Source organism: Molothrus aeneus, chromosome 10, assembly GCF_037042795.1.
Source record: "Molothrus aeneus isolate 106 chromosome 10, BPBGC_Maene_1.0, whole genome shotgun sequence".
NCBI classification, from domain to species: domain Eukaryota; kingdom Metazoa; phylum Chordata; class Aves; order Passeriformes; family Icteridae; genus Molothrus; species Molothrus aeneus.
Window position 1 is genome coordinate 17,764,387 of NC_089655.1, and position 117,240 is coordinate 17,881,626.

General features: G+C 40.1%; 2 protein-coding genes across 15 annotated transcripts; one reads left to right on the forward strand and one right to left on the reverse strand.

Annotated features, from left to right (window-relative positions):
- The first annotated feature begins 533 nt into the window (after nucleotides 1-533).
- Nucleotides 534-16,524, forward strand: DCUN1D1 (defective in cullin neddylation 1 domain containing 1). The gene is made up of 7 exons (XM_066556396.1): nucleotides 534-628; nucleotides 8,256-8,472; nucleotides 9,737-9,905; nucleotides 10,401-10,531; nucleotides 14,551-14,633; nucleotides 14,870-14,966; nucleotides 15,946-16,524. The coding sequence occupies exons 1-7, from the start codon at nucleotides 626-628 to the stop codon at nucleotides 16,023-16,025; spliced, it is 780 nt and encodes a 259-aa protein (XP_066412493.1). The 5' UTR covers nucleotides 534-625; the 3' UTR covers nucleotides 16,026-16,524.
- A 3,294-nt stretch (nucleotides 16,525-19,818) lies between these two features.
- ATP11B (ATPase phospholipid transporting 11B (putative)) lies at nucleotides 19,819-85,800 on the reverse strand. 14 transcript variants are annotated; one of them, XR_010784178.1, is made up of 32 exons: nucleotides 85,672-85,800; nucleotides 70,567-70,683; nucleotides 69,684-69,773; nucleotides 66,582-66,662; nucleotides 62,323-62,430; nucleotides 62,048-62,176; nucleotides 61,820-61,923; nucleotides 60,557-60,604; nucleotides 57,772-57,836; nucleotides 57,140-57,221; nucleotides 56,089-56,239; nucleotides 53,880-54,077; nucleotides 53,454-53,612; nucleotides 52,981-53,153; nucleotides 52,532-52,600; nucleotides 51,519-51,592; nucleotides 51,330-51,433; nucleotides 50,995-51,176; nucleotides 50,071-50,274; nucleotides 49,646-49,799; nucleotides 46,877-46,979; nucleotides 46,495-46,640; nucleotides 45,625-45,684; nucleotides 45,220-45,347; nucleotides 44,241-44,379; nucleotides 40,943-41,008; nucleotides 40,564-40,667; nucleotides 39,770-39,935; nucleotides 28,391-28,524; nucleotides 22,724-22,839; nucleotides 22,017-22,090; nucleotides 19,819-20,620 (listed from the first exon to the last, which is right to left on the reverse strand). XR_010784178.1 is itself a non-coding variant. In XM_066556394.1 (31 exons), exons 1-30 carry the CDS (start codon nucleotides 85,696-85,698, stop codon nucleotides 22,057-22,059), a joined length of 3,399 nt encoding a protein of 1,132 aa, XP_066412491.1. In that variant the 5' UTR covers nucleotides 85,699-85,800; the 3' UTR covers nucleotides 19,819-20,620; nucleotides 22,017-22,056. The 14 variants fall into 14 exon arrangements, 10 of the variants coding, with proteins under 10 accessions (XP_066412491.1, XP_066412487.1, XP_066412486.1 ...); XR_010784177.1 differs by having other exon boundaries at nucleotides 19,819-22,090; XM_066556394.1 differs by lacking the exon at nucleotides 22,724-22,839.
- Nucleotides 85,801-117,240: the final 31,440 nt, after the last annotated feature.

Below are 117,240 nucleotides of genomic sequence, written 5' to 3' on the forward strand. Positions count from 1 at the left end.
GCTCCTCTGTAAAGCTGCTGCCCCGAGACTTCACCTTCCCCAGGTGTCCGTGGCTGCTCAGCAAGCGATTTTGCCTCTTCTGCGAATCCATCCTAGAAAGCCCGGGGGATTTTCCAGTCTCGCCCTTTCCGTGTTCAGGCCCCCGGGAACGGCGGCCACACTGGATGCTCGAAAAGTGTTTGACCTTTTGATACTGACGAAATAGGAACACATAGGGAGATTCCCCGACACAACATCGCGTCCCGGGGTGAGGAGCTGCTGGGAGCCCGCATCTCCGCCTGCCCCCGCCGCATCCCCTCCGAGCCCACCCCGTAACAACCTCCAGAAGCCCTGGGGGACTTTTCCCCTCCCTCCCTTCCCTGCTCGGGCCGAGGCCCCCCTGGTGCTCGCCGCGACCTCAGCGCCGAGCGAGGGCCGCCCGCCGTTCGCTGCCGCCGCTCCCGGGGAACGCGGCCGGGGCCGCCCCCTGTGAGGGCTCCCGGCTCCCCGCACTGCGCATGAGCGGGGGAAGGCGGCGGAAGGGCCCGTGAGGAGCCGGGAGCCGCCGCCGCCGGAGGAAGCGCCGCCGCCGCCGCCCTCAGTGTCCGCCCGAGCCGGGAGGGGAGAGGCCCGCACAGCCCCCACCATGGTGAGCGGCCGCCCGGGGTCCCTCTGGGCCCAGCGCGGCGCCTCGGGGCCGGGCAGGGGCAGCGCGGCCTGGTCGTGGCGCGCTGGGTGTCCGGGAGCGGCCGAATGGCCGGTGTCGGGGGCTCCGCAGCCGGGCACGATGTGTTGGCCCGCGGCTGCTCGTCCTCTTGCCGGGCACGGCAGGGCCGGCGTGTGGGGCCCGGGCCGGGGCCGCGGGGCGGGCGGCAGGGGCTGCTCGGGGCAGGGGCCTAAGCGGGGGGCGCCGGGATCCCGCCCAGGCTCCGACCCGCGGGGCCCCGGCAGGCCCCGCACGGCGGGAGGGGCTCGCTGGCACCTGGTGTGAGGGTTCAGGAGCCTCTGCGAGACAGCGGCCGTGCTGTGGGCAGCGCTGTGCGGGCTGTGCCCTGTGCCTGCAGCAGCACCGAGGGAGAGCAAGGGGCTGCCCGCATCCAGGGGCTGCTCGGAGTTTTTCCGCAGGATTTCAGGCGACTCAGGGCCCATTAAGTGCTGTCAGCTCACAGGGAAGCTTGGGGGTGTCGGTGCTTCTTGAGCTGGAATTCTCTTGGGGAATTTCTGGATAATTGTTCCAGGGTCTTGGTTGTTTTCATAGAAGTGTTGTAAAGGAGGGCCTTGCAAAGGTCATCCTAGTAAAGGTCTTGTAAAGGTTTATCTTGCGTTTTCTCTGTCATACTGTTCTTGTAACTGAGGATTTGCTGTGGACTCCCAAATCGCCTGACTTTCTCCCTTGCTTCTTGTAGGGGGAAACTGCAGTGTTTAGAACAGCATTTGCTGGTTTTGTTTGCCTAAACAAAAGAAAAATATCTTCCTTCAATTTAATTAAGGAGGCCCTCGTTGGTTTCTTGCACAGTGCCTTATGCACCAGAGGGAACAGTTTATAGTAGTACTTCCAGGCTTTCTCCATATTCAAATGTTGTAACAGCTTTAGCTACTACACCTGTACAATTTAAAGCAGCACTTTTCTGTAGCAGTGTTACAGTCTTAGGAGGGGTGTAGGAGGGAGTTGTAAGATCTACTGGTGTATGCTTATTGGTGTAAAAATATTTTATACTTGCTGTTAATACTATTCTGACAAGCAGAGTTAAAAACATATTAAAAAAATTACAATGTCACCTTTAATTGATGGAGTTATGTTGGCATAAAAATTTGGTTAGCCAGCATTTAAATTTGTGGTGTGCAGACCTCTAATAAACTTGTCACTGTGTAACTAGTATAATTTTTAATTGAATAGTTTGATGTAGATCTTCATTTGTGTTTTTTTATGAGCGCTTAGGACTGAAGTCTGAATGAAGTTCTGACTGTAAACTTGTCTTACTGTAATTCTGCAGGTCTGGGACTGTCTGAAATTGTGCATACACAGTAATGTTACACAACTTTTTATGAAGACTTTTTTCTATAAAAATCACCTAGACCTGTCACACAGTATATCCAGTGTAGGTAGGCAAAATAGATACACAGTTGATAAAATAGACAGTTAATGAGTTGAATGTACATATATTATTGGCTGGCTATGAGATTAGAAATTTAAATTGAACCATAGTGTAGAAAGTGGCATTATAACAGAAATAGTGAGGCCCATTACTCAGAGAATATCTTTTTGTGAGAAACAGCAGAGTTCTGTCTGCTTGGTCTTCTTGGAAACACTTAACTGAAGAACCAGCAGACATATTCTGTGTAGCAATTCTGTGCTGGTAGATTGGTATTTATCAGATGGGAGGGAGTATGTGAATACTCCACTCATGGCCCTGAGCAGAGCTGTTGGCCCTGTGCAAACAGCTGTGTTCCAGGCTGTGCTTGTTGGCTCCAGCACCCAGGTGAAAGGATGACACTGAAGTGGGACTAAATGACAGGCTGCAGCTTTTAGAAGTAGTAAATACAGGTATGGATGGTTTCCAGTGCCTTGGTGTAGGATTCTGTCCCTTACTTGTGGTATGGCAAAATCCTCTGTTTGGTTAGGGGAAAGGTAGGGAGACTTCACAGAGATCTGAGGATGCTCATCCAGAAACATGAGATTCCATGTCCAGTTTTTCTGCCCATGTACACAACTGCTCTGGCTCTTCCTCCCAGAGGCTGTGGCTTGTCCAGCACAGCAAGTGCCATGGCACAGGCTCCTGCTGCTGGGGCTGGCTCCTACCTGTCCATGCAGCACTGCCAGATTGAGCACTGCTGGCTCTGCCTTAGTCTCACCAGTGTCCATATGGCTTTGTGCCTTCAGGACAGAGGATTCCTGCCCTTGAACCATCTTTGTCCTGGATCTGGAAGGGACAACACCCTGGCAGTATTCCTTGGGCTGCTGGGAGCAGTCAGCCTTGCTTACCCACTCTTCATCTGAGCTGGCTGAGCAGCACCTGTAGAAGGGCTGTCCTTCACCTTCCCTGTTGGAGTGTTAGTGCTTCATCTCATCCTGAGGACAGTGCTGTGCCCATGAATCAAGGCACAGCAGTAAGCTGGTCCATTGTACTCTGAGCCATCTTCACTGCCTGAACAATTCTGAATGATTTAATGAATTTAGAACTCTGTGTGGTAATCGAGGCAAGTGTGTTTTATTATCTACATCATTATCCAGAGCCATGTGCTAGCCTTATCTCTATTTATATTATCTATTATATTGTCCAGTTTGTGTTCTCTGAAAAATATTTCTGTGCTGATAAATACATAATTTCTTACTGCTAACCTCAGCTGACAGGAAGTTGTAAAATTTCATATTACAAGAATTTCATGTCTGACGCTGTCTCCTGTAATGTTAGTGTACTTCATGACATTGTTATGTGGTGTTTAACTCCACGAGCTGTTCTGCAAGGCCAGCTGTTTATACGTGTAAGCAGTGGTGCATATGCATGTCTGAAGCAGTTTGTTGATATTAAATAGTTGAGGTTTAGTTGTCCCATGGTAAAACTTCAGATTCTTGGCATTGCGCTTCGGACGGAGTAGTCAGAGTGCTAGACAAGATGGTGCACGATTCTGTTTCCTCTCCTGGCTTACCAGAGATCTCTTTGAACTAATACTTTAAATCACTTTTAACTAGAGCCATGAAAAAAAAATTCAAGAATATGAACTACTCTGAGAACAAGGTGTGAAATTTATTACGTAGCTCTTGATATTTTACTCATGTTTTATGGTGCCAATGCAAATATACACTATGAATAGAGTTTGTGCCCCAGACCAGAGTTAAGAATGCTAAACAGCTGGCTGCTTTATGTTGTCCTTTTTTATTTGGAAAAGCCCTGATTTTTGTGTTTCCTTCACCTCTCAGGTTAGCATGAATTACCATTATATCTACAGCAATATTCTTGGTAGCTGTAAATTGACCTTCTGCCTGCATGCAAATACTGAAATTATTTTATCCATTAAAAGAACATTATAGAAGGTGGAAAGCAACTTTATGTTGTGATTTTTCTCTTGGATTTTATATCTCAACACACTTTTAAAGTGTATTTGTTCTGTTCCACTGCAACCAAGTAGATTTCACATCAGTTTGAAACAGAAGCTTACAAATGTCCTGACTGTCTTACTTTGTGTGCCCTCTCTTAGAGAAACTGCTGTGGAAAATAAAATGTAGTTGAAGGACATGTTTGTTTACAGTATTCAGAAACTGTGGCTATTTACTTTCACTGTTTTTGTCTTTACCTCAGATTTTTTTTGGTAGTATACCCGTGTGCATCACTGTTGGTGGGTTAAGATGCAGTTCTGTCTATTTGTAGATTTCTGTTGTAATTAACGTTTTTCCTACAAAACAAACTCATGATTACTCATGATTCTGCCTGTTAAGCTTTAGCCATGTGTTTGTTGAATACAAGCAGTGAAGCAGACATTTTTAGGTGCCTTTGGTTCCTGTCATGGATACAGTCCAAGGTGGGATGGTTCAGGAGCAGAGCTCCCCTGGCCATTCGTGTGGCATCAAGGGACAGCAGTGGCAGTCGGGTGAGGGGCTGCACCCCCGAGCCTGGGGGACTGAGCTGGGTCCTTGGGAGGAGCAGGGATCTTCCCACAGCCCCAGCTCCGGCCGGAGTCTGAGTGCAGTCAGTGTAAAGGCCGAGACTTCGTGGAGGTTGATACTATTTTAGAAAAGGCTTTTACCTGTCACATGCATGAGAACTTAACAGGCTTTTCTTTGAGTCCCGCCTGAAACAAAAGCGCAGATGTCACATCGTTCAAATTCCTTTGCTTAGCAGTGAAACTCCCAGGATTTGGATGGTCTGTATCAGTGGCTGGGAAAGGTGCAAAGCAGTCGCTCACTGATGAGTGACTGTGTGATTGCCTTCCTTGGGGGCCACAAGGGAGTTTGGGCAGCAGAACTCATCGAGCCCTGCTTGTCTCACTGGGGCCACATGGGACCTTTGAGCCAAGTCCAAGAACAGGCTCCAGTCCGGGCAGTGTGGGACAAAGGTTGGTGCTGTTTCCCATGAACCTTATCCAGGAGAGTGGAGCCCTCATTCAGCTATTAACTGTCTGCAAAATGTTGATGACCAGCGTTTGGAACTTATCTTTGAATCTGGGGTGACTAAAAACAGTGCAGAAGATAAGGAAAAATAATGCTGTAGTCAGAGCTGGTAGAGAAGTTCTAGCATTTTTTGTACCTGAGACTAGGAGAAAAAATACTGGGGGAAATAAAAGTCCAAGTATTTTAATTTTTATTTGTAATTTTTCACTGAAATATCTGATCAAGGAAAGGATATTGAATTAGAATATTCAAATTTGGTACATCATTGTAAGAGGCAAATCTTTGTTTTAAAATCAAAATAATAGAACCAGATGTTAATTAGAATGAGTGTAGTTTTATGAATCTACACAATGTAGCTTTTCATTTGGAGAAGTTATTCTGTGTTTTAAAAGTAAGGTTATCTGTCTTGTGACATCTTTATTATGAAAGGTAGCTTGGATACCACACAAACTTGATCAAAGGCTTGCAGAACTGAATTTTTCCTTTGCCTTTTGATCCAAGAAATAAGAGTACAAATTTGTTTCATTTGCTTTCCATTGGTGTTCATTTGTATATATAGGCAAGACACATATGTGTTAAATAAAATTCTGTCTTCCTTTTTAACCTGTGTTAAAGTTGAGATGTTTTATGTGGATTGTGTTGCATTACAGTGAGCACAATTTCAGTGTCAGGTATTTGTTGCCTGATGACTGTAGGATTAAAGGTTATGTGCTGCTCTGTATTGCACTTGAAACAATAATAGAGTATTAGTGCTCAGTGTCTAGAAATAGCCCTCAAAAGTGCAGAAGGCTTGGAACCTGTTCCTGCTTGAAGTGTGGGTTTTTAATGTGCTGGAAAGTGAGCTATAATAGGATAATAAAAACTCAGCAGTAATTCCATCTCTTGCTGTCCTGTAGTAGGCCTGCAGAGAGTGCCCAGTCACTTAGGATGTGGAGTGTCCTGTCCATATTGGCAAGGTTCTGCAGAAGCATTCATCAACTATAAACAAAGGGGTTTGGCACTTCTTCACTAAAAATAAACTCATATTTGACCAGGAAAATAGGAAAATTAAAGAAAAAGATTATGGCTGAACAGTGTGATTTATTGCATCTTATACCTTACTGAATGTTGTAATTAGCTGCTTGATTCTCTGCAATTTCAATCTTCTTTTAAAAAAGGTTTTATGTTGTTGCTATCACTTAGGGAGCCCCAAGCATGGGAAAATCTCATGTGCATATGTAGAATTTAAATTTTATCATAACAGGCATTTAAGCTGCAAGCTTTTGTTCTAACAAATTGCACTCTTCTTTTATGTGACAAGATGCAGAACATACCAGCTTCTGTGGTCCTGGGCATCCATGATAAAGCCTACTTAAACCTTTTCCTTGACTTTTTGTGGGATGTCACTGCTTTTAGAGTTCACCCTTGCAGGAACAGGGAAGAACAAAGCCTCCTGGGGTTTTACAGAGTACTCACTATTAAATGGGCTATGCATACTTATGTGTACACGTTTTTTAAAAAATCAAAATACTAAAGATTGAAGGCACCAGCTTTGTAAAGAAAAAAAGGAAAGCTAAGATAATTAAGTATGGCTGCCCTATAGTGCAGCTGAGTCTGTGGTGATGCAGCAGTCTGGCTGTGTGGAACTGATTACAGGAAGCTGGTAATTGATAGATTTAAATTTGGGATTGTTTCATCTTCATTTGGGATTTCTTTCAGTGGTTTGTTTTCAATAATCTGAGTTTACAATACATTTTAAAAAGCTGCAACTAAAAATCCATTAGTCATTTCTGGAAGTTGTTCCACGTGGCCTTGTCAGTGTTAGAGGTTTTTGTGGAAGTGTGAGCTCAGTAGTGCAAGGTGCTGAATGTCTGCTCTGGAGCCACCCTTGACACATGGGGTGCACAGGAGCTGTGCTCAGGGTATTGTTCTATTCAGTATATTCTGTGGGTATCAGTTTAAACCAAATGTGATGTTCTTGTATTGTTTTCCAGTGGTGTAACTGTGAAGCTGGTGACTTAACTATTCTTACAAATAACTGTTCATACTCGATCATCAAGCTACAGAAAACTAATCCTGACTTTTAGGACTGATGAATTTGTCCTCTGAAGCATTAGTTCTTTTTTCTTATGATGATGTGATTGAACACTAATTAACACTTTGGAATTAAGAGCTTGAGCACATACTGCTCCTAAATCATTCCCTGTCTGAATTTTATCATGTCATGGGATTTTTTTTTGCCTTTTTTCTCCATATTCACTGAGAAGGAGCTGTTGAAATTACAGATGCAATAATGAACAGAATATACAAGTTTTGGTTAGAATACAAAGTAAACTAAAAATTAAATACTTGTGCCATGTAAGGAATCCAATACTGATTTAAAATTTTGTCAGAACTTTTCTGTACCAAGTTGTAACACTGGGAGTGTTTGCTTCGACTGTATTGAGTGAACTGTGGCACTGAGTTTGGGTGTAGTGCAGGAGCTGTGATTGCTTTCTCATGATGAGCAGTTAGTTTTGTGTAACTCATACCCTTGAAATCCTGCGTGTGCTTCTCCTCATCAGAAATATCCTTGGGAATCCCTCTCTGCTGATAAGCAGCAAGTCTGCATTCAGTTCTGGGCTGGAGCAGGGCGGGATGGCTGGGTCTGGGCAGGAGGCCTGGAATTCCTGAGCTCTCACCTTGGCTACTCACTCCCCCGCCTGCCTCAGGCACACTGCCTCTTTTTTTCTGAGCTTCGGTTGCTGCACCTGTGAAATGGAGACAATGCCTCCTCGCAGGAATGTTTTGCAAATTATGTAGGTGGAGCTGAGAACCTTCAAAGTGAAAAATCTCTTTAAAGGAAAAGAAGTCTTTAAGGTGTTTCAGTGTGTAGCTCCCTGAAATGGATGTCCCAGCCTGGTCCCTTGCTGCCATCAAGAGGCACCTCAGGAGATCCCGTTCCAGGTGTGGCCCTGGTCCTGCAGTAGCTGGGACACAAGGGATGCTGGCTTGCTGCTCAGAGGTGCTGAACGGCTCAATGGCCTGCTCTGCCCCACCTCTGGAGGAACTTGATCAGATATTTTGATATCCTGATTGCTTGGGAAAATTAGACTGATTTAAAAAGCATTAAGAGACTGGTTTTTATTTACTGGTGGGGTGTTTTTGTCCAGTAGACATTTCTAGTTACAGTATTGTCTGTTTTCACTAGAACAAGTTGAAATCATCACAGAAGGATAAAGTGCGTCAGTTTATGGTCTTCACACAATCTAGTGAAAAGACAGCAGTGAGTTGTCTGTCTCAAAATGACTGGAAGTTAGATGTTGCAACAGACAACTTTTTCCAAAATCCTGAACTTTATATACGAGAGAGTGTTAAAGGATCACTGGACAGAAAGAAGTTAGAACAACTATATAACAGATACAAAGGTGAGTACCCTGAATTTTAAGGCTTATTTCATACTTGTATAATTCTTATTTACAATGTCTTGGTGATGTTGTGCTCTTGTGCTGGGAAATCTTAACTGACTCTTTCAGCTTTTCTTTTTGTGCTAATAATAAAAATTAGAAGGGAAATATAGGTAGGTTTCTGCTTCACAGGGATTACATGCAGTTACTTTATGTGCTCTGAATGTATCTACATTTATAGGACATTAGGGTCTGAGCTGGATCTGTGTGTGCAGTGAGTAATTGTGATGGTTAATGAGGATTTTAGGTAAGTCTCCTGGGGAAGGCACATCACACAGGACTTGATCCTGACAAAGGACAAGGTTGCATACTAGGGATGGGTTCTACCTTGGTTTTTATTCAGCTTGTTCTTATCAGGTAGTTACAAAGAGAGTGTAAAAGAAAACAGAGTCTCTGTATCTTATATAGCCAGTGTTCAACTGGTATCCTACCACATGAAGTGGATTCAGTAGAGCAGAACAAATCCTGTGTTTTAGCACTTACTCTAAAAATGAGTGCTCTGTTTTCTGTCAGTTTTCCTATGTTTTATATGTATAATCCAAATACCATTTTTGTGAAGTCTGTGTTGGCTTGTGTTAGTAGATCTTTGTTAGCACAGTTGAAATGTGAGCATCTCACTTCCAGACCAGATGTTGATTCCTTTGTGGAAAGAGGAGTGGACCTGGCTGACTTGGAATCTCTAATGGAGCAGCATAACTTCCCCCTGGAGGTTACTGTGTCCAACCTCTGCATGCTGGAAACCTCCTGTGGGCCAGGAAATGCCTACATCTGCTCTTGGGGGAGCTGTGGATGGGCAGATTTGGGTGTTGGTACAACTTGGAAATGATCACTGCAGAATGGCTTCTATGGAACACAGCTCATCAGTCTGACCAAAGAGGCCAAAAATGGAGTGTGCTGGGGGAGAGAACCAGTGTGCTCTGTAGGGAATGAGTCAGAAGATCCTGCACATTATTAGGCAGAAGATAAATGTTTGTGGTGCTTTTGTCTCTCAATTAAAATAACATGATCTTCATTGTATGGGAGGCTTTATTGCAGTAACTGCCTCAATTGTTAAAGCTTAACCATTGGGAGCACTCATTTAATTTTGTTTTTAAAATACTCTCTTATAAGGGCAGATCCCAAAAATGGCTTCTTGAAAATGTTTCCTTGTCCTAAATATACTTGTTGAACAAATTAGCTTTTTCAAATATCTGTTTTTCTTGATCCTTACTTTTATGTGCCCAAGATCCTCAAGATGAAAACAAGATTGGCATAGATGGAATTCAGCAGTTCTGTGATGACCTAGCCCTCGACCCAGCCAGCATCACCGTGCTCATCATCGCGTGGAAATTCCGGGCTGCAACACAGTGTGAATTCTCAAAGCTGGAGTTCATGGATGGAATGACTGAGCTGGGGTAAGTGCTCACTGAGTGTTAGATGGTCACAGTGTGATCCAGTGTCCTGCTTTGGGGAATTCTCAGTCTTGTGTCCTTTCTGAGATGTTTCAGAGCCCAGCATCGCTTGTCTGCCTCTGGAAGAACACAGCCCGGCCTTGCTTGTGTGAGGGTTGTGTGGTGGCTGGCACAGAGCTGCTCTGGCAGGTAGAGCAGGAATGTTGGGCAGACTTGGGGTTTCTCTGCCTTGTGAGAGTGCAGGAGTCTTTATCACATCTTCCTAAAACTTTTGTGGATTCTAGAACCTGGTATGTCAGTTATATGTGCAAATGCAACATGAAGAAATAACAAATGAAATTCTTGTAGAGGTGCAGACTCATCAAAGGCTTCCTGAATTCTGTTTTGATAACCATATTGTATTCTACAAACAGTTTATAGATTTTTGTTTAATTCACGTTTTTATGGCAAAATGAATAATAAATAAATATACAAACAAATGTGCTTTTTAAAATGCAGATGTGACAGCATAGAAAAACTGAAGGCCCAGATTCCTAAAATGGAGCAAGAATTAAAAGAGCCAGGAAGATTTAAGGATTTTTATCAATTTACTTTCAACTTTGCAAAGAACCCAGGACAGAAAGGTTTAGGTATGTATTCTAATTCATAAGCATTTGTTCATAAATATTGGAAATGGCTAATTAAAGCTGTAAATGAATGTATTATTGTGATCCAATGAATCTGAAAGATAATCACCCTTGGGTTAAAATACATCTCTGTGTTTTGAAAGATGCATGTCAATTTAAGGTACTCAAATTGATTATTAATAAAGGCTACAGAATTTTATGGGAGAAGGTTTATTTGTTCACTCCGAGTGAGTGCAGTTCTCAGTAAGCACAATGGATTATGTTCTTATATTAAAGACATAATTGCAGCACTTAGAATTTGCAGCACTGAACAGATTAATTGAATTTTTACTTTTAGGATAAATTGAAGCTGTTAAAACCATTTTCTGTGTAAGCACATTTGTACAGTCCCTTGTAACACCAGAAATGCTTGCAAATGTCTTAGCAGGATAGAATTGGAATGGTACAAATGGATTCCTGTGTTCTGGGCTGATGCCTGCTGGTGCCTACCTACAGAGGTTTTTCCCCTTACCTCACTGAAGGCTTTTTGCCATTATTTCAGAGTTCACACATGGAGTATGGCTTTAGTTGATGTAACAGGTGGAGTGGACAAATAACTTATTAAAAGTAATTTCAGAACATCACACTTTGGATGGAATTAAAGCAACAAACTGTAGCTCTGTCTATTTGAAACAACAAAAATGAGGGAATAAAAATTTCTTTCAAGCAGTGATGTTTAGCAGCCAGGATGTACATTCATTTCTCTACAGTGTGATTTGGCTGTTAGCCATAACTAGCTTTTCATGATCCTGTAACTTCTTAAGTTAATTTTTCTGGTTTTGAGAAATAATAAAATCTGGAAAGGCTGGTAGGTTCTTCCTTTGCAGCTTGTGAATTTGTTCTTCTCAGTAATGAAAATGCTCTAAACTGGCTGCCACTGGACAGCTTTGCATTCCCAGGCTTGTAAAGATGAGCTTTCTGCTTTAGTTTTACTGGCTTTTATGTACAGACCAACTTTTGACTTAAAATGAGTATTGAAAAATAAGTAAATAAGCAAAAGTTCTATGTCCTTCTTTGACACCTGGCTGTTATCTTGTTTGTTGTTTTCAGTGGATTGTGAATTTCATTGTATCCAAAGGAGCTAAAAGTGCTGCTAAACCATCTGAAAATACTTGTGCATGCTTGTAGTCATTTCTGAATCATGCAAATAAATGAACAGGCTGATTTGTATTTCTTGTAGAAAATCATCATAATTTTTTTAGGCTGCTACAACAAGGAAAATGTGGACAGCAACTGAATTGTGGGAATAATTTCCCAGGAAAACTCATTGGCTTGCTTTATTTGTCATTCATCATAAAGCTTCTTCCTGCATGTTAAGCTCTAGCAGTGGCAGACAGGTATAGTTTTCTGAGATCCATATGGCATATACATAGTGAAAGATAGGTTTTTAAATTGTTTTTGTTTTAAAATCTGGGTCTGGAAGTCTGAGCCTAAATTCTGGATGCTTACCAGCCATTTTGGTGCTCATAAATACACAGTTCTAGGCATGAATTTACAACAGGGCAGAATAATTCTGGCAACCCTGGAGCAAAACAATACTGGGAGAAGTACAGAGCTGCAAAGTAAGTGCTGCTAGTTAGGCAATTAATTTTGGTGTGTCTAAATAACTGCTTGTAGGAACTTGCCAAATTGATTTTAATGTATATTGGTCTCTAATCTTGCAAACATTGTGCTGTAGTTCAGGCACAGTTCTGGAAATATATTTCCTCTGCATAATTCCTTACTACTGTGTAAGTAGGAGGGTGTCTGAAAAGTTCTTGTGGTATTTGTATCTCACTGGAGAATACCTTGTAGCTGGTGTTCATCTCAAACATTGTTTGCTTCTCTTGCATCTCTCTGGATACAATTCAAAATGGAGGCATTTTGAGACACTTATATTTGATCCAGGAGGATTTCACTGAGCATTTTCACACTTACAGAAATCTAAAATTATATCTTTACCTTCCAGTTTTGCTATTTAATATAATTTATTTTTAAAAATGTAGTTTGTCCCAAGGTATTATGTCATCATGCTTTACATGTTTGGACTCATACACTGAGTTTGAGGTTGCAGCACCCTGAGATTTAGCTTTTAACAGCCTTTGCTTACCCACAAGAATTACCTCAAAATTGGATAAAAATGTCAGAATGCACAGTTTGTTTATAGTGATTGTTTACAAACCACTGTAAAATGCAGTGATTTGATCACCTTGCCTTTTTGTATGCATACCATTAATGCAGCACAAGTAAATAAAACTTAGTTTTCAGCTTTTTTCCTTGAGGAACTGATCAGCTTCCTCTGAAGTTTGTATCTATTAACTTTTAGAAAGACAGTAGTTTTAGTTGAAAGCTAAAATGCATGTTTTTGTACCTGAATCTGCTGTTAAAGAGAGACTTTGAGCTTCTACAGTCTTGAATGAGTTGCCATTTTCAGATACAGCTTTATTTACTGAGGAGTAGTGACTTCTGTGTAATTTGTCTCTGCTTCTTGCACTTTTGTCTGAAATAAAACCTCTTTGCAGCTTTACAGCAGAAAATCCTTCACAAATTTTATTCTGTACTTTGGTCAGGAGATACTATAATGTGACTCTGCTGTTTGAGAACTTTTAATATCTGATGCTAAACAATTCAGAAACTCCTCATCAGCTCCTATTTTCCCTCCAGCAATGCAGATTTCATACTTTGTTTTGTTTGTGTTGGTTTCACCTCCAAGATCTACCTCCCCCTGGGTTCTTTTAAATATTTGGGCATCCTGGGGGAAGGAAGGGAGTGGAGCTCTTGGTTTATTGGTGTAGATTTTTTTCTTCTTTTCCGAGGTGTGCAGTTGATCCTGTGCCTTCCCCCCCTGCTTCCACAAGGGGATTGTTTATAGAAGAAATTTGCTAGTCTGCCATAAGAGCTGTTTTTAAAAAGAGGCCACTTACCTGGGCAGCCTTTTGGGGTCACTGTGTGATATCCTGCAGCTGAGGATACTGAATTTGGTAATTCACAGTGAGTGGGGTTTGGTGCTGCAGCAATCCCCTGGTAATTCCTGGAAGTGCAGGTGACCCTGGGCAGAGTTGTGGGTTCCAAATGTCTTCATGTGCTCCTGTCTGCCCCTCCTGGCCCTTCAGCCCTTGCCCCTCCCCAGGGAGGGGGGACCTGGCTCTGTCCCTCCCCTCCAGCCAGACCCGCCGGGGTTTTTTGGGAGCTGCTGCCCTCCAGCAGCTCTGACAGGCAGGGGGGCTGCTCTCAAATCTGTCAGGCCAGGCTTCACTCATTGCAAACTAGCAGGAATTTACCAGGAGGCTTGGAAAGAAGAACAAAAAAAGCCAACCCACCACCCAGCAAACAAACAAAACACCCAACAAGCAAAAGGAAAAAAAATCCCAAACCAAAACAGCCAAAAACTACCCCACACCACCAACAAAAAAACCCACAAAAGCAAAAACTCAACCAAAACACCACCACCACCAAATAAATCAACTGTCTTCTGTCTGCTCAAGGACACTACCTAAAGAGTCTCTTTCAAAAGGAAATCTTGACTACAGAAATGAGCACTTGACAAAAGTCTCACTGCAAAGGCAGCACTTGTAATAAGGTTGCCTTATGAATGAAATCATTAAAAGTTGGTTTTATCTAAATTGTATTTTGTACATTAAAAAAGATAAAGTCTCAGTACAAAATACTACAAATTTTCTTTTCAAGCCAATAGCATCTTTAACTGAAAATATTTTGCTGACTTTTAACTAAAGTATTGTTAGATAGCAAAAGGCATATGCAATGTCCTGGGGGGGGGTTGGATATGTTAGATATTAATATGGGCAATTTCAGTTCTCTAAAATATAAAATATGTGTGTAACACTTTATTTATGGTTGCCTTTTTGTAAAGGATCCTTGAGTATATTTGCATTAGTTTAATCTTTTCACGTTTATGGATACATGGTTGATCCTGGTGTTAGATACTTGTGGAGATTATATATTTGATATGTGTATCTCTAAAAGTAATTATTTTAATATTACAGATTTAGAAATGGCCATTGCCTACTGGAATTTAGTACTTAATGGAAGATTTAAATTTCTAGACTTGTGGAACAAATTTTTGTTGGTAAGTTTAAACCTTTACCTAATCTGGACTGCAGTACTTTCAGAACTTGGAAGAGAACCGTGTTTAAGTTACTGAGTAGATGAAATAGACTGTCTTGACCTAAATCCCAGATATTCATAGTGTGTACAACAGAAATATGTTTTGGGGATATGGATGTGTTTGAGACAGTAAAAATGAATGTCTAATAGGGTTTTAATTTATTTTTTTAAATCTAAATTTTCCACCTCTCCAAACAGGAACATCATAAAAGATCAATTCCTAAGGATACCTGGAACCTTCTTCTAGACTTTAGTACAATGATAGCAGATGACATGTCTAACTATGATGAGGAAGGTAAACATTGCCATTTTCTCTCATTAACTTCTGTGTTTTATGTTACATTTATTACTGTGCATCTGCTTTGGCACAATCTCAAAACCAGCTCCATTAGAGTATTTCTGGTGATCTGAAGTTAGGGCTGCTTTAATGCATGTTGTAATCATATCTGTTATTAATGTTTTAAAAAGAAATGCTGGAGCTTTCATGGAATCCATTTTCTTTCTTTGTTCTAAGCTCAGCCATAAATTCTTTCTTACTGAGACAACCTCAAATTCTTTCTTACTGAGACAAACCCTGCTATATGTCCATTTAAAACCCACAGATTCTCTATTGCTGCAGTTCTTGGCATCTTCATCGAAGTAACTGATCCGTGGTTTGTGCAGCTCTGTGTAGGGTCCTCCGGTTACTGCATTTCGTAGCTGAGAATGTTTTTAAGTCTGGTTGCTTCTGTTTATGTGAGCCTTGGGCATGTTTTGACATAGAAGTGAAGCTGGCAGCACACAGGGGTTGCTGAACAGAACTCACTTCCTACCAAATGTGTTTCTTGTAAACTTTTGTATCGATCTTTCCTCTTCAGTCCGTGTGCAGCCAAGAACAGCTGATTGCCCTCAGCCCTTGGCAGCACATCAGTTCAGTGAGGGGGAAACTAAACTTGGGATACCTCCAGAGCAGAGGGCAGCAAACTGCTCCAACTTTATTTAGTAATTATGGACCGTGCTCATTCCCTTGTCAGTGTTGAGTTAGGATTTTGATCAGTTTTTTGTTTTTGTCTGGAAGATAACCCCTGAAAGTGATGTGTATTAACTGGCTTTAAATGAAGCAGAAATCTTTAATCAGCTCTTAAATTTTAAGCAGGAAAATAAAATTATATTTTTTTTGCTTCAAATTCTGCCTAGTTTAATACTGGAAAGCAGATATCTTGTCTGGATATGAAGCTTGTGAAAGAATGCCTTGTTGAACCAAGTTCTTACATTCTGGTGTTTTCCTCTTTCAGGGGCATGGCCAGTTCTTATTGATGACTTTGTGGAATTTGCACGCCCTCAAATTGCTGGGACAAAAAGTACGACAGTGTAGCACTAAAGGACCCTTCTAGAGTGTACATAGTCTGTACAATACCTGAAATGGAAAATTGCACAGTCAATTTCTGCTGGCTGGACTGAACTGAAGATCAATCCTCACAATATGGCTGAGGGTTGAGACAAACCTTTAAGGATACATCTTGGACCATATCATATTTCATTCTTCTACTGGTGGTTTGGGCTTTTCTTCTAGTCTGGACCACTCTTGCCCGTTAAAATTCCAACACTGTGGATTTCATCATGGATTTATTTTTTGTTGGTGGATCACCCTAGTTTCATCTCCCATAAGTCCTAGAAGCTTTATTATTATTTTGAGGTTTCTGATTTCACATAAAGCACAACGCTGGTCATCATCAGACAACTGTTGTATGGCATCTGAATTATACAGATCAACATCAAAACAATTTTTAAAAGAACCCTTAAATACACACTTGGGGCTAGTTGCAAAGACTGTACTGATAGCACTTCCTGCAAGAGTGATATATTTAAGTGTACTGGGTCCGAGTTTTTTCTTTTCTGGAAAAGTGCAGGTGTCGTCTGAGTGTGAGTCTCTGGTCACAGCAGTGACAGGAGTGACCCAGGAGCCCCAGGGCTGTTGATTGGAGGTCCCTGGTGCCTGGCTGGGGTTGGCTGGTGGCTCAGCTGCTCTGGGGACAGCTTGGGGACGACACAACTCGAGCCCTTCCCCCGTGGGCCACGGCAGAGCCCGCAGTGGGCAGAGCTGTGTCCTCACAGAAGCCAGCGTTCTCTAGGTTACTCTCTAAGAAATCAGATTTCATTACAGTTTTGAAATGCTTATCTGTCTGTCAAAGAAAGGTTTTTCATTTCTGTGGAAATCAAACACTTGAATATACTGAATTTGTGTCTTAACTGTTTGCTACACAATACAGTATTTTAAATTGAGACATGTGACTTTTATGACCCTGTTGTACAAGAAGCTGGTGAGGTTGAAATGAATCTGGGTTTTGAAACCATTATCCTGGTAAGTTAAATCTTCATAACATAGAGGTACTGCATTATGGATGACACCCCTTTTTAAATTATTTTGCTGAGTTTTCCTTAAATTGACGTATCACTGTGGTTGCCAAATACAGAAATTCAGTGTAAAGCTTTCCCAAACAAGCACAGATCAGATACAAACTACTACACTGGCTTTGTTTAAATTATTTTGTTGATCATCACTACTTCTGTCTAGCTGCATTTGACTAAATCGCTTCATTTGGATCAAAGCAGCTTTTATCAGATGCAATTCTTTAATAATACAAGAGCTCTTGAGCTGCTTTTATGGTCTTTTACTCCTGACTGAGTTACTTGGGAAGAGATGTGATAAATCCTGCTCTGGAAAACAAGCTGGAAAGAACGAGCTCCAGGAGAGGAGACAGACCATACTTACAAGTGAGAAGAGGGGGTTGAAGTCCATGCTCTAAATAGTGCCCTGATAAGGCAAGAATTATTCTTGAGATGAGTCACTGGTACTTGCACTAGACTGCAGCACGATTTTATGCAGATGCTAAAAGTATTTTAAAGAAAAATTGACTATTAAACAGGTAAAATTTTTATTTGTACTCTGTGCAGTTGACCTTAAGGCTGGCTCCCCTTACAGCAGTGCCCTTTTGGCAAATCCAGTTGTGCATTTATTCCAAAAATACAATTCCTCAAAAACATTGCAGACTTTCTCCAGCTACTGCAATTGGCTATGCCAAAAACTGTGTGTTTTGCTGCTTTCAGTATTTCCTTTCTCAGTTTTGTGTAAATAAAAATGGGGACTTGAAATTATGGGGTGGGTGGGGTGGAAAAAAAAAGCTCGACAAGGTTATCTCTGCGTGCTGTTTTCTGTCTTGAGGGTTTTGGTACTGTTTCAGATTGATTAGTTCAAGTATGCTGTGCTTGGAGAGGAGAACTGACCTGCTTTTCATCCCAATGCAGACTTGTCCCTCAAAAAAGTCTGGGGTTGGGCAATGGCAAAATGCCGTGGTGTTTTAGAGACTCTTCCTTTTGAATGCAAGATCTTTCCAACAAAATAGTGTTGTCATCAGTTTGGTACTACATGCTTATAATTACTGTGTAATTATAAAGAAATACATAAAAACTTTGACTAATTATGTTGCAGAAAAGGGTTATTTGTGCTATCATGGCATCTTAAAAGTTTTTCAAAATGACTGAAGTTGAAAGAAACATTGATTTAACAGGGTGTTGTTCTAAGGACAAAATGCCTGGTTACAGGGAATATTTTGTATTGAAACGTGCTCGGATGTGGCCATGTGGCTTTTTCCTTTATATCTGTGTGGGGTTGTTTTTTGGTTTTTTTTTGTTTTTTTTTTTTTTTTTTAAGAATGCAGCCAGTTGCTTACTTGGATTGCTTTAATTCGTAAGTGCTTATGTCTTCAATTTGATGATCTCCCCGCAAATGGATTGATTTAATTTTGCCAAATGTCAAGAAAAAAAAAAGAAGGCAAACATCAAGTTTGTAAACTGTTTTTATACATTAAAATATGTACAAAATTAGAAGTGCCCTGATATAAAACACTTAATCTTGAGATTATATTTAGTAAAAACCCGTCATTTACATATCTCTGTAAGTTCAAAATGTAACTTCTTACAATCCCTCTCATTACCAACAGAGGCAATAAAGCTCCAGTGAAATTGCCATGACTGAGGTTTGTACTGCATTGTTTCAGTGTATTATTTGTAAAACTTATTTCTGGAATGTGCTTTTAGGGAGTGGGGGAAAAAAAAAGCATGGAATACATGTGTTCTGCGTAAAGTACAGTTCAGGGCAAGTCTTTCTTTTGGGTGGGGGAAAAAAAATCTAAAAGCTGCTCCTCCACCTTGCCTGTTGCTTGTTCCCAATGTTTACAAGTCCCACCTGGAGCTGATGCCCCAGCTTGTGGAGGAAGACACCACACACTGCAGTGGCTCAGCTCTGCCTCAAGTACAGCAGTAAAGCCACTCCTCATTGATCAACCTGTTAATAGGTAACTTATGACTTGCCTCAAAACTGTTTTACAATGAAATCTGTACTGAGACATCCTTATTTAAGAAAGATATAATTTTTTTTAAGAGTGCATTTAATAAACTTTTGTCATTCACACTTTTATTTAAATAACGTTGCCGGAAGTCTCTGTAGATTTTATTTGAGGATGGTAAATTGTCTGGGTTGGCTTTTAAACAAATACCAGTGATGCCCTGCAGGCCTCTGAGCTCTCCAGCAGTTGACCACACCATTAAATACTTGCTATAATTGTAATTTCATCTATCAAAAATAGGCCTTAGGTTTGTAAATATGAAGCTGGTTTAGTACCAACGTGTACTAAAGCAGAAGTATCTGCAGAAAATAAACACCAAGACTTTTGCTCCTAAGTAGGCACCTGTACCTCAGGCCCAAGTCTGACCATTTAAACTGGCAGAAAACTCAACACCCAGCTTCTGGAATTGTCAGCAAAAGCTGCCTAAATGCAATTTGAATGTGTTGCATGAAACTGCAGCTGTGTCTTTTCTAAACTCAGCTCTGTGTTTGTGGAATATACAATTTCAAGCCTTTTTCAGTGTTCAGAGGACAACTGGCAGGAGTCTGAGGGATAAATCAAATTAGGGTGAGGAACCTGGGAGGGTGAGATGAGGGGACTGTAGGAATTGTGTGGGGAGCGGCCCAGGTTTGTTTTCTTGTTCTTGCTGGTGATTTCTCTCCAGCCCTGCTCCTGACTGTTCGTGGGCCAGGGTGCAGCAAGCCTGATTTTGCTCTGCCATCTTTTCCTCTACCAGTTACATAATTAAAACAATGACTCAGCTAGAAGTGAAAATTTTATTTAATAAATATAATTTTCATAAACCATTTTCAAAACAACTACTGACCAAGCTGTACAAGGAGCAAGCACACAGCCTCGCTGTCAAAGGAGCAAAAATAACATGAGGCAGCCACAGTGTCAGAGGTCCAAAATTCTTTGTATTACTTATTGCTCATTTCCAGTAGGCAACACCCCTAATCTGCCTAAAATTAAGGATCAACAGCTTTTAAAAGGTACTTGCAGAGATGAAACCATTTGTTTTTTCCTTTAAAGAAGCAAGCTCAATCCCTCTTCAGTGAAAAAACAGGAGTCTAGATGATGATTTGTGATTTTTGTATACATAAACGCTGAAATCTGTCATGAGGACTGCAACTAGGAATTGTAAAAATATATTCTTTGAGATACAAATTAAGATCCTCCTGGAGCAAGGTGCGCCTCATTTTTAACCCTTTTCAACTGCATGCTCCACAGATCATCTTTCATCCTGTTGTCAAAATGTAAAAAGGGTGAGAACCTGCTGCAGTTTGAAGTAATTTCCTTGAAGACTGCTGAGGAGAGATGAATAAAGCCCCAGGCCAGGAGGTGCCCGCCGGGGTCTCTTCCAGCCAAGCCAAGCGTCGCTCTGAGCCTGCGGGAGCTGCGCGTTTCTGTCCCCGTGTCCCGCGGAGCTCTTCCCCCCTGGGGGACACGGAGCCGGGCGGTGACAGCAAAGGTCCCCGGAGGAGCAGCACTGCAGGCGGCCCTGGCAGCACACACGGCTCTGAGGGCTCTGAGCCAGTCCTGACGCCTTGGGAGCAGCACTGAGCTGAAGGGAGAGAGAAACCCATAGGAAGCAGAAGCCTGGCACGTCCCTGGCACCTCCCTGGCACATCCAGGAGCTGCCAGAGCATCCCCGCACCCCGGCCCTGCTCCTGCTCCAAAGCAGAGCAGAAACCAAACCGTGCCACGGAGAACAAACAACAGAAGCAGGGAACGTGTGAAACAACCAACAATAAAAACATTTGCAGAAAAAAATCCCAGCCCAGAGCTGCAAAGCAGAGAGTCTGGCTGGGAAATAACTTAGGAACGGGATAAAGGCTAAAATGAGGCCCTGGTGAAAGGTTTGCCCAGCTCTAGGAACGGCTCCTTTAAGCAGTGACATCTGTGTAACAATCTGTGTAAAAAAGCAGTGGTGAGGGCAGTGACAATGGTGAGGTATTAGGGATTCTACACCAAAAAAAAAAAAAAAAAAAACCTCAAAATAAGTAGTTCAAAAGCACATTTTGCTTGAGCACTTTGGAAGACTGAATTTCACCAAAATCACATATTTAGAAGTACAGCAATAGCAGATAGAACTGTGAAAAATAATTTAGGCTGCAGCTTTGAGACACTTCTAGCACTAGAAAATAATATTTTATTCCTATAAGAAATTATAGGTGCTTAATATGCATTCTAAGTTGCATAAGCTTTTCTCAAATCTTTCTGAAAATGAAAAACCAAAGTTTTCAGCATTCCTTCCTTGGAAGCTTCTGTTCCCCCTTCCCTGCTCTAATCTTAAAAAATACAGAGTGTTTTTAAACAGAATATTTACATTTTATTTTTTGTACCAATTCAGAACATCTCAGGTTTTTTTCCACTGCATCCTCTTAAAAGCATGAGTTTGGCAACTAAAATTTTCCTAAGTAACAAAACCAAACCCTGTTTTTCCCAGAGGCAGAACTGACCTGCAGAGAACATGATCCCATGGAGAAGGTGCTTCCTCATGGACACTGCACAGTAAAGTGAGTGCACACTGCTCTTGCTTTGAACTACAAACATCTGCTACAGGCTTTTAGGGATTTCAAGGCTAAAAGGTAAATAATAAAACTTTTCCTCCCCATAGCAAAGCCTCCCCCACTCATTCACATTTGCAGTGGGGGGTCAATGCCAGCATTACACTGAATTTTTAACTGGATTTTTCAGTTTCCCTCATAAAGGAGTCTGCACTGTGCCCAGGGCACAGTGAACTGGCTCCTACACTTCAGCTATCAAAGAAATACACAAAATCTTTCTTCCTTGAATAGGAGCATTTTTAAAAGATTTGTGATATCAACACAAAACCCCGGTGACTTCCACACAAAATATTTTTCACACCAAAAAGTCTGTCCTCAAGCAAACCACATCTATGCTCTTACTCAATGAGACATTACTGACTTAGATTTACTGCAAATAGAAAAATATACCTTGGCCGAGGGATGGATTCTTAAGTCCTTCCTGAATTGTTTAAATGCAAGTTTCTTCGGTAACCTTACAAACACTGGGAAAAGGGAAAGCAGGGGGAAAGGGAGGAGAGGAGATGGAAGGTTTTAAAGAAACACATCATGAGTGCAAATTACTCTTCAAATACATGACTGTGCTGCTTTTGTGCAAATCTACTCAACACACTGGTGTGGTAAAAGCCAAAATACATCACCCACAGAGCTGGGCCAGTGGAAATGCTTGGAGTGGGGCTGCTCCCCTCACACAAGGAACAGGCTCAGGGCAGGACACACGAACCACATGGATGGATGAGGGCACACGGTCACACACACTGACAGGACAATGCTGTGCCTGACACAGACAAGCACTGCTGAAAGGTGAAACACTCTGGTTGAGGTGGAAAATACAGCTAAACAGCAGATATCTGATTAGAGTAGTAAATAATTCTGTATTTCCTAGGTATCCATGGCAGCATGAAGACTCCTAGGAAAAGAAACTACTAGGAAGAAAATTACTATTTTAAACCCAGGTTTAAGATAGATATGAAATATAAAGGAAGTTAGAGGAATTGGTGAAAATTAAGTGTATTTTGCTACTACTGCAGATCTGGAGGGGACTGGATGGATTATTGCCTCTCCAGCTGGATCCAGGTGTTCAGCCCCATGCAGTGGGGTTAGTCACATGTTCATACCTGCTGCATGAGAAGACAAGGCTCAATTTTAGTGTTTCTTCATCCCCTGGGCACTCGCTGGGGGGATCTAGTGCACACTGACATTTTCAGCCTCAAGCTTCACTGCACTCAGGCATCTGAAGACACGATACAAAAATGCACTATGAATGCTGAATTAAACACTCATTTAGAAGGAAAGTTTGCTGTATTTTGTTCCTTCTTCTTGTCTCGTAATTTATTTTTAAAGCTTCTTAATTTCTGAACTGATCTTTACCTGTAACAGTGGGAAAAATCCCTTGTGTGCTGCAAGTTCAAGTCACTAGAAATTTAACAATGAAGTTGCAATGACCATTTCTTTCCTAGGCAGATGTTGCCTTGAGCACTGAGATCTTGTAAACTCCACGGTACCTACAGCCTTCAGGTCTGAGAGAAGCTGCCAGGCACTAATGCAAAAAACAAAGCTCTAAGAGGAGAGGTGAAATAATCCCAGTTAAAGTCATGGGCAGGAAAATGAACAGCAGAGCTGGTTATAGGTAAGGAACATCTGAAGGATGTGATCCCTGGAAAGCGGGACCTGTTCCTTTGCTCAGTGAATTTGGGATGACACTCTCCTGGCAGCAGCCCAGTTACAGTCAGCCAGGTTTGCAGCAGCCCAGATTTACAGTTTTCACCCAGAGCTAATTTTAAGATGGATCTTTACACTTTTAACTGTCCGACAGGACAAGTATTCCAGTTATTGATGGGATGTCACTGTCAGAGGTGACAAAAGAGGGTGTCCTGGAGCAGCAGCACTTTTCCCAGTCCCCAGCCATGAACAGCTCTGTTCTAAGGCACCTCCACTTCATCTCCCACATCCCAGGACAAGCAGTGGGTTCAGCCACCCTGGCTGAGGGAACAGTGAAATGTTGCTGCTCCCCAGCCCCCATCATGCAGACAGGTCTGTACTGGGACAGGGAGGCACCTGCAGGATGCACCACCCAGAGCTCCAACTGTGCAATTTGTTTTTATTGGCATACTTAGGTATCAAAACATTGCCATCAAGGTCTCGGATCCTTCCGATAGACGAAGATAATTAAGCATTAATTATATCTTCAAAGTACAACGTGACCGAATATAAATACATGAAAAAGAACAAAACATGCAAAAATTCCCCAACTTTAAAAGGATTAATGATTCAAAAATTTATGCTAGTGAGACTTCTGCTCAATCTGCCAATTCTTAACAAATTTTTCCATGTCAGGATCCAGAACTGTTAACAAAACATACAGGGCATAATAAAAGATGACTGGTTTCTGAATTGTACTTTAGGAGAACAGTGAGCTGTTATATCCCTTATTATTCCAAATTGCTGATTTGTCATAGTTAAGTGTTTTTCAAAGCAATGGCTAATATATTAGCCACTCATACACCAGCATAAATATTTGAATTGCGTTTAACTCTCAAAAATTACTAAACTGATTGCTTATAGAATACAGTAACTGTCCACAGAAGTAACAAAATTGATTTGCAAACTGCTAAGATAGCATCTGCAAGACAGCTCAAAATGAATGTGTGTTTAAAAGGAAGGGTTGTCATTAAAAACACAACTTTTAAAAGTTTAATTGCGCAGATTCAAATTGATTCAAATTGGATCACTCTAATTTGGGAGGAGAAAGATTTCTGTCATTGCCCTATAGGGACATCTCCAGTATTTAATGTAGGATTCCAATCTGCTCATACAGCAACAAAAAGGATCAAATGGTCAGAGGTAAAAGCATTCCTTAAAAAAAACCCAAAAAACCAAAAACTTATTTAGCAATTTGTAGATATAATTAGAAAAAATCCTGGAAGCAATTGCAGTGCAGATTTTGCCAGGCCAGACAAGCCCTGCCTGGACTCAGGAGTCCTCTGGGCTTTCCTAGGGCAGCGCCGGACACTGAGCTCGCCTCAGCACCTGCTACAGGTGTGTGAGCACCACAGGGCTTCCACAAGGCATTCAAAAATGTCCCTGTCAGCAAGTGGCTGAGTCCATTGTGGAGAGAGTCAAGATGCTCCTGTCGTTGGCATAGAAGGGATCCGTTGAACTCCATGATCTAAAGTAACAATAAAAAAAAAGTTTGGCTGACTGGGAACTTGTATTTGTACTGGGAGGTGAGGAGAAAAGTCTATGAGAGCAAAAGATAGAAGTGTTACAAGAGCAGGCAAATTTACCTCTTTAAAGGACTAATGCACTAATTTCATGTAGGTACCTGCAGTTCATTCAGACCTTTGGAAACAGAGGCCAATTCATGCTTGCTGTGTAATCAGCACACAGCTACAGCTATTTTTCCATCACTCTAAATTAAAACAACCAGAGGTTTTTATGCCTATTTTGCAGCTGAAGTTCTAGTGCTGTGCCTCAGGAGGCTGGGAATGCTGCCTGTGCACAGAGGCACCATGAGGCTGCTCCAGCAGAGCCCTGTGGAGCACACAGCCAACCTGGGAACCCAGCACAGCCGTGTCCCAGCAGGAAACCTCCACACTGCCTGAGCCTGGGGGAGGCAAAACTTATCTACAGCCAGGAACCTGTTCCATCCCTTCCTCTTACACTTCAAAACATCAGGGAACCACCCCTGCTGTCACAGCTGCTGACTCAGAGGGGTCTCACAATGTCTTTCTCTTGATTACTGCTTGGGAAGAAATCCTGTTCTTGGCTGCACAGCATTCTAGGACGGTATGGGAAAAGCTGAAAAAGTTTGGAAGGCAGGAAATAAAAAACACAACGAGCTTATCCTCCAAATTAGGCTCTGTCAGAAATCTGCTGTTTCTTTAGAACTGTTCCATCCAGTGCCTTGACACAAGAACCACTAATGGGAGACCCAACAATTCAGCAATGATTCCTACTGTACAAGTGATGTATGTGATCCAGCATTCTTAATATTTTAGTGACTGACAAGTCAACAGACAATTTAATGGAACAGACAGACAAAATGCATTTTAACATACCACACCACACATTTTATATTCTAACTGGCTAATGAAGTTATAGAAAATACTTCTCAAATACATTTTACAAGCAGTAAATTAAGCACAAGAGACTATATTCCTGTGGCCCACTACTCCAAGCATTTGTATCACTTTGATTCATCAAAGTTTTTATCAAAATTTGATACAAGGTTTGATTTCATGTTATCATATTTGACAGAATATCATATTTGACAGAATATCAGGAGCAGAGAATACAACACAAGCTGCCTACAGCAATGTTATTTAAAATAGTGCTCTTCATTCTACAGCACTGGCACAAACAACATATTCATCAGCATCACTTCAATCAACAAAAATAATTTGCAGCTACTTCCTGGTTGAATACTTAGCTGTTTTATAGAGTACAAGTACTCAAAAGACCATCCTGTTGGGGACTGCACAATCTTCTGGAGATTTAGGTAAAAAACAAAGCAGCTCAAGCTCATGAACAAAGCCTGAACAATTTTAAAATCACCCAACAGTTTTCTTAGTTGTACCTTTGGCATTTCACAACTTGTAACTGCTCCATGTGATTTAAGCAATTAGTAATTTTAAAAAATGAATAAAGACTTTCTCATATTAGCAAAAAAGTTTAAGGGAGAAAATGGTCCCTTGACTTTTAGACCAGGTTGTCAACACTGAGTGGAAGGAGCTGAAATCATTGGAGAAAATAAATATGACTGACTTTAAAAAAATCTCTCTTGTATTTGTACTGTACATAAATTTAAGTGAAACTAGAAGATTGTTCAGAGCAATTTCAACCAGAGGCAGATGCAAAATCCACAGAACTTCAAGCCCTTAGTGTAGCACCAAGATAGTTTTGCATATTCCTTGAAATTAATCCTTATGTCTATGTTCTAAGAACTCTAAAATAATTTGGCCAGATGGAACTTCATCTGAAAACTACATGAGGTAAGCAGAAAAGAAACCTAACAAAAAGCAGTCTTGAAAAAACTGTTTAATATTCTGTCAAATATGAGTTAGTTTCAATAAGTATTTTTAAGTTCTTAAGGAAAGAAAATTTGAGTGGAACAAAGAGAAAATTGTAAAACTGCAAATACATTGCAGAAAACAAAACACAGAATACCTACCTTATAAGAAGACTACAGGTTACTAAGGCAATTGTTAACTAACAATCTGCCCTAATTAGATAACAATAAGTGAAACAAACTAGCATGAGAAATTCCTCATTTGGAAAGCACAGTTTTACAGAGAAGTGAAAAACACCCCAGAAAGTTAGAGCAACTGCTACCAAAATGTTGATTTTTAGACCAATTAAATGCTCACCTTGTAGATTAAAAATTCTATTAAACCGTTTATTTTACACATCATGCCCGCTTTCTACACACCAAGGTTGAATTAAAAATGTACTTAATAGCAACAGTTCATTTTTCATATGGAATGAAACTTCTTGCATACTCATACCCTAGATTTGTAGAAACATTGAATAAATTTCATAAGCAAGCCAGAAGAGAGAGACTGACTGAAAGCACAGACACCGTGTTCAACACAAGAGTTCCAACAGAGATGAGCTACAGACCAGGCAATACCTAAAGGCAGAATCAGAGCTGACAAAGCTGTCAGGGTAAATTACCCACACGAGATTTGATACCCAATGAATGATATCACAACCTTTAACTGAAAGAGACAAAGTTCTTCAAATACAAAATGAGTTTCCTTGAAAATGTGTGAAGTTCAGTGTTTTCAGGTTTGCCTTTTGACCAATGAAGGACCATGATATCATTCAGGGACAGAGATTACGATGTACAAAAGACTATTTTTATTTCTACCCCCAAATATTTCCATATTTGTTTGCTATCCCTCTTTGTTTGGAAATGGGGAGATGGCACATGAGAGGATTCAGTAGAGCTCCTCTTCCAGTTGGGCTGACTGCAAGAGCAATGTTGCTCTGCAGACATGTTCAATTACTCAACATGCTTTCACCCCACTGACATTTGTTTCACATGTGATTTGTGAAGGAAAGATTTATTTAGCACATACTTTGGAATGGCACACATGATTTTGACAATATACCTTCTGGAACCCAAAAAACATTGAAAATTCTTAGAACCTGAAGACTCTGTTCTGTCAATCACTCTGATTTTAGAAATAGATTATAAAAGTTATACTACAAAAATATTTCATCTTCATATCAATCAATGGCTGAAAGATTTAAAGGCTCTCCTCCTAACAATGAAGTTAGATTTAAGGGGGGGAATGTGAGCCTTTTGTATACCTTCAGGAGTAATGCAAGCTCCAAGGTAAATATTTGGAGGTTGTACATCAAGAACCAAAGGGAAAAGTCTTTCGACTTTACAAACAACTCCTGATTTGTGAAGGCAAAAAAGTAATCATAAAAAGGAAAACAAAAACAGGAGCAAGGCTTGATTTTCTAAAGAGAAGAATGTACAAATCAAGAGAAATTACGATAGATACAACACAAGAGCTTGTAAAGCCAAACTAAACACTTTAACAGAAATCTTTCGAAAACTGGTTTTCCCCTCCCCATCCCAAAAGAAACCACTCAAAAAGAAACAAGAAGCTAATCTTTTAGGATGAAAAAAGTACAATAAAGAGTTGCATTTTCTACTAAGATAAGCAAAACCTGCAGCTGGTTTCTAGACATCTATTGCTGCAGGCTCATCGGGTTCCAGTTTATAGGAGAATCGTCTGCAGCAAAGGCTATTGAGAGAAATGCCACACCTGTTGACCCGGGTTGGGCTACACCTTCCCATTAGTCGTTCCAGCATTCTTCTAACAGATGTGCATGCTGTTTCCCCATCTGAGAAGCAGCACATGGAGTCCAAGCAGTTGATACCTGAACCTGCCTCAGTAAGCTGGAAAGAAAAAAGAAAAAAAGAAAAAAAGAAAAGAGGAAAATCAGTACTCACAAATTCTAGCAATGAAGATGTTACCGAAAAACACATAGGAAAGCAGGTTTTCTTAGCTAGAGTGTTGAATATTTTTCAATTTCAATTTTATAGGAGAACTACAATAATAATATTACCACTCCCTAAGGTCTACATACTCTAAAATTTGTTCTTCCCAAGGTTTGATTGCAGCCTTGTTGAGCGCACGGAAATGGTCTGGCACCGCATCTGCCCAGCCCTGGAAATTCCCTCCACCAAACCCCACAGCAGAGCACATGCACTTCCAGCTGGGATGCCTTGATTTACCTACAACAATTTCTATCAGCTCAGCCCTATTTTAAAGGAAATTTATCAAGACAAAGCTTCAGGCTGCAGAATACAACACAGCAACTTGGTCCCAAGTAATTCTTCCTCAATGCAACTTCCTAGAATAATTGACATTATATCACTACCATATATATCCTTGGCTTGGTACAGAACAAAAGCACATTCCTGATTGTGTGAACATGGTTTATCCAAAAGCAAACAAGGCTGATGTCAGAAAGGTTCAGTCATGTTCATGCCAGCATAAAGAATAATACAGCATTAGCATAATAAACTCTTTCAAAGCACATGTTTTGTAGGTGAGGAAAAAAAGGAATAAAAGAAATAAAATGAAAAGAAAGCAGCAACAGATGTATGGGTGTAATTGCCACCTACCAGTGTGCTCCTCTACAGCACTGCTGCACCAACTGCAGCATAACTGGAATCTCCTGCTTCTGCAGAGAGAATATCCTAAACTGACTTCAGTACCATTCTAAAGAGAAATAAAAATGTGAAGTGTGGGGATGCTTTTAAATTTAAACTCTCCATGAGAGCATCCTGTCAAACAAATGCTAAACACAGAGGCTGAACTTTACTCTCTCCTCACACCAGGAGAAAGAAGAATTCTGGGAGGAGGCATCTTAGCCCATGACAGGACACAGCTCACACTTAAGACCTTCCCACAACTTTTCATTGTGACACTAAAGGTCACTGACTGTTGTCTGAAGATTCTGTTTTTGAGCCCGAATTTATTCCACGCCACCCACAGTTGCCAAAAACTGCAAGGAAAGCAAAGAACCTCAAGAGTTCCCTATGGGAATGGTTTACTTTGAGTGGAGACACTCTTTTTCCTAATTCCCCCAAACAAGCAGCTGGACACATTTATAGCTTCACAACAGAGGAACAGCCTACACAACAAAGAAGAGGCAGCTAACAGAAACAAGAGGCTTTTGGAAATACAAGAGAAAAATCTCAGCTGGTAGGACAAGGAGGAACACACGCAGAACTGGTGTTTGTTTCCATGCACCTTTTCCTGTGCCTGCCCTTCCTCAGCCCTGTGCCACATTCCCCACAGCCCCTCCAGACCTTCCCATCACACCACTCATTGTGATGTTCACAGAACTGTCACTCAGCAGCTGATGGAGTGTACAGGATTCTCCACAAACTGAGCCCCTTGATCCTGTGGATGCTGCACCTCAGAGGCTGTGGCTGAGTACAGGCAGAACACACTTTGACTCACACACTCATCTGGGGGGGTCTTTGGGACACAGAAGGAACATTTACTGTCACAATGAACTTCTGTACCTGACAGGCAGGAGTAGAAGATTTGCAAGTGACAGGTCTGAAAGGGGTTCTGGTCAAAAGACAAACAAAACAAAACACATCTCAACAGAGCCTGAGTCCCTGAACACCCTCATGTGATGACCACCATGACTGGTCCCAACTGCAGTGCCACAGAAGATACCAGAATCAGGAACTGCACACTTGGCAGCACTGCAGTACCAGCAAATATGACCCTCAGAGCCACCTCAGACTGTGAGTTGTGACACAAGAGATTACACAGAGCAGAAGGAATTCCCATTTGGAGGTCAGCAGGCAAACCCCCTGCTGCAGATGGAGAGACCCTCACAGCTGTGGCCACAGCAATACAAAACTGTAACATTGCTACACTCAGGATTTCAAACAGAGTATTTAGTTCATCCATTATGCTCAAGCAGGCCTTCAAATTTACTGCAGAAAGTCACATTACAGTAGTTGTATGCTGGATCAGATGAACCAGAGCATTTTTTTCCTTAGAATCTGCTACCCTGAGAGCCAGGAGTCCTGGATATTATCCAAAGACTGCCAGAAAGAGGAACCAAGAGTAACCCAAACAAGCTTCCAAGGAGCAAACCCTCAGCTCTGGATTTTGGAGGTCTAGTGTCTCTTTTTCTGGAGAATCTCCTTTATTCTTCACAAGTTAGATACAAAAAGCAAGGATCATGCTTGAACCAATGCGTCTGGAAAAGTTAGTATCACTTTTTTAAAAAATAGCAAATGAGACCTTACATAAGTCTGGAAACAACAATTCTTTTCTAGCAAACTCACAGTTAAGTGTAAAGAAATGCTGTGAGAACATTAAGGACAAAAAACCTAACTAAATTTTATATGTAGATATACTGTTTATCATTGCCCGGTGAACACGGATTTTTCTATTTACATCCACTACCTGGAAGGAAGATACATATACTAGAAAGTCTCTTTTCTCACTTTCTCTCTGTGGAGGACAATTATGGTCATAATTTTATACCAAAGTAAAACCTAGCATGGCAAGGCAGGAAGGCACAATGTTCCCTGGAGACCTGAAACAAACCCTCAGGAAACACAAGACAGGAGAGACAATGCTTTAAAAAAATTAATGAGTGTAGAGAAATACCAGATATTATTAATATTTGGGTGGCAAACAAAGTATGTTCATAAGGTGAGATCTGGAATCTCAATAAACATAATACTTCATATGAGAATGGCCCACTGGATGTAATAAATCAAAAAGCAACTGAGGTGCAGAATTAAAGAATGATTGAGCTTGATAAAGAAAAATAAAATCAAATCAACATTCTATGATGCAATTTTTCTTGCAGATATCAAAAATATGGGTATTTTGGAGATGGCTCAATGACTGTCTCTGTATGATATATGTAAATAAACACACACACATTAGGGTACAGTGGGAGTACTACCTAGTGGAGGTAAGAACTGTCGGGCAGGCAAGATGGGTCTAGCAGCTGCCTACTGTCCTCCCCTCTGTGCCTGCTTTCAGCAAAGTCACATGCTGAGCTGACTGAACCCTTATCTTCTTCCATCTGGAAGGACAGAAAAGCAACAGATCTTATAAAGCACCATGCTTGCATTGCTTTAAAAGTTACCATTGTTACAAGAACTTTCACAGGTCTGGTCTTGAGAGAACAAGGCAATTTACAAGGTCAAGAGGCAATTTTTATTTTTGGTGGATCAAATGTGGTTTATCAGCACCCAAGTTTTAAGTGTTTGGCCTTCTTGTGCTCTACAGACTACAAGGAAAAACAACAAATTTGGAATCTAAAATTTTTAAGAGATTTTGGAGTTTTATTTGTTTTCCCCCTTCTAACAGAAAGGACCATTTCAGTTTGTTTGTCTTACTTCAGGTTATTCCATATGTCACAAGACAGACATTTCAACCCAAGATTTAATCACACTGAGAAGTTGGGACTTTGGGGAATGGGGAATGTGTTTAATCCTGTACACCAAGCTAAGAGCACTGCAGGGTATTCTCCTGAGCCCAGGTCCCAGCTGCCAACATTCTGATGCCACATGGATGTTTTAGAAGATTGATATGAGATGGTTATTACTATTCCACAATTAAGTTAAAGCTTGCTCCCTACTGTAAATCTCACCATCTTTAACCCTTAATATACTGTATACCAAAATCCCAAACAATTGGATTTAAAATTTTTAAAGAAAATATATAGGAATGTTGATGTCTAACAACTTCACTGCCATGATGTTTTTATCACTTCTTTTTCTACTCTTTTTTTCATTTGATACTATGTATCAAATGAACCTGCAAAGGCCAAATTATTTCATTATTTCAAAGTCATTAGACCAAGGTTTCTTCAGGTAAGTAGTATGTGCACTTTGTGACTGAAGACAAATCTAAAATGGTGCATTCTTCCCTCATTTCCTCATCTTCCTGTGATAGAGTCTGTGGATTAGCCAACAGATCAGCACCAAGCTATGCTAACAGGTCTGTAAAGGAAGAGATCACCCTTGATCAAAGTGCAGCACATCAGGGTGTTCTGGCACTCCTCACTAGTGGGAATTCATGCTTCCAATGGGACAGTTTTCTTGGAAATTGCATGTTCCTTACAGAAAACATAGGCTGTAAAAGGAACACGGACCCCTCTGCTCTTGACTCAACACAGCTGGGCTGGGTCAGACCTGAAAGCTGTAGGGAGGAATCCTATGGAACAGGAGCTGGAGTTAAAAAAATAGACAAGAAATGAAGGCCTTAAAGGCAGGGCCTGGAGCTCTGGAGACAGCTAAAGAGCAGATCTGGACTGAGATGAAGGGAAAACCAGGCAACAACAGACTCATGAGGCTGGAGATGGGGAAAGAACAGGGTTTGGCTGTGACAAGGTAAATGCTCCAGAGCCCCGGATATAACACTGTGCACTGACAGCCTTCTCTGTAAATAAAACCCTTCCGGGTGTCTTACATTTCCCCAGTTCTGGGTACAGTTCATAATACACTGTCCAAAGGTAGAAACTCTGTAAACACAGTTAATCCCATCAGTAAGTAGAATCAAAACATCTGTCCAAGCAACACATCTCAAATGTGGCTTAAGATTTCTGACAGTTCTTACAAAGCACAGGACATGTAGACATACATGCACACAGAACACTTTCTTTACAGATAAAAACGTGGAATGAGGTACAGTGGGACCCAGTTAGTACCCTGGTACATATTTCACACATTCTAAGAACAGAAGAGGCAGCTATGAAGGAAAGCAGTGCTCTGCCAGACTCCAATGAAGCACAACACCTGCACCTGCCTGTGCTGCCTCATTTCCTCTTCATCCCACGTTCCAAAAGGGACAGTAAAGTTCAGAGGCAAGACTTTAACAGGCACAAAAGACTGCAATTCTGACTTACAGGAATCACCCCCACACTTAGAAGATCCCCTCAAAGATCCTGTACATCACCAATGTACTCAATATAAACTTGAACATTTTTTGCACACTGTGAAGCCTACAGAAACAAAAAATTATTGTAACATCATACTTCTCTTTTAATTTGCATTCATAAAATAAGTCTTCTTTTGGTCTCAAGAGAAGAGTAAGCATTTTGGCAGAACAAGGCATAACTCAGTTTAACCTGGAGTAATGCTCCTTTTGAGACTCTTAATACATATTTACAAACAACAAAAACCTGCCAAAGTCTGTTCATCAACCTCCATGCATTCTGCAGTCACAAAGGATGCAATCCCTGGGTGGGCATGTACAAATGAGATGTGACAGATTAGCTGCTTTACAGCTACATATTCACCAGGCAGCTGTTTTGTTTCATGCTCCCACAATTTTCCTTGCCTTCTTTGCCCTGTTGCTTTGGGAAAACCACAGAAGCCAACTCATGCTCTCCACTACAAATTAGATTTTATTTAGTATAGTGAAGTGAGTAGTTTCTGTCTATCAATTGATGTTCCTTTTCACTGTTTTAGGCAAGGATCCACAGGATAACTTTTGAACTTTGTCTGAAAAGTTCTGTCCGAAGGCAGAAAAAAGAACTAGAGAAACCTGAATCTTTCTTTGCTTCTTGTTGCACTTTACAAGCTCAACCGCACATTAGAAAGCAGCTAGTGCTTGTACTTCAGGTACTATCAGATACTCAAGTGCAAAAGTTCTGACTTATAAGAGAATTGGATTTCCATAATCATTTGTTACTCATGGACAAAACAGATTTCCCCTTTTTTCAACTCTTCCCTACGTTTAATATGAAGAAAATTGCTTTACACTAGCAAAGATTCTCCTGGTTTTAGCATTTTAATGGCTACAGTGCTGCATTCCTAGACAGCTTTATTTTTCTTTGACCATCCAGCTGTATAACCATTAAGATGTGTTTAGTTTTTGAAATTTTAGCAGAATTATAAAACCTTTGGTGTAGCTATGATGTGTGATGTAATTCACTTTAATAATTAATTGAGAAAATAAACTTACACTTATCCACAGTTTTTAAAAGGTAACTTGATAAACCAAGATATCTGATAAACTAGGAATTTGAAAAGCTAACTTGTAAAGGCTTTTGCAGAAGAACCTCCCCAATATATTGCTAAGTTTAACAGCTTTCAAAAGCTATACTCTACTTTGCCTGTTTTAAAGCTATTAACTGCTGAATTCAAAACAAAACAAAACAAAATAAAACCAGTCCACCACTATCCCCCTGGGTGTTTGGAAATCCAAGGTGTTGTGTTTCACACTGGGGTCACTAACAACACAACACAATGGCCATTTCAAGTTTTGCCTTGTAAAGTTGTAGTGCACTCTCAGAGGAAATATAAAACTTTTCTCTTTTGGTTTAACAAACAGATTTAACAATTAAGTCCCTAAAATATAGGTTAGTTGGTTCTCCTAGGCACCTATTTGCACATTTTTAACAACAAAGTCACCTTGAAAAATATTTAAAAGAATCAGATCTTTGCATTAATTCTTGCTGTAGGATGTGGAATTATACAGACTGAGACATTGTTGATGTATGCTTAAGTCTTAAAAAAGAGAATCAGCATTTGACAGCATTTCATTTGCTGAACTCAGTGCATTTGAAGAGTTGCAGAATCATGTTTTACCTACACAGACACATGTATGCTTTGATCTTGTTTTGAATAATTTTCTGGGACTTTGTAGCCAAATGCCTTTAGGAATATGTATCTATACACATTGAAAACAAACAGCACTCACTTTATAGCCGCACAAAACAGACACAAAAAGCCTCAGCTGCACAAGGGTATGGACGCACCCAAGCTTCAAACATTATCTGCTCTTTTGACACAATTGAAAGCAAATTAAAATGGGCAAATAACTTGCAAGAAATTGCTGCCTGAAGTACATGGATTTTCCTGTCACAGCCTTATAAAGCTGAAATTATCCAGCATGCAAAATGCACTGTTAATTTTTATCATAAAGAAATCAAAAGCATTATAACCATGCTAGAAACTACGATTATTTAAAAATGGATGCAAGAACAGCTGATCTTTATTCTGGAAGTTGAACATCATGCTAGGGATGTTTTTTCCTTTTAAAAAAACAAAAAAACGTCCAACACATGCTACTTAGGAGAAGCATTTGGCTCAGAAACACAGAGCAAAGCCAAGAAATCACCAAACTGAATGTTTCTGCACTACATGTATTGCCCTCTCACCCCACTAAAATATATTCATGCCTCTTCCCATCTCTCTCAGCACTGGTTAGTTCACCTTAAGCATGCATAAGAGTTGATGAGGAACTGTCCCTCCTACTCTACCTAATTTTGCTCAGCTGATTCCTGGCCCTGGACAATGGCTGCAGTGCGATGAACTCGTCACTTAAAGCAACTCTGTTGGAGTACATCTACAATTGGACAGAGAAGGGATGGAACATACATGTCAGTAAGTAGCAGCAGTAGTTTTCTAAGAGAAAGACACAGGACAACACATTGTTATTTAAGTGGAATACACATCATATACAGAACACAAGCCTGGTACCTTCAAGACAGCTCCTGGGACCATCACAGCCAGTCACTGGCAGGACCATTCTTAAAGTACCTTTGCTTTCATGCTGAGAGAAAAGGCCTACACACTTTTACATCTGTGCTTTACCAGACACCTTCATTCTGTATTGATTTCTCCCCTCAACAGTGTGATTTATCTTTACTCAAAGATTTATATTTTGATTCACATTTACCTTACTGTCCAATTCCTCCTGTATGCTTCTGTAACAGATCTATATTGAGAAATTGCCCACAAGCTACTTCAGGGCAACTGACCTCAGTGAAATATAAGATGGCTTTTCTTTAGGCCAGCAAAAAACCCTTGAAACCAGCAAAACTAAAATAAAATACAGTAACACACATTCACCTTAAGTGCATTAAAGAACATAAAGTTAACCAAGCTCATCCTCTATAAAAGTCAACTCATGCTTGCCTGTCGAATTTTTAATTTTTAGTTTCCTAAAATGAATGCCTGAGATTTAAGCTGCTGTTAAAGAACAATATTTACATTTAAAAGCCTATCAAATTTCTCTCTCATATCAGTTAAATTTCTCTGCTCTCTAATGAAAAGCTTAGCTACATTTAACACCTAACAGATCAGAGGCAATCTCACATTTGATGCTATCACCTTATACTAACAAAAAGATATAAAATCAAGGTGAATTCAGAGCACTAAGGTAAGTCACACACAAAAAAATTCTGAAAAATTAGAACAATAGGGGCCAGCATTTTCAGCTGAGAAATGTGTATTTTGCTCATTGTTCCTGGGATTAGGTTGGAATATAAATGATGGCAGACAGAAACAAATAACCTAAAAAGCTGCAATTTAAAAACAAAGAACTAGGGCATGTAAGAATTTATCTTGCCACAATAAAAACACAGTAACTGTAAACCAAGCTTTTTCTTTCCCCCATATGAAAATATACCAATGTAGTCCTACAATGAAAATGAATAATTAAACATGTTCAGTTATAGAGAGGGTGTACCTACACAATGAAAAATAATTTTAAAGGACAATATACAAAGTTCCAAAGTTATTCCTTCAATGACTTCCATAGAATTCATTAGCATCAGTCATCACCCTTAGCATTTAGGACAAAGATATTCTCCAAACCCTTTCTATCTGAACGTCAGTCTTCCTTTGCTTGGGAATGGAAAGAAAAATACTTACTAGGAATTTTAAACAAAAATTATGAGGTATGATGATAAAAGAAGCACTCTGTCACTTCTTGACAACAAATGTGCTAAGCTGATCATCTGCTCCTCTTCAGTTACATCCACTTCCCCACTGCAAGAACAGTGAATTGAATCCAGTGGAGTTGACTGTCTCATTAAAGCAAGAGTAGGAAAATCTCAACAGATTAAACCTCAAGAAAGGAACAAAGAGGTGACTTCTTTTTGCAAATACATTTGTAGCTATAATTTCACTATCAGACACACAAAGAGAAACCACTGGATGGATGCTGAAGAACTTCTTCGAATCCCATTTCAGATACCTTGACTTTGCAGCATCAGGAATTAAGAATTTTCAGAAAAAAGACAGTATTTCGGTAAACAGAGACCTCAGTGCTGACTCTGTCAAATGCAAAGTAGAAAGCAAATAAGAAAAAAGATAACTAATAGAGATGCACAAAGCAAAATCCCCATTGCCAGGAATCAAGCTATAGCCACAGGAAAGGAGTTAGATATTCATCAAGATTCCTTCTTAAAAATAAAAAGTGTTACTATGTCTTTGACTGCACAGCTGTAATGGCATTAAACTGAACCAAAAAAATCTTTAGAAAGGAGTCCTAAAGCAAGAGAATGTAGCAGGAACCACATGGATAAAGGCAGGAAAATCCATGTGGCTTTTAGGGTTTTAATTCAAGCACTTCAAGAACATGAAAAACCTCAAGAACCACACCAGTACCATACCACACAGCAAGAGGTGATGTACAGCAAGGAAGGAAAGAGAGTGTTTGATAAATACTACCACTAGTTTTTGAACAGATAAGAAAAGGTAAATATCATTACCTACAGACACTCTAACCCAAGAAGACCAGTAATGTGCAATCCAGAGCCTTACCAGGTCTATCTGAACAGTCTTATGAAAGCCAGTGGTTATTTACTTTGGCTTTTAGCTACTAAATTCCAAGACAGGAAAAAGTAGCCAATATTGCAATTTTTGAAAGGGACAAGTGGGATATTTTGGCTAGCAATAGGCTTATCAGCATGATGTTGATCCTAGGCAAACGAAGAGAAGGTCTCACACGTTTGTTTTTTTTTTAACACACACATTAGAAGGGTAATATAATTTAATTAAGTCAATGTGCAGTTACATCAAAGTAATTACAAGGTTAGATGCTAAAGATTGCAGCACCGATGCAGTGCAGTCAGCAGTTCTGCATGGCACAGAGCTCAGTGCCACTTGCATTAAGCAATTGGGACACCACAAAATCCACCTGGCACACAGGTGGACAGAAAGCTGCTGAGATGTTTCAGACCATAACTGTGCATGGGACATCTCTGTCAGCTGGGTTCTTCGTACACTTTCACTATTTTTGGCCCTATGCTAATTGATCTCTCATCAATGCCCGAAAAGAAACCAACATCACCACCTGCAGATGTGTTAGAAGATGCAGAAGACAACAGGTTATTGATGTATGTGATTCTGTAATCTGAATGTAGCTGGGGACTCATCATTTCTGTACTTGGCACTGATGTCTGCTGTACTGGAATATTGGGTCCACTGGTCAAATCCAAAATTCAAAATGAGGTTGAAGAAGGGTGAAAATTACAGGAGAAACACAAGAATGATGAGAAGACTCTAAAACAACCTTTTTGACTGAAGATGCAAGTCCAATCTACCTATCAGTGCTAAAACTAGCTTGATCACAAAGCTAACTGTGAATAAAACACAAATTGTAATTGAGACCTTCTCAGTTTAGCAGAAGAAGTATAAAAAGATAAAATGTTGAAAACTGAAACCAGAGAGACAGTTACTATTAGAACAATAGGCCAGGATTACTTCTTAATAACTGTCTCTAAAAAGAAGAAAACACTCAAAGATATTTACCTAAAAGACAATCTAATCTCACCAGAATGTTTTAAATTATTTTTTGTAGGCTGTGTCAGGCAGAAGGGAGATTCCATTACCACAGCAAAACTTAAGACCTTGTTTATGAATCTGTGAAACTGCCACATAGGTAATTAGTTTTAATTACAGAATCGACAATCAAATGTATAGTATATGAAATGATTGAGATTGAGATTTAAGAAATACTAATTAAAACAAGTTTTACTAAAGTAATTTTTACAATTATTGTTTCCATCACATTTTAAGAACTATTCAGTGCTAATTAGAGCAGTAGCTTCTAATACTTCTAGTACCTAAAGAAAAAGTAAGTTACCATCTATAAAGCACTGTAAAAATGTGCAGTATGATCCTTTCATACAGCTGCAAGCTGAGATGCAAAAGACTGACCCCTTCAAATAATTATATTCTTTTTATTACCAATTACTAAACATAAACATTACTGCCTTGTAAAATGGTGTCCTCACTTTCGTAATTTGAAATTAACAAGTGTATTTTGAAATGAGAACACTTCTCTGCACATGACAGCAATGTAAGAGGGTAACTACTGGTCAAGTTGGATACAAAAGCATAACATTACCTGAGCTTTTTCAGTACTTGTTGGTTGCAGATGTCTGTACAGCACTTTCTTCACAACATCAATAAACAAACAAGCAACTACTATGAGGATTATGGCAAACCAAGCAGAACCACTTGACAACAGTTGAACAAATACAAAGTACATGTCCTGGGTATGTAAAAATGGCCTGAAAAGTTAAAAGAAGCAGCAATTACTAAAAACTTCTAGGAACAAAAGTACAGCACAGGCTGTCTCAAGTGTATCTTATTTTACATCAAGCAGAGACACTCAGGATGCAGAGTCACAACTGCACCATGTCCACGTGAAGTCCAGCAACCTGTTGGACCTGACCTGCCAATGAGCTCCAGGGAATGGGGGTACTGAACTTTGGAGGAAAAGGTTCTGATTTAATTTTAAATTGTGCTGCAGAGAATCAATCACCACTCTACCTCTCCAGACTCGAAATTACAAGCAAAAATACTTCACTTTACTGATTCAAATCCCAGCATCTTTATTTCTGTTGCAATTATTCACCTAGTACATAGCACCTTGGGAACCTAGTTACTTCTTAAAAATGCCTTTATAGTTACAGGCTGTCAGAGAAAGATACTGTGTGTCCTTGAGCACAGGACAGCACAGCAGCACTTAAATTTTTCAAAGACTCACCAAAAGCAAGTGGCCAGTCTAGATTTAAAACCTTTTTACCACAAACCTGTCACAAAATTCAGAGCAAGATGGTAGAACATAATTTTTCAGTGTTTTTTAGCTTCATTGATATTACATGTGATAAAAAGAATGGGGGGAAAATCACTTACCAGATAATTCCCCCATAAAACAAGGAGAATATGAAATAAAATACAATGGATCCCCAAGTAACAAAATGGTTTATCCATGTCCAGAAGTGAGTTTCTAGTGCCATCTAAAACAGAGATAACTTCAGTGAGCTTCTGTTTTCCACTTCAGAGAAAATTATAAATACCAGTCAGAACACACTTATGAACTTCCAGCCCAAACACTAAGTATTGTTGTAACACACAAAAACTGAAGAAAAATTTCAACCACTGTTTAAACTAAACATAAAAATCACTTATCTGGAACCCTCAAGAATCAGTAACTTTGGAATCCATTTTAAATTACTGCTTTATTACATATTTGCCTACACATCCAAGCCCAAAGAGCAGTGTGATATCATACCTTCATCGTAACAGTTATAACCATAACGGTGAAGACCAAAGTACCAAATGTCCAGTTCCCAAACATCTAAGAAAATGGCAAGGCAAAAATCGTGGAAGAAAAAACCATCAGTTAAGGGCATTCACAGTAAGGTAAATTCTTCTCAAGTCAGCTACACTAAAGAAATAAGACATAAGCTTGTGACAAGTAATCATCATGAAAAAAGCAAGGAGGATACAACACAAACTACTAGAAAAAATATGGGTTATGATAAGAGCATAAATAACAACCCTCAAGTCATCTTTCTTCTTAGTTCAAAATAAATCACCACAAAGGCTACATGAAATATGGGGGGAAAAAGGCCAAAAAAGGAATATGAAATGATAGGGAAATGAAGACACCAATTTGATCAATTCATTATTAGTGTCCAATAGAAATGAAATATTGGGTGGAAGGTATTCACTTTTAAGTGCAAAACAGTTTTCAGTTTAAACGCTTCCAGATAATTTTAAACATGCAGCATCAAATGAAGGTTCACTTTTAACCCCAAGCACGATTATACAATTCAAAAATAATGGTGCCATTGTATTTTACTAAGAAAATTCTAAGGAAAAGACACTTTGTTTCAAGGCTAATAACACACAAAATTCAGCTCTAATTCTGAAACACTGAAATCTGTCACTTTTGTATTCTCTTGTGCTCATAAATTAAACTATCAAAACTCTGAACAAGGTCTACAACAATAAAATCTCAGCTCTGACAACCAAGCAGGGATGCTGAGATTGTATCTATCTACACACATGCTACTCGGGGCTGCCATTCTACACCAGGTCCAGCCTGGAACTGGCTGGGGGATCACGGGGAAGATTTTGCTGTTTCACAGCTGGTTTTGCCACTGGCAAACTGAACAATGACCAAATCCTCAACTCTGTGTTTACTGGCAGCAGACTAAGCAAGCAAGGAGGGAGGTACCACATGCAGACAGGCAACCAAGGTCATCCTAGAGCTGATGTGTCAGTACAGCACAGGGGCACGGAACTGGGATTCACACAGTTGTAGTTCTTGTTGCAGAGCTCTGACAAAAAATCCCAACAGCCTGAGGACAGATCTCACAACTGCTTCTCTCATCTATACATAAGGTACAAAACAGAGGCAGCCATGAGTCCGGATTTACTGATCATTTTAAAGATCTTTGTGATAACATGACTTTTGAAGCCTTGGATTTACTTGTCCCACCAACAGTAATGGTTAACAAGTAATGTGCTTATTGTTAACTGCTGCAATATTCATCTTAAAAGTAAATTTAAACTTCTTCTCCTGAGTGACCTGTGAAAGAAAGTGTCTTTGCTAACACTGCTCTCAATGGTCACAGAGTTAGAATGCAAAACACACACAGGTTCTTGCCACCATTTTATTTTTGAACACATTTACACTGCGGATGCTGCATCCTTTAATCCTATGAAGTAACAGATACAATATCTTGTATCTCCTCCTCTTCTAAACTCTTACCATTTGCCTGTTAGGTTTCAATATCTGACGACATGCACAGCATGAAAAAGGGGGGAGAAAAAAGAACTAAAAGATCAAGTTGTTGCACAATGTGTTGAGGTAAGCCTAACAAAGCACCAGCATTACCAAAGTATTTACAGTCTCTTCTATTCTGCTGTGCTCTGAACTGAGAACTTGGAATGGAGACGTGAGGCCTTGCACTAACACTACCTGTACCACACATCTGTACAGGTGATCACTTCTTGAGGACTTAAGAAAGCACTTCAGCAGCACACAAAATCCTCTTGCTCTTAATTTTGGCTTTTTCAGGCACACATTAAATTTGCAAGAAACTATGCAATGAAGATATTTCACTGCAACACAGTTCTACCAGTTCTAATCAACATCTTTTAGCAAACACAGAGAGGCAGAGTAACTAAAACCCAGAAAAACCTTAGAATTCATTCAAAGTCATATCACATAAGAAGCTAAAGGGCAGCTGCCAATCCCCCAAACCAAACAGTTGTTACTAAATACAATGGGAGAAGTCTCTTCCTAGCCCGTGGACATTTACTAAGCAATTCTGAAGTGTGGTGCTTTGACAACTGAAGATGGATGCACCACACACACTGATTCATAGTCTAAAATTACCTCATTACAAGAGTCCTGAAGGACCTTTACCAGCTCAAAAGAATCTCAAATCCCACAGCTTGTAACAAATGACAAGAGAGGACACACTCATGCCTCAGCTGGAAAGAGACATTTTAGTCTAAAGCACAACTATTTTAATATTCTTATCAATCATCTGATGATGGAATGGCTGCTCCAGGTGGCTGCACCACTCCCCCTTCACTGCTCCTCCCTCTGCCTGCAGCCCCTCAGGACCATTCTGTTCCCTGCCTGAACATCACTGCATTTCTGACTAAACTTCCTGAGCTCACACCCACTCCCTGGCACCAGGTGACACTGGGAATTCAGCAGGATGCTGCTTTTCTCCCTTGTGCCCTAACTTGCAACTCTGCCAAGCATTATGAGAATTGGCAAGTTCTTCATGCCAGTATTAAGTATGGCATAATGAGAAGGAAGTGTATTTTTCCATTACTGCCCATGTTTAACAAGGGAAAAATCAGTATCTAATTGTTTTAAATTGAATTAAGTAACTCAGAACCAAGGAAAATAAGGAAACAGACTTGTAATGGTTTCATTCAAGCTTTAGAGTTTTTTGTAAATGATTCTTCCTGTGAACTTTAACATCTTTAAAATAAAAAGTGTCAAATTTGGGTATGATGATTTCATTAAGGTATGGACTTAAAAACACTTATTGAATAAACAGCATAATTTAAAAGTAGCTTGCACTAAATTTAGAAAAATTCAGAGTAACTAAAATAACATTTTCAGGAGAAGCTTTAAGACTTTTGTCAACTTTCAGCCTAACTTTATAACAGTTACTGAAGAGAAGCCATTGCTTCTCTTGCTTGACATTGCAATTAAGTCCAATTCAAAAAGAGTTTTGAATGAATGAATATAAATTCTAATTTGCTGACATTATGAAATAGGATTTTGACAAAACAGTTTATGAAATACAACAAAGTTTAAGACAACCATGATACATCTATTATCATGAAAGATATGTTCTTCAGGGACATATGCTTTCTGACAACACCTTACAGTTTCCATGCTAAGAAAAGTTACTCTTGAGAGCACACACAAATACTGACAAAGAATCTTTGATAATTGTAATTGATAAAAGCAAAATTTTTTGGACACAGGAGGATTCTTCAAGAAATACCAACAAAAACACAGTGGTAGAATAACACTTATGATATTGTACCTGGCCATTTCCCAGCAGAGAAGTGTCTTCTCCCATTAGAAGATACGAGCCATAAAAGAAAACAAATGCATGAAAGAAGCCCAAGATGGTCCAGTAAAGAAATGGTTTAAACCCCAGATGGGCATTTTTACTGATGTCTCTGCAGAAATAAAACAGATTTGGATTTCATACTGTCCATAACCATCAGCTATCCACACTGCATGACTGCTACTGGTTTGAATAAATGTAACTTTCAACTGCACCAAGACACATTAAACAAATGCTGACATATGAAAAATAATACATAAATCATGGGGAAAAAAAAAACCTCTGAGCTCTCAAGATTTGGCTCTGCTTTAAGGAGAGGTCACCAATGGCCAGGGTCTCTAATGGGTCAAATTCAGAATAGCACAAACTAGAATTCTTGTCCCTGGAGGTGGAACTGAAAGAGGAAGAAAAAGCCAGATCTCCTGATACTTACCCCTTGCTCTGCTCAAAGGACCTTTACAAAAACAGAAACATCTGAGAGGAGACATCTCTTTTTAACAAAAATATCTATTTTTTACTCCAAAAAGTATGCAGTGCAACATACTACCACTGGGAGGACATCTAATTCTACAGGAAATCACTCCTCCTCTTAGTAAAGGATTTTTTGTGGTGATTCCCCTAATCATGGTGTCCTAGTTTTTCATTCTCCTTGTCTGAGTGATTTTCATCTCCTACATGTAATGCAGGAGAAGGCTGCCAATCATGTAAAATGACCAAGTGCTCAGTGCTCTTCACTCATAACATCGCTGACATAAAAAGACACTTCTATTAAAATATTCCTTTTAATTAACTTTTAGGATGAGAACTATGTAGCTTTAATTCTTCCTCATCAACATAGTTACTAAAAATGCCTAAATTACAGATAATTATTGTAGCAAGTTCAGAGCTGTGCAGATGCCACTGCTGCTGCACAAGATGTGTCCCTGTGGGAACTGATGCAGGACATACATACCTGTAGAGCACAGGTTTACTCTGCAATACATGCGGGTGCACATGCTGCTCAAAAAGACTGTAGATGAGGACAGGCAGGGAAGTGAAACAAATATTGTACAAAGTCAGGTATACACTGTCATAGAGCGTCTGCAAAGGAAAGCAAAAAGCATTTTATGCCTTGGAATTGATAAAGATTTATTAGCACACTTATAGCAGCATTGATTGATCAGTTACATTAATTTGCTAGTTAGGAAAACAGCTACACTCACATAACAATCTAATAACATCAGCTATCAACTACAGAAAATGAAGCTGGGTATTTGCTAACTGTAACATCTCTACTGCTCCTTGTGTCACCCTCCTATTTTCTTAATTATGGACCTCAAGAGTTTCACAGACAAGATGGCAGGCATGCAATACTTACCTGTTGTGAAAACAAACAGAAGAACTGATATAAAAATTGTGGTGTAATAAAGCACACATTCTGAAATAAAGAGAAATTAAGGAAATAGTTAATCCTTAGTACATGCCTCACAGCCCTAAAAGAAATTGCTAACTCATAGAAACTGCTAAAAATACATAGGGAGAGCACAAAGCCTTTCAGCATTTTACTTGGCAAAGTAAAGGAAGCTGCTTTTCTTGAGGGGATATTTTGTTTGTTTGTCCTTTGGGACAATGAACTTGAAAAGTATGAGCTTAACTATATGTGCTTGATGAGCACATCTCACTACAGGAGTCTAAGTTGCAATTAAGTAGAAGAAATCCATTCATTTTCCCCTTCAGCTTCTTTTTAAGACTTTCTTTGCAGAATAGTTTCCACATTTTATTCAATAAAGCTGTGATGTGCTCGTGTGAGTTTGTTACACAGAAGCAAACAAAGAAGAAACCAAAATATAACACCATGCTATTGCCATTAAATGAAAGAAATCAACTTCAAAAGGGACTTGGGAGCCAAAACTGAAATCCCAGATAAATTTCAATAAAGATAGTGAGTTTTGACTCGTTTTAAAACTGATGAACAAGTGAAAAAAACCAAAAGCACCCCAAACAAACAAACAAAACCCCTGCCTTGAGAAAACAAACACATCAGCCTCTCAGCCTAGACAAACTCACTGCAGTATTTAAAGCCTATTTCTAGGTGGAAAGACTAAACAATTCCAAAGTTAAACTAATACATTTGGTTGTAAAAGATAAAATAAAAAAGCTCAGAAAACATGTTTAAACAGAGATATTTAACCTGATCCCAAAAAAATCTCAGATCTGAAATAAATTTTTTGCTGGGAAAAAAACTCACCTTATAAAAAAAGTACTGTACAAGGGTTGCTATTCTAATATAGTAAAAGTGCCCATGAACAAAAAGCAACTTGGAGAGGAATTTAAATCGTGCTATTGCATAGTCACTGTTTCTTACAGCTTGCCTTCCTTCCTTGCCCATGATTCCTGTAATGTTTGGAAAACAAAACACAAAACAGGTCAAGTATAACAACAACTGAAGTTTAAAAAACTCAACACCATACATCTGAAGCTACAGCTCTGTTTTCCTCCACTTAACACCATAAGGACTTCAGCAGTGTTGCAAAGGAAGATATTCCTCACACTTAAAACTGAAGGAAGCTGCTCATGTGATGCTGATTCAAATAAAGAAGCCCCAATTGGTGGAGACAGAAGGAAGTTACCTATGCCAACATGTGCCTCCTGGATCATGCTCACATCATTAGCACCATCCCCGATCGCTAACGTTATGGGCTTCTCCGGAGAGGTTTTTAACAGTCGAACCACCTGGAAAAAGAAAATGAAACACTTTTGGACTAGACAGTCTAGGTAAAAACCATGTCAGCAATTCCCAAGTATCTCAGTTAGCTGCCTATCTGTAGATATAATTAATATGTTTTATGAATATGCATGTTTGGGTAAAAAATATCTTTGGCTTATCACATGCATACATTAATTCCTTCTTTAGAAAAGCTGCCTGTTTTGGAGCACAAGCCTGATTTAAATATTATATCTGCCTTAAGCCTATTTTCCTGTTCTTATTTCAATGTTCTGTTACAACTCTTAGTTTGGTGCTTTATCATACAAAACAAAGTCAAGTAAAATTTAGAACCGAAAATTCACTTACAGACTAATACAGATTTAATGCCCTTTGATAAACCCAGATTCTTCGTATTTATAATTAATGGAACTCATCCAGGTGAAAGAAGAATTTGAAAAAGCAAATGCATTAGCTAAAAAATCAATATGCCATTATTAAGAAAAATAGCTTCTTTCTAAAGCAACTTCATTATCATCAAGGGGTATCCTCAACTGACAAAGAAACAGAAGAAGATATGACAGAATGAGAGAAAAAACTGTTGACATGCAAGGCCCTAAAATACTCTGAAGAGGAGCAGTGATAATAGATCTTCAATGTAAGTGTCAATAATATTCTAAATACAAAGGAATTAGTTAGATGAGGCTTTTGGTTAAGGAGAATTAGTGATTCATTAACCTCCCACAGAGCCCTAGCTTAAGGTAGAAGCTTCACTAATTCAGTTGTAAATGGGCTGCAGGTAAAGGTATGAACGCAGATCAAGAGGTTTTCCAAAATCAAGAAATAAATATGTATGAAAAAACATTTTCCCCCTCAAGTTCCAGAATCCCCAAAGTGGAAATATCAATGGAGCCACTGCATGAAGTTAAGTAGACACAAAAAACTGTATCGGAGTAATTGAGTTATGGCTGGCAGTGTCAGGGCATTGATTCACAGGAGTGGGAATTCATTTCACACAAAGAACACAACAGCAATTAAACAAAGTCCACAGCTCAGAAAAATCCACCTGATTGTGGGAATACATTCCCTAATTGCAGGTATTAATATTCAAGTTTAAAGGCTCCTCATTCCTAAGGGGCAATTATTTCAAACACATTTAGTATTAGATCCCAGGAAGCAGCCTTAGAGAGGTAACAAGGCTGCAGGACATCACCCAGATCAGTCCTCTTGAGATCCCCAAGGCCTGGGAAATTTGGACAGACAAACATCTATGTGAAAAGGTCAAGACAAAGCCTTTAGCAAATTTTAACAGCAGCAGTCAGCGGCAGCTCCAAATGACTGAAATGATGATGTTTAAACAAGGTTTTGAGTCATAAAACATACCAAAATTAGTAGTGAGACCACTAACCAAACATTAACATGCATTATAATTAAAGGTGCAGGAAGTATTAAGCTGAGTTCCAGCTTAATATTGGAATAAACCTCACAAAAAGTCTGCCTACTGCAAAAAATAATGTTCAACACTAGACTAAACTGCCCTGCACTTCCTTCCCTACCCCTCAAATTGTATGGCATTTGTCTTGGTGATTTATATACTGCAATATTTGAAATTAAAAATTCACTGCAATTAAAATTGCATTTTGCTGTACTTCATGACTCAAGACAGGAAATAATCTCCATTATCTGCTAGTGAGGAGAAGAATTAAGAAAAGCAGTACAAAACATTATAAATCAAGTTAAATGACAAAATAAGAACAAGGACACAACACTGACAAATAAGTGCACCTTAAAGAGACAGCATGGCAAAAATTTCAGCCAAGAAATGTACAGAGTTGACACATCCAACAGATTGGTTTACTCAGGGTAACTAAGCTGCAACTTCCTTTCAACATTTCACTGAAACTAATAGCAGGTGAACAGTTCTATACTGAAGTGATTCTAAAGACTGCATGAGAACTCTGGAGGGAAGAGTGACCTCCAAACAGGTCACTCCTGTTACAGTAGAACAGTCTCCCCCTTGAACATCTGATACCTCACAGAAGGGTTTCCTAGTGCTTTAAGGTAAAGAGAAGTCTTATCATTAAAAGAAATTTTCAAAAGGAAAAAATATTTATAGTCCTTCAGAGCTTAGCATTCTGGAGTTAAAAAAAATAAATCACAAAATCTGATTTTGAATCTTATCCAACACATATTTGAGTAAAATTCAGTATATGTGAATGAAAAATTTTATTAGAAGAGAGCATTATTATTATTATTAAGGCAAATCTTTCCTGAAGACTAGGCCTTACCTTCCCTTCTACTTCTTCCTCAAACTTGGGTATTTTTAAAGTATTTAGAGAAGCACAGTTTCTCCTTAAAGATTAAAGAATTTTCAATTTAGTTTTTTTGGTTTGGAGAAGTGGTGGAGCAGCTAAGGCAAAACCATGCAGGAGACTGGGAGAGCTGCTGCCTTACTGAACACTCAAGAGGCAGAATAAAGATGAGCTTGGTGGCAGTTTGATTTCTCCATCCACTTGCAAATTTTCTAACACACATGTAGAAACTTCTGAGCAAACTACTCTAGATCTGAATTTAATAAGGATTCAGAGGTCACAAAAAGGGTCAGACAAACAAACAAAGCAGTTTCAGACATCTTTGCCTTCTCAAAGCATGACAAAAATACTTCAAAGGCAATCTTGACCATATTCTCACTTACCTTTGCTTTCTGAAGGGGTGCCATGCGACAGCACAACACTGCAGAGCAGTTTTTGCAAACTTCCATGAACAGTTTTTCATGTTCCCTGAGTGCAAGAGAGAGGCTGGTCCCATCCACAACCAGTCCATGCTGGATAACATGGTCTTCCTTTATTCTATTTGGGGATAAAAATGTTGACTTTGTACCAGTGTTAATGGTAAAATTTCGATTTTGCTATAAACTATGTTGTTGGCCAGACAATAAGCAAAGGAGTTAATTGTCAGACAGACTACTTCTTCCAGTCTGTTATGACATTAATAAATAATTTTTTTAAAAGACAGCTTTTTTGTTTGGCACATGCATCAAAGAGACTGCCATAAAATATAAAAATGAAAGCAACCCAAGCTGAGATCATCACTGTGATAGTGACTTCTCAGTTATTTTACCTCTTGGCTAGCTGCCTCAGCTGTTCTGCACAGGTACTGTCTGACTTGTGCTGCACAAGCTCAAGGATGTTCATGGTTCTGTGAAAGTGTCCACAGGATAAACTGACACTAACAGCTGTTTCGTGCTTGTCTCCAGTGAGCACCCACACTTTGATACCAGCCAGCCTGAGGGCTTCTATAGTTTCTTGGACTTTCTCCTGCAGTCTAGAAACAAGAAAAATCTTAAATAACCAACTGAACAATTTACAAACAAAAGAGCTCATGCTGTAACTCCATGCTACCAACTGTAACCCCACTGTCATGGTGAGTTAAGTTTGCCTTTCTGATGTTACATGTATTTTCAGAGAATCATAGTCTGGCAAATGATATTCTGTTACCACCAACAAAACAAAGGCCTAGATGAAACAAAAATTAAATTTCAATCCTTCTAAGGGATAAAAAATTTGTAATAAGCATATCTTGATTTAAACTAGGCACTGCCACTGCATTTGAGAAGCTTTAAAACAGTCCACAGTAATTCCTGGCTACTGAGGTGCATGAAAAGCTTCTCAAGCCCCATGTGCTCACTTCAGCGTACAACACACCCTGGGACCTACAGAGCACAAGCACAATGCTTTGCAAAGGAGCTGTGTGTAGAAGCTTTCCCAAGGTATTTGCTGTTACACTAAATATTTGCTGCAATTATTCCATTTCACATACATGACATCTCTCCTGATGAAACACGCTGTACATCACCGTTATTAAGGCAGAATCAGTTGGTACAAGTTTTGTTTTGAATTTGCCTCAATCCAAAGGTAAATATACTAAAGAAAAATAACACAGAACTTTTGGTCATAGTGGGAGAGCTTTTCACACTTCATATTTCAAGTATAAATCCTAAACTCGCTGGGTTTGAATGTAGATAGCAGTAACTCCATGGCATACTTGTCTTCTACTCCTGTAGCTCCAAGCAACTCCAGATCCCTTTCTATGAAGTTGAACACATCTGCCAATCTCTCTTCCCGCTGCTGTAAGGCAGTCCTGGCCTCATGAAGGCGTTTGCCAATTTCTTGATACTCCTCGGGTGTGAATCTTCTGTAGGCCACACACAAAGTTCTTAGGCCTTTCTGCAAGAAAATAAAAGGCTACATTCAGAGTAGACAAGTTTCTGATCTAACAAGGTGTCACCAGCAATTTTTTCACTTCAAGTCACAATTTATACGGCAAGGATTTTCTTCTGATCAGCTGAGGCTGAGAGCTGGGCAAGCCTACACACTTACCAAAGCAAACTCATCCACATGTATCCTTGTTTTATCTATTTCTCCACTCTTACTACGAGGAAGAATGGAAGATTCTGCTCCCTTTGTGAATAAAAGCTTCTCCCCTAGAAAGTCAAATAGAACTGAAATTAAAAATAATGTTGTTTAAGAAGTTCTCAAGTGCTGCTTGTGCAATTTCTGATCACATACCTGAGGGACTCTCTACAATGACACTCATTCGTCTGCGATTTGGATCAAACTCCAAAACATGAAGCAATTTATACCTGCATTTTGTGTTTTAAAAGAGGGAACAGGAAGAAAACATTTTTAGAAATAAACTTCCAAAGACAATTACTTATAAATAGACTCTTACACCACAGACATTTCCTCAAAGTGTTATTTTTGTATAGAAACTCTGAAAGCAAAGCTATCACTGCTGAACAACAATCACTGTTCATTGCTTTTTATGAATTTACATATGCTTAATTCCATTCTGTAAGAATAAAAGGTTCTTCTACCAACAGGAATGGCTTTCTGAATACTAACTTGGCATTTGGCAATTACAAATAGCTCCTATCTATTTCTTCACCCTTCTGTCATTATTTCAAGTATAACTTTGAAAACTACATTTTGTTTCTGACAAATTTGTAAAAATCTAGACTGTCAAAAAAGTGTGTGTGCCCTGGTAAGTGGATTAGTTTTTGTTATATTACCACTAGCTTAGCAAATTAATTTTAGACATTTAAATGCAAAGTACTGCCAACTAGCTGACACAGATCAAATGAGTAAAAGGAGTTATGGAATACTGCACACATACAGTTATTAATAATTTGAACTCATTTTAGGAAAGTTTAAAATATCTGATTAGATTATGCACAGACGAGACTGATTCTGGGAATTTCGAGAGCTGAAACAAAACTTGAAAAAGCAATTCAGTTTTCCAACTCTGCTACAGTCTCAACCTTTGAGGAATGGGCAAAGATACAAACTGTTACAACACACACCTACACAGAGTAACTCACACAAAATTCTTGCATCTCAGCTACAATTGGTAAGGAATAAGATGCAAGCTGTCTTGAAGACATCAAGGGAAAAGCATTAAACAGAGCACGCTGTGGAAAGGCAAGGTTTGCTTATGAACAAAGAGGATTAAGAGGAGAACATTACATTAATCTTCACTACTGTTCTAGCCTTCAAAATAATCAAGGAAAAAAAACAAATACCTCTCTGGTTTTCCAAGACTTTTTACTTCCATACTGTCTCCACTAATTCCAGTAAATACTACTCCGACCCTAAAAGTAAAGAAGATATACGCTTAATTATGACTTTAGACAAAATGCCTCTTAATGGAGGGCGGGGAAGATGGCAGGGAAGAAAAGGAGAGACTCTTACACCCCATTACTGTACTCTGCTCTAGGGAAAACTAAGAATGCCCATTTCTGCAGTATTTTATTCACATTATACTCTGACTACTGTAATTTCTCATATATTTTCATAAATATTTCAAATCATCACTTTATAATACACCTAGGGGGTTGTGTACTTTACATTTGAATGTTTTCCCAGTAAGGTGACAGTGCCAGGCCCTGGTCTTCACCAGTGTCCTGAGCCATTTGTAAGGCTGCCCTTGCAGGCAATTCCCGTGTCAGACAGCCCTGGCACTCCTGCTCACCGGCTCGCAGCTTCCACCAAAGCCTTCTCATCTGGGGAAGAAGCATAATATTCCAGGGGGGATGTTATTCCATTGGCATGCCAGGGACCATCAGCACCATCTGTCTGATCTGCATTGATCTGCACTGTATGGCACAGACAAACTGCTTTCAAGAAGAGCTCTTCCTCTTTCACCTACAAGAAAGAAAAATCTTGATTTGTAACATTTACACATCAACCCAGTTCTGAACACACTTAAGGAAAAAGTGGTTTTACTTACAAATCTGCCAAGCATTTCATGTTAAATAATCACATCTCAACATGTTTAATAAATATTATTTGTTCAGTGACACTTGAAAGCATCAAGCTATTCAGAAATTCTGATTTATGTTTGGCTTGGGATTTTTTTTTATGCTAATGGTACAAGAATATATCTCTGAAATAAAGCACTTTCAAACTAGGAGGACTAATGGTGGGAAAACCAAAGAGCCTTACCAAACCATGCCTATTTCCATCTGGAGAATCTTCAGAAAATCCCTCTGGAGTTAGTTTACCATTGACCTCTTGGTACTTTATGCCATTAATAGAGCACTCCCGAAACTGCATCTCATTTTCAGTTAATGTACCAGTTTTGTCTGTAAACACATACTCTACCTTTTGTAAAATAGAACAAAAAAAACCAACTTGGAATTACATGCTCTTGTTAGAAGAAAAAAGATACAATAATCTCCACTCACACTCTTTTACACGCAATTTTTAATAATATAAGAATTTTAAGTTCTGCATCACATCTTTATACCTTATTTTAAAATTCATCAGAAATCATATCACAAGTAATAAAAATCCCACTGTAACAAATTTTAATATTAAAAACTAAGTAAAAAATAGGTGAAAAAACCCAACAGACAACATATTTTTTACCTGTCCCAATTCCTCATTGAGGTCCGAAGTATTTACTTGTGCTCTCTGGTTTGTTTCTTCATGATAGAGGTCAAGATCCCAGCCAATAAAAAAAGATCCAAGAAATTTCTGCATCTCAACAGTCACATAGAGTGAAATGGGTATGATAAAATTGTAAAGTACCAGAAAAGCAAGGAAATCTGAAATAAATCTCAGGATCTACAAGAGAAAAAAAGAAAAAGTGAAGATTACCACAGTGGTCAGGTGAAACATGGTGACTTAATTATCCTTCAATATGCATGCAAAATGAAAAACTGGGAGAGCCAGAGAAGCCCAAGTCCCCCCCACACACGAGAGAGACAACACTCCAGTGACAACACAGGCATTTGCAGGTTGCCCCAGTAACACGCCTTCACACTGATGCAAAAAGTCTGCCTTAAGCTCTGACTGGAGGTTTCAATTCACAAGTTCATTAATTTTTGTCTCTACTGAATCTGTGAGGAGGGCTGCCAATTAATATTAACTGTCATGGTGATTCTTTTTTCCAACTCTGAAAGAGTTTGGTCTGAGAAATCAAATGTATTCCCCACTCCATCAAACAGCATCATTCATGGAAGCTTTTCAAGGAACCCTAAATTGTGAAGGCAAACGAGTGATTTTCCAGACTGTCAGAGGAATCTGCAAGCACTCTGTTGTTTCAGGACAGCAAAGTATCACGAGGGTTCCTGTCTACTGGCATTCCACAGTTACTTGGGTGATCCAGACTGCACAAAAAGAAAGGGACCACATGGATTTCTTTTATGCCTCTTCAAATCATTGTGTTCCACACACACATTTCAGGCAAACACCAATGTGACAGGAGAGAAACTTCTTTTTACTAGGTATGATAATTTTAACAAGCCCTGAAATGCAACACTACAGTCTCTTTTTCATCTGCACAACAAACTCAGTATCTAAATTGTACTTTGGAAAGACTCTTACCAACACTTGAATATTGAGCAAGGGAGACTAGAGATGACAAAAACCAGGCCACCTCTTTTAACTCCAGCAGATATTGGTGCAGGAGAACATTTTAAATAAAGGAAGCATAAAACTAGTCAACAATTTGCAAAGCTAAATAATGTCTATTCTTCCTCTTTAGGGAGCATTGTTGTAAGTATTTAATAAATAATTAAAGTAGCTGGCAAAAACTCAGCAAGTTCTGTGCCTAAAGAGATCTTCCAAACTAAACCAGAAAAGACAGACAGAAAGTGAGAGCAGTAATTCATCTAAGGGAGGTAGTGACAATTACTTAGGAGAGTTTCTTTAAGCAATGGCAATGAAAAAACAATCTGCATACACAGGAGGAGATGGACAGAGAAAGAACTCTGAGTAAGGATGTCAGCATGCTGAGAAATGAAAAGCAGATTGTAGAAGTCAACATGGGAGACAGAAAAACAAAGACATGACAGAAGGAGAATGACACTGCAGAAACACACATGGCTCTCTACACTCCTGATGGCAAAGGAATGGAAAGATTGAGGAAATACTTATCCCTGCTCTTTTCAGAACTGAAAGGCTCCACAGACTAGACTAACTCGCATAGCAATTATTTCAGATTAAGCTCCTGAACTGCTTTGGACAAAGGCAGACTCATATAGAAATCAAAAATTAAAGAGAACACAGAAAAATACAGACTAATTGGAAAAAGAGATACTTTTCAGAGCCATAGATTTCAGGGACACTTTAAAGGATCTCTTCAATCTCTAAAGAGAACTGAGCAGGCAAGCAGAAGCTTGAGCAAAATTGCAGCCTTACAAAATTGCCCAAACCATCTCAACATCACAGAATGTACAAAATGCCTGAACTGTGAAATCACTGCAATAGAACATACATACAAGGACAGCCATCCTTGTCCTCTTTTCCTTTATGGAATGACAAAAGACATTCTAAAGAACAATAATTACAACATAGACCATGAGAAATATGTCCTAACAAAGCCTTTTCAAAAGTTTTCAAAAAGTCTGATCTTTTCATAATGGAAGGAAAAGTCCAACCAGTAACAGAGGTAGAAATATTTCTACACAACTGTGAGGCTACATGGGACTAACTCAAAAAACACTGAGACAACAGCACAGAGACCTGCAAGTGGATCATGTGGTGGTTACACATGGCATAGAGACATAATATATATGACACTGAGTGTATATTGGTTGAGTGTTCCTCAGATATGCAACTGGACAGAACTTACCTTACTGCTGTTTCTTTCATGCTCTGTTTTTTCATTATACCAAGGCTCATCCCATTTCTCTTCAGCTTGCCATGCATACTTTAAAATAGTGCTCAGAATGGCTTCAAAGAGGAGGATTATTAGATAAATAATCAAAAAGGAATTCATGGACCTATAAAGAGCCAAAAAAGTAAAGCAAGACATTTCAGTTTATTTTACTTCATCTGTTGACACAGTGTGGTTACATGAATTGATCAAAAACTTGCTGGACCTTTTTTAGAAAGCGTAGCCTGTGCTTGATACAGATATAAAGTTATTATGCAACAAGCAGGCAACAGAATGGGAAAGAAATTCTACCTCTGACTAAATTAAACTAAATTAAACATAGCAATATGAAGCCTAGATTAAGGTGCAGGAACACCCCAACAGATGACTTGTGTCACACCTACAGTCCCACACTGGTCCTCTTTTTCCCCAAGGAGCTTCCAAGGCTGTGCAGGCATTACAAACAAGCACAGCAGAAATCCATGGCTGCACTTTTTCCTCAGTTAGAAGAGCACTGCCATGTGCAGCTGAGCATTTAACCCAGGCCAGGCTACAGCAGAATAGTCACACCTGCTTCTTGTTCTGTAACCAGCCAGACCATCCTTCCTGCCTGTACTTTTATGCTGGAACTTCTCTTGTGCTACATACAGCTGTTTGTATGTAGCTATATATTTGCACAAGAATGCCAGGGGGTTCTCTCAGATTTTTACTAACTGGAATAAAGGCAACATATCAGAACCCCTTTTCCTTTTAAAATAAATCATGAGACTCAATGTAAGTATCTATCATAGTAACACCTATCCTGCAACCAGAAGCAAGCTTGGATATTTCCACTTTGTACACTACTAAAGGATGTAATATCAAAAAATAGATTTTATCTTTATAGCTTCCTACTGAAGGCAAGGCAATTAATAATCTCTTCCCTTTGCCTATAACTCAATGATGAGACCACCAGGGTTTTAAGGCTACACAGGAAAAACTAAGTTAAAGCTCTACAAATAAGAGAGATATTAGAAAATAAACATACTTTTCTACTGCTGACCGTTTCTGAGATTTACTCTTGTAATTTAATGCCATCTTTGTCTCCATACCTGTATACACAGCAACACCTGGGAAGGAAGGGGGGAAGAATCAGACTTCACTTTCTGCATAAATACAGTTTGCAGAATTTTTCATTTTTAGAGATATAGGATAAAAGCAAAAGGTGGTACTACTTCTGTGTTTACTATGAGACAGAATTTTGTACTATTTGCAAGACTCTTCTGTAGTAAGAGTACTACTGAAGGAATTTTAACACCTACTTTAACACTCTTCATTATTATGACTGTACTGCTCTTCAATATGTATTTTATGGAAATCAGCATGGTAAATCTCAGGAGAAAGCCTTCAACAATAGGTAACAGTAAGAACAGTCATTTATCCATTGAAGTTAAGTTATTCCTTTATCAAACCACTTCAAATATTTTCACAGAGCAGAGCTGGAACTTTATCCTTAGAGGTTCTTCAGCATAATATCATTACTTTCATCTATAATCATATCCCCTCAGGTAACAGTCAGCAAGATTATTACAATTTCTTCAGTGCAAGTAGAATTAAAACACAGTTCATCAACATGCTTTAAGAAGAGAATACTCTTTAAATATTTAGATGTCTACAAACCAAATATTTCTTTAGTGTTTTTTAATCTTGCTCCACGAAGTAAGAGACTTTCAGGCCCCAGAGGTCTAAAAAGAAATAGACATATCAGCATGTGAACATAAGCTGTTCTGTATTCTGGAGAAGTACTGAAATCCAGTTCCCTATGCAAAGCTGTCCTATATCCCCTACAAATTCCCAATGCAGCAACTCAATCAGTGATCTTACCCCTTTCACCACACCTCCCACACATCTCCACAGAGCTCTCTGTTTCCTTTCATGTCTCCTTTGGTCACTGCCATTCTCCCCCACCACTGTTCCATATCCCATAATACTGACTGAGCTGAATATTCCAAATGGCTGCTTCAGAGAGACCCACAAGGTACTTGGGAAGGAAGCAGACAAGAAACCAGTGGAGCTCACAGTATACCCAAAGTGCTGGTTCAGGTTTGGCTAATTTACCAATCCTCTACCCCTCTGTCAGACTGAAATGATCTAGAAAATTCAAAAGATATTCATACCAAAGAAACAAACAATTAGATGGGTACCATGGCAGCAGTGCCATTTTTTTTTCCTAACATAGAGATACAATTTCAGGAGGTAAAATAGATGTTTCTTCCTCACATCTATCACACTACAATAACATTAATTTCTTTGGCTAAGTTCATCACAAGCAGTGCTGTGAAAATAAGGGCCTAGTTAGAAACAAGGTTACTATAAGGTTAGAACCATATGTTCTACTGCAGCAGCTGTATCATCTTTTGAAACTGCCAGCAGGGTGGGTTTGAAATTTTAAAAAAAAGTATTTTTCCACTATATCAAATGAAAGCAGAAATTTAACAACTACAGTGGCCAGACTGACATATTAGGTAGAAATAGAAGAATTAGAGTTCAGATGCTAAGTGCTTTGGCATGCAAGCCCTTGGGTTTACCCTATTTTTCCTTTAGCTGTGCCACATGTAGGCCACGATCACTATTAGATAAACAAAGCTCTTAAACTTGAAGTTCCTTTGAAAGTATAATCTGAAGTTACTCAAAAGAGCCAAAGTCAAATCCACAACCCACCTCCCACAGTCAAAAAATTAATTTAAATGTTACTGCAAATGTAACAGTTACCATCACAAATACCACGGGTACCAATTATACACACAGATTATGATGGATTCTTTAAATGAAACATACATTTGTTAATATTTTAGGCTAGACTCAGACTAAGTCAAAATTTGAACTAAAAGCAACTAAATGCTTGAGCATTTAAAATTTTCACATAAGAAACGTAATTTATATTTCTGGATTCAGTTTTGTAAAACCAGCCTGACAAACCCAAAATACTAAACCTGAATCAGTGCAACACAGACTAGATAAGTTTATCTTAGACAGATGATACAACTCCACTAATAGTCAGAACATGCAATTATTTTTTTCACCTCCCTTTAAACCAGCTGTTTTACATTGTCGACTGAATTCTTTTGATAAATTATCCCATATGTCAAGCTTGGCAGGAATTAATTCTGAAAAGCTCTCAATGAAGTAGCAAAAGTGACCTTACAGAACAGCTGAGTGAGTTTTGGGGGGTGGCATGGGTGAGGCTTTTTGGTGAGGGTAACTAAGCCACTGAACTTGGGGCCAAGTGACCTGGCTGCTACACTTCCATATTTCTGGCAAAACTCGATTCACTCTGAACTCCATGTCACTCCCATCCAAAGCTGACAGATGTTTGCCAGTCTCAGACTCAGAGACATTCAGCTCAGACTGAAGGCAGATATTACAAGGAAAACAGTAGTCCTTTAAGATTCAAGTAGAAATTTCACTAAAAAATAAGTGTAAAGGATAACATTTTGGACATTAGAGGAGTGAAAGAACCATAGCAGATTTACCTGCTCCTGTGACAAATTTACACACAGCACTTCACCTTTTCAGAAGAGGTGACGAAGTTTTTTTGAAAGTTGGACAATCAACAACTCTCAAGATAAAATAACTAAACTTGAATGCTAAGTATTTCTGAAAATTTGGCAATTTCTTCTGAGTGATTTTTATGTCTTTATTTCAAACCATGATCCTTCTCACTCCTGTCCTTCCTGTTTTCTCTTCTATCCCGTTGTGGTGGAGGGAATTGAATGAGCAGCTGTTTGGATGCCTCACTGGTAGCTGAGACCAATCCACGGCAATTAGAAATCTTTCCAGGAAGTCGAGATGGAAGTCTGTAAAAGGCTTCACATCTTTATTTTTGTAATTGCAAGCATGTTTGTTACTTGCTGTGACTGCACAAGGAGAGGTGGTGGGCCCATGATTATGTGGACACAGCTGTGTTGCCTGTAGCAGATGTAAGCACTTATCTGCACAGTCCAGCTGTAATTTGAAATAGATACTAAAAATTACAAATTCGTAGCAGAGGCTTTGTTAAACCAGGAATTTCTAGGGATTTCAACGGCAAAAACTCCTTCTCGGTGCCTCTGACAGGGGATCCGTTGTAGTATAGATACTACATCAGTGGAAATAGTTTCAGATCAATAAATGCTTTAATTAACAAATAACAGCAAAGTTACCACCTGATTACCAGTGACAAAAAATTACCTGCCTCGTAACAGCCAAGCTTTCCAGAACTGTTTTATTAAATCTGTAAAACTGGGTAGTAATGAACTTTTTTTCACTCATCTTTTCTCATGTCCATCTGAGGTATGTAGCTGCAATTGATACTTTTATTAAAAGTACCTCCCCTTTTCATATATTCAACAGTAACCCCTGTGATGGTCAAGATTTTAACCACCTCCATGTGTTTTAAATAATCATCTTATACAATTTTACTCACCGTACTATTTCTTCAGCTTGTTGACTTACAGTTATTCTTCCAACAAATCTATGGAAGATGGATATATCTTAGAAGTATCTACATAAAGACTCAAAAACGTAAAAACCTTTTCTACATTTATAAAGTAGTCATTAATAGTTCACAAGTAAAAAATAAATCAACTTTTATTAACAATCAAACTAAACCAATATGGCAAAACTGGCAGTAATTTTACAAGAGACATTTAGCAACAGAAACATTTATCCCTCATAGGAACAGGCATTTGAGAAAGCTTATTAACTCTGATTAATTGCCACAAAAGATTCTATTTCTATTAATTTAAAACAGATTGTGACTTCTTGATGATTCAGTAAGAAATAATTCCTCAACAAATCTAAGTTTGCACATTATCCATCAAAATAGAAACTTTTCATTTAATAACGCCAATCTATTACACATTTAAAAATCTGACATGCATATATTTAGCAGGACTCCAGCCACAAAAAGGGACACAAACTTCTATAGTGATTGTACCTTAATTTGCTAAATATCAAACATTTGAACATCTGTTCAAACTGAGTATCTTAGTTTTAAAATACCTAATATTTCTCAAAGATCTCCAAGCTTACTTAAGAACAGCTGTGATAATATACTTGGATTTTAAAAACTACTACTTTATAGCTACCATTTTCCATTATACAATTCAGAAGAAACTTGGATGGGAACATAACTTTTGCTACCCATGATGCTGCTTTACAGAGTCTATGACTTTGCTTGCTGATGTTAAAGCATGCTCGAATATCCCTTTTTAAATGTAAGGTTTTCCTGCTGAAAAATGGAGTTCAAATCTTCCCTGAAGCATATGCAAAATAAATATGAGCAACACATATCCTTAGAATTAGACTTGAGTCAATTCCACTTTAACATATCCTATATAATATTGAAATCTCCAGCAGAACCTTATGGAATTTTCTTCAACCTGATCAGACTGTAGGCCATTTAATTCTTTAAAATCTAGAAAGATGTTTACTGATTAGAACTGAAATGTACATAATTAAAATAAAAAAGAAAAATATAATGTCTGGTTTACTACTCAAGTACTCAAGTTTAACTTCACACTTGCAACTTTCAGTAAGTACATTGTATAAAAACAAGCTGATTATTAAAACCTGAAATTCAAGCAGATGTCTGAAGCTATTTTAACCCTAGCAAGACATGTAGCATTCTGAGTATTGAACACCTCATTTTGATTTAATTTCAAAATATTTAATAATAAAGTGATACCTGTATAGATCTGCTTCTGGCTGCTGACATTCTATAACAGCTACCAGTTTATCCAGGTTGGCAACAGACTGCAGCACTGCTGTTTCTGGGACTGCAACATGTGTCTGTAAAACAGTGACCATTGGGTTACTACAGGACTACCAGGCAGCAGGGCAGCTATTTCAACAGGCTGAAGGAAAAATGGCACCACAAATTAACTACATTCTATTTCACATGAATAACCCAGACCTTAAGATTGGTCTCTCCATCCAAACTTGCAGTGGTAACGTGGCATGAACCATCCACTCGGTCAGACGACAAGAGCACCAGATCAACAGGGAAAGTCTCATCTTTGGCTACTCTGACAATGTCCCCCACCTAACAAAGTGAACACAGATCAGAAAAACACAAAGAGGTTTAAAGGGCAGAATTCCTTTCAGCATTGTTACCAAACTACAATGATTAGCAATAAAACATGAGTTTTAGCTGTATAATAGAAACAAAATGCTCAATTTGTCCTTTACCCGAATGTTTTTAGATCTGGTTTTCACAAGGCCACCACTTCGAACAACATAAACTGGAGCACCGTTGACTTCATTGTCTGCTTTATGTCGCAGCCAGTCCTCATAGCCCTGTGGAAAACACATAAAAAACTACTTTTTAAGAAAGAAAACTAAAAAATGGACTAAATTTAATTTACTAAGCAAATGTGTTCAAACTACTTCCTGTTTTGTCTGAATAGTTATTAATGTCTCTTGAGTTTCTGCTCCAGCTGTTACTCAAGAACCTGTGAACCTCTTAATTTTGTCACTTTACACAAACATGTAAAGGCAAATAAAGTAGCAGAAGTGGTGAAGACACTTAACAGTCCCATGTTCTCTTAAACCAAACAGGCAGTGACATTTTCTGCGGATCAGATGACCAAGCACTCAATAAATCTTTGATCTATACAGATTAATACACCACAAAATCGGGAACAGTCAGTCCTCAGGCTCCTTTGTGGGTTCCTTTTTTTTTTTAGAAGTAACAGATTGAAATTACTTTCTCAAGTCATACCATATAGCATTTCTTATAGTTACTGCCATAGCCCATGCATGAAACCTCAAGACTTAATTCTGTGTGACATGCTGTTGACACATCAGCTCTGTCCAGCAAGAGAAGATGACTGAGAAAATTTTCCTTCTTTTTGAGTCCTAATGGAACAGTTTGCAGCAACTGAGCTTTTAATTGATAAACTAAACAGCTTTTCTTTACTTGATACTTCACACCTGTTTAGGCACCCTTTATCCCATGTACACACATGCAAACATTCAAGACTGTGAATCCAAGTGTACTATTTGCCTCCTATTTTTCTAAAGTATGAATCCACCGCCTGTTTAATCTAACAGCATTAGATCATAATAGCATATTAATCTCTGATCCCCAAGTCTAGGTACTGTTTGGAAAGTCTCACTAGCAAGCACAGGAAATGGATCAATCATGTAGGAAGTTCAAATGTCTCTTGCAACATGGCAAGAATCCTGCAACTAATCTGCAATAATAGAGACTTCCTAAAATGTGTTTCTGTAGTTATAAGAACTGTGAAAGAGTTAAAAACATTTCCTGGGAAGTCTTCAGACAGAAGAAGGTAGCTGTGTGAAACAGCAGGCATAATCCCAATTCATCCTACAAACATTATATGAATGTCATCGTACAAGAAGTACTAATGCAGATGCAATTTGGAGAGTTCTGGAGTTCGTAGGAAAAGTTATATGATGAAATTTGCATGTTAAAAATAGTGTTGTAGTTCTACCTTTGCACATCTCCACTGTTACTTGCACAAATGAGTAAGGACAGCACAACTGCACTACCTGTGTTCGAAAAGAAAGATGAAGGAGAGGGGGAATAGGGAAAAGAAAAGAGCTTTATATGCCAGATAGTTCAAAATACAGAGAGATACTGGGACATCAGAATCCTGAAGTCCCTAAGTACGACTCTTGAATTCTTTCTAAGCAGTATGAAACAGCACAAGTCAGTACCTACAGCTCCTTGTTAAAGGTGACTGACAGAAGAAAACAAGGATTTAACTAACATCCAGTAACCTTGGGGCATTTGTCTCACAGACCTGAACAGCTGAGCAATGTGGGCATTTGGCAAAGAACTGAAATTTACCTTCTTTAGAAAGTACAGATTTCAGCGCTTTCTCCATCTGACACCTCCTGCCTCCAACACAAGGGTGACACCTCACACCAGGGAATTTTCAAGAGCCAACTTAGTGTGGTCAGTTCAAATTCCCCCCAGATTTACCTACTGCAGCATTTTTGAGAGGTCCTTGTCCTCACTTGAAAACATTGGAAAAATACAGTGACAAAGAAACATGTAAGAGGAATACAGGCAATGTTGCCTACTTGCCAGAAAATAAAGATCAAAATCCCTCAATTAAATTACAGTCTTAAGTCCTGCTTAAATAACTGTATCAATGTAATTGAGAAAAGATCTGCATTTTATACCACCAGGTTTTTCATTTTCAGTTTAGGTCTATAGTTAATCAAAACCTGCAGAGTAGTTGTTTATAATTTACCTGGTAGTCAAGTAAACATCTGTGTTCCTTCAGCTAAATACATATGAACTTATTAAAATGCACTGTTTCCTAAAGTTCCTTGGGAAATACCTCTATTTTGTTGTATTTTTGTTTGGGTTTTTTTAACTTTTTGTTTTGTTTTTATTTATTTGCTAACTTTGAACTCCCTGGAGGACTGCATAAAGATCTTCAGAGGCATAAGGAGGAAAGTGCTCTGGCTAACAAGACAGACAAAATGACACAGCATGAGCTGCATCACTTTGCAGTCCTGTATGTCCTTCTTCTGACCTAGGTGCAATTACACTTCCAAGTAGAAAAAGTTCTGTCTCCTTGGCTGAGATTAAAACAAAGCTGAGTTCTGAGGTTTGCAAGAGGTGCCACATTCACCAGTCTTCTGGAAGGCAGGGGACTTTTTCCATCCACTGCTAAGCTTCTCAAACCTTCATATGATTAATGCTTCTATTTTTCCCCTTCATCTTTTGAGAGAATACAAAATTATAGTTTAACATTTATCCTGATGTAACTTTGTACAGAACCAGAGCCCCACAGCATTCAAAAAGGAGTTCTTTCTTTAAGATCTGCTCCTATTACACTTCTGGTTTAGAGAAAATGGGAACTGATTTTGAGGCAATACTGGGGATTTTCCCCTCTGCACTCCAACAGATTTATGCTTCTCTCTTGTCTGAGAGCAGCCTGTTGGAAATAGCACAATTCATTGTCCCTTGAAGATAACAGCCTGTGAATATTGCTTGTGTCCTTTGCTGCAGGTAGGAGAAACATGAGAGTCCATTAGAGCAGTTTAGGTGGTTCCAATAGTCCTTGCAGAGATATTGAGACAGCCAGAAAATCTCTTGATGCCTGGCAAGTCATGAATCATTCGAAGCTTCCAGGAGGAATGACAAAATCTCTGTTCTTCAAAATTGATGATAAGGGAGTTAAATTTCCCAATACAAGATGGGACATCTAGAAGCAAGGTGGTGTTAAGATTATTTTGGACTATTTTAGACTTACACAAGTCCAACTTCTTTCTGGAAAAAATGATCTAATATTTATAACTCTGTTTCATAATCCCTTTTAGTCCACACAGTTTCATTATCCATTGCCTACATATGATTAATAGCTTTTGAACATGTCATTTTTTTGGGGGTGATGGTAACAACTGCAATTGAATAGGATTAGGGCATTCTGCATACACAAATTGCACAGCAACAAGATGAAATATTAGTCCAAATACTACTCCAGCTTTAAGAACCACTCTGTCCCAAACACCTTTCTATCTGCTTGAAAGCTTGAACTATTTTTACTTTTGCCCTGTTTCTGGGTGGCTTTGGGTCTTTCTGGCACAGAAGGCAAATTGAAATTCTGGTTACAGCTCTAAAACAGTCTCCTGCTTATTTTTCAGTAGCGAGGCTGCATCTATTCCCGACAGCACTGTCAAATCCCTTGAAGAGGATAGTTCCTGAAAATAACCTCCCTGCAGAAGAGATTATAATTTTTATCCACATCACTTCTTTATTTATGAGCTTGTTTCTTTCTCCTCTTGCTTTAAGGACATAAAGAAAACAGAAGACCATTTTTTTCTTTCTTTTTCTTTTTTTTTATTTTTACATTCTGATTCCAGATGCTCTAGGTCTCAGTAGGACGTAATATGGTGCTGGAACAAGATTTCTATTAAAGTCAGATGATTTTTCTTATTTTAAGTGCTATAAAACACTCCAAAATGTTTTATGCAACTGAAGAAGACCAGGGGCTTTTACCTGGTACAGAATCACAGTTAATACACATTTTACACGACAAAACTTACCCCTTTTGCCTTTTAACTACTGACAAACACACCCTGCATCACTGTTTCATCTGCCCAAGCTCCTTTCTCAGGGTGTGATGTGGGAGGACTGGTTCTAACAGGCAGTGAGGTGTGCCAAAGGAATAAGTGAGGAGCTTTTAGAAAAGGTCTGATAACAAGTGACATGTAATGTTTAGACAAAAATGCTGCCTGACAGTCATCCACTGTCCATTTTAGGGTACTGCAGTGAGTCACTGAGTGCTTGACAACCAACCAAATGCTGAAGCTCAAGCATCTAACTAGAAGCATTAAACCCAAAATAGTTTCTAAAAATTACACCATTTTAATGTATTTTTAGTATCTAAGCACTATCCTGGTGAGACTCTGTTAAGTAACTTTACTTCAGTAGGACTTCATGCTGCCAGATTTTTTCCCTTTACCTGTTTTATGGCTGTCACAGTTATGACAAAGAATAATGGCAATCCACTGGTAATAGGACTGGTAGGGGTATCTATCATGAGCTAAAAGAAAAGAAAACATGAAAATTAGTCCAAATGTCATTTTTACATTTGTACTTTCAAAAAAGAAAAAAAAAAAAAAAGAAAAAAAAAGAAGAAGCAAGACGACTATTTTCCAAACTGTTTATTATAACCTGTGAGTACTTTTACTGCATGTCCTGCAGAGTTTCTCAAGCAAAACTCAGTTTCTGACAACTAAATAATATGTCAGTAATGATGAAAACAAATGTTTTAGGGCACAGAGCAGCCTTAGTCACATTCTTAGCCTTAGTATAGGATGTGACAATTTTAAAGGTCCTTACCAAAAAGAAGGTATTAATTTCATCCTAGAAAAATGAATTCAAAAGAATATTACAAAGGAAAGAAAACTACTCTTCATAAAGCTGTTTCAACACTATACGATCTACTGCTTACCAGCAATGTAGAGTATAACATCATCCACTTTAGAAGTGAAAATAAAGTTAAGATCAGTAATTTTCAATGATTTAGATATTAGAGAACACTTTTTTAAGACTGCACCTTTCTGGTTGCCCCAAGTTAACATGCGGTTTTTACAATTTGTGCAATTATTGCTGGCATGCCAAAAGTGCAGTGTACACACTAAGGTTCTGTATGTGGGGGGATGTTAGTGGTTCTCTTCTGCTGCAGGAAAAAATCAACATGGTCAAGTGCTGTAAAGGAGATATACACAAGAACTACTCAAAACCACAGACATTGATTTGATCCACTTTACCTGAGACTTATGGCATTGCTTTGGGAATCATTAAAGAAGAAAAAAAAGTCATACATGAAGTTTACTCTATCACTGGGGAAGGACCTCACAGAAAAAAACATATCATGCCACTTTACAATGCACACATAAGGTTTTTGGTTCGTTTTTTTCACTGAAACAGACAATTTATAGAACACAACAAAAAAGAGACCTAGCCTGCAATACTGTCTGTTCTTTAATGGTAGCACTACAATTTCAGCTTGGCAGCATACTGACCAAGAAAAACCCTACCAAAAGCATCTGATTTTCGGCTGGATATCGTTAATCATGGCATTTCTGCCGTCTATACTCTCTCATCCTTTCTCAAGAGAGCTCATATATGAAAATGAAACAGGTTTTGTGCTGGTGGAATTGTCATGTTTCACTAGGACACCATGGTCCTCTGCCTGCCACACAGCTGGACACACAGCCATGACACACCTCGTGTCACCAAAATGCAGTCTGTCACCTTGTTTTGGGCATGCACATGTGTGGTGAACAATGTGGACTGGACTGTGCTGCAAGTTGAAATCACACAATGAGACCCTGCCCCAGCTCTGCCATCCCCAGTGGAAAAAGTGGTAATGACAGACACTGCATCTTGGCCACACAAGATTCACAGGACAGGGAAGGTTCCATGGTGTCAGCTTTAAAAGGCAGCTTAGCTTCATAAAAATAAAAATATTAGATATTAGTGAACTTCCACCAAAAGGGATTTGAATAAAAACAGAATTCCATTCTAATAAATGAACAAAAATGACTTCAACTTTTCTGCTGTTCTGTTTCCAAGAACGCAGACACACAGACAAGAAGACATTTCCCATACACGTGAGGGCATCCACTTGATACAAACTGAGAGGACAGGATTACACTCAGAACAGAATTTCTGCCTTAGATCCTTATTTAGATACTACTGAAAGGCAATAGTTTGAAAGAACTATGACTCAACATTGAACTGAAGAGATAAATCTGCACTAAAAAGAAGTAAAAGCCATGCTTTTACTTCTGTGTAAAAATCTGTGGTTACTTTAATAACACTTATGTTCCAACCTCAGCACATTCCCATGTCCCTCATGCTACAGTATGTTAAACAGCATGAAACATTACAACAGGAATGATACAGTCATTATTCTTAACATTATACAGTCATTATTCTTAACATCTTAAGGAAGATGTGACAGACAACACATTTTGTCAGCCTAAGTTAGAACTATGACTTTAGTCCAGCATAGGAATTTTCAGCCTAGGAATGTTCTTCTTTTTAAATGTGAAAGAACAAGATCAAGGGACACAGGAGGCAATGGATTAAAAGCTGCAGGCCTGGTCCTGATACTGACACCTTACACAACCACAGACAAGTTTTCTGAATTCTTCACTATCCCCATTCTTTGTCAAACGAGGTGCCATCTTTTTCATATGCACACTCTAAATGTTGGTTAATCACTGTACAGGGCTGTACATGTTCAAGTAATTCTATTTTATAATGAAAGAGAAGTTTGTGTACCCCAAAATCTTGTCTCTGCCTCAGATATTAGTATTTCAAAAGTTACTATCTCTCCTCTGAACCCTTCTCCCATTTATCCATCATCTACTAAGCCTACAACAGCTCCACAGAATTCAGGTACATTAGAGAGCTGGAGAGGCAATGGTCATAGAAAATGTACAGATTGTCCTAATCTACTTGTGGGTGTTCTTAATGAAAAGAAATACAATCAGCTACAAAAGCCACAACAATATTTCTGACATAAACTGCAACAATAACAGCACTAACTGAGGTCTTCAAAACTGGCAAACTATTGATTTTACCTGTAATAACTGCGTGTTCATTTTACCTGAACAAATTGAATTTGAGGATCTTAGAACTATATCACAATAGTCTGTTAATGACAACCACCTACAGTGGAAATATACAAACATTCAAACACCACCAACGCCCACAAAGACAAGAAGCATATCTGGAATTTCATTACTCCCTTAAGAGCTTTAAAGTTGTATTGGAGGCAGACAACTGAAACCCTGTGCTGACTGAGCAACAGACTTTGAAGCTGCACACTTAAACACATTAGTATTCATGAAGGTAAAACCTAAGGATAATACTTAAATTTGGACATAATTATTTTTAAAGTTATATTCATGTTCTTTTCCTGGAGAAACTGGAAATGTATTCTTTTTATAGACAGAATATATAAGTAGAGAAGTTAAATTCATAAAACAAAGATCAGTGGTAAAACTTACAACAAAAATTGCAATTTCTTGAGTATTATTCAACTTACCTGAACCAAAAATATAATGAGAAAATAAAAGTTGGCTACTCTTCTGAACTGCTCAAATAAGTTTTTTGGAACAAAATTCCATACTGTATACTAAAGGGGAAAAAACGAGAGAGATGAATAATTACAACACAATGCACAATTTTTCAGTGCAATTCAGTTCTGCTCCCATTGAACTCTCCCAACCTAAATGTTCTCATTCCCCAGGTCCCCTCCCCCAGACCTTGCTGCTGTATCCAATTTTTGTTCTTTTTTTTTAATTCCTTCTGTTTTAAGTACAGTTAGCAGGGAAGCAGTGGTAGCAACTGCATTTCCTCTACAGGCCAAGTTTAAAATGTTTTCCTCCAACTGGGACAGGGGCAGCTGGAGTCATTTGGCCGCTTGTGTTCTGGGTAGGAGGAAAGAAATTAATTCCTGCAGCTGTAACATTGCCTCCAACACTACAGCAAGGAGGCACATCCCCACCATCAGCTCTATTGATTTCAATCCAAGGACACACCGGGAGGGAATCCGCAACTGCAGTCTACTGCTGATTTATTTTATGCAGAGTACTGGATTTCAATTTGGCTATTTTAAAAATCCTCATAACCAGCTTCATCCTGCCTTTTAAGTAGTTTTGGTAACACTGGATGAAAAACTACTTTTCTTCAGAAAGCCTGACCAACTTGCTTAATTGCTCTGTACTTGAGTTTTGAGCAAAGAAGGGTGAGAGGATGAGACAAACTACACAAGAAGCAACCCAGCTTTTCTCTGAAAACAGCTCAGAGTTTGTTTCACTTTGAATATTGTATATGCATCACTAGAAATAATACAGGCATGCACATCTGCCACACAACTTCTTAAGCAACACATCAAGTGGTTTTGCCATGACAAATTGATTCCTTACCTTGGATGATATGATTCTGTTGTCTGCAAACTTCTGAGGAACATAATGGCCATGCTGGGGAAAACGGTTTGCTATATAAATAGTTCTTGTGTCGCTTTGATGCGGTGGGTCAAAACCCTAGAACATAAAATAAAAAAAAGAGGTAATCAAGAAAGTTGATTTTATTAACTGCTGTTTTGTAAAATTCTGTAGAAAAGGACATTCTGTGGAAAAGATAGCAAGCAGCTGTTTTCAAAGAGTAAAGAAAATTACTGTATAAAATTGAAGTCTGCTGTGTCCAGACAATTTTCAAAAACTGTGGGGAAAAAAACCCAAAATCTTACTTTTGAGGTTGTGTACTCATTCTGAAAAAATGAAAGGAAAAAACGCTGTCTTCAAGGCTAGAGAACACTTGCTACCATGCAAACTTGAAACCCTGCAAAACTTAAAAAGGAAGAAACAGAAATAATTTACAAAACTTCACAGCTGTGCTCATGATAACCCTAATAAAACAGTTTATTGAGAAAAATAAAAGGTCAAAACATACAAGCTATACTACTATGCTGTGGTAACTGGATTTTGAAAAGATTCTCACCAGAGAAAAGCCAAAAGCATATGCATCTGACCAGACAGCAGTATTTTTCCAAACAAGCTCTATCTCCAAGAACTAACATTTTGTCTCATTTCAAATGTCATTTCCTGCCATTACCACCAATTCATACCTGAATGGTGCAGCAGTGAAAACAAACCCATGGGGAAAAAAAAAGAAAAAGCATACTCAGCAATACTTATCAATAATTTCCTGCCAGAACAGATGATCTGAGTGAGGTCCCTGGGAATCAAAGCCCTGTTGCAGGTCTAATGGTCAGTGTTTTCATCAACTGCTTCTTCAAGAGAAGTGGAACACAAGTGTTAAACCTGCAGATGATACCACCCTGGGACTGCAAGAACACCAAGAGAAAATTCTTGACCAACCAGATGCACGGAACACAAAGATCCAGCACAAAGAAACTGCATCCAGAAAAAGAGAATAAAAGCCCGTAAAAGAATTTTGATGAAAAATGTCAAAGGCTATAATAGATCACAGGCTAGACATGAGTCATCCACATCACCCCACTGAGAAAAAGGCCCTCACTGCAGAGGAGGCTGCAGGAGGAGTGGGAGCCACAGCTGAAGCACTGTGAACCAACTGGACAGCACCCAGAGGAGTGCAACATGAGCTCCAAGAGATCCTGAAAACATGACATATAACGCAAGGCCGAACAATCTAAAGAGCAAACAAATTAGAGTCATTTAGCCTGGAGGAGAGGAAACTTGGGATATCCTAGTAAATCTCCTGATACACAGAAGACTGTTCCATTGAGAAAATGGGGGCTTTGAAGGCCAAAGAGGAACAGAAATAAACAGGCTTAAGTTGCAGGTAAGAAAACTTCAGTCTGGGTATTGGAAAGCAAACAAATTCCTTTGTTGTGGAAAGGAATAATTAAATACCAAAACAAGTCATGAGGAAAGGTTGCAATGTCTGTAACACAAGAGCTAATATCTAGGTCATTCAAGTCTATGTTTAATTGAGCCTTTCCTGGGGCTACATGACTCACCAGAACCCTTCCTAGCAATAATGTTCTGACCCGGAGAAGCAGGTGATGGCAGAAGACAACCAAACAGTAATAATTCAGATTACAGGCCAAGAAAACTACTAAAGAAAAAAGGCAGAAAGCTCTTAGGCATGAAATAAACTAGTGAAATTAAATTTGGAACTGTTGTTTGATTGGGAGTCAATGACTGTCTGCAAAGTGGTGAATTCCAGCACCAGCATCACACACATTCCTAATCTTAGAACCAACTTGCAGAGTTTACACAATCTCCTTATTCTTTGATGCCAAGTGCAAGGACAACTGGTGGTGTCCTTTGCTAGAAAGGGCATTATCAATTCCACCACTGCAGGTGAGGAAACTGCATTTGCAGTTGTTTTGCTCCACTTGTGAATGAGGCTCAGAGTTTTATCCATGTGAAAAAAGTGACACTTCACAGAACTCCAGAAGAAGATACCTCTGTACCAGTTAACTACAGAAGATGAACAGTGAGCACAATGACTGACATAAAAAATGATTGGTGCAACCAAAAATTAATTTCTTTTTAATTCATTAATATCTCTAACACAGGTCATTAGGTATGTTCACATTCAGGATGGTGTCATTTTAAAGTAAAGAAATAATTTAAAAATCCTCTCAAACATACAAATGTTTGTGTTTGGCATCATTACTACAGAAACATTCTGCTTGAGAAAGAAAGAGGTCCAGAATAATGAAGGGAGAAAGAAAGGAAGGGGGATTTTTCAAAGAGATTTGAAGGAGAATAAACTTTAGATGACAAGCAGTGGAAGGCTGGTCTAGTCACATGCTCCAGGGTGAAAACTTGTTTAAAGATAAGAGTGGAGCAGGGAGACAAAAAGTAGATAGGGGAAAGGATGGAAAAAAATACACAGGATACCAAAAGCAAAATGCAAGGAACTGTTCACAGCTTTAAGAAAAGAATACAAGCATGAAAGGAAGATGAAAAAAAATGTACCTGTTAACTGCTGACACAAAATTTAAAGAGAAGAGTGTTTGTAGCAGAAGCATTTTGGATATCTGACATTAGTGACACAGTATTTCTAAATCAATCCAGAAGATGCCACAAATAAGTGTTTTTCAAGCAAGAAAAAAGGTGCCTAATTAGTAAGACTTCGTGCACAGCTCTCTTCTACATCTCAGAAAATGTCTGGCACTCACAAAATGCCAGACATCCTCACTTTGGAAAGTCAGACTCTACAGCCTGAAAAAATTCCACTCTAAATCAAACAGATGTAAAGCAAGGAAAAAAACCACAAAGAGCAGAGAAAACAAGTTGCAGTCTTCTTTCTGACAGTGATAAATGCTAACCTGCATGCCACTTGCTGAACGCTATTAAAAGATAAATCAAAGATTACTGACTGACTAGGATATCACTGAATTTTTTATATGCCCTTTTTAGGCCACTATCTGAGCACCTGGAAGGTTGATGAGTATGATGACATTTTATGATGAAGAGTAAAGACCTCTCTACAACTCCAGTCTCACTGCACGAGCACTTCTATCAGAATGACTACCTCGGCTGAAGCAGGCTCAGATGATTAAAAGCAAGAACTTTACTTTCCAAATAAATCAGAATCTCAGGCCATACAAGTTTACAGGTGCAGTTGTGGAGCTAAAAGAGCTTAAATTTGCAGTCCATAGAGATTCAATTCTGTTTTGTTGACATTTGCCACGGAGAAGGCACAGAAGCTGTGCAGTCAGCAGATCACAGAGCACATGCAAGGCAGGCTGGGGACAAAAACCCCCCAGTTGTCAGAGCTGCAGTTGGAAAAGGACACATCCCTGACAACCTCAGTGACTCGGCTGTGGTCACAGCAGGAAGTGAGTGTCAGAGCTGGGAACAAAACTTAGATAGCCTAAGTTTTATGACTATGACTACTAAAAATCACTTGAAATTAGCCAACAACTCCGCCGTCTCACAATTAGCTGATGAGACCACAACTAGCAGATCTTCCAGAGCAATTTTAATTACACATCTCTCCAAGGAAAATTCTTCACAGGCATTGAACTTCATTGTTCAAGAGCTGAAATGTCTTTAACTCTTCTCTAACTATGGAGCTGGTCATAGAGCCTGCTCCTGACACTAAACTGATTTGTAGACCAAATTTCTGCCCAGCAAGGGATTTTCCACAGTGACTCTGTGCAGCCAGCAAAGCAGTGCAGAAAGCACACTGTTTCCTAATTTCACTTAATAGACAGTTCTCTCTCTTTCTAACGTCATTCTCCAACTCAGCTGCAAAAGTAGGGTAACATGCCCTTGTCAAAGGATTTCTGCAGCTAAACAGCATGAGCAGAGAAACCCTAAATTAGAGTCTTGCAAAATGATTAAGTTGTCACCAATCTCTTTCCAAAAAAATTTAGCTTTCCTGCAGTTATCTAGTTATCTAGATTTCTACCCATGTGCACAGATCACTGACTTCATAGCAAATAATGCTGAATATATGACAAGACCTGGTATTTAAGGTTTCTTGACCAGGTATATTACAGGCATATATATTACATGAATCCCCTTTAAATAAAATTTGACCATATGATGAAGTGACCTGATTTTTCTCCCCTTCATGCTGCAAATTAAATCTAGATTTATTGGCTAAAGATCAGTTCCTCAGATGATTTACCAACACAAACCAGGCATTATCTACCCTTGGAATACAACTCTCATTTAATCTCTGCTACACACTTCCCCAGCAGAAGTTTTGCACCCAGATGAACTTAATACCTTGGTTTTGAAAACAGCCCAAAAGCATGCCACTTATATAGAGCACAGAGATACTCTAGTCAAGCTGATTTATAAAGCACAAATGAAAATAACCTTTATAAATAGGAAAAGAAAGAAGTCATTCATAGTTTTAATTTCTTATAAATTTGAATGACTGTAAGCAAAGTCTGAGTAATTTTCATTGAACTTCTTCAGAAGTGATTTCATTACTGTTCTAAAAGTTACACAAAGATATTCTCTGTGCAGTAAATTAGGCCCCTTTAAAACAGCACAGAAAACATATCCTGGGGAACTGAGGAGAAGTATTTGACTGTAATTTTATGCAATTTATTTCATGAAAGCCATGAGATTCAACAGCCACCCCCAAACAACTCTTTCCTACATTTTGTCTGCATCTCAGCCACTGTACTTGGAGAAATGCCCATCGGCCATCAGGTAAGGAAAACTGATTCATCCATTTTCCCATTTTGGTTTGTAGTTTTGGTTTTGTCTTGGGGTTTTTTTTCCATCTTTTTTAATATGTCATGCCAGTTGTCTGGTCATATAATAAAAAGCTTTCCCATGAAAGAAAAGTCTTACACTGCTGCTGAGGAAGCCTTAGTAAGACACATAACAAACCAGGCAACCACACAGGAAGCAAATGAGGATCAGCACTACAAAAAAGACCCTCCCAACGCCTTCAAGTGCAAAGGAAGAAAAGAAAAAAAGGCTTTTGTACTCAACCTGTTGCTGTACCATACACATCTACTGCAAGACTTAACACTTCAATACCACTATTAAGGTATGGCAGTGTGCACCAGCACCCTCCCCACACACTCCACAGCACTGTGAGGTGAGACAGCAGAAACCCACAGATCTTTCAGCAAGGATTACTGACATGAGCCTGGCAAGCAACACATCAATTTCGTTATCAGGCTTTGCAATACGTGCATTGATAATCACAAATCGTCTGCCAGGTGTTTTCTGCTTATGACTTGCATAAACTTAGTATACTTTAATATCATCTCCCAGGGTTTCTCATTCATTACTCACAGCTTTTACAGAGGGGGAGAAAAACCAAATTTGTATTTGCCAAAAGAACTTCTGCTATGTGACCACTGAAAAGTGAAAGGGGTTTCAAAGAAGGAGGTCCCATTCAGAGCCTCTTCCTCCTTTAAAAGCCCACACTGAACACAACAGACAAAAGCAGCAGCTCCCCTAAAACCTTTCTGAAGATCACATACTACTTAATAAAGCTAATAAACAGAAGAAAGGCTTTCTGAGACCAAGTTTTCCCCTAGGGAAGTGACTTGACTGATCATGGCTGCAGAAGCAGAACACCACATTTCCTGGCAGACAGCCCAAAAGTCTGCTATTACACTGCTGTCAAGATATATTTTGATTAAAGGTGTTTTGAGGAAATGGATTTTCTTGCTTTGGATTTTCTTCTGAATATACATAGAATACTTTTCCCTCTGTCAGATAAGATGATCTATTCACACTCCATGCCCATTTTCAGAAGTCTGTGTAAATTTGTACTCCATACAGTCAGCCAATAATTCTTTCAGTCATGTAACTGGGCAGCAGTCAAACTGAATTTGCCTTATCAAAGGTTAGCATGAAGGAAGAAACAGCCTCTCACAGCAATTTTAAACACTGCTCTAACAACTAAAATAGTGAATCAGCTGAAGCATCCTGATGTGTACACAGTGCCATGCAATTTGTACCTCCCCTTTTAAATACCACTGCAGTAAAGAAATAAAACTACTTAAAGTCATGCACTATTTGTGCAATTTCCTCTTCCCTCTTACTGTATCTACAGCTGTTCAAAATATCTGATAATAAATCATGTTGTAACCTCCTAAAAGACCTATAACCAGATTACATTCTTTTGTGAAAACACACCCTCTAGGTAACAAGGCCTGTGAAATCATGAGGCAATAACCCTTCCTTTCACAAAGTTAAAATATGCCTAGTAATGCAGTTAGAAAAGTTGTACTGGTGCTTGCCACAAAGTCCTGCTCACAAAGAGCTCAAGTTGTTCTTACTTTACATACTATTTTGCCAAGATGCCCACCAAAAATAACTTGGAAAAATCCCTACATAAAATTTTAAAAAATCATTTATCGTCTCTTTATTTATCTGCAAACACAACAAGCAAGGTAAGCTGGCCTCATTCACTGCCAACATACTGCCCAGTGCTAGTTTCTCTGCTCAGGTCGCTGATGCCAAACAGACTGGTCTTGTAACATCAAAAAAATCAGACAGGAAAAATGAGCTGATCAGGCAAGTTAATATTTCTAACACAGCACACTCGAAGGCTGCTATGGCATGTCCAGTTCCTGTTAGCAGCAAAGGATTTGAATGGAGATTCAGGTAAATTGTTTAATTCAATAACAATCCAACTTGCATCAATGAAGGAAATGGCTTTCTTATCCTCTCTTAAAATCCAAATCACAGTATTTATAAAACATAATCCATTTTGGACTTCATATGATAATACAAACCTAAGACCTTGTAATAGTTGCTCTTTCATGACTGTCTTCAACAGAATGCCAAGATTCACTTGATTAATCCAGTAACCAAAGAGGGCCTACATAAAAGCCAGGGAGGGACTGTTTATAAGTTCTTGTAGTGATATGACAAAGGGGAATGGCTTTAAACTGAGAGAGGGCAGATTTGGATTAGATACAAGGATGAAATTCTTCCTTGTGAGGGTGCAGAGGCCCTGGCACAGGTTGCCCAGAGAACCTGTGGCTGCTCCACTCCTCCAACGTGCCAGTGTTCAAGGCCAGGTTGGATGGGGCTTATCCTATGGCCTCCAATCCTCTGTGCTTAACCAGCCAAATGCCTCTAATACATTCCTTGCCCATTGCTTTATTTTAGGATGCTCCCTGTCAGACACACAGACCATCAATAACTTTTGCTCAGATGCTTTTTGGAAGAAAAGAGACTCTACAATAAATTGTCTTCAGCTCCAATGAAGGAAGAAACTTACTTAACATTCAGGTTCTAAGAAGCAAGCCTCAATTCCAAAGGCAGGGCTAGTGGCTCCCAAGTTACATTTCAAGGCCTGTCAATGTGCTCTCATTTTTTTTTTCTTTGAAAAAAAGTGCTTTATGTAAAGTTCAAGAAGGTGAAGAGACCCTGAGGCTGGACAGTGTCTGTAGTCCAAAATGCCAAATGTGGTTGGTCTTTTGCCACATGCTCCCAAAGCAGCCCACTGCTCTAAGATGGAAATGAAGATGCCTTTGCAGTTCCAACTACACAGTTCTAATTTCAGAACTAAAAGTTTTCCTCTGTGGGCTCCAGCAATTAGTTTTCTTTATCTGCAATATCATCTTCCTGTCAGGCATGTACAAAAGGAGAGTAGGCAAGATTTTTAAAGACTTCAGACACCCATCAGGAGACAACTGCAGGGCATCACACTTAATAAAATAAGAAATGAGAGCTCAAAAATCACAAGCCACTTCTTCAGAAGACTTCTCAAACTATATAAACTACATTGAACATGGAAAGTGCTACAATCCTGAAATAATCAACCGCAGAAATAGCAGCTACTAAACAGGCCACACTAAGAAATAAAGAACCAACACAAGAAATGAAACATTTAACACACAAATCCTTCACATATCTCTAATGACCATAGGATGGATCTCAGAAAAAGAACCCTCCAAGTGCATCCTTTCTGTGCATTCCCTGCATTTGTTAACTAGGTTTATAGCAGATTTTCAATATGAAATAAAGCATTCAAATCTGTGACAGGCTATGAACTTTCCCTTAAGGCTAGAAAGCAGCTCAAATTTTGTAGATAGCAATTTCACCATAAAAAATTACATTTCTCAAGTCTATGACAGGAAAAATAAAGAGCAATCATACATTCCTTCACGTACTGGAATACTAAATACACTATTATCTTAAAATGAAATGCTGTTTACCCTCTGCTTTGAAGAATCATTTATAAAAGTATTTTACACAAGCATGAAGGGCTCCTGTTCTGGACTACTCATACAGCCATTATTGAAAACCCTTGTTTTCAATATTTGGATTTGTTCTAGTAGGCAATAGCTATTTATGCCAATCAGTTCCTGCACTGAGAGTCTAATTCAAATTTTCTTTCAGCATGGAACAAAAAACAACAAATCCTTTCCAAAAGTATCTTCCCCAAAATCACCATTAAATAATAAATCTTAAGGCTTTTTCAAAATGTGTGCCAAAATTATGCTGACAATTGCTGACAATGGCTGCTCAACAAATTTCACAGGAAGATAATTTAGTTCATTGCTGGAACTGTCTGGCTCTTCTTTTAACATGCTTTGAAAAAGCCTGCTCTGTAAAACATTACAGTTTTGAGTCTACTGCATCCACCCAATAGCATTTTTAGTTCTAATTCCATTTTGAACATGATTTATGATTTAAGTGTCAGTTTAATGCCCTGCTTTCAGACATGTGTACAGACTAGTCTATCCTTAAAGCTTGCTAAATCTTAAGCTTCCTTTCCATTTTGTTGCAATTCTCTTTCCAAAGAGAAATGTAAATATCTACAAAAATGTGCACAGCCACACAAAGTAGCACAAAAACACGCAAAGGAGTAACAAAATGCAACAACAGATGACAACATGTATTTTGGGGGATAAACCATTTAAAACCTCTTCCTCTAGTAAAACATTGCAGGATAAAAACAAACAGTTTGCCTTTTGTCTGCATCATTATCTCTCCTTCCCATTTACAGGAAAGTTCTCCTTTCCCAGACTTATTTTTACTCAAAGTAAACAAGGAAAAAAAAATCCTCTTAAGTCACTGCATGTGGGAGGCCAAGGAGTTGCAGGCGTTTGTTTTTTAAATCACAGCGTAGTTCTCAGTCCTACTTTCTATCTTTTCTACCATGGTCTGTACTAATGCTAAGTGGTTTTCTCAACAGCAGGTGAAAAGAGGTTGCAAAAAGTCTAGCTGCAAATATGTCACCTGTGTTTTGCTAGAAGATATGACCTTGCATTTACAGAGACACTTTGTCACATCTATTTTGCTGCAGTTCTTAACTGCTTGCTTAACAAGCAGATTTTGTGCTAGAAATTGAAGGATTTTTTTGAGAGGTAAACTTTTTCCTGGTGACATAATTACAAAAACAGTCGTAACTACTGAGCACATCATAATATAGTCAAGAAAAAGCAAGAGCAGATTGCCAGTGAAAGTCACAAGTCACAATGCTTTTAATGAAATTTAAACACATTGTTATATTTTTTTTATAACTTCTGTCTCTCCATCCCAGAGGAAAGCAAATGTCAGCTTTAATGAAGTCAGCCAACCCACTTAAAACTAGAAAAACAAATACCAATGATACTCAAAACACATGTTGAATGTTACTAAATCCAGCACATATCTACTTGTCTTAGATTACAAATTTTACCTTCCACTGAGAGTGCAGAAACAATCTCTGAGCAGTAAACAGAGCCTTTCACCCATCCCACTAGATACTCCCTACTGACCAGAACACAAATAGTTTTTGCTCATTGTTAACAAAATTCTATTTTTCTCCCTCTTCTCCCTTAGTCACATAAAACCATAAACAGACAGAAGCTCTTAAGGGAGCAGGGCCCCATTAGTGCAGAAATATCACACAGTCAATTGAATAGTCCTATTATTGAGTGATAAGTGGAAATTTGGCACAACAAAAATTTGCTGTTTGAAAAGCTCATGGAGAGGAGAAAAAAGAAAAGAAGATGGGACAAGATACAGGTCAAATGCCCAAGTCTCACAGCAAGGCAGCACATCAGACAATACCAATCTGCCCATTTTTAAAACAGTTTTAGAAAGAATCAGTGTCAGGACTGGTTTGATTATGTTTTGGTATGCAATTCTTAGATTTAGAGTTTAATTTTCATGAGGTAAGACTCATGAAGTGCACACAGGACACAACGGATGTCTCCATTTGGAGCAGACAGCTGGCTGAAGGCAGGGCCAGGTTCGGCAGGCTTTGGAATACATTGTGCTGCAAATGTATCAGCCCTGAGCAGCCACAGAACACAAAGGGAAAATGAGGTTAAAAGACCCTAACACACGGGAGCACTAGTCCAGAGATCAAAGAATAGCTCTAGCAAAAAAAAGAGGGCCACATTTGCTCCTCTGCTAAGTTAGAGGAGGGGAGTCCTTGACCTCCAGCTCTCAAACGACTCCAGCAAAGCAAGGCAACCTTTGGGCTGTTCCAACACACACCTCGCTGATCCCTCAGTGATTATTCAGAAGGCATTAACTGTGCAGTCTGAACCCCAGGAACTCTTCTGAAAAAATATGTATTTATTTTTCTAGCATAAAATAAAAAGTAGTTAGTTAGTTTTAGCCAGAAAGGGGAAGAGGCTTCATTGACAAATAAGAGGAGGGAATGTAGTATTCCAGAATAGCAAGGTGATTTCAGAAGCTAGATTCTCAATCATTGGATTAGTTTAAAGTACTTCTGGCATTCAGAAAACAGAAGGAATTTGGGGGGGGGGGGGGGGAGGGAAGTAACTGTATTCAGTAAAATGATTAAGAGAAAATAATACACACTTGTCAGGGCAAACAATGAAATAAATGCTGTCCACCTTGTTCAGAATGGCAGTAACTGCAAGGTATTACAAAATACCATCTGTCCTCTCAGAACATCTTAACAGTAACCAGCATCTGAAAGGAAAAAAAAAAACCATTCCGGACATCCAATCCTCTAGTGCTAATCTATTTGAGGACATTCCCTTATTAGTAAAAATTTTTCATTAGAACACATGTAGAAGATGAACACTCCTACAGATACTGTGCTGGCTGTGGAGGGTGTGAGGTGTGACAGGCACTACCTACACAGAACTGTCAAAAACATTCCCTGTGATCACCCCTCAATGCAGCCTATGGAGAACTTCTGGATTTGATGAACTCCCAACATCCCTCCCAGTCTGAACCTTCTTATAACCAGGAAATAAATAAAATAGCCTGGTAACTAGGTTTTACAGTTAATCTATAGATTTAATCTTTGATTTACAGTAAAATAAGAAAACTGCATTTGCTCAAACCCAGCCCTCCACAGCATTAAAGCTGTTGTGCACTACACAAAGATATTTGGCCAAATCCAGCACACTTGTCTTGAGTTGTCATTAATATAAGAGGGGCCAGGCAGGCAACTCCTAGGTTTTGTCCATGTAGAATCCTTTGTACTTTACTGAGCTGTTAGACAACAGCTCAAAAGGCTCAAACTCCTCATAACAGCAATAGAAGAGAAATCCTGAGTCCCTTCTCCAACTGAGAGGACTAATAATTTAAAATTATGCAGCTAAAATCATACATACAAGGGTATTCTACCACAATTTTCAGAGACCTCCTTGCCAGAGAACTGAAGGTGTCAGTACGTTCTGTTAATAGCACTGCAACAGCTCCTGCACTACATGTGCACCATCAGAGAGCAGCACAGCCCAAATGCTGCCATAAACCCACCAAAGGAGAAGTGGAACAGAAAGTCCCTGGCTGTTACAAATGTCACTGTATTCTCCTTTTGTGTTGGTACTGCACAAACTCGACCGTGGGAGCCACAACAGCACTTGGTACACAGATTTGCCATGGGGTCTAACCCATCATATCTGGAAATGCAAATAAAACATGCTACGCTATTCCTGAATATTAACAACGCTTCCTATCAACTGTTGTTTATCCGGTTGCTTTTTTCAAGCGGAGTTGGCTGTGCCTGTGGTGTTATGCAACCCTCCAAATCCACATGCCTACTGCTCTCTGAGATCTCAAGGTAACTGAGCTGGAACCCAGACATCTCTCCTGCCCACAGCCTGTCTTTATCGTGGCATTTTACTCAAAGCCATGAACTGTAACTCCATTTGGCTCTATATTTTTTCATTACTAAAACCTAAGTACTTCCAACTATTAACTACATTCTATAACATCACATTAACTAGGAAGTTAATGACTTACTATGCAGCTTATTTAGCATGAGGCAGCATTAGATGGAGAAAAACTGATGAACTGCTCTGCTAGGGTGGTATGAATTGTAGCAGAGCAAGAAAACCAGACTTAATGCCAAGATATCAAATAACCTGATGATTTGTGCCACATAGGCCCTGAAGGCTGTACTACTGTCACCCACTTCTTAGATACAACAAATCACTAAAAACCATCTAACACCTCAGTTAAAAAACTGATACAGACTTGTAACACAATAATAAGGATGAATGAAGCCTTACATTCTCAGCATGTCTCTTCAGCTGACTGTTCATGCCTTTCTATCCCTTTCTGTAGCTCTACAGGCATGCACTGGACTTCACAGAGAAAGCACAGCAAAGTCACTACTTCCAAAACATAGCTAAAATAATTTGAATTCCATACCAGGTCTTGTCATTACTTTAAGTTCACCTTCTTCATTCTCCCCCCATCTTAGCAATGCAAGTTCTCAAAACCATACCCACTCCTGAGCCCTCAGTATATGAAATACTGTTCTCTTAAGCAAACAAGAAATTGCAAAAATTCATTGGTTTCATACAGAGAGTACTTAAAAACTACCTCAAAGCACCTTCAGCTAAGTACCAGTCCCTCCCCCTTTCCCCAGTCCCTTACTACTTTTCCAGCATTTCTGCACACCAACGTTTTTCTATTGTATTACTACAACATCCCACTTCCATCACTCCCACACATTTGCCTGACTCCAACCCTCCTGTAAGGATGAGGACCCTTTTATAAAACCCATTGCCACATCAAGCACAGGTACAAACGCACGCTCCGAAGGCATCCAAACCCACACATTCCTCTCCTCTCAGACAGATTTTGGCACCTTTTAATTCGATTATTTCTGTCACCCCACTCTTCCCACTCATTCTGGTTATTTTGTCAGCATCCTTCCCCATGTTTTTAGCCCTCTGACATTCTTTCAGAACCTAAACATCACAGCCATGAGGAGAAGCAAACATATGGTGGGATCTATGTTAAACCAGCAATTACACACAGAGATGAGTTGTCTGAGTGTCTTTAGGAAGAAACATGCAGTGTGATACCTATCTTAGGCCATTTTGCATCTTTATGAGCAGTGAAACAACCAAGCCATTAACATCTGTGATGTCTATAGGAAAAAACCCACAAAACACGTATCATTGCAATAATTTTTTCTCATCAGTACTGTAATTAGATGTCTGCCAAGAATCTTGAATTTTTATTGTCCTGCTTTTCTACTACACTGATTTGTTTCTTCCCTGTCAAAACTAGTGCAAGTTTTAAACTGTTATTTTCCACCAATGGAAAATGTTATTTTCCATTTTCGTGCTTTAAGAAGCACTAAAACCTCCTAGTGCCAAGTTTATTGCTCATCCTGTTACACTAAAGTTTTACTTTCTATTAAGGGCAAACAGATTTCTGGAAAACTGGTCAGTATACTACTTGCAGTGAAAAAAGCAACCATGTTTGATACATAAATTGCTAGCACTGATACAGTCCTAATCTAAACTCTATGGAAGACAGCATAATGCTACTTTAAAAACCACACACGCAAACCTCAAGCCACCTTCAAGTGGAAAAATTTACAGCTATGTTATACTAGGTTTTTTTGGTTTTTTTTTTTTGTTTTTTTCATTAAAAAGGTGTGTAGGACTGTAACAGAACAGGAGAGTGCAGTCAGAGCTCAAACAGAGCAATACATTTCCAGGTCAGTAACTCTTGGTGTCAGACCAAACTACTGAGCACTGTCAAGCTGGCAATGAGACCATGACCACAAGCTCTCTGCCTCAGACACAGAACTGGGAAAATCTATGGGCCATGGGAAACCAGGCCAGGGAAGAACAGGAGGAAAAAAGAAAACACAAAATTTTTAATATTTTTTTTTGTAAAAAGCGATGCAACAAATTGAGCAAATCATTAGCGACACAGAAGATTTAACAAATCAAAATCTGAAAACCTAACTAATGTAAGCTCTTGCACTAACCTGGACAACATCCGTGATGCAAAGTAACTCCAAAGAATGGAAAAAATTATTTTACAAATACATCATTTCGAGAGAATTTCTCTCTTAGAGAAAACGCAAGCAGGATAATGCTGATCGGGGCAGGAAGCCGGCCAATCCTTCAAATCAAAAGAGTAAATCTCGATGTACTTCCCTGCTACAGTATCACAGACGTGACAGCCACGGCCGCCTGGATTCCCCTGCTCGTTCTAACCCAGCACAGCAAGCAGCGCGCGTGCGGGGGCACAGGCACCCTCACTGCTGCCTTTTCCAAGGGGCTTCCCCCGCCAAAAGCATTTCACGGATGTTTTCCTTCAATTTCATTCACTTTCAAATCCTCAGCACGCAGCGGCTGCAAAGCGCTCGGGTACGGGGAAATATTTGAGAGAGGCACGTAGGGTGAAAAAGCCTTAAAACATTTCGCAACGGGAAGGAGGAAGAAGCTGCGAATCTCTGAAGTGTGGGTCCAGGGAAAAAGGCACCGTCATTTCTCCGGGAAGTGTGGGGAGCCCTTCCCAATGGGGGCCACACGAAAGGGAACGCGCTGTCCTCTGTGCCAAGGGGGTTTCGAGGAAAAAAAAAAAAACAAAAACACAAAAATACCAACCACAGGCCAAAAGACCGGAACACCCCAAACCGTCGCATACGAGTTAAAAATAAAATCTAAAACCCCTTCAGTAACGATCCAAGTGCAGCCCGCGGGTCTCCCCAGACCCTGCGGGGGGCAAGACTCTCCTCTCTCCCGCACCCCGGCCCTGTCCCCGGCTCCCTCCGCGGACCCGCGGCCCGGGCGGCGCCGTCGGGACGGGGCCGAGCCGAGAGCTCGGCGGCCCGCGGCGCGGAGGGTGCAGGGAGGCACCTACCAGCTGCTGCCGGACCCAGCGCAGCATCCCCGGCGGCGCGGGTCGCGGCCCCCGCGGCGGGGCTCTCTCGGCAGTGCCGCGCCCTCCCTCCGCTGTCGCCGCCGCCTCAGGCGAGCCGCCCGCCGCGGCTGCTCCCCATGGCGCGGGGCCCACGCCGAGTCAGGAGCGGCACAGCCCCGCCGGCGCCCCGAGCCGCGGGTGCCGCCGCCATCACAGCACGGCCGCTGACACTCGGCGGCTGCGGCCGCCCCGGGAAGTGACGTGGCGGGGCGGGGAGAGGGGCCGGTGTGAGCGATGGAGCCGTGAGGGGGGAGCTGTCGTGACCTGCCCCAGCCTGGGCTGCCGTGGTCCGGCCGCTGCGCCGGCCTGAGGTGCGGCTTGTCCGGCACAAGAGCCGTGCGTGCGCTCGAGTCATCCTCGGGCAAAATTCCAGCTCCCCGCACGGGCTCCAGCCGCAGCCCGTCAGGGCTCAGCGCCCTCAGCCCTATGAGGGCCCCCTGTTCTACCCAAGGGAAGCTACTTCGCAACTTGACTGTTTTATCTTTCTTTTCTTTGCAAAAAGTGCACATGTTGGAATAAAGACTTTGAAAAGAGAGCAGATAATCACTGATTTAAAGTTAAAGCCCAAGTGCACGGTGTGTGGGTCCCCCAAAGCACGGAGCAGGTGCTGGAGGATCTGGCGCCCTGCTGCCGGCAGCATTGTCTGGAACCGCCGTTTGCTAAAATCGGGTGTAGAAACGTGCTGCTGTCAGGCAGTGATCTCTCTGAAATCTTCCCACCTGGACGTGTTCCTGTGTCACCTGCTCTGGGTGACCGTGCCTTGGCAGGGGAGTTGGGCTGGGTGATCTCCGGAGGTCCCTCCCAACCTCAGCAAATCTGTGATTTTGCTCTGAAAACAGCTGTTGCTTATCAAAACAAAACAGCGTTCAGCGCCAAACATTGGACACACCTATACCAGTCTGCAGCTTCTGCGCCTCTGTGACTAAGAACTAAAGGAGATTATTTTAAGCAGTAAAGACCTGGGCGTTTATGACCAAATACAGTTGTCCCTGAAGTCAGTGACAATTTTGACACTGAATTAAAGAGAAGTGCTTCTGTGAGTGAACACTGTTCCCGCTGCTCCTATTTGTTCCCAGGGAATGAGGACTTTTAGCGACAAATTATAATCGTATTTGCTGTAGTATTTAGTGTTCATATAGAAATTTAGAATGTAATTCAGGATTTAAGATGGATGATCTAATGTCTGAGCAATGGAATCTTGTGGTGATTTAAGCATCTGCATTTAATTAGAAAAATAACGTTTAAACAGTGGGGAATAAAACTATTTTTATCAGGCACTTAGGAAAGCTCATGTTAGCAAAACTTGATATTAAATGCTAGGCATTATTTCAAAACAAATACATCAAAGCAGAGTTTCAAACAGCTTGCACTACCCTATTCATCTAATGAGAAGTCGAAAATAACAGAGTGATTTCATAGCTGTGGCACGTTGCCTGGAGAGTGGCCTTAAGCCAGAAGCTGAACTGATACGCTCAATATTCATGCTCCTCTTTTATCATCAGATGTAGAACAGGGTCCTGACCACTACACACTAAAATTCATATGCCATTACTCTAAAGTGCAAGAATATTTGGCAGGCACTCTTTCCCTGCCAAATTCCAGTATGAGTTGCACTTTCTGCAAGCCTCTGTTTCCATGGCTTGCAGTTGTGTTACATAAAGCTGCTTGGCGCTGTCTGTTCCACATTTGCTGTAATGATACTGTTTCACCAGACAAAACTTGGAAGCAATTTGCAAGTGATTTGAGCCCTGCAGTTTGTATTTTTCACTCTAAGATATTTGTATTTTAGTGGATGAAAGTATATTGATAGGATGGATTTTTTTTTGCTCTGTGCAGCAAAGGCACCTCTTCAAATATACAGAAAAATTTCACTAAGAAAACATCCTTTCCAACCATCCTGCCTAGTAAAACTTTGCACCTTTTAAATTGCTCAAAAGCCCACACTAGACACTTACGAAGTTTCATCTCACCCTTGAGAGATAAATAGTTTTCAGAAGAGAAAATTGAAGCAGAGCAGCCAAGCCAGATATTGATTAGCCAGTAACAGTCCAGCACTTCTCAAATCAGAGGTCAACTGTGTTAAGATTCCCACATCAGAGACCCCACTTTAAAATAGTGCCATGGAGTCACCTGAATTCACACAGCAGGCTTATACAGAAAAAAAAAAGCAGCTGCTGAAGAAAAAAGTCACCTTCTAAAGATTAGGTTTAACTCATTGCCCAGGCTCTCTTGATTAGACTCCAAGCTTTCTACTTAGGGTTCTATGGGAGTAATGATTTCAAATGTTTGTTTAACAAGATCAGGATACAAATGCTGTCTGATAAAGAAATATTTACATAAATATAAAAACACACACTTGAATGTTAGGTCCAGCAAGCTTTTATTTATGCATGCATGAGTAATTCTTATATAATTAATGGTGCTACTTTTAGGTTTATAAAATTAAACATTGGTAACCACAGAATCATTGCCTGAACATGCAACCATCAAATTGTCACTGGGGCTGCTGATGCTTCTCCCTGAGCTTGTTCCTTTGGGAGACACTCACACATTTCCATTAGTTTTGAATGGTGTTTTGGGGCCAGCAAATGGTGTTTTTTCCAGCAGGAACTGGTGAGATGCTGTCAGGCTGTATGGCCATATCCAGTGCATGATGAGAGGAGATGGAAGTGCAGCACTGATGCCAGAGGGTGAGCTGCCTGCAGCATTCCTGCCTTGGAAAACTCTGAAGTGCCTGGCAGCTGAGCCCTGTCACTTACCCCATCCCTGGGTGTACCAGCCCCATCTCAAGCTCCCAGGGTGCTGCAAAGAGGGAGGTCTCATCTGGTGCACTGACTTTGGGGCAGCCCAGCTCTTGTGTTGCATCTAGAAAACACCTCTGTCCTTTGTGACAGAAAAACAGAAAAGTCAAAGAGGTGCAGAGTGGAGATGTAGGTTTCTGTAGCAAAACCCAGTAATACTCCTTACAGTATCCCTTTCCTGGTGGAAAAATCCTTTGGTTTTATTGAAATATTTTGTAATTTCTCTAAATTAGTATTTTAATCTATTCATTATTTACTTGCTAATTAAAAATGCACACTATAAAAATATCTGTTTTGTTTCTAATCCATTGAGGTTAAGGGCTGCCTGAGAGACACAGGGCTTCTTCAAGGCATCTTTATTCCTCAAGCATTCACTTACTGGCTGAAGCATCAATTATATAGAGATAATCAGTGGCTGATTTTCAGTCACAAGGCTTTTCATCTAAAGACACATGTGTATTCTTACCTAGAGCCACCAGTCTTCAGGGAAAAAGTAAAAGAGTTAAAAAACGAACTGAACTTTTTAAAGGGAAACCTTGTATGCAGTTTGTCACTACCTTTTTGTGCCCTGAAAGAAATAAAATCAGATTAAATGACAGGATGCACAAGGTGACATTTCCAAGACACCGGATCTCCACAATAATGCCGTATTTTTTTATTTCTTCTTACCCTTTCTCTCAGTTGTTAAAACCTGGATCTTGATGTCACACCTCACCTTTCCATTGCTGTTTTTTCATTTTCACTTGAGAGCTTTGTTGAGAGTGTAGAACTTCAACTTCTACCCAACACATGAAGCTCAAGAGATCTGGATCCCAAATGCCAGGTGAGGGACTCCATGTGACACACAGAAGGTCAAACCTGTCAGTGCCCTGCAGGCACAGAGATCTTTGCACTGCACCACACTTCACCGAAAGATGCTCTGCACTTACCTCATCCCTGGCTCTGTGGAATGGCCTGGCCTGCTAAATGCAAGTCAAGAGAGTTTACAATCAGTGCTTCTCAGTTTGCAAGGCCCCAGGATAACAGGAAGCTGTGGAAAGCATTAAAATTTATCTTCCCTTTCAGCCTCACTGTTAACTTTTTAATTATGTGTTGCCCGTAGGCCACAATGTTCATCTTGTGGCTTTCTCTAAAGCTCTTTTATTTTCTTTTTCCCCAGGGAAGCAGTCCAAGATTAGAAGAAACAGGAAATCCTGGAAAGCCATCCGTTTTCTTCATGAAGCTGAGTATGACCAGGATGAAGTATAAAATGCTAATTGTTCATGCTTTTTTTTTTTTAGGGAAGAAATACAATTTTTCAACCCATGGCTCATAAGTTTGGAACATCTCCAATGGCCCTGTCTTGATGGAAAGTGGGGGACTCATAATCTTGCAAAACAATGGTTTTGTTAGAAAATGTGTTCAGGAAAGTTAGTTAATTTCTAATGTATCCTTGGCAGTGACATAATTTTGCAATTCTGTAATATAAACAATGATAACCTTATAAAATGTGAATTTTTCTCCAGACTCTTTATTTAATGATTTATAAATATACACTTTTCCAACTAATTCATTCTTATCCTCATATTTTTATAAAAATTTCCTTTTCTAATTTATAAGCCCTAGTGATTATTGGCATTCATACATTACCTCATGGTTAACCTTTGTAAAAAATTGCCAGGCAGAAAATGATGCATCTCAATAAAAAACTCATGAGATTCTACAGGGAAATTTTTTTTTTTCTGCTTTGTAGTGCTTCAGTTGAGATCACTGAGTGGATAAAGAAAGATTGAACTCTGGAGAATAAACACAGGGCCTGGTTTCCAGGTCTCTTGACACCAGTCACTTGGGACATTACCGTGACAACTGCAATACAAACAGTTACACACCTAGGGGTGTGTGTTACCTTAAAAAGGAGTTTGATATCTTTGTGGGAAAGGAACAGGGGGATTCTGGTCATGGTTGTACACTTTCTTTTGGTTTAATAGCTTGCTTCAAAATAGTGTAACATCCAATATATGAAATGTTCTCCAGGTCGTGGGAAGTAGGATTTCAAGCACCCTCATGAAGAACTTCAGCTTCCCATGCCTTGGAGGGCAAACTGCTGAATTGGATAGAGGTTTTCTGAGAGCACCTTCTGGTTCGGACTTGACAAATTACATAAATCTCTGTGGGATTTAGGTATGCAGTAAATTTGTCATAACTAACATATTTTTTTGTGTTCAGGATTCAGTTTTTTAGTATTTGAGTTAGCTCATATAATGCCAGCTAACATGTTCCTATACTGCACTCAAATGATGAATTAGATATTTCTGAAGGTGTTCCTTGCTGTGCTGTTGGCTGGATTGTGGCCAGCTTGAATGCTGAAAACTCAGCTTGAATGCCTGTGGATCTTACCTGTCGCAGCAGCAAGCTGTGATTATACAGGTTCCTTTTCCAGAGTCTTCCTTTCTCTCAACTCATCTAAGGGAAAAGGAAAAACAATTCACCAGAGCCTTATAATTCAGTGCTTTCCACCATTTCCCCATTATTTAAGCCTGTGCCTCAATGGTAAGTGGCAGGATATTAGCCAATATTGGTGAGTTCCTCCCTTTCTCAAGGATGAGAGATTAAATTCATGCCCATTGACTTTACCCCATCCCTGCTTTGGTCAGGTGTCTTTAAGAGTAGCGGTCACTCCTTGCACAGGTGTGTCCATGACAAAGCCCAGGGCTCCAGCCTGGCTGGGTTACACAAATGCTTCAGGGAACAAGGCAAGGAGGCTTGGAGAAGCAAGACAGACACCTTGGGGAGGTGAAGAAAATTTCAGTGCCTCATCTAAAACTGATACACCTTGGGTGGCAAAGGACAGAATAGAAGAGCTCTGCCAACTTTGGTCATGAACACAGGTTTCAGATATATCAGTGGGTAGGAGAGGGTCTCACAGATGAAGACAAAATCTTGTACTTGCTCAGCACTGGAGAGGCTGTTAATTAGTGCAACTGTAAAAGCAATTTTTGCTAACAGAGATGCATTTCATATAGCAAGAGGGTTTTACAAAAGCATCTACCAAACAGAATAAGCTGGCAAAAACACCTCTTCCTTCCAACACAGTGTTTACAATAAAGTTTTTGGCTCTTCAGAAATTGTAAATTAATCACATCTCCAGCTGGTATTTATGATTGGACCTGTCTTTCCACCAGCTTTCCTTTCACCACCATCCTTCCCACCCAAACCAAGAGTGCTCACATTGTGCTAATAACACCCTGCATGCCCCTGGGCAGATCTCCCACGTAGGTGTTTCCATCAGGAATGCCAGGCTGGCTCCCAACTGTTGCTGACCTCCCTTCCCACCAGAGCCCTGTCCCAGGCCAGGCTTCCCTCACACAGCACATTGTTATTTGGTTCACAGCAATCACAAAAAAGAATTTCGGTTGGGTTTTTCCCCTCCCCCCTTTATTTTGGCATAAATATAGTAAAATGGGTTGATTGATGCTGGTCTTGGGGAATGAGACTTTCCTGGCCTTTAGATTGGAGATCACTTTCAAGACAAATTATGTATCATACAGGAAAAGTATATGTAGACCACAACACCTTCACAACTCATTTCCAGCTAAGCTTTAAGAAAAGTCACATAGGCTCAGAGGTTCAAAAACCTGTCTACCATTTCAGTCAAGTTTCTGAAGTAGCTGCAGAATAAATAAACACATAGGAAGTGTTTAGCACTTAAGCTTTATAAATCTGAAGCTAGATACTCAAAATGGGAGAGGGTGTGTGCATATATTTATTATTTTTTAAAAATCCCTTCATGGCCTAGTATTCTAGAAGTAGGGTGCAATAATCTACCATGCAGGGATAACTGGGGACTCTGCAGACAAAAAAAAAAAAACTATGAACATGACAGATGATGTTCCTACAGCCATATGAAGCAAACAAACATATGGTTGCTCTGTCTGAAGCTCCTACAATCCTTTATGTCTTCAAAGTGTAGCAAAACATTGGCTGATTAACATAATTAAAGCATTTTATAAATGATTCTTAATTATTTTTGCAAATGTAAATGAAGATGCTGACATGAAGTTCTTTTGCTGCGCATGATGAATATGGAGTTCTCATTTTACTGAGTACTGTAATCAAATTTAGAACAAATGTTATATAAGTGCATAAGTAATCCTAATCCTAATCCCTTTTCTGCTGTCTCACTTTCTCCATCTAGGCCTGCTGCAGCTGTAAATCTATAAATCTCCCATATTTTGTAATTTCCTCACATATTTTTATTTTTGTTTCCCAATCTCCTGCCTTTCTGAAAGGAGACAATTTTAGTTGCTAATGGTTCTGATGGAATGAAAAGTTTGGTTTTTAGCCTTCTGCCAGTTTTCTTACCGTACTGTATGTTTGATCACAGCAAATGTACAGTACTGATGCTATTGTTATAAGATGTTAAGCCTCACCCTGTTGAAACAAATCTAGAGGTCTTCAAACATTTTTTACTCTGTCCTTAGTTGAATATCTGTTGTTTTCAATGTTTTATTAATATCAGTAGAGGTTGGCTGAGGGTATGTCAACAATGCATAATTCAAAGTAGCCAGAAGATATCAAAGATAGCTATAAACAAACTACTTGGTAATAAATCAGTTCTAGCATTGGAACACTGAATTCCCTGTGAGCAACCTGGCCCTGTTTCTGATTTTACCCTAGGATTTGTGCCACTGCTATAATCTGAAATTATTTCACTCGCTCAATGAAAAACAGCCAGGAGGGACAGGCTCCAGTGCAGATTTAAATGCTGGACTCAGAAAAACAAGAGAAACTGTGCTAGTGATTGTGTTTTGTGATATATTTCCACAAGATATTTTGGAATTTATTTAATAATTTCACAAAAAATTATTAAATAATCCACATATCAATTAAACAATCTTGTAACAATTATATTCTTTAAATTACTTTTATTAGACTGTATTTCTTATTTGGAATATTTCTAAGGGTACAAAATAGCAAAAGATAAGTATTACAGATGAGTGGTTCACAGAATATAATTTATCCAGTTAATTTAATTTCTTTGTATTTGTCTACAAATTGCTTATAATTTTATGTAATTAATTCATTATGTGAACCTAATTGCTAAAATAACTCTGAGATTGTCCAGCTGAAAAAATAGCAGCCTTTTCATTGCCTTGAGTGGGAACAATGCAGGGCCACAGGAGGTTTATCCCTACTGTGTAGACCTTACTGACGTTATTCTTCACAAGTACACATCTGACATACTACTCCTTCTACTTCTTGCTTCCTAGAATAAAAATTATTCTCAAGAAGAGAAAATTCACGTTTATAAATTGGCAAATGACACACAAATATTCTTTGATTTTATTTATTTTCTTAATATCATACTGCCTATGAATCTATTTGTTAAAATTTATCTGTTAGAAACATTAGATGATGAGCCATAGCAAGCAAAATAGCCTTCCATGTTTTTTAAGTTACTGCATTTCCTTCTCTTCTGCTTATCCTCAGTTTTGCTTGTTCCACAAAAATATATTCAGATATTTCAGTACCACTGACATCAGTTGGGACTTAAGCAATTGTTTTCTAGAGAATAAAATGGGCAGCAGCTTTCCAGCCCCACACTCCTGCCCAAGGCCTGCTGCACCAGCCAATCCAGCTCACCCAGCTGCTCCTAAAAATCAATCATAAAAGCTCAATATCCCCCAAACATTAAATTTTTCTGAACCTCTGAGCTAGATCTTCACCAATAGGTAAAATTTTTGCTTCTTATCCTGCCCCAAATATGAAGTGTAATACTGAAAAATACCTGTGTACTATATGAAAATAATCCTACTTCTTTAACCTGAAGTTCACCCAGTTTCCTTAAGTTTTCTGATAAAGTCTGTTGGTTTTTTTGTTGCTGTCATCTGGACATTATCCTGGACACTTCTTTTCCAAATCTACAAGTACCAAACGGAGCTGGTACTTTAACTGAGGGCTTATCTGTGCTGCATGCAATGGAAAAATAATTTCACTTATCTCACATGTATTTGTATAACCCATAACAAGATATGCTTGCTTTTTCCCTTACAGCTATTATGCTTTTGACTACTTGCAAATATATGCTCTGTAATATTTGAAACTTTTTTCCTTTATATCTAATGTTCATGCAATGCATTACTCTTAAATAATTCCTGCTTTTAAAAATTACCATTTTTATTTTAGCACTACCCAGACTATATATCTACTTTACCAAGATTTTTTTGAATTTACCTTTTCTCCTGCAAAGTGCCTTCCATCTTGGTGTCATCTGCAAATATAATACCACAGTATGCCCTAATCCCAGTGCTTAATGAAAATACTGATTACTATTGGACCAAGAACAGATTCTCATAAGAACCACACTTTGATTTACACAATGAGAATGGATTTGATCACCACAAGCTCTTATTATTAATATGGAATTGAGTTATCCTTAGACAACAGATAGACTCCAGGGCACCCAACTTGCCTGGCTGCTACGGAGACTTTCTTGAGCCAAGCAGGATTCTGGGTTAGCCAAAGAATTCATTAGAGAGCCCACAGATGGCTAAACCCACTGTTATTGAACTGCATCAGCCCTTTGGAGGAATGCCACCTGAAAGTACCTGAATGTGATACGGACAAAGTGCATTGTCCAACTTGTACATTTTTAATGCTATTCTGCAAGGTAAATGTGTGTGGTGCCAGCTGAGCTTGCCCTTCTGCATTTTGCCAAAAAGATACTGCAGGTGACCCAGAAAGTACCGCAGTGAAGAGCTGAGGTTGGATCATCTACACCACTGCTATACATCCTTATGCTCCTTTCTCACTTCTCACTTTCTGCATCTCCAGCTCTGGTGCTGGGCTGATGGCACCCTCAGGAGTGCAGAACTTGGCTGTGAGAACACCATGAAAGCCACCCCAAAGAGATGTGTTCCTGTCTATCTGTCATACATGGTTGGAACAGGGAGTATTTCTCTTTGTGTTTTGGGAGAAAGAACAGAGAAATTGAGAGACTCGTGGATATATTCAAAATTTATCAATGCCAATTCAGATGGGATTCACTTATTTTTAATATATTTTGTGAACTTACCCATCTTCTTATTTGAATGTGCGTGTCTTTGAGCTGAATAAGGAACTGGGGATTTGCCTGTGGAAGGGCACGCATAAATTAAAGAAACAAGCACCTTCTTTTGATAGAAAAGGCTGTTACTCAAAGAACTATCAGTAAGGGAAGATTCTTAACTTTTTTATTTCAGATTTGAGGATCTGATTTCCATTCTGAGATTGAAGCACTCTAGTAACAGTATAATTTAGATATCAGATTTACCTGTTCCTTACTGCTGCCAGCCTGTATTTGGTTTCAGGGCTCTGATGTTGACTATTAACCTATTTAAATATTCATCAACAGCCTTCTGCCAAGGTGGATTAATTCACCATCTCGGGTCGTTGTCAAGTTGTCAATTTGTCAGATATTTTTCATTTGCCAGTGCCCTTTAGAGTGACAATGATGCCACACTTACAGCTGAGCAACAATTTCACTGTTGGTATCTCCTGCTATAGAAAAGCTCTCCAATACTTGAGTGGGTAAAGCTTGTTGTTGTGGCAGGTCTGAAAAATAGTCTTTTAACAAAAAGAGAAGTGAATATGGAAAGGAGCTGATGAATCTTGTTTGATTTATGACAGTGAAGGCCTGTAGCACAAATATGAAAGTTGCCTCTGAAGCTAAAGAAACACTGTCAGTTTTTATACTCACTTAATTTTTCATCTAGAACTGTGAATAAAAGACATTAATATAATTCATGGAAGGATTCTGGCTCTCCCCTCCAGTGATGACCAGAATTAACCACATAACTTTGACAGAATATGGAATAATTAACTTATTTACTGAACTAATAATTAAACATTAACTAGTTATCATTAATGCAATATTTATTTAATATTCACATTTTCATTAATACCAGTGCCTTAAAAAACCCACATACAGACTAACTAGATTTCTTTTGTTTGCCTCAACTTTTAGACCATCTTTCTGGGGGACACTTTCAGAAACATTTAAGACATACTCCTGCAGCTGATGATTCATGTATTTTTCATTATGGAAATGAAGTCAGCTGCATCCAGTGCACAAAACTCCTTTTATAGCTCAAGTACTTCCAGCTTCCAAGTGAGTATGAAAAACACAAATTAAATAAAACCGTTTCCCAAAGCATTGAAACTCTGTTGAAATGTAAAGAGACAAATGTTTATTTTTGTATTTTGGAGGCATTTAGGAGTGCTAGTCCTCCCGGAAGGAGTCTAGGTAAGCCAGTGGAATTACAATGGGGATGTAAATGGGATGGGAATGAGACCCTTTGGCTCTCATTCATTTTTCTCTCCCCAGGGGCTCTTTTAGGTCAGCATACCACAGAGGAAAGGGATTTTCCCTCTCTCAGGCATATCTGATGTGGAGGGTGAGCAGAATAGACCCAGTGCTACAGCAGGTCAGAGCCCAAGAGGACATTACTGCAGCCACAAGCATCCCAGAAAAGCATCTCCAAAAAGTGGTAAACCAAATATGGCCTTTTCAGGCTCAAACATCTCTAAATGCATCTCCCAGGACATGCACACAAAGAAGAAACTCAAGCTTTAGAGAGAGCTCTAGACTGGAAACTGAATTTTCTCCCAACTACGCAAAGGCCCTGACTCTTGACACCTACTGACTTCCAGCGGTTTGGTTCCAAGTCTAGAGAGGGCACCAGTTTTCATTTAGTTAAACACAATAGAAACAGAAAACCATCTAATACGCATCAGAAAAGTCTGACAGTCCAGATTAATAGCTGTGTTTAAAAAGATGACCAAACACAGAGAGATCTGCACAGTTCAGTTCTAGCCCTATTTGCTAGAAGCAGTTTGCATACGGTGATTGATTTCAATGTAGTCTGCAATTCTCTTGAGCAGGTGCTGTATTAGCAAATCTATCATTAAATAAATATGACACATGTAATTCTACACATGGGGATGCTTTCACAAGGCTTTGGACGTGTTACAAATTGGTACACGGGTAGACTGTGCTATATAAGATCAGATAGCTGAGGCTGCAGCCTGTGCTATATACATTTCCACTCTGATAGCAATGCAGTGATGCTCCTAGGTTAGGAGTTAAAAAGAAAAAACTCGAAAAAACTCAAAAACTCCCTAAGGAGATCCCTATTTCCTGCAGAAAATTTTCTCTCTCTTTTTTTTTTTTTTTTTTTTAGTTTTGACAAAAGCTGAACAACGGTGAATTGGAGCAAAGAAAGACAGGAAATGATGTGTGGATAGGGAGAGTCAATCATCTGGGAGATCAGTTCCAACAGATCCATGGGAATGAACCTCTTTCATCATCATCAGGTTCCAGTAATGCTTCTGCAGGCACTCAGCAACACAAACAAGGACTGGGCAAACCAGGAGCATTCAGGACTGAAGTTAATGGGGTGCACATTATTTTAGCACCTAAAGTGAGTTCCAGAAGAAAGCTAGTATGGTCAAATAATGATTTGTGTTTGTTTGCAGTTTCTGTTCCTAATTAGTCCGTAGGGCTGTGAGCTGGCTGTGCCAACAGAGCATTTCCTGAGAGACGATTAATCCCCATCCTCCCAACGCTGCCTTACAGGAAAGGTGGGTCTGAAAAATGTTAACAACACTTGACATAGTCAATGCAGAATATATTTTTAAGTCACTGGTGTTTTATTTGCTCCAGCGACCACATCTGCTACACAGAAATGCCCATCTGAGGTACTTCTCACACACCAAGAGGTGATTCTGGTTTCTCTCCAGGGTCCTCAATGGCCTGGTGAGTTGGGAGATTAAGACTCTGAGTCTTGTCATAGTGTTGCTTTCATTACATTTCCACAATTCACTTTTTAGTGCTCTCTTCAAGAGCTGCTGGTGAACTGCCAAGTTAATTTTAAAACATTTATTCTAGTGGTTAATGGTAGTGTAGTTTCACAGGCTATTAGTCTAAACTTTCTCCTGCTACAGGCCAGGGAGTTTCACTTGCTATGTCCCATATGCAGACTTTACTTTTGAGTGAAACCAGGTGTTTTTAGTCCTTAATTTAAAAAAACCAAACTAACAATTATTTACATAATGATTTCAAATGCAAAGCAGCCTAGCCCTCCCTTATGAAGCTGTTACACTGTTCAATCCCAAATGGAGGCAAGCCTTTATCCCTAATCTAAGGTGTCCACTGGATTTCAGAGTCTTATACTATCAGATATCTTAGTTATGTAAATATTTACAGACCACTGTTTAGTCATCACTTCACTTTTCTGTTAATCCACTAAATAGGTTAAACTTTCTACAATTTTCACTGGGAGCTTGTTCATTTCCCACTTTACTCCTCCAGCTGGTTTGCAGACAAGCAATGCTTTCTGGGTAATCAGATGGCCAAAAGTGGAATGAATGAAGTATTACAGATCAAAACCAGAAAGAAAGAAGCACCAGTGAAGGCTAAACTCTCAAATGCTTGGTGTGGGAAAACAGCATTACCTGTCCTGGCAAGACTGGGGTTGGAAGAGGACTCACTCTTCAGGCTCACACCTAACTAATTAATCTGGTTTTTACTGCCCAGGCCAGCTTCCTCATTGAGTCTGCTGTTAGCTGAGCCATGGAGAGCACAGAGGCCCAGGGCTCCACCTATTTCACATCCTGCTGTCAGCCAGCTGGGGAACCCTCCCCCTGCTGCTTCCTCACACCTTTGCACAGGAACCACAAAAAAGATGTCACAGCCTAAAACCAGCCCTGTCCCGCAGTCTCCTGACACTGACAGAGGTGCAGCCTTCTCCAGGGAGAGAAGAGGTTGCTCCCACATCTCAGCAGCCCTGGATGCACTTGAGTGAATCCAGCTCCTCCTCCTCCTCCCTGTGAGCTCATTAGAAACATCTTGCTGCTGGGCAGGAGCAATTCCCAGCGAGGAGGTTTGCAGGCAGGACTGTGAGCCTGGACCTGCCTTGTCCTGTCCAGGAGCAGGGCTCACCATCCCAGTCTTGCTCCAGTGCAATCCTGAGTTTCAAAAGGGAATGGAGAAGCCATTTTTAAGGGGCAGAGAAGTAATTGGGTAATCACCTTCAGTTACATGCTCAGCTCTCTAGTGTTTGCACAAATGAATCACAAACAGGAAGATTGATACCACTGGAAACCTTAGGCTGCCTCTCCAGGCAGAGATAATCGTTCATCTCATGCTTAGGCAGTCAGTAAACAAACAATAGCACCTTACACTTCATTTGTCAGCCTACAAGGCACGGGTTGTATTCATACTTTTATCTCTACACTCATTTTACACAATGCTGCCATGCAATTCAAAGTGATTTTTTTGAATTAGCAATAATTATAAGGAGAAACACACCACTGAGTAAATTATAGAGTCGCTTGCCATTTCCCCAAGCAGCACACTGCTGCTCTCTGCTTCAGTTTTCATGCTCATCTGCACCTGCTACAGGGGAAAACTCAACATGACACAAATTCAAAATATAATCAAAAGCAAGCTGAACCAGTCCAGAGAAGAGTGGTCAGTATTTGTAAAGTACAAATATTTCTGTATTATAAACTGGACTAATCAGCTTTATCAGCATTTCTCAAGCTACATTTTTAGATCCTCGCTATTATATATATTTCAGATCCTCGCTAGGATATTACCAGACCTTTTCTTCAGTGTAAAGCACAGTGCTAGTCATATGTATTTTTGTAAAAGCACTGATGTCTGTCTGCTTGGCCCAACAAGGTCCCCAGAGCTCTCTGGGAATTTCTGAGAACTCAGAAATGTTGTGGAAGGACAAACCACACCCTGCACACTGCAGAGACCATTGCTTAGTGCCATTTGGCATCTAAATAGAAGAGGATGACACAACATTCAGGTTTGGGGGAATGCAAAACCCAAAGAGACACTGACTAAGTCTGCCATGCAGTGGTCCTTCTCTGAGGACCATTCTCACTAGCACTGAATGATTCCTGGCAGCCCGAAAAGCAAATTGAATCTTACTGGCATCAACCAATACCGTGGAACTGAGGTGATGAATCTCTGTTCTTATCACCAAAGATTGTACAAATGGGGCTGAACATTTACTCTGCAGTGCCTGAAATAACTCAGGAGTCTCTTCCAGCCACTTTTGAATGGCTTTAAACTTCCACCCATTATACTCACAAGAAATTACATTTGCTCAGCCTATTCTTTTTCTCTGTTCCCTAAACACCATTTTCTCTCAAATATGATCTCAGTTTCAAAGAGGAGAACACCGTTCCTCAAAAATCTCCATAGAACATCTGTAAGCTGCACAATATCTATAAATTCTAGTATGTGGCCTGGAAGACAAACACAGGTGATGGAAACAAGGACATTTTTATAGGAATGAGCTTATAATAATTTTAAAACCTCAATACTGAACAGAAGGATAGAACAGCTAAAACTCTCAGATTTATACCATCTTCTTTCAACACAGCCATAAGTAAGCAGCGTCAAAAATTATAGGAAACCGAGACAGGAATGTAGTTATAGTATCCTGTGCCACTTGTTGGCAGCCAATATAGTGGAAAAATGTTTAATATTGGCTAAGGAAGAGCTCACATGGGGATAGCAAGGATTTCTCTTTACCAATATATCTTCAGCTCACCCTATACAAATAGAAGTTCTGGATATATCCACACCTTGGCAGGATTTGTGCAAGGAAGAAGCTCTCTAAAAGATATCCACAAACCAGTTCTGAAAGCTGAGGTAATAGAAACACTTCTCTGTCTAGCAATATGTCTGTAAAGGACTTGGCACTGTGGAATGAGATCCACTCATTTTCTTGAAATAATTGATGCTAATCCCTTAAGTGTCCTGCTCATCTGTTATTGCACCTTAGTGTTATTTCCAGGGCCTATGCCTGTATATTTCCTATACTGTGATGCTTCAAAATCTGTTGTATGTATGCATATCAAATGCATCATATTGGATCATCAATTCAGATTCCCCTCCAGTTCTACTGGAACTCAAGAGAACCAGATCCTGCTAACACTGTTACCCTGTTATCAGCAATACAGAGAAGGCTCCAGACCAGGACCTTTGCTTATAAGGCTCTTTATTAAGTAATCACTCTGCTGAAAGGCTTTAGTAAACCCAGTTCTCCTCTTACAATGGACTCTCTTACAGCCTCCCTCGCTTCTGGCCATTCCTTATTTATACCACTCAAATTACTCAGCTCATTAGTCTGCCATTATAATAGAAGTCCAGTTTAGTTTATTTACTGTTTGTTAACAGCCTTTGCTTTACAGAATGACATACATACTTCTGCATTTGCAGAAATATGGAATGTAACAGGACCAAGAGAGTAAAAAAATCAATCAGAGTTTTAAAGACTTTAATCATTCACATAAACAGCCAGCTGACTGCAGTCATTCGGAATAAAAATAAAATTAAAACATACAGACTTCCCTAAGCAAGTAGATAACTCTTAAAATGACTAACCAGATAAAGGAACAAGCTAGTTAAAACAGTATTGACTGAATCATACTGCTTTTGGAAACTCTGATAATGAGAGAGAGCACAGAATTAAATAAAAAAGATCTTCCAAGTATTCTGGCTACACTGAAACACAACAAAGCAGATTGCTTCCACTTAAGGAAGCTTCAGCTCTTACTGTTCTTCTTAAATGGGTTGTGTCACCAGGATTTATAATTAATGTGGACTTAAGCTTGCCAAGACTCTCAGCTTTATGTTAAGAGGCCTGAGTGCAGATTTAAGGTGCCAGTTTGGCATTACACACAACTTCAAGTAGATGCTTAACTTCAAGCTCTGTTGTTCCCAGTGCTGATCCTAAAGAAATCATCAATTTAGATTACCTATCTTGGTAAGACAGCAAGAACTGGAGCCTCTGAATTGGGGGCTCATGCCCTCCTTGGCATGTGGTGAATGCTGTCAGAAAGGCCACGTCAACACATAGGCAATTGCTTCTTAAATCCTTGCAGGTGGCTTCAAAGGACACATGTTTGAGAGCTGTGTCTAGGAGTCAGATTTGAAAATTGTTTGAAGAAGTGAGAACAACTGCAGCCAATTACAAGAATGGAGCTGGAAAAAAGAGAAGGCTGTTTGCCTCATGGTAAGAAGCTCAGGCAGCCACTGCTTTGCAAATCTCCTGGTGCAGAGGCTTGGAAAATGGAACAGTGTTCACCTAGACAGAGATGTACTCTTGTACCAGAGACAGCTAAGAGCAAGAGTTAAGGTTTACCATCATTGGTGTTTAGTTTCACATTGATGGATTGTTTCAACTTGTAAACCATGATTGTTTAATGTTGCACAGAATCTCCCACCAGGAGCTGATGGAAATGTTAACTCCTACCTGGTAACTCCTGTTACATCTCTCTTGTTACACAAGATGTTGCTTTATGGATTCTTGTGTGTAGTAGTACATCCAATTGAATTACATTACCAACATGCTCTTAACAAAATGACAATGCAGCTAGGTCAGGATAAACTAAAAATAACTTCTAGAAAAAGCTATTGGAAAATTAATTAGTTTTTTTGGGTCTAACCCAGTATTCACTGCACTCCATGGAAAATCATCCTCTGGTAAGCACAAGGAATGGCAAACCAAGCCTTCACAAGATTCTTTATCCCTGGGCAAGTTATTTCATAAATGCAAGTCCAGAATAGCACCACTAAGTGAAGAACTGAGGATAAAAGCTGGCTGTATCCCTAGCAGCCCATTTCAGGCATTTGTTCACCCATATGTTTGTCAACTGAAACCAAGTTAGTTAAGTTACTTTACACTTGTACTGTAGGCTGCCAGAGGCAAAACATGAGTTCAGTTTGCTGCTGTGTCCTTAGAGTCCTCTGCTGTATCATAAAGGCTCCTTTCCTGTTCTGGTTGAGTTAAGGACAATTGTCACCATGAACTGTGAACTGTTTTGGTTTTGCTACTTTGGTTTTTTACCTCAATATTACTTAAACTAGAAAGGAGACAATATTAAAATGCATATCCAAGTAATCCAAGGAAAGAGTGTGACTGACTTCCTAAGCTTCAATAAACTCTCAACCTTTTTAATTCTTCCTGAATATTCTCCTTCTATACCTGTGCTAAGCAGCCCTAGACCTCACAGCCATTAACTACTTGCCTCCAGTTGTAAGCATTTAGATGCCAGTTATGGCATTGAATTCAGGGACTGAGTTGTAGTGCCTTACCTTGGTGTAACTCTACTGGCCAAGGGCTGCAGTTACCATGAACTATGAACCACAGCTATGAATCAGCAGTGCTGTGCTGATCTCCATCCCCTCTCACCAAACCACTCCTCAGTTACACCAGTGTGAATGAAAGGAGAACCAAGCCATGAGAACCAGCACGACAGCTTAACATGCACAAAGGTTTCTAAAGTTCTAAGGGAAAAGTTCTTATAATATGATGGGTATATAAAAACACTGAAGTCACGTTCCCCAGAAATCAATGCAAGAAGGAGTAAGTAGCTCAGTAGTTGACAGGATGCAGAGTTATTCTAGAGTTGCTGACATACACTGATTTCTTTCTTAGTCATTTCCAAGCATCAATACAAGGTGTTTCTTCTAAGCATGTTAAGGCACTTTGCAGGAGATATCCTTCAGAACCAAGCGAAGAGAGCAACCCGAGCCAGGAGTGAAATGCAGGTGCAAATCTGCATCACTTCTCTTCTAGGAGAAAGCTCTGACTATCCACAGTGTTCTGTGGGATGCAGCCTGCCAACTGAAACAGTTTTGCAGGGAATGAAGAAAGTAATTACTGCTTTACATCACATTGTGGTCAGGACATGCACTTGAGATGCGTGTTCAGGTCTGTTTTCAAAAAATGTGTTGGGCCATCTCTGCATTACATAAACAAAGGAGAGATTTAGACAGATTCCCTCTCAATAGCCCACAGCCCAATGACCACATGCCTCTCAGTACCTCTGCAATGTTTAACCATAATTGTGGTTAAAAGAACAATATTACAGCAATGAAGACTTACATGGAAGCTCCAATGCTTTTTATAGCTGATAAAATTCAGATGTTGTATTACTGAATCCATTTAGTTTTCTGCTCTTTTATCAGCTTGAGTGTTTGTACAAATGGGACTGGTGACTGACTCCCTAATAATCAAAATGTAATTATTCTCTTACTTCATGTCATGGAACTGTAACTTTTTATTTCATCAATATAAATGTTTAAGCAGTAACATCAGTGTAGAGCAGCTACGTATCAGCTGAGCTGTAAGTGACCTACATCACCAGTTGATCATGCTTCTTGATTAGTGTAAGCTTTAAAGCTCATAAGCTGTATTCTGCACTAAGATAGACATTTAATAACAGTGATAATTAGCTAGTAGCTTGCAGTTTTCCAGTACTAGTCTAGCTATGAACATAAAAAATCCCAACCTTGCTCTAAATATGGTATTAAGAAGAAAATTTTGAGCTACTCTGAAACTACATGTCTTCATACATGGCTCTTGGTTGCAATTCTCTCGTTATTAATATATACTACTAACAAAGTTTATGTAATCTAAACCAAATTGCTAATTTAAAATCTTTTATAAATATTTTCTGAAGTTGATAGCCATAAAGCAATCACAGATGAAAATATTTCTGTGTATAAGTACATACATATGAACAGCTGGCCCGAATCAGTCTTCCAAACCAGTCAGTATCAGATTAGGGAAAGAGACAAGAATGAGGGACACATTCAGGGAGCCCTCCTTGTAACCTGGTGTTGGTTTCAGGCAGTATATTTGGACATTGTAGTTGTCAGTATTCTGTGGGTCAGTGATTTTGAAAATTATTTTGGCTACATGGGAGTCAAAGCAACCTCAGGGCTTTCAATTTCCTGAATTTCTGCACCAGCACTTCCAGTGCAGCTGGCCTCCCTGTTTCACTGCCAGGTATTTCCCGTGCTCATGGCTAGTGTCAGTCTGTCTGCCAGGGGAGGAGTGAGAATGCAGATGAAATGGGAGGAGAAGAAACCCCAAGGCTTCAGGAGAGACTCCTTTCCTTAAAGGCAGATTCCTCTGCACCATGTCACTCACCTGCCTTTGCAACCAGGGCTGGGTGCCCAAGTAGAAGGAAGCTGCTCTATGAAACAGGGTCAAGTACTGAAGGGATAGATTTTTTAAAACTATTTAAATGGCTGACGGTGTAGGCAGGCAATTAGTCTGACTTTCAAATTGCATTTCCTAATTGCATCATTAAATACCTGAACACACTTCATAAAATTTAGTCTTTGTTCCTTCTAAGGTCAAAATGAAGGGAGAACAGGATAAATTACAATCCAGCATGTAAGCAGCCTATTTTGTGCACCTAAGTAAGATGCCCATGTGAGAAGTGCAGTTTCTCATCTCTTCCCTGGTATTATCAGTTCTGCCTGGCTTTGCAGTGCTGAGCTGGAGACTGAAGATGAGCTGGAGCTGAGCCACAATGAGCCCAGCTTCCAGGGAGCATGAGTGGATGGACAGGTGCCAGCAGTAACCCCACCAGCCATCCTGGGCTCAACCAGCCCCACCCCTAAATCAGATCCTTAACTCCATCCCTGAGTGTCAATTGGAGCCACTAAGCAGGACTGGGGGGAGTGAGTATGAGGAGGCTTGTTTTGAGGCAGCTGTGTTTTTTTCTCAATCTTTCACAGATCAGTTCATATTCCAGGTTGGACATGATGGCAATGCCTCCAAACTGGGGGATGGGGCAGGCTAGGAGTGGGACCTTGAGGGTGAGACAAGATGGGCAGTTAACACTCAGACCTACAACACATTCAAAAATCAAAGCCTTTCTGTGGTTCAGAGAAGTTTCTCTGGCTAGTTTGAATATCTGTGCCAGACACTGGCAGTTACATGATGTGAACACCCTGTCAGAGGCAATTATTTTGCTGATTTGTTCTTGTGACAGCTCAGTTATACACCAGCACTTACGGAGAGTAACAGAACAAAAAAACAACTTAGAGCATAGCCTGAAGTGCAGTGACAAGAGAGATTCATCTCAGGGGAAAATAATAAGGAAATACACTTGAGCACAGGAGCATCAGAGGGTTCAGAAAGTCACTGCAGAGCGTGGGAGGGCTGGGTGTGAAGGCAGCTGAAAAACGAACGCAGGGACTGCGAGATGCAGTGCTCCCCTCCGGAGGAGATGCAGCCTTTGAAGGAGCACAGCCTGGCACCCAAGAACCTGCTATGAGGCTTTGGCTACTCTCTCTGACTTCCACATTCATCCCTGGCACTGCTGCTGCCCTGCAGCTGGATCCTTAATCCCCACAGGTAAATTACTCCCCTCCTTCTAGCTCTTCAAATCTGTCTCTCTGATCTGGGCTGCCCTGAGCCTGACAGTTTTATTTCTGGTGTTTTCTGAAACAGTGAGCCTCCCCCTCCTCCCTGGGCTCTGAGAACTTCTCCTGCTCCAGCTGAGAGGTGCAAATCCCATGGGCATTATCATTACTGCAGGCTGGCAGGTGGAAAGATGGCAGATAAAAAGGAGCACTAGGCACACTCTCCTGCTCTAGCCTCATTTGAAAGCAGAAGCACCCTTCTCTGTCCCTCTCTGTGAATACAAATCAAAAAGCTTGGAGTGTGAGAATGCTGTAAATAGTCAGATGGGAGATGCGTGTCTGACAGCTCCTGCACTCCGCAGGGAGGACGCGTTCTGGGTATGTGACAGACTTCTTACCTCCCTTTGAGCACATCTCTGACTGTTTCTGATTTCAGCCCTAAATGTGCTTGTCTCCCCAGCTTTCAGACAGGATTTACAGAGGCTTAAATCATACAGTCAGACTCAGTCTTGACCTGGCACCCAACGCACTGAGATGCCTTTGGGAACTCCAAAGTCAAGTAATATCATCCAAGTGCTTTTCCCTTCGGAAATGAGTCTTGGAAACGCAAAGCAACACTGCAGGGATGACCCTGAAATGGTGATATATTCATTTCTGAGAGCTCAGAGGATAACTTTTCTATTGCTTTCCCAGTGCAATAGCTGACTCTTCAGGTGCCCTTGACAAACCAGCTATAACAGCATCATCCAAATATCAGCTGGATCATTACATTACCAGCTGCCACGCAACACCTTCCCCCCACTGCAGCCACAGACCATTTTGCAAGCAGCCCTCCTGCAACAGTGAGTGGCATTGCTATCTGCCACTGAGTCCAGTTGTAAAGCTACATTTTTTCCAGAACAGTTAGAGAGCATTAGTTTTAATCCCTCTGATTTAAAAGTACAATGGCCAATCAGATGACTGGCAAGCAAACAATGCCACCATTAGCTCTGGAAACCAAACACACTTTCAAAATAGCCAGAGAACAAGAGGAGAAAAAAAGGCAATGCCTTTTGTTACCGAATCGTGCAACAGAGGCAGGCTTCAAAAAGCTCACCCATCACTTTGGGTAGCTCCCAGCATAAACTGTTTATCCCTGTAATCAGTATTTTGGGGGAGCTAGTGCAGCAGGAGCCATTCACAGGGACACCCTTTGCTGAGGCAGACAGTGCACAATTGACTGACCATTGGGAGCTGGAGCAGAGTTAACACTTTGCAAGGGGATTCAGAAAATTGACACCCATTGAGCTGTGCCAGTGCCTAGGGAAGGCTCAGAGCTGAGCAGCTTGTCAGGCCCCAGACCTGCCTGGGCTGTCAAGGATGGCTGGTGTCATTTTGGCCAAAATCTTCACTTGTAGCAGAATAACTGCTATGTCAAGAGCAAGCTTCCAACTTTCCTGTTCAGGAGAAGGGAAAACGGCTCTTCAACAGAGTTTAATGATGATCAGCAAATTTGAGTTCAAAGAACATCTTGAATTTTTCAGTTGATAAACTGTCTGGCAGCTAAAGTCTCAATTTAAACAAAATAGCCTAGAAATAATATTGCTATGTGATGTTTGCCTGAGGAATCCTGCTTGTTTAGTGCACCCTGTGTTTATGCCACTTCCTATTGGTATTGCTATGATTTCCAAGACATTTCAGTCTGTTCATACTGCATTCTGTACAGCCTCCCATGAACCACCAAGGTGATGTCAGTACTGCTCCAGGTGTTCAGTCAGAATTGTTGAAAATTACAGATGCATCTCTTGCCCGCAGTTTTATGTCACAGATTTAGTACAGATACAGATTAATAAGTATTTCCTAACTGTCTAGGGAAGCAATACTTAGGAGAGGACCATTTTTCACCTATGTAAGCTGGTTTAAAAGACTGATTTATATTATCCCCTCAGAGATATAGAGTCTCAGGTCTGAGATTTCACCTTAAGCTTTACTTTCCTTAGCCCTGAATTCTTTCTGCAGCTGGTAGTTCCCTCCTCCCTTGATAACAGAAACTCCTTTCCTATTCAAAGAGCTCAAAGACTTTGCTTGTGGAATACACAGTATAAAAGCAGTGGAAATTAGCATATGCGTGGGTTGAGAAGGGCACATACACAGTATTAAAACCTCAGAAAATTACCCAGTAGGCTTACTGCTGATTTTCAGACGATACAAGGAAAGGGATGTTTTTTTATTTTTCTTTGTGGACCGGGAAATCAGATTTTTTTTCCAGGAAACACTATTAAACTTCTCATTCCTATCAGGCTTCAACAAAATACCAGTGATTATCTGGTCTTCACAGAGCCCCTCACAGAACAGCTTTCATATCTGTCTAGAACTATTTGCAATGAATTTTAGTAGTGACATGAACCCTAATGTGACTGACCTTCAGAGCCAATACACAGCACAGCCTGACCAGCCCACGTGGCCCCTTCTGCCCACACCATCATCACCACAGCTCTGTGGATTCAGACAATTCTGCCTTCAAATGGCACTGAACTAGAACAGAGTCTGGCCAGATTTTGGAATTTACTTTCCCAAACCATAAAACCCAAAGCTTATGATGAAACACAGTTACACTGAAGACTACAAAAAAAAAAAAAAAAAAAGCACTCAGATGATCTGTAGGACTATGCTGCTCTGCAAACAAGTGTGTGACTTCAGGAATCATCCCACAAGGAATTTGCTTGTGGGGTATATGGCTTTCCACTAAGAAATAATTTGTGTTTTTCAGCAGAGGAAAATAAATGTATTATTAATGATATGGTCTGGCAAGAATGATACCAATAGAGCAGGCCTAGAGCCATAACTGCACTGCTGGATACTGCTGCTCCTGAGCAGAGCATGGATGCAGGGAGCTGCAGGGATGCGTGGTGAGGAAATACTCAAGCTCCATCTAGTGGAAAATAAATCTCTGTAAGGTCAGATTTGGACACGCAGTTGTTGGCAGTGATATGCACTAAGAAAAAAAAAATCGAGGTATGGAGGTATGGACTCAATTCCCTGGGAGGGAATGGTCTCTTTTCTTTTTCAAAGGAAGTTAGGGTGTAATCATTATTGAGAAAATAAGTTAAGGCTAGGGAAAAAGGAGAAAACCTCTGTCTACCTACTGGGACTTAAGGATTTCGCCTTCCTGCACATACATTTTACTCTCCTCTGCTCCTGCCATATCCACCTTGAGCTCCCTGTCAGAGAGGGATATGGATGTTTACATCAAGGTGGATGCTTACAGCCATCCCCTGTCAGAGACCGTGTGCTGGCTGGCACAGGCTGACCATGCCAGTGTGACCAGGGAAAGTTAAGGAAAAGTTTTTGTTCATTTGGCTCCATGGTCCCATGTCAGAACAGGGCAAAAAAAGCCCCCTTCACATGCGGTGACACAGCGTTACTTCTACAAGTAAGAAGAGTAAACAGTTTCAATGTTCCACTTGTACAAAGGGAAAAATGTGTGTGCTGGACTCTTACAGATCCAGCTTACCTTGTCATTTGAAGGAGCCAAAACAGAACAGTGACCCTGTGCCTGCATGCTGGACTCATAGGATGAGAAGAACTGCTAAGTTTGAGCCTGGCTTGTCTCAAGATGCCTGGAGTTTGTGCTTGACTTCAGGGTTCCGTTAATAGATGATGCATGTGTGTAAATCCTCCCTATGCCTCCAAAAAACCTTGATGCAGAGCTTTAGAAAAATGGAGATAAAAACTTAATACCTTAGGTTATTAAAATCTCAGCACTTCTTTTACTGCAGAAGCTTTTTGCAATATCTACTAATCCTTTCCCTCCATAAAACTCCATATCCTATCTCACAATATACTTTTCTGTGTTACTGCTAATCTTTTAAATTTGTGCATGTTCTTCAGTAGGTGGACATAAACACTGTGAGAGCATTGCACTTGGAGGATGCTGGATGTGCTGCTTTCAGCTGCAAAGTCAGGGTAAGAAAAGTCTCCTCCACCCATGCCCACCCCACCAGCACTGACAGCACCACAAGGCAGGGCAGGAACTGCAGCAGGGGCACAAGGAGATGCAGCAGGGTGCATAGGGGAGGGGAATTTTAACAGGGCTTTCTTACCAAAACCAGGATGATACATATGCAGAAACCAGCATCTCTTAGAAACCACCTCATTCTGCAAATGGTGAATGCTCTCTGCTTGTTGAAACTGCTCCTTCATCTCTGCTCTGTGAAAGTGAAACAAGCAGAGAAAGAATTGTAAAGGCCAGTGCTACAAAGCCATGGGATGTGTTGACAACACTTACAGGTTCACAGTGTCAGCTTTAGCTTTGCTCAAGTTTCTACCACCAAATATAAAGAGAAACTTGCCATCCCTTTCCTGAGATAAACCCCACCACAGTATTTTTCCATTCAAGGATTTTTTTAAAGAGAGAAAATGGTAATGTTTGAATTAAACTCTATATGCACATGGAAATAATTTTTAGCTTTGTTGGCAGGCCAAGTACAAAACAGAAATTCACTCTAAGTAAGGTCCTTCTCCCTGTAGAAAAGAACATTGTTCTGCTTATTCACATAGAGAACATCTGATGCCTTTTCCTGTACTTTTATTTTAAATGAAAGTAAAATGCTTGCAATAGTAAAAATGCAGTGATTGATCATGTTCTAAACTCAACAAACTGTTTCTAGAGATGAGACTTTTCTGCAGAGAAGGAACACCTCAAACTCCAATTTATGTATTAAAAAAGCAGTTAACTGTCAAGAATATGAGAGAAAGTAGGGAAAAGACCAAAGCCTAGGATTTGTGTGGGATAAGATATGAAACCACAAAAAGTCTTAATATGCCAGTGCATGCAAACAGGCCATGGCATGGCCAGACACATATAGGACAGCTTCTCCTTAAATCATTTGCATCTTTCCTCTTCTCTGCCTGTGTCCATTATGTCTCCTGCTGAAATAAGAAGCAAAGGTGACAGAGGTACAGCCAGACAGTGTCCTTCAGTGTTTGGGTGCTGCTCTTTTCTGCTTCAAATGCAGCTGCAATCTCCTCTGCATTTGTTTCACTTTATTAGTAGCAGAGGAACTCACATCCTCCAATACACTTAGTGAGAAGAGAGTTTGTCCCTCTCTTGGGCCCCAGCTTTATTATCAGAACTGTGAGAGAAGGGCTTAAAATGCTTGTCCAGCATTTTCATTTGTTGTGCTGTAAAGTGGCTGCTGTAGTCGCTGAATATGTAGATTTAGAAGTAAGTTTCTAAAGCAGGGCTAGGGAGGTATTCGTGTTAATCCCATTATCTGATAAACGGATTTTTGAACACACCTCCCTCCATCCTGCATTTAATAACTATCCCTCAGTCACACTAGGAAATGAAATTTAAAGGCTTGTGAGAAGTTGATGGACCATATGTTCAAAATCATGGAATTAAACAAAACAAGTTTACAGAAAGTTGCAATGTTGTCAGGATCTTATCCCTTGCTCTCTCCTGCCAGCTCCCCATCTTTCAAAGTCACCAATTAGACCTGATGCTGATTTCTGCCCATCTGTTGAATGTGTTACCCCATGCAACTTGTCTATCCTGAAGTGTGCTGGAAGCCGAGCAACACAAGATCTGACTTAGATTTAGATTCTGCTCCAAAGCTGGACACTGGCTCCTGCTCCTGAGGAAGCCATTCATTCTTTATCTTCTGAAGCACACCAAATCCTGTAAGATAGGGTTTGCATTTTACTCTAATATCTCTGCATGTTATCAGGACTTTTCCATCACACCACTGTGAAGGATGGCAAAGAAAATCTTTTGCAGCCCAGACAACCAGTTGATACTGAAATCAAACCTTTTACTTCCAGGCCATCAGCAATGCAGAGCAGTGGTTTTCATTTATCTGGACTGAATGGATATAAAGGCTGGACTTAGAGTCTCCTTATAAATATATATTTCCAAGGAAGAAACTTATCAGTGCCCTCTGAATATTTATTATCAGAGCTATAGATTACTTCCTTGAAAATCCATGATGCCATAGATTGTAGTGCTACAACAAAAGGACCTTACATCATCAAGGATGTGAGGACAACGTACACAAGTTTTTGGGAACAGGCTGGAGTACAAACCTGTTGTCTGCCCTGTCTCACCACACTGACAGGCGTGGGTACAGGAGAGGCCAGTAGCACCCAGTCCCAAAGCAGGGGCTCTGGGAAGCAGAGCTCACAGGTCAGGGAGAACCACCAAAACCTGCTTTTCCAGAGAAGCCAGCACGGTCTGCCCATGGGGTCAAAAGAGGAAAAGAGACCATAGGACACAGTGCTCCAAATGGCCAAGGTGCAGCCACCTCAGCCAGGGGTGAGAGGGAGGGTGGAACCAGCAAGTGACATACTCAGCACTTGAGATGTGAGAGTCCCACAGGGTGTCCTCATAGTGACAGGCCACACTGAGTGGAGAGAGGCATCTATTCCTTCCCTGTCACCCTCTTTTGCTTTTGATGGGCAAAAGAGGTCATTTGGCCTCTTTTACTCTCCACAGATAAATTCTTGGGTCCTGAGGTTTTCCATTGCCCTTGGCTGGAGCACACAGTTAACACCAGCACACTTGTTTTTGTAACCCACTTGACCAAAGAAGGAAAAAGTCAACTCAAGTCCCACCAGTCCCAGCTCTGAGAGCATGGCAATAAAGAGGCGCTCGCTTTTCAAAACAAGCAGGACCAGCTCAGCTGGGGGGCTCAAGTCCAGACTTGCAGCCTCTGAAGGAGTCCGGCCTTATGCCTCGCCAGAGCATTTTAAATGAAGGACCGGCTGCTCTTTGTTACCAGGTGGGAACTGGGAGTGCGGGCACCTCTCCCCGTCTCCAAGTGAAATTCCTTTGAAGACTGGTGCCAGCCCTGCCGAGAGCCAGGGTTTATGAGGGCAGCTAGGCTCTTGGGCTGGAGCGGGGCCGGGTGCGGGGGCCGGGCCGGGTGCGGGAGCCGGGCCTGATGAGGGAGCAGGGCCCGATGAGGGAGCAGGGCCCGATGCGGGAGCCGGGATGAATGCGGGAGCCGGGATGAATGCGGGAGCCGGGCCGGGCAGGGTGCGGGAGCCGGGCCGGGCAGGGTGCGGGAGCCGGGCCCGATGCGGGAGCCGGGATGGATGCGGGAGCCGGGATGGATGCGGGAGCCGGGCCCGATGAGGGAGCCGGGCCCGATGCGGGAGCCGGGCCCGATGCGGGAGCAGGGCCCGATGCGGGAGCCGGGCCCGATGCGGGAGCCGTGCACTGCCCGCCGCCGTCGCTAAAGGGAGCTCCAGGCTCGGAGCTCGGCTCAGCCTCCTGCTCCAAGTGTCACCAAACCCCTTCTCTTCCCTCCTCCACTAACCAGGTACATGGAATTAATGCGGCATTTACAGGCTCATTCGCGAAATGTAAATCTGCTCTTTCACTGCAGGTCTGCAACACAGCAGCTACAAACTCTTCGGGGAGCTGGGGACACCGTGAGTAAACTGAGTTATGCACCATTTCACTGGGTATTTCCCGGGAATGTCTTCAAGATACATTGTATTTTCGAGCCGAATTCTGTAATTGGTGTAAAAAGTATTCACAACCTAAGCTTGCAAAGAGAGGCTCAGTAAACCCTCATCAATTTTTGAAGGCTAAGATTTTAAAAACATAGCTACCATTAACATACAGCTTCCAACAGAAATACACTTCTGAAATAAAGTACCTCCACTGATTTAATGTAACTGGCTTTGAAGGGGGGCTGTATAACACCAGAATATTTCAGTCACAAAGGCAGGGAGGCACACATCACCCTTTCACAGAAAAACACACGGCAGCTTTGGATTCCTGCAGCATTGTCAGTGCAATCAGTGCCCAAAACATTGCAACAGGTAAGCAGAGCAGTTCAGCAGAAACACCCCTTGGCTCTTGAGACCAGGAAAATACCACAAGAAAAAAAAAAAGAAAAAAAGACCTAATTGTGTTGCAATGGCAGAGTGATTTAAACACCAAGCAGCAAACCCCCCCAGGGAACAGCATCTGCTGCGTGGCAAGCACAGCCTCCGAATTCAAGTGGCCCCGAGGCAAAGAAATCAAAACCTGCAAGCACTTCCGAAGGTAGTGATGGTTGGCAAGGGCTGCTCGTGGGGCTGGGGACTAGGCAGGAGAATATTTCTCCCATTAGTGTTTCTAGCAGGTGATGAAGCTATAAAAGCTACTCTTCTGGTATGAGCAGTGGTACCTTTCCCAATTTTGCTGGCCCTCCTGAGGGAGCTCTGATTAGCCAGTTTTGTTCAGTCACTGCTGGAGTTAACTGTTTATGAAGAAGTGAAATACCTTGTTTTCTACTGTCTCTTCCTACAAAAAAATAAAAATACAAATCCATGGACTTCTTTGGGGGACTGCTTAGAAACAATTGACCTTGAGGTACTTTCTGCATGTTGTCTTAAAGAGACTCACAATCCTATCAATATATTAATAATAATAATATATGAATTATCATTATTCAGTTAATCCAAAGCAGTACATACAGTGCAGAAAGCAGCAGGGGCAGGCAGGCAGTCTGAGAAAGAGCTGAGAAATGTCTGAGAGGAAGGAAATTCCCACCACTAGCCTATCTGCCATGCCAAGCCTGTGCCTCTATAGATGCAAAGTTATGGGTATTCCAGACAGCTCATGATTCACTTGTTTATAATTACTGCCAGCATTTACAGGAAAAAAGAGGGGTTGTTTTCCTTGAGGGCAATATACTCCAGCTCTGGCTCCTCACCTGAGCACCTGCAACTAAAATAAAGATAAGGGACAGCTTCTATTCCAGCTCTGGGAAGACCCCAGCCAACTGCAAGTTGATGTCCTGAACATTACTTAGCCAACCATTACGGACAATAAAATCCTCAAATCAGACCCAATTAAAAAAAACCCAAACACCTAAAATCAGACCCTGCACTTAATAAGACAGGGTTATCTGCTGCTAACCCTGGCTGACTGCTCTCCACAGGGCATGAGTAGATGTGCCATCAGCAGGGAGGTGGGAAAGAACAACCTCCCTTCGTTCACACAGTGCAGCAGAGCTCATTATGTGCCCTGCTGCCTATTGCTGTGAGAGGTTAGAAATGCTTCCTTATTTCCCCTGCCCTAATGCACTTGCTGCCTTCTCCATTCTGTTTATTTTGTGCCACCAAAGCAATGACAATCAGCCATGTGAAGCACTATTCCCTTATTCCCCAGCCTCCTTTCTGAGGTGAGCACAGTCCTGAAAACAGGAGCAACTTCCAAAATTTTAAAAAAGAAGAGAAAAGAAAAAAGGAAGAAAAATTACTGCCACATCAATTTCTATTCAAAACACTTGGCACATTTCTCCAGTTCTTTTGCTGTAGCCCAGGGTTCACTTCCAGCTCCCCAGCCTTCAATACCTCGGGACAGTGAGTGCTGGCACAAACTGAAACCTGGTGACCTTCCTTTGAGAATATTAAGTCCTGCTGGAGTTTCTGTGAGGTTAATCGATTCCACTCAGCCCTCTCTTGTGAAATCCTCGGACAGGAAAGAATAAGAAGATAAAAAGCCAAGGGATATTTTCATGCAATCCTTATAGCCTCAAGATTCCTTCAGTTTTTAATGGTGTTTGTCTCAGTTTCACCATCTTTGGAAAGTATGCAGCTAGATACTCAAATTACTCCTTAAATAAAAACCCCCAAATACTGAACTGCACTTTTAATTTGCCAAGACCACCCAGTCTGTGCCACATTTGAAGTACCAACAGCAAATTACAGTGCAACAGCACATGAGTTACCAGAACCACTTGAGATCCCAAAATTTCGTGAAGAGATAGATTGACCTTGTACAGCCTGGCACACAAAGAGCATTGAGTGCAAGGAAATTTGAGTGGTTATAGACACATGGAAATTGGCATGTTAAACACTGGCCTACCGAGCCATCCAGGCAACACTGAACCTGATCAAATTGCCAAACCCTCTTCCCTCTTTGCCACAATTTCTGTTGACTGGGCACTCACAAATGCAGTTTTGCTACTGAAAGGTCCAGACTCATTGGTTTGCAGCAGCTGGAGCTCAGTGGTGCCTCTGCATTTTCCTGTAGCTGATGGGAAACATGGGCTGGCCTCTAGACTTTCCCCTTGCTCTCTCACATTGTGAATTGCACCATGACTGGGGCAGTGGTGGACCTTTGTCTAATGTGGACATTTCACATGTGGCAAAAGCAAATGCTACATCAAGTGAAATATAGAAGGAAGCAAAGTGCTAAAATCCCCTGACTCCTCCCTGAGAAAACTGGTCTCCAAAAGACTGTCCCACCAGGGCACTGCTCTTGTACCAAAGTTTGGCCACACCTTGGGGTGTGTACAATACTGGGCACAGGAGTGCTTGAGCTGTGCACGTGATTGGGCTGAACTGGCCACTGTCCTGCTCAGGGCCAGCAAGGAGCACCAGTGCCCTCAGGACCCCAGCATTTACAGAGCTGTGGAACACACAAGGCATCCTTGAAAACAGCAGATCTGACCAAAAGGATTTTTCTGCTGTGAAAGCATCCCCATTCCAATGTCTGCACCTCACCTCACTGTGATC

Bases quoted from the DNA above. Each gene is read 5' to 3' on its own strand.
- DCUN1D1 (XM_066556396.1), top strand. The intron at 9,906-10,400 runs GTAAGTGCTCAC...TTTAAAATGCAG, and splicing joins GATGGAATGACTGAGCTGGG to ATGTGACAGCATAGAAAAAC. The intron at 14,634-14,869 runs GTAAGTTTAAAC...CTCTCCAAACAG, and splicing joins TGTGGAACAAATTTTTGTTG to GAACATCATAAAAGATCAAT.
- ATP11B (XM_066556385.1), bottom strand. From the start codon at position 85,698: ATGCTGCGCTGGGTCCGGCAGCAGCTG. The intron at 57,222-57,771 runs GTTTGTAGACAT...CTTCCTTCCCAG, and splicing joins AAACACTAAAGAAATATTTG to GTGTTGCTGTGTATACAGGT. The intron at 40,668-40,942 runs GTATGATATCAC...TCTCTGTTTTAG, and splicing joins TTATAACTGTTACGATGAAG to ATGGCACTAGAAACTCACTT.